General features: G+C 36.5%; 1 protein-coding gene across 1 annotated transcript; it reads right to left on the reverse strand.

Annotated features, from left to right (window-relative positions):
- Positions 1–10,771: 10,771 nt before the first annotated feature.
- On the reverse strand, positions 10,772–113,531 carry FAM83B (family with sequence similarity 83 member B). The gene is made up of 5 exons (XM_023222995.2): positions 113,470–113,531; positions 87,431–87,935; positions 29,753–29,917; positions 28,649–28,773; positions 10,772–16,158 (listed from the first exon to the last, which is right to left on the reverse strand). The coding sequence occupies exons 2-5, from the start codon at positions 87,872–87,874 to the stop codon at positions 13,857–13,859; spliced, it is 3,036 nt and encodes a 1,011-aa protein (XP_023078763.2). The 5' UTR covers positions 87,875–87,935; positions 113,470–113,531; the 3' UTR covers positions 10,772–13,856.
- Positions 113,532–144,179: the final 30,648 nt, after the last annotated feature.

The raw sequence follows: 144,179 nt of genomic DNA on the forward strand, positions 1-144,179 counted from the left end.
TGATTTCACCTGGAGCATTAGTGTTTCTCTTTGCTGCTGTCTCATGCTGCCAGGTACTCAGCCAGAAGGAGAGTCTAACGCAGTCTCTTAAGCCATCCCTAAAGGTGGACATGAAACTGCTCTCAATAACAACATAGTTGAAAAATACAAATTGGCTTCTAGGATGACAAGTTTGAAAATCCACACTTACCTGAATAGAAATTGTAAGGGCCAAAATAATGCTCACAATTGAGCCTGCCTTCTCTCTCTTACTCTTCAAAAGAACTCTGTAAGGGAGCTATATTGTTATCACCATTTCATAGATCAGCATTTAACAAACTATGGCTCGTGGATCTGGCCTGCTACCTGTTTTTGTATGATCCATAAACTGAGAATGGTTTTCACATTTTTTAGTGGTTGAAACAAAATCAAAGAAAGAATAGTATTTTGTGACATGTGAAAATTACATGAAATTCAAATTGTTGCGTCCATAAAGTTTTTTTCGAACACAGCCACATCCGTTTGTTTACATATTATCTATAGCTGATTTGGCTCTGTAAGACAGAGTCCAGTAATTGTAACAGAGACCCTATGGCCCACAAAGCCTAAAATATTTACTATTTGACCTTTTATGTAAAGCTTTGCTGACTCCATTTACCAGACAACGAAGCTCAGAGAATTCTGTAACTTACCTAAGGCTACCTTAAAAATCAGTGGGGAGATACATGAAAACCCATGTCTGATTGCTCCCAGAGATCATGCTCTTAACAACTACACACTGTCACTGTAGTGCTTGATTGTTATGAAATCAGTGAATTTCACACATGAAAAGTAAATCACATTTTAGTGACTCTTTAGTTGTATTTTCTATATAGAACATTGCAGAAAGGTTTGGCAGAAGGTGACTGCTACCACTTCTGTAAAGTGGCGTGCTGCTGAATTTAGGAGAGTGTTTTGTTTTGCTGACATCTGCACAGCACGGTGAAGTTCCGGTCCTAGTTCAAGTGCAATGGTTGCCAGCCACAAATTATAACCACTTCTACTTCTAACCTAACTTCAGAAGCACAGCACATATGCTAGGGTTTTGGAATTGGATAAAAGGTATGGGGACCATGCCCAGGAAATAATTACAAATGATTATTCAAAATTATACATTCGGTTAATTGCCAGTGAAGAGAAAAAATAATCCCTTCCTGGTTTCAGAAGCCAGAAATAGTGGCAAGATTTGGTCCATTAAACCAATGAAAAAAAATTATTATGTCAGAATTATTCTGTCACAGCAACATTGTAATATCCAATATTCATTTTAATATCTGCTTTTAAATGCATTTATAATATTTTAGTTTGTACCTTGACAAATTTTACATTTTAGATATTAGGGTTTAAAACAATCATACAGCCTGGTTTTTTAACTATAAAAATGGCATAGTGCTAATATTCAAGAGTACTATTTTGTATTCTGTTACGGCACCCAGGCAGGGCCATGAAGGATTGAGGGATATCTTTTTAAAAATATTTGCAGAGATGTGTAGACAGGGGCACAGTGGCTAACTAATAATTAGTTTGGGGATTATGTGTTGACTTATGAATTAACAAATTTGTCATTTGTATCCAATGCCATCCATGTTGTCAATGGTTTTAGGATCTTTGGAGTGAAACACTTGATCTGCATTTGTTTCATGGCCTATTCTGGAACATGTTGTCCTCCAATGATTGTTATGTTGGATCTTAGGATGTCTATTTTTATGACTTTGCAGCAAAGATACATAGCACAGCTTGGAAGAGCACTGCTTTGGTTAAACTAGTATTTACCTTAAGTGGAAAAGGGAGATAGTTATTAGAAAATTATACAGAGTAAATGTCTTGCCTAAAAATTAAACTGGATATTTCTAAACTTTCTTTGTTACTTTTGGGTCTCTTTGATTCATTTTTTGGACAAAGTTTGCTTCAAAACTAAGTCATTTTCAAAGAGCAAGTAAAGCATGAATTTTCATCAGGTTATGTTTTCTCCCTCCTCTGAGTCCTCTTCGTATTTTGTGTACATGGCTCTTACTGTACTTTTGATCTTTCATTACAGCTATTTATTTACCTCAGTCATTCTACATAGCTCTATATATTATTAAGTCATTGAAGGCAGGTACCAAATCTTTAAATGATATTTTTTATTCTGGTTCTATGATAAAAGGGAAAGCATTAATTAAAATTGAGCAAAACATTTAATTGCGGAAATGTGTATTATAAGGAAAGCTGTGTGCTTTTGTTTGACAGACACAGGCAAATTAGGTGCCACATAGTTTTCTGTGTTCAACTAAAGTAAACCTGACCACTTATAATGTTTGATTTGCTTTGATCATTTGCAATGATGAAAGAGAGATACATATGTAGCAGAGAGGGCAATTTGTATTTTGAAGAAAAGGAAAATAAGGAGAAAGGAAACTTTAGGGAGAAGTAAGAGGACTAGACATGAAAAGAACTTGCAGTTCCTAAGGCAAGAAAAGTATAAAGATATAATATTAGGAGCACTGGAGAACATGCCCAGTCTGAACAGTTTTCAGCATTATCCTCCTTTCAGATACAATCACAGTATCCAAACATTTTCCTCTTTTTTCACTGTCTCTAACATTTATTATTTAGTATATGCAGGACATTCTGCTAGGAACCATATCTATACCTTATAGGCCATATGTGTCAAATTAATTTTAAAGAGGTAAATAGATAAATATGACTATTTTAATTTATGAGAATAAATCTGGTCTGAACAGACTTTGTGGTTAAGACATTAATGGGCATATAATGTGTTCTGAACCACAGTCAATTAATCCAATGAAAGATGAATCTGCTTTAAAATATGTTTTTTTTTCTTATGTGGACTTTGAAAGCTAATTTTTTCAGTTCAGATTCTAATTCTGCCACTTACTAGCTCCTTGTCCTGTGAGACCATTAAAGGAGTTTCAGCTTCAGTTTTCTCACTGGGTGAATGGAGATGTTAGTAAAACTGAGTCAATACAATTATACCAGGTGTCTCATGGTCAACTGAAACATAATCCAACTGCAAATGACTCACCATCCCTGTGCCCCGTACCCTTCACACAAACACACATTGAACATGCTCTTCCTTCTACATGCCTTATCTAAGCTAAGGAGACCATGCAGTTTCCCAAGATAAAAATATTGGAATTATCTAAAATTCACCCCCTTTTAAATAAAAATAATACATTTGTTATTAATTTTTATTTCAATTCCATAGTATAGTATTTCTCAATTTTTCTCCTATTCTTCCCCCAATGCCACTGTATTAGTTTGTCACTCATTACAAATTCCTTGGATTACTGAAATAGCTGCTTAGTTGGTCTCCAAGCCTCCAGGTTTCCTTCCAGTCCATCTTCTGTATCACTTCTTGAGATTTATTTTTAACAAAAATAAAAATAAAAATAAAAGTCATTCTGTACCTAAGAGCCTCCAAAAATTCCTCGCTGTTTCCAAGGTAAAGTCTATTTCAGCTAGGCACGTAAGACCCCTTACAATTTTGCTCTAAAATCTGTTTTCTATCATTTACTGTTTCTCCTTTGCACCTCCATAAATGCTAAGTTCAAACCACACAAACTTAATTGTTTTAGAAAAATACCTTTTATGCTCTTTTTTGGGGAGTCGGGGGGTGGTGGGATGGAGTCTTGCTTTGTTGTCCAGGCTGGAGTGCAATGGTGCTATCTCAGCTCACTGCAACCTCCACCTCACCTCAGCCTCCCAAGTAGCTGGGGTTACAGGCACCCACCACCACACCCAGCTAATTTTTGTATTTTCAGTAGAGACGGGGTTTCACCATCTTGGCCAGGGTGGTCTTGAACTCCTGACCTTGTGATCCACTCCCCCCACCTTGGCCTCCCAAAGTGCTGGGATTACAGACATGAGCCACCACGCATGGCCCCTTTTATGCTTTTGTTTCTTTTTACAGTATATGTTTTTTTCTCTACATAGAGTATCTCTTTTTTTTATCTTACTGGCATGCAGTATCTCCACTATAGCTTCTTAAATGGCATGTTAGTTGTGTGTTTGTGACTCTTTGCTCATTGAACTGTGCTCCTGGAAAAAGGCATGATGAGTATACCGTAGTTATCTAGCAAATAATGGACATTTAATTTCAGTGAATGATTAAACGAATCAATATAAGGCAAAATGCTTAGTAAGTACACCTATAAATAACAATTGTAGTGATGTTTGAATAAAGTTGATAAATGAGTGAGTAGTAAATTGTACATACTTGAGGAAGGACTACAAATCTGGAAAGATACCAGTTTTCTTCTCATTTACTTGCAATGTAAAGGAAAAGTTATTTTCATGTTTAAAGTACACCATGTTTGCCATTTTACATCTCTGTCGAAAACTAACTCAAAAATTTTGTCAGAAATTTTCCTCATCTAATATCAAGTCAATCCTCAGTGTGTAATATTAAGGACATGTCTTTTAAGTGAAGTTTAATGTTGACTATGAGCCAAACAAAGAAAAACATTTTTGGATCTTTGATGATATTAAGAAATAACTTGTACTGGTATTATACAGTTACATTAGATAAGAATCTTTAAATTTTAGAGATACATTGAAAACACAAATATGACTTGTGAGATGTGCTTCAAAATAATGCAAAATGGTGATGTAATTAAGAATGTAGACAAGACATGCTTATCCACAGTTCAATGGGTGTATTAGTCTGTTCTCACGCTGCTGATAAAGACATACCTGAGGCTGGGTAGTTTATAAAGAAAAAGAGGTTTAATGGACTCACAGTTCCACGTGGCTGGGAGGCCTCACAGTCATGGTGGAAAGCAAAAAGCACGTCTTACATGGTGGCAGACAAAAGAGAAGTGAGAACCAAGTGAGAGGGGTTTCCCTTGTAAAACTATCAGATCTCATGAGACTTATTCTCTATCATGAGGACAGTTATGGGGAAAACCACCCCCAGGATTCCATTATTTCCCACCAGGTCCCTCACACAACATGTGGGAATTATGAGAGCTACAATTCAAGATGATATTTAGGTGACAGCCAAACCATATCAATGGGTATATAGGACAGGTGATGGATAATGAACATTCATTCAAATATATGTTCACTTTTGTGTATGTTTGAAATACTCTACAACAAAGTTTAAAAAACAAATACATTTTCCATCATGACCAGTGCCTACACAAATATGAACAATTAAAATGACATCAAATGCTTGTTGCTATTTGTGACATACTCTAATATTTTCTTTTCTATTCTATTTTTAATTTAAATTAAGCCTACTAAAGATGAACCACTAAATTTATTTCAGTCTTTGCTAAAAAGTAATGGCAAACACTGTCCTATGTCATAAAATAATCCTTCATGAATTAATCTCCCTCTTATCCAATGCCCACTTTTAAAATCTTCCACAACTCATATTAAATATTAACCTTCTCATAAAGCTCCTAATCTTTTAAGCATCTCCCTAATGTTACTCTAATTTCATCACATGGTTCTCATCATAAAGTCTGTGGCAGAAGAGTTTTCTGGGGTTGGTCTAAACAGTTGAAGACTAAGACACACTATGGACAAAGTTATGTTTTGATTTCATGTATTGTCCTTCCTTCGAAAATTTTTTTTCTGACTCTATATATTTAAAGATAAAACAATAAGCAGTATTGTCAACAATATTATCCCAGATGATTAAACTGTATCCTTTATTTAAACTTGACCCTAGCATAAAAAGAGTCTTCCTGAACGTTCACCCTTCCCTGTGTTCTGTTCTGTGTAAAATCATCTGCAACTCTCTTTGTTTTGCTGGACTTTCTAGTGTTACATTCGGATTGATTTTTAGCTTTGCAACTACAGAGAAACTTCCAGTTTCCTATATTCTCCAGGCATCCCAAGTCACTCCTTAGATTTTATTTGTACAGTCCATTTTTTTCTGATTAAAAAAATTAAATGCCATTCTGTTTTTATTAATAAATACACTTGCTTTTACCCATGTCATTTGTTTTCTATGGTACAAGCTAGGCCTCCTGGGATGTGCCATTAACAAATAATAAACATTTCTTATATTGGACCAGTTAGTGATACTGTTGCATCTTATGCAGTCCCACTGAACTGCCTTTATTTTTTGCCCCTCCAACTTAGTTGGACTCTCAAATCTATTTTAACTGATCAAACAAGTATACTTCCTCAAACCTGTTTTCAAGTTTCAAACTTATTTTAACTGATAAAATAAATGTTTTACCTCAGACTTATTCTTAAGCCTCAAATCAATTTTAACTGGTCAAATAAATATGTTGAAAATGAAAAACTGAGTACCACTAAGTTCTTGATATTAGCAAGCCATATAGGCATCTAAATAGTGACAAATCAGTTTTTGAATTATTTAATAGATATTATCTACATTGCTACATTTAAGAATAGTGAAGCTTGATAAAATGAATACATTTAACCTATACATTGTGTTATAATCTCTAACCCTTCAATAATTGTTCTTATGTATTTACATTATTTCTATAGATGTGTTTTAAGGTACTTGAGGCCTGCACCCCATAATTTTGAAGACAGTGTTTGATGTGGGCTAGCTAGTTTGACAGTATGCATATTGAATTAAAATACCAACTCATCGACCAGGCACGGTGGCTCACGCCTGTAATCCCAGCACTTTGGGAGGCCAAGGCGGGCAGATTACCTGAGGTCAGGAGTTCAAGACCAGTTGGCTAACATGGAGAAACCCCGTTTCTACTAAAAATACAAAAACATAGCCGGGCATGGTGGCGCATGCCTGTAATCCCAGCTATTCAGGAAACTGAGGCAGAATTGCTTGAACCTGGGAGGTGGAGGCTGCAGTGAGCCGAGATAGTGCCATTGCACCCCAGCTTGGGCAACAAGAGCGAAACTCCGTCTCAAAAAAAAAAAAAAAAAAAAAAAAACCCAACTCATCCTAGCTCTGTAATGTATTACTGTGATCTGGGGAGAAATAAGAACAAGATAACGTCTAGGTGTAAAAAGAAAATAACTGGGTAAGCACTTGAAAAAAAACTGACCTATAAGTAGTTTTTGATTATATACATCAAGTAATATTATGGGGGAAAAAAAGCCTTGCATGAATTTGATGAGTCAATATGGAGTCTAACATGGAAAAGTTTGTAACTAATCTAAAATCTATCATGTAGTACGCATAATAATCAATCCTGGTTGCCACCTTTAAACATAGATTTTGCCATTAACCAAACTGAGATGTGTTTGCTATTGTGGTAGAAGGTTCATAGAATCTCATTCTTGTAATTGCCTGACATTAGATAAAGATAACTTAAAAATAACTTCCCAGGTTTATTAGGTATTAAAATATTTTACAGTCTCTTAAAATCATTGTCTGTAGGATTCCAACAATAAGAAATGGGTTCTGTCATTCTGATTGATGGTGATGGAGTCATTGTTACTCTAAACATGTCACAGGGTAGCTGCATCAGAACACGTTCAATCTTGGGGGCACTAGGAGCAGCACCTGCTACTGGCATGCTCTACCTCTAAATCACTCTGTTCCAGCCAGTCTCTGACCTCTGATTATATGGGCCTTAAAGTTTATACATAAACATTTAATCTAGGTGACATTTTTAATTATATTTTACTCTCAAATACTTAGTTTTAATTCCAGCATCTGGAAATCTACCCTTTTGCCAAACTCTGAGTCTAGTGAAGAGAACTACTAAGAATTTAAATATTATTACTTTTTTACCTAAGTAGAAAAACAATGCAAGAGGGATGATGATCTATGGCAATATTTGCCTTGTGCCCCTTTTAAAGGGGCACAACTTGTAATGATAGATGTCTTTAATATTTACATATTCCCATAAAGTAAAATATTATCATGTTTTATTTAATATGAAGGAAACCAAGTATAAATAAGTTTAGTGTCAAAAAGTGAGTTACCAGAAGTTAGAAGTAACATTAGGCCTTTCACCTGTCCTGTGCTCTTTTTTCTATTTATATCTAATTTTATTTCAAAACAATATCTTTTGCCTTAAATTATAATGCAAAATCTCTCTCAAATTCTTCCTCTGAAAATCAAATGAGATCAGCACTTATTAAGTCCCTTTCCTATGTCAAGCACTGTGAAAGCACATGTTGTAGCCAGTATTGTTTAATTTTGTATCACATGAAACACATTTTGTAAATGCTTTGCAAAGCAAAATATTTTTTCATACTTGAATTAGCAAAATACATAACAATTTCCGTCTGTCTTTAAAAAGCTACATTATATTCTGCTTGAAGAAGAAAAACAAGAAATCAAACTTCAAGTATTTTAGACTTTGCACTTATAGAAATACATTTAGTTCTTAGCTTTATGGTAGATCCCAATTAACTAGAATACTTAATAACTATCTGACTTAGCCTTAGCAGTTAGCTAACATTAAATTTTGGTAATGTGTAAAGCAACCAACAAGCAAACCAAAAATACACAAACAACAAGAAAAAATAAGTTTCTTTCTGAAATGTAGGCTCTTGAGTCTAACTGAATCTGCCAATTGAATTGAGACACATACAGATTATTAAAATGCTAAAAAGAAATTTAGAGGCAAAATATGCTAAGATTAAAATATACACTGAATGTTGTTTTCTAAAACAAATCCCCGATAAAAGGTTTTGTTGTTGGACTTTTAAAAAATTTACCTCTTTTATTTTTTTAGATGGAGTCTCGCTCTCTCACCTAGGCTGGAGTGCACAGGTGCGATCTTGGATCACTGCAACCTGGGCCTTCCAGGTTCAAGCGATTCTTCTGCCTCAGCCTCCCGAGTAGATGGGACTACAGGTATGCACCACCATGCCCGACTCTAAATTTACCTTTTAAATGAAAGTAAAATAGTGATCATTCTGTCAAAGTCAAATTTTGTATATCGTGTCTGCAGTTGTTATAACTGTTCAACAATAGCACAAGGGCTGCTGTTGAGCACAAGAGGTCGAGTGTTCTGAGGTCCTCAGTGAAGGTGCTCACTGCTGTCACTACTGACACCAGGCTGTCTTCACTATAGAGATTTTAGAGGAGCCATTTTTCAATTACGGTTCCCATACCACCTGCCTATGGTAGCTGAAAATCTAAAGGACTAACACAAAATCACCACTCCCTTCCCTCATGTACCAACTGCCTTTGAACTTGATAATACAAATGCCTATTCAGGTAGTTATAAAATGCCTATTTTAATGTATGGCTATTAATGGACTATTATCTTTTCCTAACTGCAGCTAAGGAAATGACTAGATTCACACATCACGTATTTATCAGGTATCTTTTATACGCACCCTTTTTTAGGCACTAGTACATTAAGTAACAAGTTAACAAATACCCCTCAAGTAACATAGGCTTTTGCTGTAAGTTGGGGTATTCTTAAAACATGTATGAAAACTTGCTGGCAGCCTCTGATTATCCTGATTATCCAGACAACCTTTTTTTTTTTTTTAATTTTTATTTTTTCCATCAAAAGCCTACTATAACCTACATACATGGAACAAAGTAGGTCCCCAGTATGAGTGTTAAATAAATCAGCCAGATTGTTGAAACATTCATATTATAGAAGAAATGTCCAAACTTAACATACTAACCCTTTGTTAACTCAGAAATATTCCTCTGTATATCTCTTGCTTGTGTTTCTCACTGCTTGAAGCTCAGGTAATTCCCCTTATGTCAAGTGTTTCCCTGGACAGGATACACACATATCCCCTTCAATGCCCTTCCATCTTTCCCAGGTCCAATTACTCAAGATGGTCTTTGACTCCTTAAACCAACTGAACCTATTGATAACTTCCCTTTCAGATGGCCACAAAAGTGAAGTCTTACCCATTTCCCTTACTATTCTAACTGAATTAGGATTTTCTTAAACATTGGCACTTATGATTAATTTATTCTAGCATTTGTTCTACCATTCATTATAATTAACTAGTTAAAAAGCACATTTGCCTTTAAAAGGACACAACTTTTAATTTGCAATACACACTATTTCAACTACCTCATAATCTGTGATAAAAAGGATATTTTTTCTAATAAATTCTGAGTCTTAATTCACTAATTCTCAGACTGTAACTTAATGTCACTAATACAAATGCGCATTTAGAATATTTTACTCAAACCGAATGCTATGAAGTTATACAGAAGTCAGCCATCATTTTTTTTTTCTTTTTTCTTTTTTAAAGATTCTCTATCTTTTAAAGTAAAAAGTAGGCGAGGAACAGTGGCTCATGCCTGTAATGCCAGCACTTCGGGAGCTCAAGTGGGGGTGGATTACTTGAGGTCAGGAGGTGGAGAGCAGCCTGGCCAACATGGTGAAACCTCATCTCTACTAAAAATACAAAAATTAGGTGGCAAGTGCCTTTAACCCCAGCTACTCAGGAGGCTAAGGCAGGAGAATTGCTTGAACCTAGGAGGCGGAGGTGGCAGTGAGCCGAGATGGCGCCACTGCACTCCAACCTAGGTGACAGGGCAAGACTTCATCTCGAAAAAAAAAAAAAAAAGTAAAAATTATTTAAAGTAACCACTATATTACAGTAATAATAGAAATAAAGAGAACGTGGATATATAATATTTTGCTCAAAGGAAGAGAATTGCCACTGAATTTGAAATATGAATAAATTACGACATGAAATATAATTGCTAATCAAAAGAATGTTTTAAAGATGATTTCAAAGTTCATGGAGAAATATTTAAAAATATGTCCACATCTGAATTCCTGATTAACTAGGTGAAAGACTGAGCTTGAATGCAGAAATGCAGAGTATGAAGATTAAAAAAACAACAGCTTACAATATATTGATGTTTGTACAAAATAATTTATTATTCATTTATTGATCTAAAAACAGAAGTTCATTTGGAAGAATATTTCTTTATAACATCGTATGTATATAAAATGTTGAGCTACTCAGGAACCTGAGGCTGGAGGATCGCTTGAGCCCAGGAGTTGGAGTCCAGGCTGGGCATACAAGCGAGAACCCATCTCTTGAAAAAGAAGAGTTAACAAGTTGACTCTTTGGTTTATCATTTTATCCTTTTTGTTTTAAATATTCTAGAACCCAGAATCTATCTGAATATAATGATAAAGTTATTTTAAAAAAAAGCATTGTACATGTCACACATATAGTCAGTATAAAACAATTCTACTTTGCATCCCTTAGCCACAGGCACATTAAGAATCAACAGATATTCACAGAACACAGAAATATCTGTGGAACGATACTTGAATATGTGGATCTTGAGTAAAGCTGAATTCATCCAGAATTAAACTTTTTGTATTATTTATCTAGATGACACTAGACATCATCTTGATTAAACAAGATATTTGCTTCCACAAGTGTAGACTGACAACATATCCCCATATCTGAACACGCCCTGTCAGAATTATGGCTAATCCCAAACTTGTAATAGAGGGATATCTGCGTATTCGGGATATAGGGTCACTTACAGTATTCTGTAGCCATCTGCCAAGAACTACTTTGAAATTACACCCATTTTCTTGTGTTTCTGCTTAAAAACTAATGTACAGTATTGCATATAGAGTAAAAACTGCATTACCAAACTTTAATATCAGTACACATCAAAGTGATATGATCTGTCCCCCAATATTAATATGGGGAGAAAAAGACAGAAAGTATATGGCCTAAAACTATTTCATCCACAAACTGTGATGGTGTCTGTTTAAAACTTAAACAGTAGCTGTACATTTTTTGAAGTATTATACTCTTGCTCAGTCTTATCCCTGGAGAGTTTCTTGGCCACAGAGACTTTGGAAAGTTGCTATGTACATATTCTCAAATATAGATATTTTTGAAGAAAAAAGATGCAAGAAAAACAATTTTTAAAAAACGCAGAGAAAAGTAAATCTGCTGTGCAAAAGCCTAAGTTACCTGTCAGGGGATGATGAAATAAAGCACTCTGTACTCCTCAATTCCACTTAAGAGGAAGAGCTCAGGAACTATTTAAAAGGATGTTTTCATAAGCTATCTATATTTCCTGAAATTAAGGAAATTTCTGTACAAAAAGGCAACAGGCTTTTGGTTGTAATTAAACATGATTAAACTTCTACTCTTTATATAATTTCAATTTTAAAGTTACATTGCACTAAATTTCAGGGCTTTCCATTTCAGAACTGCCTAATGGCTCATTATCCTAATTCCCCATCCAATACTAACAAAGAATGGGTAATAACAAAGTCAGTCTAGTTTGGTTAACTGTGGGTTCTTGGCTTTGTTAGGTTTTCTTTTCCTGTCATATTTTCTCCTGCTATGTTTTCTTTTGTATGGTTTCTAAACACTACGGAAAATTATTTTAATGACATAGATATTTTATACCATTATTTTAATTATTTTAATGAGATACATATAAAAATTTGTCTGAATCTTGCATTTTTAAAACAACAGTATACTGCTCCACACAGCAACTTAGAATGTATTAAGTAATATATTTAAAGTGATGTAAAAACACTTCACACTTCTCACAGGATGCATTGCTTCTTGAATTCTGTTCTTTGTGAATGAAGCAAAGTCAAGTTAAAGTCTCTGGAACAGATATGGAGCTTATACTTCATTACTGTAAGAAAGACAAAGGGTATCTTATAATCTGAATATCATCCTCAAATCATGGACGAACTAGCTCAGTACAACTTTTCATTTTCCCAATGGTATTCTTACAAAAACACTATGCAGTCATATCATATTTGGCACAACTTAAAGAAGAGCAAGACCTGTAATCCCAGCACTTTGGGAGGCCAAGGCGGGCATATCATGAGGTCAGGAGTTCAAGACTAGCCTGGCCAACATAGTGAAATCCTGTCTCTACTGAAAATACAAAAATTAGCCAGGTGTGGTGGTGTGCACCTGTAATCCCAGCTACTCAGGAGGCTGAGGCAGAAGAATCGTTTGAACTGGGGAGGCAGAGGTTGCAGTAAGCCAAGATCATTCCACTGCACTCTAGCCTGGGAGACAGAGCAAGACTCCATCTCAAAAGAGAAAAAAAAAGGAGCAAGAATTTTCACAAGGACCCCTTCGCATTGTCATGCCAATCTAACAAAAATGTAGGCAGAAATTTACATTTCTAAAAGCTTTTACACAAAAGAAAAAGGAGGGGGAATCCATTCAGATTTTCTAAATTCCTACTGGTTTGTTCTAAATGTGAAGTAAGGAATGACTATAAAAAATCAGCAGCCTATGGGTAAGAGGGGGACAGCTCCCTGGGTCCAGTGTAGAGAGAAGCACATCCCAGACCGTTTTCAAAGGCTTAGGAAAATAAATTCCTACGAATGTCATTATACTGCATGAGACTGATACTTTGCAAACACTTCAGGCCAAAAAAAAAAAAAAAAAAAAAAAAGTTTAAAAGGTACTGCTGTTGTCCAAACAGCTGTACAATGCTCCAGAGAAAAATTAATATTAATAAAATATAACAAGTTATCCTGTAGAATTTAATCTTAAAAAAAGGCTTTGTCCCATTTGCTTATATTTTTGAAGATATGAAAATACTATAAAGACATATTATAAAGGGTTACTGAGGGTAGTATGACCTTTTTAAAAGGAAATGGTTAAAATCCATACACCACACACCATATATCATCCACGAAAGTTTCTAAGTGAGACTTAAAATCTTCAGTCTAAAGAAAATGATTTAAATACACCTGTTATTTTTACCACTACCACTTACAAATCATGTGTTTACAGAGAAATTCTATCTACAGCAGACCCTAACTTTATCACACAGAAAAATAACTTTATATGAGGACACTGGTAAACATAGATATCATACCCATAATTCTGTCCTTAGGAAAATCTATTGGCATGTTACAAAGACTGTCCACAATTTTCTTTGGACAAATATTTATAGCCTCATTCATTTTGCATTTTAATAGCTATTTATTTTTGTGTATAAAGTTTCCAAACTTTTGCATAAATCCTCGAAACTTGTTCTCATTGGGTTGATACGAGCGATAAACACCAGTGTTGTAACTCAGCATTGGACTAGACCTGCCATAACTGTTGCTCACAGTCGCAGATTTTATTTCTGGGCGATTTATACTGGTATTTGGCGTGTTGCTTGTTGGCTGAATAGAGCTCTCAATCTTACAAAATGGCTCAAAACGACTGTAAACACGCCTATCAGTTGAATGAGATCGTAGAAGCTCATTGGACGTTGGCCTTGGAGTAGAAGTTGGTCTTCTTTCAGGAGTGACAACTGCATTCATCTCCCTTGAGTCTCGGTATTGGATCTGTTCGGTGTTAAATCTTGGGGCAGAGGCATCTCCTGCTCTTTCCAAGAACTTGCTTTCAACTGGACCTGGAGAAGGTGTTCTTTTATTTTCATTTGATGGAGCATTTATCTCTTGAAATGGACTAACTGTTACATCTTCCTTACTCTTGTGGATGCTGCATTGAGAATTCGATGAGGAAGAATGTTTTCTTCTAGGAGATGAATCAACTTTTGTGTCTGATTTCTTTGGTTTTTGATTTTCTTCACCCTCAGAAACTAATGTGTCAGAGCTACTACACAATCTATAAAAGGCAGGTGCTTTATTTTTGGATAGATTTTCTTTCTTATCTGGGGTAAGGCTAAGTAATGACCTTAACTTCTGAGACCCCTTCTTCAAAAAACTTGGGGAACCCTTAACTTCCTTCTTTGTAGCGAGTTCTTTGTTGGATTCCTCTTTATTCACATCAAGTAAAGCAGCAATGGAAATTGATTTGGTAGTAGTGCCACTTGGAGGGTTTTCCTTGGTGACTTCCTCCTCATCCTCCTCCAAGTTATGAGTCACGTTGTGCATGCTTTTAGAACTTTTCAGCAAATCTTCTTTGGGCTTTTCTGGTTGTCTAACTCGATTCCTGGTAAGTGTACTATATACATAATGCTTACTATTTCCAGGATCTAAGTTGGCTCTTGAGTTGTCAAATAATGGGAAACTTCGCCTTTTAAGTAGATTCTCAGTCTGTTGATTCTTTAGATTTTCTGTCTGCTTATTTACACACAAGGTTGTGTATATATAGTTATTTGATTCAGTATGGCCATTTGTAGTTTGGTTTAAGGCTACTGAGTGGTTTTCAGGAACCTGCAAGGTGTGCATTTTTGGTGCCTCTGACTGCAATGGGAGCTTGGGGATTGATTCTGGCAAGGGTTTGTCTGTCAAATGCTGTACATTTGTAGGGGTGTCTGGGACCTCTTTAGGTGTCTCACTTCCCTGAGAACCAATGATAGTTGAATTTGAGGAGCAAGTTGTACAACTGTTAACTTCCTTTTGCTCAGGTAAAGTGGGTTTAAATACTAAAGAGGAACGAAGCCGAGAATGAGTATAAAGGGCATTGGCCTTCAAATTATCAGGATTATCATAGCCCTCAAATCGGTCACCTAAAGCTGATCCATTTGAGTCTGGTATAGCTTCTGAATGATCATTTAAGTAGGATTCAATTCTCCAGTTACGCAGGAATGACTTTGTAGTATGTTCAAGAGTTGGCATTCGTTGTTGCAAAAAGCGGATATGGTTATCTGTTCCATTAAAAGACCTCCGAACATTTGAATTCCTATCTGCAAGATTTGTGGTTTTTCTCTGTGCAAGCCGATTGGCAAAACTCTGGGTGGGTGCGTTGTGGTGGCTTGCATAGCCTTCCCGTGATGAGGACACCACACTGAGACTATCAGATGGCTTTTTCCAATTACCAGGTGGATTATTGGTTCTATTCAGAGCTCTATTAAGCAGGAGGTATGGCACTGTTTCTGGCTGTTCCCCAGCATAACTATGTCTTTTCCAATTTTCATTTATCTGACTGGGTTGAAACTGACGTATTGCATTTGGACCATTAAAGTTTGGAACAAAATGAGGTTTGTATCCATGACTTCTTATGTTATATTTGTCATGTTCATTTAAAGTATATATCCCTCTGTTTTTGAAGTAACTAGAATCTAGTTTATGAATCTTGTCTTGTCTACCAAAAAGGTTTCTTTGGCTGGAAACAGATGCTAATGAAGAAACCGAATGCTGGTAAGTGCCATTTTCCCAGAGGGCTTTGCCGTGCTTCACCCTTGCTGATTCTTCCTGAGCAAATGAACTGGGGACACAGGATCTGGCATAGAGAGTTCTAAATTCTTCATCAAAGGACTCAACAAGTTGTCCTGTAATTATCTGAACCATGCTGAGGTGAGCTTTCTCAAATGACCACATATAGCTGGGGAAAAAAATGGAAAAATTTTAATCATTTAAGTTAAAAGATTGATAATAACATACAGTTCTACTAGAAAAAGCAAAACTTAATGACTGAAATATGTTTTTGTACTTTTCTTTGGCTACCATTATTTAGAATATTTACCATCATTACATGCACTACATGTCTTCCCATCCTCATATTCACATTTTAAGTATCAGTGCAACTCAAATTATGGCTTTGAATTCACTACTTTCCAGAAGTCCAAAGAAAAACTTGCTGTGCATTTTCAAAAGCAATCTGCAGATTCAATGCAATTCCTATCAAAATACCATCATCATTTTTCACATAAGAAGAAACAATCCTAAAATTCATATGGAACCAAAAAAAAGCCTGCATAGCCAAAGCAAAACCAAACAAAAAGAAGAAATCTAGAGGCATTAAATTACCTGATTTCAAATTATACCACGAGGCTATGGTTACCAAAACAGCATGGTACTGGTATAAGAATAGGCACATACACCAATGGAATAGAATAGGGAACCCAGAAATAAAGTCAAATACCTACAGCCAACTGATCTTCAACAAAGCAAACAAAAACATAAAGTATGGAAAGGACACCCTATTCAACAAATGGTACTGGAATAATTGGCAAGTCACATGTAGAAGAATGAAACTGGATCCTCATTTCTCACCTTAAGCAAAAATCGACTCAAGATGGATCAAAAACTTAAATCTAAGACCTGAAACCATAACAATTCTAGAAGATAACATCATAAAAACTCTTCTACACATTGGTTTACGCAAAGAGTTTATGACCAAGAACCCCAAAACAAATGCAACAAAAACAGAGAAAAATACATGTAACTTCATTAAACAAAAAAGCTTCTACACAGCAAAATAATCATCAGAGTAAAGAGACAATCCACGGAGTGGGAGAAACTATTTGTGAACTATGCATCCAACAAAGGACTAATATCCAGAATCCACAAGGAACTCAAATTAGCCAGAAAAAAACAAATAATCCCACCAAAAGTGGGACAAAGACATGAACAGACAATTCTCAATAGAAAATACAAATGACCAACAAAAATACAAAAGAAAATGCTCAACATCATTGATTATCTGGGAAATGCAAATTAAACCCACAATGAGGTACCACTTTACACCTGCAAGAATGGCCATAATTAAAAAATCAAAAACTAATAGACACTGGCATGCATGTGGTGAAAAGAGAACATTTTTACATTCCTGGTGGAAATGCAAACTAGTAAAACTACTATGGAAAACAGTACAAAGATTCCTTGAAGAACTAAAAGTAGAACTACCATTCAATCCAGAAATCCCACTATTAGGTATCTACCCAGAGAAAAATAAGTTGTTTTATCAAAAACACTTGCACATGCATGTTTATAGCAGCACAATTTGCAGCAGCAAAAATATGGAACCAGCCTAAATGCTCATCAACCAACAAGTGAATAAAGAAAATGTGGTATGTATATACCATGGAATACTACTCAACCATAAAAAGGAACAAAATAACGGCATTTGCAGCAACCTAGATGGAATCGGAGACCATTATTCTAAGTGAAGTAACTCAGGAATGGAAAACCAAATATTGTATGTTCTCACTTATCAGTGAGAGTTAAGATATGAAGATGCAAAGTCATAAGAATGATATAATGACTAGGGGGAGAGGGTAGGAGAGGGGTGAGGGGTAAAAGACTACACACTAGGTACAGTGTGCACTGCTAGGGTGATGGGTGCACCAAAATCTCAGAAATCACCACTAAAGAACTTATTCATGTAACCAAAAGCCAACTGTTCCCCAAACACTAATGAAATAAATAAATAAAATAGAATATTAAAAAAAATAAAGAAAAATTTGCTGTGTATTTTGCATCTGTGTCAAAACTTTGTGGCATAAAAACTGATATTATATTTCATATATAACATCTTGGCAGAATGCAGTAAAGCCAGTGTTGGAGAAAAAGTCGAGAGGCCTGGCTTCTGCTGAATTGTAGACACATGAGCTTGGGCTTCACTTTCCTCGTGTCCAACGTAAGGATACGGACAGCATAATAGCTATAATGCCTTATAGCTTTAACATGATATAATGTAAGATACAGTTGTGCTAATGCATGTATTTTAAGAGTCTATAAGTTTTCAGACTGCTATCTCTGTGGTTTACTTAATAAGTGTAATTTAGGATGCCAAGAGCTGTAAACAGGATTTGTGGCCAGCTGCCTCAATCATTAAAGGGCAGACTTCACTGTACTTACTGTACACAGTATTAGTAAATGTAGACCTCAGAAACCATGCCAGTCAAAATGCCAATCAGGATCTTTTAATATAAAATATAATTTGTAGGAAATTAATGTTTATATGACTTTATAGTACTTTACGGAGGCTCCAATTCCTTTCCTAGAGTTTAGAGGTAACAGCTATCTTTAAACTTCATATCAAATTTTAAACCTCATTTTTGAAAATCTAATGATTTAATATACAGTCTCTGAGCTGAAAAATAAATGAATTGCTATTATGCTATGCATAAAGTAATGTATATGACACAATGGGGATTAATACAAAAGAAAAAAGAGACACTCTCCACATTGAAGCATCTTATTTCTATAAAGGAGACAAAAAATGCAGAAAAAATAACTAAAAGAATGTGCAAACATTTAAAATATATAAAATATTACATATCACAAACAGGAGCATGTAATTTAAGAAACTTCTTATTTGGATATGCTTAATTTTATCTAGCATGCCTACAGGAAGCATGATATAGGAGGAATATTGATTATGCCACTGGGCTGACTTAAAAGAAATGGTACAAAAGTAAGTAACTAAAGAAATTTTCAATCTGACTAAAGGTATGAATACAAAATATTAGAAACAGCAAGCAATGGAATGAACAGTCAACTATCAAGTATGAGGAAATCCATGAAGAAAGTGAAGTTTTGCAATATTTTGATACATACTAGATTCCCAGTTCAGACACAAAAGATGTGGGAAGACAATTTGTGTGGAGGGAGTAATATGGAAAAGGGAAGAATGCAATAAGGGTCATGTTCTAGCTGAACACAGAAAACATACTATATATAGCTGGAGCAAAGAAGCCATATAAGAGACTGATGAACTAGTGGGGAAAATCTTGAAAACAAAACAGAATGTTTGATTATGTAGAATTTGTTTCCAAATTTGGATAAATTATAATAGAAAGAACTGTCTGAGGAACTATTTTTTTCCAGCAGCTATTTGTAGTACTATTGCAGTATAGACTTAAAAGTAAGAGCCCAACCAAAGTAGAAATTGGAATAATGAGTGAAAATGTTGAGCCAGTAGTAAGAAGAAAGAACCAAAAGATGTCATGTCAAAAGAATATCCATATGTTATTAAATAAAAACAACTTCCAAGTGTTGAGGTTAGGAAACTAAGAAGATACTGGTATTGATGAATGTGTGGCAATTGGAAAAGTTTCCCTGCTATAGTAAATCAGAAAATAATATTGTAAAAAAATTTTAGGCAACAGGAAGACATTCAATTGAATATATTCAGTAAGTAAATCTGAAAACCTACAGACATGCTTTGGGGCTTGGAAATGAATCTCTATATTCCTCTGTTATCATAGGTGATTTCTATGCCATTAACTACCAAGTCTGTATTGTCAGTGCTGACCTCTTCCTCATCTCTGGAATCAGTGTTCCATCTCTACTCAAAATTTTAGTGGGCCTTGCAAACCTAACATGTATGACTCGTAAGTTGTCATCTAGCACTCCTCCTTCCCCGACCTATTTCTTCCCTAGTATTATTTATTTAAGTCAGTGACTCAACCATCTTTCAGGTGATCAAGACAGGAAACAAGCAGTCATCTTTGAATACCCTCTTTTTCAGAACCAAAAAGTCCTGTTGACTCTGCTTGCAAAACCTCTCACAAATCAGTCTTATCCCACTATCACACTAGTCTTAGCATTATCAGCTAATTTGACTCTTAGCGTCCTCATTTGCTCATTTTTCAATCAACAGAATAGCAGAAGTGATCCTTGCATAAAACAAATTGGGTCATGTCACACTTCCATACAGAACTTTCTATTTTGTTTAAAAGAGAATTCAGACTCCTTACCTGGCCTAAGATAATTCCTCCCCTGCTTGCTTTCCAATTCTACTATGTATAGCTCTTCCCTTGATTAATGTGGTCCTACCATATTAGCCTTTCTGCTTATCCCCCCAGATATTTACTCCAGGATCTTTTATCTATTGTTCCCTCTTCAATACATCTCTTCTCTCTGACAGTCCTGGGCTGACATGCTCTTAGAAAACATTTTTGATCACTCTATTCAAAGTATCAATCTGATTAAGCTTTATCATATTCCCCTGATTTCATTTATACAATACCCCATTACTACTATCTGACATTTCCTTGCATGTTCTCCCTTTGTTAATCATCTATCTCCAATGCCCCACTAAAATAAAATTTAGCTCAACAATCTTGTGTACCTTATTTAGGACTGCATTCCCAGGGGCTAAGAATGGTGCTTGTCATATTGTAAACTCTTAAAAACATTAGTTGTAAATAAACAAATGATAATATAAATGAATTATTAGTTTCAAAATCAAATAAGACTAAAAGGCAAAGATATTTATGTTGGTGGAAAACTTAAAAGGTTTACATTAAATCCGGATTATCATGCATGTTTATTTCTTTTCCTTCCCTAAACACTACTAAAAAGATAGCAAAGGGAAAAGGGAAGTAGCAAGTGAAAGTATTTAATACAAGTTTAGAATAGAGAAATCTGATGGAGAAGTGGTAGCTGACTTAGAGGAAGTTTGCATGAGGTGAGCACCAATGAGAATAAGCCAGTTGGGCCCAGCAGAATCTATGAATTCAACATTGGATCAAAAGGTAATAAAAATGGTGGGTTAGAAAGGTCATGAAAATAGAGAAACAGGAAGATTGAAAGTCCCATATAGAGCAGTTGGGCCTCCAGGTTCCCTACTCTTTCCTTTCCCATGAAGCACTCCTTCCTATCCCTTTCAGAAATCCTAAGGTTTACTTCAGCAGAAACCAATCCAGAGAAAGTCTGAACTCAGAAACTTTAAACAACTCACGACTGGGATAAAGGTGAGCTAAGAATGAGGCTTATCAGACCCTCAGCTCTCTTCCCCATTCTGTTTCTAGAGTATCTTCAGTTAGGATCATATTCTGACTTCGTTCCAAATTCCATCTCCTTTGACAATCTTTTGGAGAAAGAGATTATTCTCTGGAAACATCGAAAAACCCCAGATAAGTGATGTTTATATTGATAGTCAGGGATCCTCCTGTAAAGTTGCCAGGACCCTGGTCTATCATTCAGCTGTAAACTCAAACTTTGATAAGCATTTCCCCGCACAGTTTCTAATCAGCTTTACAGTGCCTCGTTCTTAAATATAAACACATAGCAAAGATTAACAGATGAATAAAGCAAGTTTCAAAGACAGCTTATGAAGCTTAAGAGCTTAGATGCAATCAGAGATCAAAACAAACTGGAAAATGGCACCTAGAAGAAACAGACACAAACCACAAATAAAAATACTTCCCAAAACACAAACACAAAGTCAGTAAAGTAGCAGATTAGAAAGTTACAGGCCCTACTTACCCCAGAGAGACACTAAGTTAACAGCAATATGTGAAACAGAAGACCTCTGTGAAACGCTAGAGACCAACTGCAAAGACAGAGCACCCATAACATTGTATTCCAGCCAAACAGGTTGGAAAACCTGTGATGTTTGGCAAGCTCATTCCTATTCCTCCCCCCTATGGTAGAGCATGAAGCAAACAGAGGGAAACTTTTCCCCCAGCCCCCAGATTGGGGGTCCTCCCTCAGGATGGAAATAGAAGAGTAGACTATGGATCATAATTCTGGCTTGTCTTCAGTGCAGCCCAAGAGACTGGTTTCTATCTTGCCTGAGTGCTGGTAGGATTGGAACCAGAGTTTAGAAATCATTGAAAACAGAGGTAAGCAGCATGTTAAACCTGCAGTTCCATGGGCAGACACCAAGGGAACAAGAGGTCAGAAAAGATCTGAAAGGTCCTAGAATCTGCATCTGGGCTGAATGATAAAGGTCTTCCCCCGAACAAAGACAGCCCATAAAGACTGGGAGAGGTGACTGATTATTTATAAAATGTCTGAATACTAGTAAAACATTACAAGGCATATGAAGAAGCAGGGAAACTAAGCCCAATCATAAGAAATAAAATAAAACTCCAGAAACTGACTCCAAAGAATCACAGATCTATGAGCTGTCTGATAAAATATTTAAAATAACTATTATAAAAATGCTCAATGAGCTAAAAACAAACAAAAGCTAACAAACAAAAACATCAACAACACACACAGACAAGTAAACAAAATCAGGAAAATGATATACCAATGGAATGAGAATACCAACAAAGATAAACTATAAAATAGAACTAAAAGGAAATTCTGGAACTGAAAAATAAAATAACTGAATAATTCATAAGAAGGATTCAACCGCAGACTTGATCAGGCAGAAGAAATAATGAATAAACTTGAAGGCAGGTCATGGATATAATTGAGTCAGAGGAGCCAAATGAAAAAAAAGGAATGAAGAAAAGTAAAGATATACTAAAGAATTTACAGAACTACCAAGCAGATCAATATATGCATTATGAGAAGCTCAGAAAGAAGAGAGGCAAAGAAGCAGATAACTTATTTGAAGAAATAGTGGACAGAAACTTCCGAAGTCTGAGGAAAAAAAATTGACCTACAAATTTTAAAGAACTCAAACTGGGATAAGTTCAGAAAGAATTATACCAAGACACATTATAATCAGACCTGTTTAAAGTCAAAGACAAAGAGAAAGTCTTGAAAGCATCAAAAGAAAGGTGATTTGTCACATACAAGGGAGCTGCCATTAGACTATCAGCGACTTTCTCAGCAGAAAGTTTGCAGGCTACAATGAAGCAGGAAAATATAATCAAAGAGCTATAAGAAAAACACTGAAAACACCAAAAATCCAGCAAAATTATCCTTCAAAAGGAAGGAGAAATTAAGACTGTCCCAGATAAATGAAATCTGAGAGAGTTCACTATTAGATCTACTGTACACAAAATGCTAAAGTGAATCTTTTAAGTTGAAATAAAAGGATGGTAGAGAGCAACACAAAGTCTTATGAAAATATAATGTTCTCCAGTAAAAGTAAATATGTAGACAAATGAAGTGACCTGTACTATTGCAGATGTGGTTCATAGAATTTAAATGTAAAAAATATGAAAAGTAACTTTAAATCTGTGTTCATTGCTATACAATATATAAATATGTAATTTGTTGCAACAGTTATGTAAAGTGAGGAGTAGAGCTATAAAGGAGTGGAGTTTTCATATGTGATTGAAGTTATCAGTTTAAAATAAAATGCTATAACTTTAAAATGTTTTATGTAAGGCCATGCATGGTGGCTCATGCCTGTAATTCCAGCACTTCGGGAAGTTGAGGTGGGCAGATCACCTGAGATCAGGAGTTCAAGACCAGCCTAGCTAACATAGTGAAACCCAGTTTCTACCAATAATACAAAAAATTAGCCAAGCGTGGTGGTGCACACCTGTAATCCCAGCTACTCAGGAGGCTGAGGCAAGAGAATAGCTTGAACCTGGGAGGCAGAGGTTGCAGTGAGCCGAGATCGTGCCATTGCACTCTAGCTTAGGCAACAAAAGTGAAACTCCATCTCAAAAAAAAAAAAGGTTTTATGTCATTCCAGTGATAACTGAAAAGAAAATATCTTTAGAATATATGCAAAAGGAAATGAGATGATAATCAAAGCATATATGTGCAAAAACAACAACAAAAAAACCCCCACAAAAAAACTGCAGTAAAAGAGGGAAAGAAGAACAAAGAAGCTAAAAGACATACGGAAAAAAAATGACAATAGTAAGTCCTTCTCCATCAGTAATTAGTTAAAAGGTAAATGAATTAAATTACCTCATCGAAAGACTTTAATTGACTGAATGGATTAAAAAGAACAGTATCCAAATATATGCGATCTTTAAGAGACTCACTTTTGATCTAAGGACACACATAAGCTAAAAGTAAGAGGATAAAAAAAGATATGCCATGCAATCGGTAACCAAAAGAGAGACGAGGAGTTGCTATAAAAATATCAGGAAAAACAAGCTTTAAATTAAAATAAAAAAACTTACAAAAGATAAAGAAGAATATTATATGATGAAAAAGGGATCAATTCACCAAGAAGATATAACGCTTATAAGTATTTGTGCAGCAAACCTCAGAGCTCCTAAATATACAAAGCAAACTAACAGAATTGAAGGGGACAGATAGCAACACAGTATTAGTAGGAGACTTCAATTCTCCACTTTCAATAATGAATGCAATGAGACAGAAGATGAAAAGGAACACAGACAACTTGAACAAGAGTACAGACCAACAGCACCTAACAGACATAATAGAGAACACCTGACAAAAGCAGAATATACATTCTTCTCAAGTACACATGGTACATTCTCCAAGACAGACCACAGGTCAGGCAAAACAAACCTCAACAAATTAAAGATTTAAATCACACAAAGTATCTTATCCTGATTGCAACAGAAAACAACTAGAAATCAACGGTACAAGGAAAATTGGAAAATTCACAGATATGTGGAAATTAAACAACACAACTTTGAATAGCCAATGAGTCAAAGAAGAAGTCACAAAGGAAATTAGAAAATACCTTAAGACGGCCGGGCGCGGTGGCTCAAGCCTGTAATCCCAGCACTTTGGGAGGCCGAGACGGGAGGATCACGAGGTCAGGAGATCGAGACCATCCTGGCTAACACGGTGAAACCCCATCTCTACTAAAAACTACAAAAAAAAAAAAAAAACTAGCCAGGTGAGGTGGCGGGCGCCTGTAGTCCCAGCTACCCAGGAGGCTGAGGCAGGAGAATGGCATGAACCCAGGAGGCGGAGCTTGCAGTGAGCTGAGATCCAGCCACTGTACTCTAGCCTGGGCGACAGGGCGACAGAGCAAGACTCCGTCTCAAAAAAAAAAAAAAAAAAAAAAAAAAAAAAAAGAAAAAGAAAATACCTTAAGACAAATGAATATAAAAACACAAGATTTCAAAATTTATGAGATGTAGCAAAAGCACTCTTAAGAGGGAAGTTTATAGCTGTAAATACATATATTAAAAAAGTGAAAAGATCTCCTCTGACAACCATTACCTAGTCTATACATGTAATAAAATATGAAAAATACGACCTACACCATATGTACAATATTTTTATCAATAAAACATTTTTTTAAAAGCTAAAAGATCTCACGCTACAACCTAACTTTATACCTCAAGAAACTCCAGAAAAGAAAAACAAACTAACAGGGAAAAAAGGGAAATCCTGAAAGGTTCAAGAAAGAAAAAATGGCTGCATGAAAAGAATGTGACTAATAAAAATTGTTGAAACTTCTCAGCAGCAACTTTGATTACGGGGCAATACCTTACCAATTCGGAGGAAAAATGGTTCAACTTAGAGTTCCATCCCAAGTTAAGCCATAAATGATCTAGAATTATACATTTTTTAAACTTAAAAGTCCTTGAGCAATTTTGGGAGAAAGATGGAGACGTAGAAACAAAATGAGGAAACATGGGATTTAATAAATCATGGATCAAATCACTTAGAAACACGAAAAATATCAGGCCCCCAGGTGTGCTTCCAATTTAAGGACCTGCTAGTTCAGATGGGATGTCATAGATGGTTAGTTGTAACTGAACATTTGGGAAAGTTATCCATGTGTTGCAAAATCTGTGTGGTCAACTGGAGAAAAAAGTAGCAATAGATAAATAGAAAACAAAGACAATGAATAAAAACAAAATGGCCATTATTAACTTGGTTTTGAAAAAAGAAACATACATCACTCTATGGCTCATCAGTGATCCATTTTCAATGGATCTTGAAAACAAAGTTTCAATGAAACTTCAAAACAAAGTTTCAATAATGTAGACCTGGACTTCTCATTTAACCAAAAATTGTGAAAAAACTATAATGCAGACAAGAAGGAATAGTAGGTAGGAAATATAATTCTCCAAAAATAAAAAGTCAAGATAATATATGAAATTGGTAAATCAAACAAGAATAGCATAATTATGTTATTTAAGGGATGAAATAAATATCGGAAGAACCAACTAAAAGAATTGAGCAACTGCATCTGGAGATCGAGTTGGCTAGAGATGGAAAACAAAAATCACTGTTTTGTACTGCACATATTTTAGTAATATTTGTTTTTTTTAAAAAAGTATGCGAGTATTTTCATGGATAGAAAAGCTAACTATCTACTCCCAGCTCCACTAAACACACACTGTCAGACATTAGTCACGAAATTGACTTAAAAATTCCGAGTTCCTGGCTGACAGCTTAAATAAGTCCATGAGTTTATAAATAGTAACAGTATGTTGGTTGCAGCATGGACCTCAACTGTGATGATTTTTATGTGTGGTTAAAAATGGAAGCTGAGAGGTGCCAACATTAGCCAACTTGTCTTTTCAAAGTAACATTTATCGAGCTCATGAGATTAAAAATGAAAAAGCCTATAAAATTCTCTCTCAGTCTGATTTATAGACAATGGTTTATCAAACATTCATCAATGGTAGTATCATGTTGTGGAAAAACTCCTCATGCTTTCCTGATAAAGTCATCACCACGTGAGTGAGCTGCCACACAATGTGTAATTGTGGAAAATACAGATTTTGGGCCTCTCCAGGAATGGGAGCAGTTTAGAATCCAATTATATCCCACGGCAAAGAATACTGAATTAAAGAAGAAGGCATTTTCAACTCGCCTATGAGGAAAACAATAGCAATATTAGAATATGACGGACAAAGGCTGTTTTTAAACCAAAAGGAAATTCGCTTGTAACCAAGCTAGTTCATAACTAGTTCATAACTAGTCTATCACATCCTGTTCGAATACTGTTAGCAATAGGAAAGGTCCACAATAATGTCAAAAAAATAAAAAGGACAATGATGGACAACTATGAATTATTTAAAGAAATGTATTTAAAATGAACTTGAGATAACACAGAGGGTGTTAGTTAAGAGTTGTGATGAATTTTTATCATCCATGGTCCTGGGAATCCCATAGTTACTATCATAAATAGTAACTTAAATTCTGCCGCTGGCTTCTGATATAGACAGAGAGATACAGATATATAATTTTTTTGTCATTGCTGTTGTTTGATTTTCCCCAAAATTAATAGAAAGTAGCTCAGCTACACTCATTGCAACACTAGGAACTACTAATATCTAGTGGCAGGAAAACAAAGTTGAGGTAAATTTACTGTCAAAGATAATCTTAAAACTTAAATAATAACCATAGAAACTATTAATTGTGATGAGCTTAAATAACAATCATTCTACAACTCTAGTGAACTCTCAATTTTAATTAAAAGTTCAATTAAAACCTCTCTAAAACCAAGTGGGTCTGGACAAACATATTCACATATAATGAGTCTTTAAAAGGACTCACTAATTTCAAGCACTAGTTGTATTTTCTGCTCTTAATATGTTTTCATTTGGAACTCCAAACAACATTTTTTTTAAAAAAGGTTCTGAGCTTAAAGAGAGGGTTAGCAGAAAGTAACAAATCAAGACCTAAAATAATAGTTAACATTAGGGGTTTGGGATACATGAACTCATTTAATCCTCACAACAATGTCATGAGGCCAGTTCTATGATTCCCCTCATTTTATAGCAGAGGAACCTAAAGTGCAACCATATAAAGTAACTTGCTCAAGGCCACCATCTCAATGTGATACTTCCTTCCCATGGGCTTTCTGTTACTAAGACAGGAGGCAAAGGTTTCACCTTACACAGTCGTGTTCACATCCATAGCTCTTCTGGATTCTTCCCTGAGTCTTTAATATGAATCTACCCTGCCTCAGTGACCTGGCAGTTCATGGGTATTTGCTGGTGCTTTTATCTGCCTGTTTGTGTAGCCTCACTCTGTATCTGATTCAGGACTGAAGCCAGGGGATTTATTTACAAAAGAATATTAGGGCAGGCTTACACTCTGGAGCCAGCCTCACCTGGACTGGGCTGCCAGTTCTACTGTGATCAGATTCTTAAGAATACAAAATAAGAAAAATCCATTTACCAGATTATTTAAAGTGGTAACTAACTTATGCTTTCACAAACAATTGTAACTAAATTCATACTATATAATGTTTCCATAAGGAGCAAAACCACTTGTAGTACCATAGAGCTGTAGGGAACCTTAGATATTGGTCAATGTCTTCATTTTCTGGATGAAGAATCTGAAGCTCAAGGAAGTTATATGATTTGCCTAAGATCTTAATGCTCTTTAGTGGCAGATTCACAACTGAAACCTAGGTCTCTAATCTCCCATGCAAGTGTTCTCTCTTTTTTTTTTTAACTTTTAAGAAAGAGCTTAACTGATTATGTTAAAATTTGAAACTAATAAATCATCTAAATGATTTTTAACACTGAAGTTAAACACAATGATCTTACCTGTAAGAACCGTACATCACTTTCTGGCAGTCAACTAACAAAAATTTCTGTTCCATTTTTCCATGGAATTTTGCCCCTGTTTTTGAAAGATAATCTTGGCCTTTTACTGTTCGTACTCGAATATTCTAGAATTATATATAAATAAAAAGCAGACATTATGGGTAGGAAAAGAATATTTTGAAAACTAAAACCCATGATATAATCTTAATATTAAAAAAAATTACTTCAGGTAATTTTAAAAAAACTCCCAAATATTAAATCCTTAAGGAAAATAATCATTTAAAATATACATTTCAACACAGCTTAAATAGGAGACTTCACTTTACATTTACACAGAATGGCATCAAAAATCATCAGGCTCTGCTATAAAAAACCCTTTTGGGTTATAATGCCTTGATCATAAATTAACTAAAATAAAAATTAACCTTCCTTTTAAAAAGTCAAAAGTAACAGAAAATACTACGCAAAATGATTCTGATAAGCAATACATGCTGAACCACAGATGCTTGTGAGTCACTGGTTTCAAAGCCGTGCATGCAAAACTGATATATTAAATATTAATCAGTAAAAGCACAATATAAAACCTTCATGAAGGCCAGGCATGGTGCTCATGCCTGTAATCCCAGCACTTTGAGAGGCTGAGGTAGGTGGATCACGAGGGTCAGGAGTTCACGACCAGCCTGGCCAAGATGGTGAGACCCTGTCTCTACTAAAAATACAAAAACATTAGCCGGGCATGGTGGTGGGCACCTGTAATCCCGGCTACTCGAGAGGCTGAGGCAGGAGAATTGCTTGACCCAGGAGGTGGAGGTAGCAGTGAGCTAAGATTGCACCACTGCACTCCAGTCTGGGAGGCAGAGCAAGACTCCTTCTCAAAAACAAATAAACAAACAAACAAACAAATACACACTCTCATGAAGATGTGCTTTCAGTCACATTCTAAAAAGTACAGGGGACCTTTCTGTGATCAGTCATTTCATAACCTTAAATATGTATACTTTTTTTCTTTTTAACTTTTATATTTATCTGCCTTAATATGCCTTACATTTGACTGAGTTGAAAATGACACACAAAATACTTGAGAAAAAAACACAGAATTCTTACCCTGAGACGCTGAACTGAACAACCTTGTTTCTCAGTCATATTTAGAAAATGATTAAAATTGGACTCATCAAGCAGAATGTAAACAGATACTCCTCGAGTTGATGCCTCAACTATTTCTTTGAAAATGTCCACATCTGTAAATATATCCATCACTAAAGCAATGACCTGTTAAAGAAAAGAGTATGAAACAATGTTAGATCCTTGACAGAGAAAGATTAAGAAACTGCTTATTTTCAATAAAGGTCAGATAAAATTTTAAAAAATTAAATGCATAAACGTACAGATGTGTAATATATATGTATATACAAATACTCATTTCATTTTCTAAAATGGAAGATAAAACCATATTAAAATAAGCAAATAACTATATGCAGATTTGTAACACTAAGTCATTTTCATATTAGCTTTAATTTAAAGGAAATCTGCATTTTAGTAAGATTTTGAAAAATGGGCAAATCCAAATCATGGATTTCAAGACTGCCCATAAGGTAGACAAACGGGATAAGGTGGAAACCAGTGTTACTATTTTTCTAAGAGACATTTCCAGGGAAAAGTAGGATTTTTTTAACAGTTGTTAAGAATAAAGGTCTTAGGGGAAGTGAGACAGAGAAAAAACTATTCTAGAAATAGAAATATACCTAGGAAAGGATGAAAGATGGAGAAAGAGTATAAGATGATTTGAAGACCAAAAAATTAAATATACAGTTGTTCCTCAGTTTACTGAGGGAATGGTTCCAGCATCTCTGCATATACCAAAATCTGCACATACTCAAGTCCACAGTCAACCCTGAAGAACCCACGTATACGGAAAGCAGGACCTCCATATATGCAAGTTTCATACCCTTTAAATACTGGGGTATTTTATCCATGTTTAGTTGAAAAAAATCTGCAATAAGTGGATTGAAGCAGTTCACACCCATGTTGTTTAAGGGCCAATGAACTTGCCTAAAATTAGTTTGGCAGATAATATAAGCAAAAGAAAAAAGTGAATTAAAAAGGTGATATAATTGAGAAGGAAAATGCCCTAAAGAACAGGTCCCTAAGATGTAGAGTCCGTGTTGATTGTTGGAATAAAAGTAAAATAATGCTAGAAGAAGGGGAAAAATCATTTAAGTGGTTGTCCACCTTCTATGTGCCAGGCATATTTATTGAGCACCTACTATGGGCCATGCAAGAACAACAAAATCCTGCCCTTCTGAAGCTTACATTTTACTGGGGGAAGACATACAAAGTAATAAAGATAATAAATAAGTCCGGCCGGGCGCGGTGGCTCAAGCCTGTAATCCCAGCACTTTGGGAGGCCGAGAGTGGTGGATCACGAGGTCAGGAGATCGAGACCATCCTGGCTAATATGGTGAAACCCCGTCTCTACTAAAAAATACAAAAAACTAGCCGGGTGAGGTGCCTGTAGTCCCAGCTACTCGGGAGGCTGAGGCAGGAGAATGGCGTAAACCCAGGAGGCAGAGCTTGCAGTGAGCTGAGATCTGGCCACTGCACTCCAGCCTGGGTGACAGAGCGAGACTCCGTCTCAAAAAAATAAAATTAAATTAAATTAAAATTAAATAAACAAATAAATAAATAAGTCAATTATGTAACAAGCTATAGGTTTTTTGGGGAAAAAAAAATAGAGCAGAATAGGGGATCATGGGTTCCTGGAAATTCAGGAGGAGTTTGGGGGTTTCAGGGAAGGTCTCTTTGAGAGAGTGTCCTTTGAATAGAATTTAAAGGAAATGACATTATCCACATTGATATCTTCAGGAAGACTGTTGCAGGCAGAGGAAACCAGCAACTCTGCTCTGGTAATCCAAAAAACAGAAAGGAGATAGCAGGAATGAAATGAGAATGGGAGAGTTATCACAATGTCTTAAAGGCATCAAAAGCCTTTTTTTTTTTTCTGAATAAGACTGCAAGCTATTAAAGGGCTTTGAGTTGAAGTAATAAAATGATCTGGTTATGTTTTGAAAGGATTGTTCTGGCCACTGTGTTAAGAACAGGCTTTTAAAAAAGGTAGCAAGGATGGAAAACAGGGAGGCCAGTGGGAACTATTGGGGCAACTGAAGTGGGAGGTGATAGTGTGTAGGACCAGGACGGTAGAGTCAGGGATGAAAAGAGATGGTCAGACACTGGATATCTTTGAGTCTAAAGGTCTTGTGGATGGATTGACTGTAAGGTATGAGAGAAAAGGGAGAAAAAGAAGACCAAGGATCGAACCCTGGGACACTCCAAGTTAAGAAGTCTAATACCAGAAAAATTCACAGCAAAGGAGACTGAGGAAACAAAGGGCAGGTGGAATCCTGAACACCAATAAAGACAGTGCATTTGTAAGAAGGAAGGTGAACTTGAGAGGTTCCAATCCTACAGCTAGGCCAAGAATAGTTTTAGTGGAGATAGAACAGCAAGAGCTTCAGTGGAAGACATTTAAGAGAGAATTGGGGCAGACACTAGACAGAAGATACAGAAAATCACTTTTGTGTAATTTGGCTATAATAGGAAGCAGAGAAATTGAGCAGTAGGTGGGGGTCAAGCTGAATCAAAAGAAGTTGTACTTTTTATTTTTTAATTGACATAAAATTGCATGTAATCATCATGTACATGATGATAAGATAGAGACTCAATCTAGGTGTCCATCAACAGATGCACAAAGAAAATGTGGTGTGTGTGTGTGTGTGTGTATAAATGAATACTATTCAGCCATAAAAAGAATGCAATTATCCTATTTGTTATAGTGAATGAACCTGGAGGGCATTATTTTAAGTGAAATAAGGCAGACACAGAAAGACAAATACTGCATGATCTCACTCATATGTAGAATCTAAAAATATTTTAAGGTGAGAGAAATAACAGTATGTCTTTATGCTAATGAAATGCTACAGTAAAGAGTAAAATTAATAGTGCAAGAGAAGGTGGGAGGTGAGGTGGAGAAGGGGAGAATTTCTGGAACAATGTCTTTTAGTAGACAATAAGGTACAGAGTCTAGTGCAAAGGTAAATAAAATAAAATAAAATAAAATAAAATGAAATAAAATATAGCACAAAGAGTAAAGACCAGTAACTGATCATCTGTTATATGAAGAGGCCAAGTATGAAAGTGCAGATGCTGGTGGGGGAGACAGTGTGGCAGTGGTGCTGTAGATGTTCTCTTCTGAGTTCTTTGATTTTTCTCAGTGTAGTGGGAAGCAAGGTCTTCAACTCAGAGTGAAGATTCTAGAAGACATTTTAAAGATCTGAGGAAAAGGTTACTATGTAGTCATCTAGGAGAGTACAAAATAAAATACACTAAGAAAATATAATATGGTTGCTGGTTAGCTTTAAGGCTCACCAGGTCATAAATTTAATATGGGACCAGTCAAAGTGGTTGTAAGTTATTCTTCAACCCTGTTTGGTGGCAAGGCTATAGAAATGGAGTAGGCAGAGTTTGATTTAGCCATAGCTGTGGTTCTGCCATGGGTGTATAACAAATTGAAGGAGAGCAGGGAGATTGAAGGTGTATATAATATGGAGTGGCTGAAATCATTGATCATGGGCTTTAAGTTTGATATAGAAAGGTGAGAAGATGTCATGAATGTGAGAGGCAGTGAAATGAGGGTAGGATAAATCAATTTTAGATCCTGCTGGCATTAAAGAACATTAGATATTAAAGGATTATTGTTAAAGATTGAATATATATCTTATCTTTAAAATACACATATCAATATAGTTATAGATGAAAGCATCATACCTTATATTTACTTCCCGTTATAATGGATGAAAAACATGGCCATGAATGATAATTGTTGAAGCTAGTTGATTGTACACAAGGGCTCCATATACTATTCTTCCTACTTTCAAAACTTTTTATAACATAAAGTTTAAAAAATTAAAAAGACAGGAATATTTTATACTAGCAGATACTAGAGATGATAAGCCAAAAATAGAAGTAGAGGTGGTAGTCAGATGAATAGTGTTGAAAAGAGTGACACAGACCAGAAAACAAAAACTGTAAAGAAATGAGGGGGAATGGAATGACTTGAGAATAGGCGCACGGCAATATACAGCATAATGTAATGGATACACTGTGAATACATTAGAAGATGAGCAAAGTTACGGATAATATATGAAATAATTTTTATTTACTCTAATTAGAGTATTTAAACAAAATTCTGGACCATGCTCAAATTCTATCTGTGATGACATTCTTCAAACTACCTGTGAAACATACTCCAATCAGATTTTCTCTAGAAAGAACAATTTCAATCATTCCAGTAGCTTCCCACAATCTTTTTCTTGTTTGTAAATGGTATGAGGAGCCAGATGAAGGGAGAAACTAGTGATAACAATCTCATCCATGTTTGAGAATATTTTTCATAATGTCAAATACACAAAAAGTCTTAAAATCATACCCCAAATTATTAATTTAATGCATTAGCTATGCATTAATGAGGGGTGTAATGATATATAGGCATTAAGATTTTTTTAAAGTCCATATTATACATTTATTTTACAAAATAACTTTCAAAAACCTATGCCTGGTGCAGTCTGGTAGTAATTTTTTTAACCAGAATTTTTTGAATACAGAAACAGTATTGTACAACATGGTATTCTTTAATTAGCATATCTAAAAATTTATTTTTAATTTGCCAGATAGTCTCATGTAACACATTACTTTAGACTTTGGAAGTGAACAAAAACACATTACTAGGATACATAAAGGGTTTTGTTTGCAAAAAGTAATTGAAGTCACTCAGCCAATGGATGTTTCTGTCACACTAAAGGCAGAACAAATGACAGTCTTTCTTGCATGACAAATAATACGCTGGATCAGGATCCAGGAGACTAGATTACCCATCTCTGACAAGCTTATCTGATGTCAACGAAGCCAGGTTGCTTTTCAGGGCTTCTGTTTCTTTGTACTCTCACTTGATGTGTGGAAAAATTATATGAAATCTACAGTAACTTTTAGCTAAGCTGCAAAAGGCAAAATAAAATGTAACTTTTTAAAAAAATGATGGATTACATTCCTGGGAAAGAATAATAATTAGAAATGAGGTATGCCAAATCTGATCTGAAATTATTACATGCTTGGTTAGTTATCAAAATTACACTGTGTTGCACACATGGCCACATGGCTACATATAATTGAAGAAAAGTTATATGCCTGATTAGTATAAGGCTTTTCAAAAGGTACATCAATCGATTATATTAATACAGAAACAGATTCTATTAATTGGTATTCATTAAAATACCATGACATTATAGTTCTTAAATTATTTACTTGCTTCTTCATTAATTCTTATCATGAATTCACAATTCTTGCATTATAATTTGAAAAGGTAAATAAATAAATGCATTCATCAGAAACATGAGACTCAGAAAACTTTTAGAATGCTATCCCAGGACATTTTTAAGATCTGAGTAAAACTTCCCATCTTTTCGTATTAAAGGTCTCCAAGAACCTGACCCATGGACATTCGCCTTCACTCATGTTTCTTACAGTACTAAATTTTCCCGAAGTGACCCAGACCCCAGAGCATACCGACGGTATATATTACATATATAGTCAATGAATATTTTGATAAGTTCATATGCATTACAAAATTTAAGGTCATTCAGGAAAGTACGTAATCAAGTGTTAAGTAATACACGGGAATGGTAATTCAGAGAAAGAAAAAACAATAATCTATATGTACATGGTTGTAAAGGTGGATATACAGTAGAATGAAATACACAGGCCTTCATGGATAAGCAGTAAATAATGAGTAAAATTATTTTTAGCCATTCAAGGTGAAAGGCTAGTACTGCAAAGATACAGAGGCAAAGGTAAAAAAGATAAGAGTTCTAACAAATGTTTATTGAATTAACATAAAGTTAAATACAAAGATCATTATGCTCACAAATAAGGAATATAGTTAGACAGGATTTATACAGATTATGAAAGATCTTGAAAATCTGATTCATTATTACATCTGGTCTGGAGACCAATATAAGTGCTAGAAAAGAGAATATCTAGTCAAAACAGTGTGTTGGGAAAATGTGTCTGATAGTAATATGCACACTGAAAATATCTAAGTTCTACTGAGTCATACAATTGAATAAGATTGTGAAGCCTTCTGTATGATTTTTATTGTAATTTAATAAATGCACCAAATAACCAAAATGTGTGGTAGAAATCAGTGATAAGAAAAGTGAAAATAAATGACAGATTTCATAGAAAATATTCATCACAGTGTTGACATTGAAAACTTGCATTTCTTTACAAATATGCTTCACTATTTTCAATATTTTATGTTGAACCCTACATTGTTTTTCCCTTTGAAGTCTATTATAATACAGAGCTATTAGCAATATGCTTTGGTATGACCTAGATACTTAATGAAACATAGGTGTACCTTGGGTTAATGTTCTTTAGTCACACAACTGTCATTATCACCCTCACAATAGAATATTATTCAGACTTCTTTTGTAATTGCCTAAATAGAGACAGGAGGATTTTTTTTTCAACAGAAGAGAAACTCATAGGGAGATCAAATTAAAAAAAAAAAAAAACAGATTAATGGAGCTCTAGAATAACATTAAAACAAAATTCAACACAACTAAAAAACTTTAAGAATTCAATAACAGAAATAAAGGGAAATGATCACTTAAGGGACATATATTTCCAAGCCTGTAAACCCTGTCAAAAGCAATCTGCTAAATGATTTCAGAAAAAAAAAAAAAAAAAAAAAAAAAATGAGGCTGATATAAAGAAGTACCTTTGGCCCAAATCCTTCTATAGCCTAAGTGAGAGTATCCATTTTGCATGAAATTTACATATAATATACTGTGTGCACTATAGTATTGCTTACTAACTTATGGCTTTACATTATGGATGTATTAATAATTTCTCAGATATTTAAGAATCTATCCTAACTGCTATATCTATATATCTACTGGTTTCGTCTGCCATAAATTAAGTGATTCTGGGAAAGTCACTGAAATGACTTTGAGTCTCACACACCTCTAAATATAATAAACAAATAAACCAGAGAATATCTTGCGTGTACCAGGTTCCAAAATTTTATGTTTTCAATAACCATTCATTCACTCCATATTATGATGGATAAAGTAATGTAAATAGACATAGATTTCAAGCACTATCATAAAAGAGTATTACAGAGTTTCATTTATATATATTAAAACATGAGCCTCCTATGAGGCCAACATCATCCTGATACCAAAGCCTGGCAGAGACACACACAAGAAAAGAGAATTTTAGACCAATCTCCCTGATGAACATCGATGCAAAAATCCTCAATAAAATACTGGCAAACCGGATTCAGCAGCACATCAAAAAGCTTATCCACCATGATCAAGTGGGCTTCATCCCTGGGATGCAAGGCTGGTTCAACATTCGCAAATCAATAAACGTAATCCAGCATATAAACAGAACCAAAGACAAGAACCACATGATTATCTCAATAGATGCAGAAAAGGCTTCTGACAAAATTCAACAGCCCTTCATGCTAAAAACGCTCAACAAATTCGGTATTGATGGAACGTACCTCAAAATAATAAGAGCTATTTATGACAAACCCACAGCTAATATCATACTGAATGGGCAAAAACTGGAAAAATTCCCTTTGAAAACTGGCACAAGACAGGGATGCCCTCTCTCACCACTCCTATTCAACATAGTGTTGGAAGTTCTGGCTAGGGCAATCAGGCAAGAGAAAGAAATCAAGGGTATTCAGTTAGGAAAAGAAGAAGTCAAATTGTCCCTGTTTGCAGATGACATGATTGTGTATTTAGAAAACCCCATCGTCTCAGCCCAAAATCTTCTTAAGCTGATAAGCAACTTCAGCAAAGTCTCAGGATACAAAATTAATGTGCAAAAATCACAAGCATTCTTATATACCAGTAACAGACAAGCAGAGAGCCAAATCAGGAATGAACTTCCATTCACAATTGCTTCAAAGAGAATAAAATACCTAGGAATCCAACTTACAAGGGATGTAAAGGACCTCTTCAAGGAGAACTACAAACCACTGCTCAGTGAAATCAAAGAGGACACAAACAAATGGAAGAACATACCATGCTCATGGATAGGAAGAATCAATATCGTGAAAATGGCCATACTGCCCAAGGTTATTTATAGATTCAATGCCATCCCCATCAAGCTACCAATGAGTTTCTTCACCGAATTGGAAAAAACTGCTTTAAAGTTCATATGGAACCAAAAAAGAGCCCGCATTGCCAAGACAATCCTAAGTCAAAAGGACAAAGCCGGAGGCGTCACGCTACCTGACTTCAAACTATACTACAAGGCTACAGTAACCAAAACAGCATGGTACTGGTACCAAAACAGAGATATAGACCAATGGAACAGAACGGAGCCTTCAGAAATAATGCCACACATCTATAACCATCTGATCTTTGACAAACCTGACAAAAACAAGAAATGGGGAAAGGATTCCCTATTTAATAAATGGTGCTGGGAAAATTGGCTAGCCATAAGTAGAAAGCTGAAACTGGATCCTTTCCTTACTCCTTATACGAAGATTAATTCAAGATGGATTAGAGACTTAAATGTTAGACCTAATACCATAAAAACCCTAGAAGAAAATCTAGGTAGTACCATTCAGGACATAGGCATGGGCAAGGACTTCATGTCTAAAACACCAAAAGCAACGGCAGCAAAAGCCAAAATTGACAAATGGGATCTCATTAAACTAAAGAGCTTCTGCACAGCAAAAGAAACTACCATCAGAGTGAACAGGCAACCTACAGAATGGGAGAACATTTTTGCAATCTACTCATCTGACAAAGGGCTAATTTCCAGAATCTACAAAGAACTCAAACAAATATACAAGAAAAAAACAAACAACCCCATCCAAAAGTGGGGAAAGGATATGAACAGACATTTCTCAAAAGAAGACATTCATACAGCCAACAGACACATAAAAAAAATGCTCATCATCACTTGCCATCAGAGAAATGCAAATCAAAACCACAATGAGATACCAACTCACGCCAGTTAGAATGGCAATCATTAAAAAGTCAGGAAACAACAGGTGTTAGAGAGGATGTGGAGAAATAGGAACACTTTTACACTGTTGGTGGGATTGTAAACTAGTTCAACCACTATGGAAAACAGTATGGCGATTCCTCAAGGATCTAGATCTAGATGTACCATATGACCCAGCCATCCCACTACTGGGTATATACCCAAAGGATTATAAATTATGCTACTACAAAGACACATGCACACGTATGTTTATTGCGGCACTATTCACAATAGCAAAGACTTGGAATCAACTCAAATGTCCATCAGTGACACACTGGATTAAGAAAATGTGGCACATATACCCCATGGAATACTATGCAGCCATCAAAAAGGATGAGTTTGCGTCCTTTGTAGGGACATGGATGCAGCTGGAAACCATCATTCTTAGCAAACTATCACAAGAAGAGAAAACCAAACACCGCATGTTCTCACTCATAGGTGGGAACTGAACAATGAGCTCACTTGGACTTGGGAAGGGGAACATCACACACTGGGGCCTATCATGGGGAGGGGGGAGGGGGGAGGGGGGAGGGATTGCATTGGGGAGTTATACCTGATATAAATGATGAATTGATAGGTGCTGACGAGTTGATGGGTGCAGCACACCAACATGGCACATGTATACATATGTAACAAACCTGCACGTTATGCACATGTACCCTAGAACTTAAAGTACAATAAAAAAAAAAAAAAAAAAAGAAATGTGCACATAAAAAAAAAAAAAAAAAACACGAGAACTGAGTCACACTAGACATGTTGCCAACTTATTATTCAAAACTGATTTACATATTACTAGGGGGATACAAACAAGACTTGATAACTATAATCCTAATTATCTAGACTTTGTAAATAATGAGATCTCAGTAGTTTTTAGTAATTGGATTAAAAGGTACATTGTACATAGCTTGCTTGGTGAAAGCACGGAACAAATCTAGAGTATTGTAATAATTAGAAATATAAAGGGCATGTTTGGGTTCTGTTATGGCAACAGTAATCTATAAAATGAAAGTTAGTGTATGGCAACTCAGAAGGGAATTTGTATACATTATTTCCACATGATTTGCATCATATCATAGAACTGAAAATACTTAATACCACAAAAATAAATCACGTTTTTACTTTTGTCCAATTTAAGGAAATCTTTGTATCAGCTCTGTATAAGTAAGCATCTTTGATTTTTAAAGTAACTTTTGCTCTAATAAGGAAATCTACAAGGAATTAGGAGGAAAAAGAATGAGGAGTAGGCCTAAAAGAAACTGCAAAGATGAGTCATAGTTTTATTTTTACTTATTTCAACAATTCAATGATCTTTCATGTTCTAACTTCCTCGGTACTTCCTGAAAAGTTACTTTGTTTGAAACTTGGTCTGGTAAGTGTCCCAAGTATGGGCCCTCAAAGCCAAGATGTCGGAGGGTAATTAGTGCTGGAAAAATGAGCTCAAGACCCCTCAGCCTCTCCTATATTAGAATAATCTAGCTCTGTGATCACACAAATAATGCACCTTACAAAGCGTAAGAGGAAGCTCTGCAGAGAGTTACACCATTTGAGGGGATGCTGGAAGACAGAGAGGAGGCAATGCCAATTTGGTTCAACCAGAAAACAATTAAAATGCCCCTAACTTTGTGCACAATCTAACTCTCAGTATGTCAGAAGGATGTTGATATGGTTTGACTGTGTCTCCATCCAAATCTCAGCTTGAATTGTAGTTCCCATAATTCCCATGTGTTGTGGGAGGGTCCTGGTGGGAGGTAATTGAATCATGGGGGTGGTTACCTCAATGCTGTTCTTGTGATAGTGAATGAGTTCTCCCAAGATCTGATGGTTTTATAAGAGGCTTACCCTCGCTTCACTCTGCACTTCTCCTAGCTGCTGCCACGTGCAGAGGACCTGTTTGCTTTCCCTTCTGCCATGACTGTAAGTTTCCTGAGGCATCTCCAGCCCTGAAGAACTGTGAGTCAATTAAACCTCTTTCCTTTATAAATTACCCAGTCTGGGGCATTTCGTCATAGCGGTGTGAGAATGGACTAACACAGATGTTCTTTAAAATAAAGATGTGTGCTGTATTACTACAGAGTTAGAAATCCCAGTGTTTTCTGACTTGCTGCTATTGAAGAATCAGGGCCAGTTTTAGTCAAATTCTGACAATATTTGTAAAAATGTAAGGAGAAATATATTTGAAATTAATAATAGACTTGACTAAGAAACTATGAAGCATTCATAATTTTTCTCTCTTTTTTCTTTTTTTTTAGATGGAGTTTCGTTCTTGTCACCCAGGCTCGAGTGCAATGGCACGATCTCGGCTCACCACAACCTCCGTCTCCTGGGTTCAAGCGATTTTACTACTTCAGCCTCCCAAGTAGCTGGACTACAGGCGTGCGCCGCCACGCCCGGCTAATTTTTGTAAGTTTGTTTTAGTAGAGATGGGATTTCACCATCTTGGCCAGTCTAGTCTCGAACTCCTGAACTCATGATCCACCTGCCTCAGCCTCCCAAAGTGCTGGGATTACAGGCATGAGCCACCATGCCTGGCCAGCATTCATAATTTTTCTAAGTGTATGTTATAGTATTCTAATACTTCATTACCATAGAATCACTTCATTAGGAACAAGTATCAAAATATAATATTTATATATGACTTTTTTCCTTCATTCTCAATTTTATTATTAAAATTGTTAAACCTACAGAAAAGTTGAAGGAATAATACGAGTATCTATAACCCATCACCAATATTTTTAAATGTTAAAATTTTGTCATATTTAATTTTACAGGTATTTATTAAATGACATGGGATCAAAATTCTGAGTAAAAACAGATACATCTGATATGGCTATATTTTTTAATAAGAGTTAGAGAGAGGGTTTCGGATGGATTCATAAGGCAACTTGCTAAAACAGAAGAATTTTTTATGAGAAATTTTAAGCCATGCATTAAAAGTAATAAACATTTTTCTACTTAATTTCTTAATAGCTTACTATTAATTTTTCAATTTTGCACTATAACCAAATGTGTAATTGGTCATTTTCACTGGTGCTATTTAAAAGAAAACTTATTATGGAGAAAATGAGTATTATAATAACTATTATTTTAGATTCTTAATTTGAACCAAGAAAAGCTACTCAAAATTCTGACCAAGAAGGTAAAAATTCGGAACAAGAAAGCAAAAGTTAGATCATATATTTTTAAATTTTTCTCTGGCTTTTTTTATTTTCACCAATCATGAATATAGGCATGCATTAAAATGAGAAATGATTAAATTATTAATTTAATTATGTAAATAAGACATTGGGAAGGGAATATTTAAAATGGAAATTTAAAAAATAATCATTTTAGAGTTAAGTGAAAACTTCAGTTGTAAATAAAACCTCTGGGTTAGACTAAACCATATCTGATCTTGCTAAGCATGTGTTTGGTAATTATTGAGTTAGTTAGATCTTTCCATAATTAACCGTACAGCTTGAGAGTACTTACTCTGTTATACCTAGTTTCTAAGGTAGTTATAACTGATATATTTCAGGTATTCAATAAATTTTGGTTGGGATGCAGTGTCTGCATGGCACCTGTTGTCAAAGAGTACACAGTATTGAGAGACTCATTAATAGAACTACAAATCATTATGACATTTGCCATAAAATGTACATAACACAGTAGAACAAACTACTATAAGGGAATAACTGTTGATGACTAAGAATTATGTGTCATCAGTACCTACAGCCTACAGTGAGTGAGGCATCTCTGTGGATCCTGTTTAATAAGGGAAACGAGACTGTCTTCTAAGAATTAAATGTCAACAAATGAAAGCATTCAAAGTCCCTTAGCAGACAGCAAGGTCTGCAAGATGTAATAATAGCCAGATGAAAGATAGCAACATAACATATAAAAGTAGACATTTCAGTAGAAAAATGTAGAACTTGGTTGGTAAGTCATGCAAATAGAGTCACAGAGACATACTGCCCACGTTCATCTGTGTACTATCCAGAAGAGAGGAGGGGTATCAAAAGGCATGAACTTGATCTTTCTATAGTATTGGCTAGGTATATTTGGTTTAATAATGGCATCAGAGCCAGAAGCATTTTAAACATCCTGTTAGCTCCTCTTATTCTGATTTTATAGCCTTCAAATATATTGGGACTTAGTGTGTATATTGCCACAAAGAGAGACTGAGCCAGTTGGAAAATGCAAATCTGCTAGGATATTGAGCATTTACAATTGGCACTGTAAAATGAAATTATTTTGTCAGACAGCCGCGTTCCAAGCTTAGTCAATATGAGTCTGTGAATCAGGCTTTTAATTCTTAAGTGTAAGGTTCAGATTCTGGACTTTGGCAAAGTGACTAAAGAAAAAAAAAAATTCCCCCAAGACCTCTTGGTAGGTAGCTTTTTCTCAGTAATGTAATTATCCATGGTCCTGAGATAGCTATTATCTTATTTTGTACTTTATTGATACAAACGGGTTTCTGTCATGAAAAGAGGAGTGAATGGCACTGCAGGCAGAAAGAGAAAGAGGGAGGAAGGAGTAAAAATTCCTCTGTGTAAGGAAAATTGTAAAATAGTGCATGAAGAGGAGTTTGGGGAATAGGAACAGAAGCTTTAGGAAGGTTGAGCAGCAAAGCAACACTACAGCAGAAATAGCTAGAGGCCCAGTTTGTTGGGAAATGGAATTCTATTAAGAAAGAGATGGCCATAAAGCTAGACAGAATTACATGATTAAAACAATACCTGAGAAGATTAATGTGTTTGTATACATAGGATGAGTTAGAAATGTGAGTTTCTCCCAGTAGGTAGAGGAGTTAGGGGGTTTCAGTCCTAGTCTAGCATGAGATGCCAACGTGGATGGCGAAAGCAGGAATAAAAGGGTTGGAGGTAAAGTTGTAAAGGATGATGTGACAAGACTCATTGGCTAATTGCTTCTAATGGACAACAGAGAAAGGATAGACAGAAATCTCTAGGGTGTAGAGACCTAAATTACATGGAGAATTATTGTAGCATTAAAAGAAAACCTAAAATTCAAAAGTAGTTTTTCATTTTTGTGTATAAAGAAAGCCATCAGACTAAGTCAAAACAATATGACAAAAAGTTCTGTTACTTTTTAATCTACCTACCATTCATCCATCTATCCATCCACACATCCACCCATCTAACTATCTATGCTTCTTTTTTTTTTAACTATAGAAACTCGAGAATTTTTATGCATAAAAACAGGTGCGTGAACATCAAAAGAATAAAATAGGATAGAGGTGATTTGCTTGATGATAGAAGATATCAGTGGCATCACAATGATATGGTGTAAGCACAGGAGAAAAAGTCTGCCTTAGAATTAAGTTATACAAATATGCTAAAACTATAGGGAAGAAGAGAATGGGTAAAAATGAAAAGGCGTATTTTGGTGGTGAACAGGACATAAAGGAGAAATGGCAACCAGATTAGGGGAATGTCACTTGATGCCATTAACATACCATTCATGACTGGAGGTAAAGTTTTCCTTTGGGTGCAGTCAGTGAGGGTTCAGATTGTGGGCTTGCCGGGAAGTGAAAAAGATCAGAATAGCCGCTCTGAGAAATACAATAAGACTTTATGAGAAATTTTTAAAGGGTTGGCAAAGTTCAGTAAGAGCCCAACTGAGATTCAAAAATGTAAACTTTAAGTGGATATTTTTTACAAATTTTTTAGACATTTTCCAGCAATGCTCAACAAGCCTGGAGTGAAAGCAAAGGCAGCAGGAAGTGGGTTTGATTCAGGATTAGGGGTTCCTCAGGTTAATAGACAGATGGGTTCTAACACAAATGACCAAACAGCATCCAAAGAGACTGATGGATGGATAAGAAGAATGTGAAGAGACCAGAAATCAGCATAAGAAAAAAATTCAAACTCAGTGGGTTTGATGAAAAGTGAGCTCTAGGGTGAGACAGAATGTAAGTGCTAGGTTCAATATATAAATAAATAGGTTATTTTTTATTATGTCATGAAACTTGGCATTTCTAATATGTAACATAAACTTAAGGTTTTGTCCTTTCTAGCAGCAATGTTATACAACACATAATTCATGAATAAATTCTAGTTTTACACAGTACTTTGCTGATGTTAATAGGAACACACCCATTGGTATCTTATGTTTAAAAGACACCTAGAAAACAGAAAATACCCCACCACTATTTACCAAAAAAGGAGAGAGAAACTTTTAGATTAAAAGATTACTAAGAGGCATATCAACAAAATGCAACGTGTGGACCAGAGCTTGTTCGGATTTCAACAGAACAACTGTTAAAAGACATTTAGGTAACAATCGGGAAAAGATCAACACTGACTGGATATGTGGTCATAACAGATTATTTTTATTCTTTAGGTTTGATAATTACACATGGGGTATGTTTTCAAAAGCTTTTTTTTTTTAATATAAAAAAAGACAATCACATTGAAACAATTCAGATAAAATTAAAAATATATGATGCATGAAATTTGCTTTAAGATAATTCAGCAAGAGTGGGAGATATGAAGGAAACAAAATTGACCACAAGTTGATAATTACTGAAACTGACTCTTCATATACATATGTTTGAAAACTTCCATAACAAGATGTTATGTATTCAATGACCTATCTTAGCTTTCACTCCATCTATCTTATTCCTCTTCTCATGTTTTTTTTTTTTTCTATTTTTATCTCTCTTTAACTCATCTATAACATTCTTGCTAAATTTTCCCTTTTTATTTTTGTTCTCATTCTCCCTAAGTCACCTTTCAGTACTTGCTTTTCTTCCACAAGTGTCTGTCTCTGGGTATCTATTTGAGTCTGGGATCTGCCATTTTCTACTGGGGTAAACTGAGAGAAGAAAATTATCTCTAAGCCTCTATTTCCTCATCTATAAAATCAAGTAAGTACTTTCCTGCCCCATGGGATTATTGGGAAAATTGAGATTATGAATACCAAGTTATTAGAGCAGTAGCACATGGTAAGGAAGCACTAAGTAGTGGCTACCATGAATAAAAATGTTGTTGACAACATAACTTGAAGAATAGAAATTGACAGTTCCACACGTAAAGAGAAGACTGGTGAGGTGTTTCATATTTCTCAAGCCATTATTTTTAATTTATGTTGACCTTAACCAAATATTCTTCCAACAATTAACACAACAAATACGGCAAAACAAAACTTTCTATTCCCATTTTAAGAGGTTGCATTCTTTACTTGGGTGATAATTGTTTCACTTTGATGTCAAGTATAAACAATTAATTAACCTAGCATAAAAAATCAAATATACTGCATAGCAAAAATATAGTCCTATTCATTCTTTAGTAATTTCCATTTTAATAAAAAAAACTTACATATAAAGCAGTTACATTCAAGTCATAAATTGGTAAAGTAGCAATTTTGTATTTAATGTAATATATTCCTACATCTGTACCCAATAGTCAACTTCTATCTACATAATCTCCTGTTTATTTCACTCCACTATTCCTCATTCTTCTCTTGGATATTTTCACACCAATAGCTTTTGTAAATTATGCATTATTTTTCACTTTCAAGCCTGAAACTTGAAAGACAGCATACCTTTGGTGGTAGGAAACATTGGTTCTCAAAGCTAAAGATGTGAGAAATAAATTTTCAGGGGGCCATCAAGCTAAACTGAACAACTTTAGCCATATTACTTAGAATACTAACTGAATATTCCTCTCACAAATATTTAACAACTAATGATAAATGAAAACAGATAATCTATAAACAGATAAATAATATATAAATATACAGTTCAAATTATAAAACTTAGAAGATATTTTTCAATTGGGCTGTAAGATGCAGAGTTCGTATTTTATTAACAATTTCTATTTTCAAGTTTTCAGGTAATGATTAAGATCTCACTATCAGAATATTTTTTTTTTTTTTTTTTGGCTGGGGAAATTATGAAGTATAATTTACTTCCTTTCCTAAAGCAGGTTCATAAAAAAGAAACTGTCAGTGTACTGATTTGGAAGGTTGCTTCTGTTTATTACGTATTTTACGTCTAAAAACTGACATTTCATTGAAATTGAGATTGCCTATATCAAAAGCTAAAATAACCACATTTACTCCAACCATTTTCATTACATTAAACCAAATTGTTTTATTTGTGAAATTCAAAAACTTTCATAGCCTTATGTATCACACTTGATTGATATTCTAAATAAATATGTTATTTGAGAAAATAAACCATGCTTTATATAAATATATCCTCAAGCAGACAGTTTAGTTACAAACAGAGGGATCATGAAATATAATGATTAAAGAAGAAGAAAATGAGACAAAGAGGGCAAAACATAGACAAACAAGTATAAAAGTTATCTTGGAGCAATACATTAAATGTGGTTATTGTACCAAAAATATAAAATGGCATTTAAAAACTTACTTAAACTTTACGTATTTCCAAAGGCTGAATAATTTCATCTTTCATACATAAGGACACAAATAATATTAAAAAGATAAATCTATTGTGATAAGCAACATTCAAATTCGAATTTCAATTTGGGCAAATGAAATATTTTGAGAAAATTTAAATATGCCTATCATTTGGATTTCTTGAGACTTCATTTTCAGAAACAGATTAAATGGCAAGAGAAAATTATATCAGGTGGCCAATAAAAATCCCAATAGTCACAGCAAAGGAAAAATTATCCAAATTACTAAAATGTGAAGCAGTTCAGCAAAAAAATCTAACCCTTAAGCTGTTATTACTGACTTTACCATATACAACAAAGCCATATACTAAGAAGGGGCTCAAAGTATTGTGTCATCTGAGAGGAGGGAAGAAAAGGGTTTTGTAAAATATTCTTCTGAATTTATAATTCATGACAGTATGTAACATATTTAATAAAATATTTAATTTTAAAGTAAACTACAATTTGTGAGCATCTAAAACAGGCTCCTAACCCCACTTTCTGAGATAACCTTATCACTAATTATCCAATTAAAAGATCTTCTCACTGCTTTTTTAGACTTAATGTCAGACTGTTTTTTTTTTTTTTGTTTTTTTTTTTCCTTTAACTCAAACTTCCTAAGTTAGGGGCATTTCTTTCAATTCTAACATCTGGATCAAAAAACAAAGAAACAAACAAATAGTTGGTAACATTCTATATAAAAAATGTATAAAATATTTTTCTATTACACACACACATACACACACACACACACACACACACACACACACACATAGGCTGTGTGTCATTCTCTATTCCTCTCATGCTCATTTTCTCTGTACCCCCAGAAGAAAAATGATAGAAAACAGACTAAGAAAAGAAAAATAACCATAATTTTACAACCAGGAAAAGTGATTCTTTTCCTTTCATCTTGATATATGTATATTTTTACAAAGTTGAAATCATCTTATGCATGTGATAATTGTATGTTGCATGTTTACCATTATAGTATATTTTCTTATTACAAACTGTTGTTACATCCCACGTTTGGGGAAAAAACAGTTCAAAGCAGTATGAAGAATGCAGTCTCCACACAGAAAGACCAATCATAAATCTATTGCAGAAGTCCAGAAATGAGAACCTAACTTAATTGGCAAAGGGGATTCTGTCATTCAGGGTTCTGGCAGGAATCCAAATTTCCCTAAGAGATTTAAATGCTGACATTTACGAAAATGAGACATTTATGAAAAGACTATTTACTGAAGTGTGAGCATGGCTAAGGAAACCAGCAAGGAAGACAGAACTGTGGCACTAGAGTGAGGGAGCAAGAGAAAAAACAAACAAGCAAATAGAAAGTGAACTCTGCCCCGCTCCAGTGTTCTACTCTCCTGCTGCCACCTCCTGTTGGGCAACCTCGTCACCACCAGCAAGGCAGGCAACAAGGAAGCTCAGGCAATGCAGTCCGTGGCATCAGCCTCGGAAATTCCCCTTTTGAAAGGGCAGAGAAGGATGGAAAATAGATCTGGTAGGGCGGGGACAGAGAACAGCATGCTCAGGGATTTAGAACAATGGACTCGGATTTCAGAGATATTTAGAAACTAGATGGCAAATATAAAATCTAACAATTAATTGGATGGTAGGGTACATGAGGAGAATGTATTTCCAGGTTTCTTGCTGGCTAAGTGATCGGTGTTGTCAATGACAGACATCTGGAGATTGATTGTTGGAAAGAACGCATCTGGCTTTGGGTCGCTGAGTTCCAGCCATCTATGAAACAGCCAGGTGGAAACTCACAGTGTGCTGGTTTTCATGGCCTGGGACTCAGGAGACAGCTCTTGGCCTCCAATTTCCAATCTATCTTTCAGATAAACTATTTAAAAATAATTTATGGAATCATATATAAATTCTTTACAATGATATTCAGTGTCTATCAAAAGTTAACTTTTCTTCTTAGTTTCACACCTTACTGCATCTTCCATGTGTGCTGCTCTGATGGTCATGTACTTTCCCAATACCATGTTCATGTGGCACCTTTCTTCAGAAATCCCCATCTTTTTTCTCTAAGAAAATTCAACTCATCTTTAAAGGCACAGGCCTCTACAAGCCTCTTTATAAAGCCTTTGCCATTCTCTGAGCCTAAATTAACTGCACCCTAATGTATGCTTCTCTACACTTTAGGTATACTTTCAGTGGAGTGTTTATTTTATTCAGCCTTGTTGCTTACTTATTACTTTCTTGGGGGCAATAAGTTACTTGAGAGTAGGTGTGAACCTAAGTCATTGTTGTATCTGGTCCAATTAACTAATATAATTCAATAAAACTTATTATTCACTGTTATTTCTACAAAGCATCAGTACTTTCAAATACTAAACATGCAAATAAATATATTTAATGAATATTTCATTTTTTTATTTTGAATTCCTGAAAATTGTAATAATTTTCTAAATGAAGCAATGCCTTGGAAATCTCTCATGGTATTAGGTTGGTGCAGAAGTAATTGCGGTTTCACCATTGAAAGTAATGGCAAGAATCGCAATTACTTTTGCACCAAACTAATAGTTTCATTTGAAATCTACAGCATTCCAAGAGGGAGTTGGATTGGAATATACAGACTGTTATTACTTTGCTTGCTGGTCTTCTGGTTCTAGGTAATATTTTATGCATGAACACCTGTATGAAACAGCTAGAAGACTCCTAAAGGTCACCCGCCATATATTCAAATAAAGTATAACCTGAAATATATTCTAAATGCTACAAATAATAAATGTAAAAATATGAATCTTAGTAAGTTTGGAATAATAACACTTGCATTGTGGAAGGTACTGTAACAATCAAATTTCTCAAAACAGCCCTATGAGTTGTGTTAGACAAGTAGTGTTATTTCCATTAATACAGACACACGCCAAAGACATCAGCAATAAAAGGCTAAATATCATAGAAACGAATTTTATTTAAGATCACAGAGTAAGTGATGAAGTTATGACTAGAATTAGTTTTCTTCTAGATCAGTACTCTACTATTACACTGTATGACTCCAGCCGCCTACCAGAATCAAGGGAAAATGGGTATACCTGAGGGTTTCCAGAACATAGTATCCAAATTGATCACAGATGTATGGTTAATGCTCCATTAACAAGAAGGAAGAACAGTATGATTCAAAGTTCCATTCCTGAAGTACACCTGTACCCCATGTTCTGGAATCCTGCCTCAAACTACAGGCAATTTCCATGTTACCATCATTTGGGTGAAGCTAGTATTGAATTGTACATTGTCTCCAAGATGAGTTATAGCTGAAGCAAGTCTAGGACAGAATCTTAAGTCTGAGAGCTTCAGTTATAAAAGCACCTAGACCCATTATGGATGATTTTTAATATAAGCATAAATGATATGAGATATAAAAACTATTGCTAGAAATTTTGTAAAACAGTATAGCTACAGGTAGTTATTTGAAAAGTCCACCCCATTTTTAATTAGAAACTGTATAATTTCTAATGAAGAGAAATTATAAAATATAATTAATAATTTTTTAATTTAGAAATTAAAAATTAATCAGAATAAACCAGAAATCAGAAAGTGTTCATCTATGCTAAATGCATACAATATTTATAAGACAGATTTCAGAGTGTTTAAAGGAGCTCTTTTCCTTGGTAGTAGAATGATACTTTAGGAATAACTCTCAAAAATGAAAGAACCCTACCTATTCAAAGTTAGAATCTCAACAGTGAAAATACAATAGCTCATGGAAGAAATTGCCTAGTTTCTAATAAAGAAATAGAGGAAAGAAAAAAGAAAAGGGAATAAGGAGTTTGAGAGTAAACAAAATCACTAAACACAACTTCTATCAGTAGAATAGCTATCCTCTACACAGCACCCACCCTGTCAGCAATTGCTAGATTTTTTTTTTTTTTTCTTCCATGAAATCCCAAGAAGGCAGAAATCTCCATTTGGTCAACAAATTAGACAGCAACAGATGCTTTGTTATTTTGAAAGTGTCAAGCCCACTTTTTTTTTCATCTTCTAAATTATGGCGAAGAAGAACCTTAAATAAGTAATGGTAATTTTTTATTCCTTAAGTGGACTTTGATTCATAACAGAGGTCTACATCGTATCTGTCTCATGTCATTCATTTGATAAAAATCATACGGTAACTTATTCAAACTAAACGTGTTCTCATAATACTTATGACCTTAGGTCTCTTCCCAAGCCCATATAAAAAAATGTATTAGCTTTAGAAATCAAGATTCCTTCACATCTTAATATATCCTCCAAAATTTGGCAAAATTACAGTGTTTAATCAGAACCTTGCATGGAATAGAAAAAAATTCATACATTGAACAAATACATAAATTAGGTCAACTCTGACCTCTGAGGTGCCTTCAAACTCTGAAATTCTATGACACTGTTTTTTAAAAAAATCTTCATAAAACATTCTCTATGAAAATATCATCAAAACCTCTCTTCTACTTGCTCAGTCTCACCCTGTCAGAAGGCTCCTTATGTTGAAAGCTAATGAGATGTTAAGTATAGAAATTGAAAAAGATCAAGTGAGAGCAAAGAGAATAAAGAACTGAAGAGACGCAGTGCTAGGTTTCTGAGAATAGTTACTAATGTTACTGAAAAACTTACTCATACTGAACTTTTTTTAACTTTTTTAAAATTTAGCCACAATTTAATAAAACTTTGTGGTTGTTTGGTTATTTTCCACAGTAATACTTCCAAACCATTGAGATACATAAATAAAATAATCTATGAAAAACTGCATATTCTTAAATACCATTTGACTGAATAAAACAATGATAGGAATAATCTTTAATTAAAAACATAATAAGACTAATGTAGATAATAGCTTTTCTATCCTAAAGAAACAACAAAAGAAGCTGGAATACGTTTCCAGCATCTGTTTTATTTTACAGTTAACTAGTATTCAAGAAAAGGCATAGGCTGATAATGGATGCATAGCACGTGTTAAAAAGTAGGCTTTCTCCATATAACAGTAATGAGGTATAAATTTGAAGGTACTGTTCACTCTTAACACATATAATAATCGAACAAATGGAAATGGGCATTCATAAAACAGAATGGATTTCAATATAATCAGGAAAGAATGTCTAACCAAAAGGGTTCACAAACATATATTAAACAAAAGAGACTATACAATACCTGCCGTATCTGTGAATGTATTATTTCAGTATGTTGTTATTTAGTCATATGACTTGGACTTAAATATTCTTAGCAACATCCTCTATCGAATCACCGTTTTTTAAAAACAATCTATTAACTGAGAGAATGGTCAATAACTTGTCTTGCTTTAACTATATACTGTACTTTATTAGATTGAGTTTTCAGTCTAAAAATAATTGTTTTCTCGGCCAGACATGGAGGTTCATTCTTGTAATCTCAGAACTTTGGGAGGCCGAGGCAGGTGAATCACCTGAGGTCAGGAGTGAGAGACCAGCCTGGCCAACATGGTGAAACCCCGTCTCTACTAAAAATACAAAAATTAGTTGGGCATAGTGGCATGCGCCTGTGATCCCAGCTACTCAGGAGGATGAGGCAGGAGAATCACTTGAACTCAGGAGGCAGGGGTTGCAGTGAGCCAAGATTGTGCCATTGTACTCCAGCCTGGGCAATAGAGTGAGACTGTCTCAAAAATAAATAAATAAATAAACATTAAAAAAATTGTTTTCTTGGTTTAAATTTAGATAAGAAAATCTGATAAAATAGGTACCAAAACACCAACTCAATTCATTTCATGTATGTTAACTATATAGGGTAATTGTCATAGATTCTGGCACTTTTATCCACTCTTAATAGTATAAATGACCTAGTTTATATTTCAATTGAACTAGACACTCTGTAATTTGAGGGCCTTTGAAAATGCCATTTAAATAGAATCTACAGTCTCCATAGAGATAGAACCAGCTGATCAGCTGAAACAAAGAGTCTTCATTTAGAATATCACTGGTTATTTTCATAAGGTTTTTTTTTGTTTTGTTTTGTTTTGTTTTTTTTCCCCCCAATAGTAGGTACAGTGGAATGAATGCAAAAGAATAGTGTCAGGGAGAAAACATATAAACTATTCTGTATAGAATCTTAACCATGAAAAGAAAGAGGCAAAATCATAACATAAATAGGATAAATAGTGGGATTCTGTTCTTCCAATAGAAGAGAAAAACATGTTTACAGAGAGGCAAATGGGGAAAAATAGAAATGGAGAATTCTTAATATAAAGGAAGTAATTTATATTCCTTATATTATATTCCTTAATATAAATGAAATCACTTCCTTTATAAAAGATTATAATCCTATGGCCAAACCTTGATATTTGTTTCAGTTTTATTCAATTTTCTTAATACTATTTATTTTGTTAACATATAAGTTTTAGCCTTTACTAAGTTACATAACCTTTCTAAACTTTTTATTTTCTCAACTGTGTAATTAAGAAAATAGTAAAGACTATTTCACACACACAAAGTTTTAGACAGGAGGAATAAATTTTTGAGATCTACTGCACAGCATGTTGACGATAGTTCATAATAATGTATTGTATTCCAAAATGGCCAAGAACAAAAATGTTGAGTTCTTACCACAAAAAACAGGAAAGAATGTGAGGCGAAGGATATGTTAATTAGCTTGATTTATTTACTGCACAATGTATACATATATTAAAACTTCACATTGTACCTGATAAATAGATACAAGGATTATTTGTCAATTTTTAAGTTTCAGGTTCAAAATTTAGTCCTTTCAGCACAATCGCACATGTACTGGGAGCTTCGTATTAGGGAGAGAACTGGCTTCCTGAGGATTCCTGCCACCTGCTCAGTAGTAAAGCTAAGACTTTACAACTATGCTGTGCTATTCCCAGAACAACAGGGGCCAACAGTGGTTCCCAACAGCACCACCATCTTATATTTTCTTTGCAGCAAATAAATTCTCTCTGCTGACCCTAGGTTCTTTTCTCCACCTCTTGCTTTTTGAGTAGATACAGTGAAGACTATTCCCAGTAGGTGCCCTGCAGCTACTCCTCCTATCCACCTCCTCCAGGTCCCGCCTTAATCACCATTCCTACTACCTCTGCCGATCATTTTACACCTTCCCGAAATGTCCTTCCTTTCTTTACAGATCATTGATCTCCTGTCCTCTCCCTCCTCCTTCTTTCTTTCTCTGCCCTCTTATTTCCCTCTAATTTTCTTCTGTCTTCTTCTTTCCCTGCTCCTCAGAATATATTTTTTTCTTTGCTTCTCTTTACTGCTTCCCTTCTCCACAAAGCTGGTAGTATTTGCCACCTACTCCTCCCATGCCAACTTCGGCTTGCATTCAGTTCACGAAGCCATGGCCAAATCCTGGCTCTTATCATGTTCTGGCTTCACAGCTCTAGTGCTAATGTCATCCACTAACCTTAGTGTCTGAGTCTCTTAGTCTAATGTCTTACCTGTCAGTCAGAACATCTTTGGTCCACCCATGGAATGAATAGTAATGACTGGTATGGGCAGAGGTGAGGCCATATCCATATGTTTATTTTTTATTAAAAAATGGGCTCTCATTCACTGACAGGCACTGTGAGAGATATTAAAACAGAGCTGTGGAGTGGGGCAAGGAATGGGAGGTGTGTTTTCCTTAAATTGCCTTAGAAAGTAGGAGGAGGCAATGATCTAGATTAGAAGAATATTTAATCCTTGGACAACAGTACCTCTACATAGAAATGGTAGTACCTGTAGATTCACTCCACAGGTATCTTAGAACTTGTGGAAGATCATGCTACTGGCTGCTTTTGAAGAAGTTTTGTTTTCTCCAATGGACTTGATAACTGCCTACATATCAGCATATGTACTGATCATCATTCTCTAGCACCATTAAAAACCTGTGAAGATCAACTACTTTGTAAAATATTTCAGGAGAGAAAGAGTCTTTCATTTATAATTTTTTAAAAACATTGACTCATTACTTAACAATTTAGCAATGAACAATATGTAAACAGACTTTAAACTGTGATTAGTCTGAGGAGCCTTAAAATAAGCAGTAAATTATCCTGGCCAAATGAGAGGGCACAGCAACAATCTAGGATGCAGAGGACAGTTTTCAGCCTAACAAAAGCAGTTCCTCTCAGCCATACTGGATAAGGGTTGACATGAAATCTTAGTGAGAAGGAGCTAGGAAGTGACATGAGAATCTACTCTGTACATGTGTGGTACATAAGCATATGGGGCAATGATTCCAATATTTGCATGAAAAATGAAATGTGAGACTATATAGAAAATGTCAGAGAAAAAAATAATGTAGAAATCTATTATGCTAGAATAAAATAGTACGTTACTGGCATACAAGAAACAGACCAGTAGGAAGGTATATAGAAAAAAATAAAGAATGAGTTAAAAAAACACATTTAAGTTGATTTTTATGAAGATGATTTTATAGCAGTTAAGACAGGATGAAATATTCTATTAATGTAGTTAGGAAATAATAAAGATTAATACCTCAAAAGAATAATTATTAAAACCAATATAAGTGGCCAAGAAACATATAAAAAGATGCACAAGACCTCAATAACAGATGATTGCAAATTAAACTATCATGTTTTGCCTGTCATCTTTGTTAAAACCTGAAGCTGTTGACAACACTCAAAGTTAGCAGGTGGTATGAGAAATATTCACATGAAGTCTCAATGGTAGTAGAAATGGAGACAATTTTCCTAAATGGCAATCTGGCAATGTTCTTTACAGTGAATACGTGACCAAGCCATACTCTTTTGCCATGTCAGTCCAACTCTTTGGACTTATCCTAAGGAAAGAGCACGATTCAAATACACAGAGATGTATATACTTACACGTTCAGCACTACACTCTCTACACTTAGGTTTGTAAGAAACTTAAATGTCCAATAAACAATAAGGCATTCCAATTACAGTACACTTATATAATGGAAAACAATGATAAAAAGTCAAGTTCAAAGAATGCTGAATATAAACCCACTTATTGAAATATAAAGAAATAAATCCATAGAAACAAATCTATAACTATATGCAAATCATATGGTTATTTTTATTATCTTCTATATATCTTCTTGTAATACATGAGTATTACCTTAAACATGACTTGTTCTATTTTTTCTTGTTATCAAAATGTACTTGTTTTAAATATTTGTGAAAATAAAGTGAATAAATGTCTTGTTACACCTTGGGGGTTCAGTTATTCTGAACAAATCATTTTGTTTTACTCCTAAAAGCTAAAGAATCCTTCAAGATTCTTGTACACAGAGACAGAACAAGTACACTAATCAGCACTCTTTGAAAAATTCTGTCTTAATAAGACTTATTTCTGCCTGACTGAGTTACAGGTTATGTGGGGATCACTAATAGAGTACTGGAAATAAAATGAGAACAATCTGACATTTACACAAAAGAAGGGGAGTTATTGTCTGGAATTCTATGGTCCTTTTAATCTTAGGACAAACATAAAAATATGGAAATATGTAGAAAAATGTCAAAAACAAGGTAACTATAATGATCAACGAGGGCATGTGTAGCCTCCAGAAAAGCAAGCTAATTAGAACTTCCACAAAGATAATGATCATAATAGAGTTGAAGACTGAAATCATGACACTGCACAATTCCTAATAACATAACCCCAGAAAAGAAATTTCATATAGCAGATATTGGACCTATGGAATTTCCACCTGTAGAAGTTGGTAGAGTCAAAGACAATGGAAATATGATCCAGAATGAGAGCTGGGCACTGTAGCCCATGGCTGTAATCCCAGCTACTCGGGAGGCTGAGGAGGAAGAATTCTTGAGGCCAGGAGCTTGAGAAATATAATCCAGAATGAGTAAAAATAAATTCATAGTTTATAAATTTGCAAATACCTCTGAAATGGAACTTGAGGGCACTTGGGCACAAAGCTTTACTTTCTAGAGTCAGATCATGGAGCACAATTGCTCTGTTATCTTTAAACATACAGCTTGGTGTCAATGTGAGAAAGAGAACACTGAGATATAGGAAATAATGGTTGACCCAATATACCAATCCCTTCACTATGAGTTAAATGAAATAGAAAATAACTGTGTTGAAAGTGTTACAGGCAAATGGCAGCAAATTTGCATATTATGAATACAAATAAAGTCATGATTCCTAAGTAAGAGAGACCATGGATGGGAAGACAGCTGACCTGTAAAGGCTTGAAAAAGGAGGAAAAAGAGGGCTTACAGGAAGGAAATATAGTCTTCAAATTAGCTGTTTGTCATAAAAATGACACACCTGTCACTAAATAACATCAACCTGTCAGAGTTAAAGTGCTTAATTACCTTAAATTGCTTCTCTATAAATCTGGTTTAAAAAATGATCTGAATGTAAAATACTAAATTTTCCTCAAGGTCATTGCAAGAAAGAGCTTAGTGCCTTGACAGCATAACTTCAACCAGCAAATATTGTTTATTTTCTTTATGTTGTTTCTTTTATAATGTTATATTTCAACATTAAAGAACCAAATAAAGGAAACAATGCAATTTTTAATAAGAACCTCTATAAGTTATTGACTTTTTATATCATAGCAATGCTGCATCTCCACATTTTAAAAGCTTTTTTGAGTGAATATGTGATTTGTTACGTATTATTTCATGACAGAAAATACTTTAACATAATGGTTTGCAGGGATAAAACTATTTACCTTGTAACAGGCTCTTATCACATTTGCTCAAGAGGATAATACGATACAGTGTTGTTGTTTTTTTAAATCATGAGAAACTTTGTAAACCTGACACAATTTTACTTACTGATATTCTATATTGATCTAGGAGTTTACCAAATTCCCCTGTCCCACTGGAGTTTACAGTCTAAGAACACATGGTAGATGTATTAAGAGGAGTACAACAGTTGTCAAGGATAACAGCCTGAAAAGCAGGATCAATATAAATTGTATTCTGAGTTATTTGTCATCTTTAACCTTCAGGCTTTCTTGTTTTAGTCTCTTCAAGAGTCCTGGCTTGGCTAGATAAACAAACAGATTCCCAGTTCTTTCCACACATCGATAACAGCTTTTGTTGTCAGTAACACAACATTTTTATGGTGTCAAAGAGCAGTCATGTTCCAATGGGAAATTTTAAATTTTGACCTATGATTACTCTTTAATGTCTGAATACACAATTAGAGTTGTTTGAATGTTGAGCCCATGTGTGCCTGCTGTTATTTATTGGATATACATGTGGATACAGAGCTTGTGGTTCTGTGCCCACATTTCCCCAGCCTTTCTTACTAAGTAGAAGGGGGTGGTCTATCACACTCATCAGTTTTGGCATCGCTCACTTTCTTGTTAAAGGAACTTATTTCAGGCATACCATCATTTAGCTGCAAGCTATAGAGGCAATTCAGCCTTCCTAGGTAAAGCACTGGATTTCCTATGTATATGTGTTACACATATATATGTTGTCACTGACACAGTTATTTCTACATCTGGTCTCCCTTTTTTACCCCTGTCAACAACAACTCACTTGATTACAAGCAAAGACAGAATCTATGGCACCAAATAACTTTAAAATAAATGCTTCATTTTGAATATTTAAAAATGAGTTATTTTATTTTTTATATTTTTGAACTATGAAACAGAAATCAGATCAGCTATTAACTTCTTCCTCCAACAGTACTCTCATTTTTTCTGCTTCAATATTCTTCAAGAATAGTACACTCCTGTCAGGCAAAAGCTCACATTACACCTGGTGCTTCCTACTGGGGCCAAAGAAAATGAGCAGTTTGAAAAGGCCCCCCAGAGATCCTGATATGCCGGCACGGGGTGGGATAGGGCCTCCCTCTTTTCTCATCACTCCAACCCACTGAAAGGCAATGATCTAAAAATAGATTGGTTCTTTGTTCTTGCTTTCATGTTGTGCCTTGTATTTATATGAAAATACTAAACATTGGAAAGCCCCACCATTAAGGTTATGTGTGCTACAGAAACGATTGTACATCAATAACTTCATGTGCATGATTATATTTTGCATAACAAATGTTAATTTTGACAAAAACTTAGCTTTGAAATGTGATACTGTGTTTTGTAATCATCACTAAACTATATATCATAGGATAAATTATTAACTTGTTTCATATATCAGGTTTTCTTTTTGTTTTAATGTGAGTTGTTTCATTTTATTATAATTGAAATACATGCTCTGGGTCATTTCATTCCTGGAGCTCAATTTACCTTCAGTCAGAAAAAAAACTGAAAATGAACATTTGAACAGCATTCAGTTTGGTATTTCCACTAGCTATTGAAAAAAACACTGACTGCTATGGTAACATCCATGTTTGTGTTTCCCTCGAATTCTTATGTTGAAATCCTAACCTCTAAGGAGATAATACATTAGGAGGTGGAGCCTGTGGGAGGCCTCATGAATGGAATCAGTGCCCTTATAAAGCTGGTACCAGAGAGCTCCCCGCCCCTTCTCTCATGTGAAGACACAGCAACATGCTAGTCATCTAAAAACAGGAAGTGGACCCTCATCAGACACTTTAACTGCCAGTGTCTTGATCTTGGACCTCCAAGACTCCAGAATTGTCAGAAATAAATATCTGCTGTTTAAAAGCTACTCTGTTTATGGCATTATGTTACAGCAGTCCTGAACAGATGAAGACACTGACAGAAACAAGTTGAAGAGAACACTGAAGTCATTAGGTATAACAAAAGATAAAATGTGTGTTGTGAATCCATGTGGAGAGTTGCTGCATTTACTACAATGAAAGAATCCTAAAATCTCAATGCAAAATTACCCATGCTTGTGATTTCTGACATCCTTAGAAGAGAAATGTTTAGAAAAATCTCGAACCCATTCTCCCATTCAGCCAAGTGTTATATGTAACACTCTTCAAAAATAATAGAGCCTTTTTTTTTTTTTTTTTTTTGAGACGGAGTCTGGCTCTGTCGCCCAGGCTGGAGTGCAGCGGCGCGATCTCGGCTCACGGCAAGCTCCGCCTCCCGGGTTCATGCCATTCTCCTGCCTCAGCCTCCCGAGTAGCTGGGACTACAGGCGCCCGCCATCTCGCCCGGCTAGTTTTTTGTATTTTTTAGTAGAGATGGGGTTTCACCGTGTAGGCCAGGATGGTCTCGATCTCCTGACCTCATGATCCACCCGTCTCGGCCTCCCAAAGTGCTGGGATTACAGGCTTGAGCCACCGCGCCGGGCCTAATAGAGCCTTTTCAATTTCTACTTTATTTATATGACTAACTCTAGATTTCATGACAAATTTCAACTCACTTTTTCTATTTCTCATTTTTATTTAAGAAATATGCTGGGCATTTACTATGAGCTAGAAAATGTTAAATGGGGAAGATAAGTTTCCTATCTCAAGGACTTCAAAGATTAGTTGGAGCAACAGGCATAAAAAAAGATCTGAGTCACTGCCTGATCCAGTGCTACAGAAAATATACATGGCAGCATGGAAGGCAATAATGAACTAATTTGGAAAGTTCAGGAAATGCTTAATAGAAAAGACACTTTAAACCTTACAGAAGAAGTCAAAAGGAACACTGCAAGAGACCACCATCAAGTTAAAAGGTTCCTGAAACAGTCAAAGCAAAAGATCATGCAAGCCTAAAGTATAGCATGTGGCACTGAGAATAGAGAAAACAGAACCAATTTGGTATATACTGGTGACAGAATCAACAGGTCTTGACAAAAATTTGGTTGGGGTTAGGGAAAGGTAATGGGAAAGAGCCAAGAGTTAAAAATTAACTTCAATGTTACTATGTTGAATGAGTGGTTAGACGGTAATACCATTATCCTATTCAGAAGCTATAAATGGTAATGACCAGTTTGGAAGTGGAGTAGAGATCAGGAGTTCAGGTGGGGAAGTAAGTACCTAGTCTGGGGTCTTGGAACACTCAGGTAGGGATGTCCAGAAGACCATGTTCATGAACTAGCAATGATGGGCAGCACTTCATTTATTGTGGCCTTTGTCCCATTTCTCAACAAGTAACAAGTGACCTACAAAGACCAACTATCTTCATTTCTGAGTCCGTGAACAATGTAGAGTGGGCCCAAACCTGCTTTACACTTGAACAGAGCTAGTGATAAGTCTCCCAGGAAATCCTGTTATTCCTGCACTGCTGCGGAGCTAGCAGGGAATTTCTTTCTGAGCTAGAGACAGGTTGGACGGAGAAGAGTATCAGAAAATAGGAATGGGCAGGTTCAAGTATGTCAGGCACCCATTGTTTCTCTCAAGCATTAATTCTAAGAGGAAATACAGAGACAGCTATATTGGATTCTTAGAAAGCCTACTTAAGCCAGCAATTTTTCCCCAAAAGGGGAGGAAGAATATATCATTAGCCACCCTAAGAAAGACCTACTGAATAGAGGGAGAAAAAAAAAAATGTATTAGCTATATACAACCAAAAAGTATACATGGCATCATATTCTTTCAATTTTCTGATAATTCTAGTTTAAACATATGTAATAATTCAGGTATGTTTCTTATTCATTCAGGTCTTTTCTCTGTCCCCACGTAATTGTTTTACTTGATTATGTTGTAATTATAACACCAAATGTCCTCAAATATTAAGGTTGCTGATTAGAAAGTATATAGTTCAGGCAATATTTCTATTTTATACTTATCTAATCCCTATATGCTTGCCAAAAGCATTACTGATGGTGAATTGGCATGTGAGCTGTTTCATTCTTTTTCTTCTAGATATCTTCGTGTTGTTTAAATTTCTTTTTTACTGAATCATTATCTTACCAGTTCAGACAAAAAGAAAGAGAGTGGCTAAGAAATTCCAGAATATAACTCTACCCAATAAGAGATTAAACACTTGGACCAGACTTTGACAACTAATTTAACAGTCAGGTTTCTACGTTGTTTTGCTTTTTTCCAGACATCTGCAATTTTCAGATGGAAACTGTTATTAGGATTTCTGTCAAAAGTTCTAAAAATAATTTTAGAGCCTTATTTCCCTATATTCTATTTATAGAGAATAAAATGATATATAAGCAGATGTCAGAAATTTTAACCTCATTTAAGGCTTTCCTGTTTGTAACATTTAAACTACTGAGAATACATAATAATGCAATCAAGACTTTCATTATCAGCAAGGAGATTATAAATATTGTTTTGGATTAATCATCGTACCCGTGACTGTTTCCCATATGTGATTTCCCCACTGTCCAGATGGTTTTTTTTTTTTTTTTTTTTAAGATCACAACATGGTTTACTGCCATACCAGTGTGGCAGCAGTATTAACTGGTAAAGCTGTGCCCAGGTTTGTCGTGGGAGTAGCCTAAAGAGTCTCAGAGAGAGGACAAGGGAAGAAATTTGGCAGTGACAATAGTATTAACAGTAATGAGGAAAAGGAGGACTCCAGGGAAGGCAATACAGAAACAAATTCTAGCTAAATACTAACAGGATGGTGTCAAATGTATTTTCACAGTATTGTGCATTCTTACTGTTCCACTATGACCTCTAAGAATCTAGACTTAACTATAATATCCAATTATGTTTAATTTTCAACAAATATAATTGATGTTTGTTAACTTCCTTCCAAAGGTTGTGGCTAAAGTTTTCCTGACAGTTTTAGAAATGTGACTTAAGTATAAAATTATTTTTGTTGTTTTCATTCTGTCAACTTTAAATGGAAAATACTATTAAATATAGAAGATACTTTCCTGACTTCTCAGAAATAGTGTCCAGAACATAATTTAAATTTAGTGTTATTTAAAGATACTCTGAGACATTGACAATTTTAAAAGCTATTGAGAGTGGCAATGGCCATATTCTATTGCTTTATGGTGCTGTGTTATAGTATTCTTTTGTACGCTTCTTAACAGTATTTCTCTTGCTTGTTTTCCTTTTAGATGTCAAGCTAATACTTCCTTCTCTTATCAGTGTGGACTGGCCTCTTGTGTTCCAATTTCATACTTTGATCTGGGTGTGGAAAGAAGATCAGGGAACTTACTTGAATGATGTATATAACAGGGGTAAATGAACTCTGAGGTAGGACCAGGAGGCCTCCTCTATCAACAAGCTTTTATTTAGCATGTCTGTTTTGGCGGCTCAGTGAATAATTTGTTTATTTCTTATTTTTTTTGCATCATTCTAGATGGATGCTACAATGTAGCCAAATCCAGAAAGGTAGAATGTTAAGATTATGCTTTTGGTACGATCAACTGATGAAGTATTTTATCAATAGTTGTTTTTTTTTCTTTGTTTTAAACCTATGCCATGTTGCCGGGCACAGTGGCTCAAGCCTGTAATCCCAGCACTTTGGGAGGCCGAGGAGGGGGGATCACAAGGTCAGGAGTTTGAGACCGGCTGGCCAACATGGTGAAACCCCTTCTCTACTAAAAATATAAAAATTAGCTGGACATGGTGACACATGCCTGTACTCCCAGCTACTCAGGAGGCTGAGGCAGGAGAATCACTTGAGCCTGGGAGGTGAAGGTTGCAGAGAGCCAAGATCACCCCACTGCACTCCAGCCTGGGTAACACCGCAAGACTCCATCTCAAAACAAAACAAAACAAACGTATGCCATGTTACTGGTTACTGGTTTCAGAACCCATTTTTCCCTAATTCAGTTGAAGCCCCTCTCAACAAAAACAATCATTATATATAACATACATACTACATACAATATAAAAACTATAAATGTCAACTTCACATATTTAGTTTCAGAATCTATGATGCTTGATATGTAAATGTGTGTTAAAACTGTGATGCAATAACTGTGTTTGAATAGGTAATGCTTGTACAAGTAATATTGCTTAAAAGATACTGCTTAAAAAGTTTAAAAAGTAGTAAAATCAGAAGCAGAAATTGGCACAACTACCTGAGGATATGGAAAAGACACTATATGTCTTATGAAAATAAATGTACAAGTCCCAAGGAAGTATAATAGAATTTTATGCAAGGCTAAAATAATAAAGACTGAGGAGACTTTGAAATGCTATTGAATCTGTTCCAAGACCTTTCCAAGACCATGGCTTTTCTAGGTAAACCAAATTTGTTCTCTTCATACTCAATAGTAATCACTTCTTCAATATCTCTTTGTAATGTTTTTCTCACTGATACAGGTTTTGGATGTTGTTGTTTGGATACAGGTTTAGATGTTGTCCTTTCTGAGTTACAGAATCTATACAATACAGTACTTTTAATACCCCTGGTAATGCATGAGTTAAGACCTAGTCTTTACAGTCAGAGACTTAGGTGTCAGTCTTGGAGTCAGCTGCTGACCTTGGTCATATTACTTAACCTCTTGAAATCTCAGTCTCTATGTGAACAATGGGAAAATAATACCTTACCCACAATGTTTTCAAAGATCAAGTGAAAGACTCTTTGAGGTATGTGTAGCATCGTACGTAAGACACTGTAAAAGCTAAGTGGTAGAGATGAGATTCAAAGCCAGGCAGTCTAGATCCTGAGTTCATGCTCTCAACCACTGCCCTAAGCTGCCTCACAGTGTCTTTTCAAAAACCACAATATCAGATTTGTCCCTGCTTCTCAGTTTTCTGACCAAAGAAGCCATTTTGTAATTGAATCCTAAATTCTGAGGGCCTGCTACCCTTTCCAATATGTCATCAACTAAACAAAAAAACTTAAGTAGCAGGTTTTCTATTCTATTCGAGTAAAAATCAAAATTTGTTAAACACCAGATGGTAGAGGCCAAACCCCGTGGAGTTCTATTTCTTAGGTTACCTAAGATGACATATATTCTTAATTAAAATCTCTTCAACTATGTTCTCTCAAGTATAAGATATCTGCATAAACTAGATTGTATTTGTACATTTTGTATGGCATGAGTATGCATTTTCTTAGCAGACATCACACAAATAAGTTACAGAATGCATATCATATTTCCCCAATTTACCTATGAGGCTATCATCCTAAACAAAATCAAGAGATTCATCAGAATCCAAATAGACCAATGTACCATCTTACCAAATTCTGTAAGAAAAAAAAAAAAAAAAAAAAAGTTCCCAGGACATCAGTTTGTAAATTCTTGCCAGATTCACTGCTTCCTGAATTCAGATACAGAATACTTGCAAGAACCACTTAAATCAACGGACACTACAATCCCTGAAGGCCACTGGTACCCATATACAGCATTTATGTGATGAAAGCACAAAAGACACACTTAAATATAAGCTTTGAAAGAACTCTTCTCCCTCATCCTTAAGTTAAGCCTCTACAGAAAAATATAAAGAACCAAGTGGAAAGGAACACAGTTTACTTCATGGAATAATAAAGAGTGTTGATCTCTGACCATAATAAAACATACTGACTCGGGTTAAAATAAGGTGAGAAGAAACCAGTGATCTTTTATCACCTATAACACTTCAAGTGATTAGAATGTCAAATCATTTCCAAAATGGAAAGAAGTAGAATGGCTATAGTAATAAATATTGAGACCTCACACATATATACATGTGCACTATAAATTACTCATTGGAGGTTCCTTTCATATTTCTCTGCATATAAATAGTATCAAAGGAAACTCTTTGGCACTAAACTTAAGAAGGTTCTTCTAAAAAAAGAATCATTTCCCCTGTATGTCTATATATATATCTATGTTTATCTATCTATACACACATAGATATATATTCATGTGTCTGAATTTGGATTTAGACACTGGCTCTGTATATAACTTAATGTAGTAGAATCATAATTCTTTAATTGGTTCATGTATATTGGACATATAGCATAAACAGAAATATGAAGCTTAAGATAAGGAAGTCATTTAAGAACCACCTGGTGATGATAAACATTTATATCTAGAAATATCCCAAAATATGAAGTATTAAGATACTAAACACATAACCAGACTGGCTCATATTTTGAGCTTTTATGTATTTACATGTTTCATTAAACAGTATAGACTTGGAAAAATTTGCCCTAATACACAAAATTATAAAATGTATTAACAAATAACCACAATATGAATAGACTGTGGCAAGGAACAGGTTGATGGTATAAATAAAAGATTCTCAGGAGAAATATTATCTTACTAATAGAGACCAGATCTTCTCGAAAATATACTGTATTAGTTATCTATTACTGCATAACAAATTGTTCCCAAAATTTAGCGGCTTACAACAACAAACACTTATAATCTCACAGTTTATGTGGGTGAGGAACCTGAGAGGAGCTTGACTGGATGGTGCCAATTCAGAGTCACTTGTGAATCAAAGCTGTAGTCATCTAAAGTTGACTGGGAGAGAGTATCTGTTTCCAAGATGGTTCATTCACACAGTTGTTGGTGGGAGGACTCAGCTCCTCACCGCAACAGCCTCCATATAAGCTGCTGAGTCACCTCATGACACAGCAGCTGGGTTCCCATAGAGTGGGTAATCCAGAAGAAAGCAAGGGGGAATCATGATACCTTTATAACCCATGATTCATGCCATCACTTCTGCTATGTTCTACTCATTAGAAGGGAGTCACTAAGCCTCATCCACATTTAAGAGGGAGACAATTGGCTCCACCTTTTGGAGGGAGATTTGTTGAAGTGTTATAAATGTATTTTAAAATTATCACATGTAACATTTAAATTTGGTGTTCAAATATAAATATAAATATATAATTTATATTATATATATATATAATATTAATAGGAGGAGATGGAGAAGAGTATTTTTGGAAGAAAAAAGGGAAAGGAAAGATTCAGAGGCAGCCATAATAAGAATGAGACCATGTCCTTTGCAGGAACAGGGATGGAGAAGGAGGCCGTTATTCTCAGCAAACTAACACAGGAACAGAAAACTAAATACCGCATGTTCTCACTTATAAGTGGGAGTTAAATGATGAGAATACATGGACACATGGAGAGGAACAACATACACTGGGGTCTATTGGAGAGTGGAGGGTGGGAGGAGGGAGAGGATCAGGAAAAATAACTGAATACTAGGCTTAATACATGGGTGATGAAATGATCTGTACAGCAAACCCCTGTGATATGATTTTATGTATATAACAAACCTGCACATGCACCCCTGAACTTAAAATAAAAGTTTAAAAAAAATAAAAAGATTCAGAGGCAGAAAAAAGTAGCATGTTAAATCTTGAAAGGCAGGCTAGGCTGTTGGATGAAGTGAGGGCTTCTGTGGCACTTGCAGAATGCAAAGATACAGAGATTTATATTCAGAAAAGAATCACATGATCAGTGATCATTCAGGCAAGTGGCTATAGGAATACTGGAGAAAGCAGAAATGTTCTTTAGCAAGATAATTTAAGGATACTGTTGTAATTAATTATAAAATGTAGAGGGCAGAACATGGATGGTAGCAATGGAGAGCATTAGAAGGAGGAAGACATGGCAATTTCCAAGACCCAGTGCCTGTGGCCAGGCATGCTGGCTCATGCCTATAATCCCAGTACTTTGGGAGGCTGAGGTAGGAGGATCACTTGAGTTCAGGAGTTCTATACCAGCCTGGACAACATAATGAGAACCAAACATTTCTATATAAAAAAAAAAAAAAGAAAAAAAGAAACAAAACCCACTGCCTAATGACAAAAGTGAAGGTATACAATGAGAGAGGAATGAATCATTATGTGATTCCAAGATACTGTAGTCTTGGCATCTAAGAATGCGATGATGCCTGTAACAGAGAGAGAGGATGAGAAAAAGTTTAGTATGTTTTCCAAACTTCTAACTACTATTTTGGACATGCTGCATTTGATAGGCCAGTGGGCCACAGGTAAAGATGCTGGACCATCAGCTAGAATTACATAGGCTAATGTTCAGAAGACAGGCCACATCAGGTTGTAAATAGCAATAGTGCCCAAGTACGAAGGTGGAAAGCAGCAGTAAGTAATAAAATGTAGAGAGAGAATAGACCCAAGGCTAAAAGTCTTTAAAACATTCACTTTCAACAGATGGAAAGAGCAAAGAAAATCAAGAAACAACAGTTGAAGAGACAGGAAAAGAACAAAGAGAGAAATATCACAGAAACCAATGGTAAGAGAACTAAAGGCAAACTACTTACGGAGTGGAAGAGACTAAAGGATATTACAAGGTAGCAGGCATGTCTTGGTCATGTGGACGACAGTAGCCTATGAGACACAGTTTAGGAGAGGAAGGAAAGCAAAATTCAGACTGCAGGGCTAGGAGGAAAGAGAAGTAAGGAAGTAGAGCCCTTTATGGAAACTACTTCTTTCAAATGTATAATGGTTAAAAGGTAGGGAAAAGGAATAACAACCTGAGACACTAGCAGGAGGGAGGCAAGCAACTCACTCCAGAGGACTGTCATGATGGAACACAGAGGAGAAGTAACCATAAATACAAATTAAAGGTATAAAAATTAAATAGAATCTCAGGAGGCTCAAGATCACAACTTTATTTTTTTCTCTGAAGAAAACAAATGAGAAGAAATGGTAGCTGAGATTAGGCTTTTGAGACTGGGGAAGTTTAAAATTCATTCTGAATGTCCCCTATTAAACATCAGGGATTTGTTGAGGGAAGGAGAACAAAAAGGTTCAGTCGAGTTTACAATGTGAATGCATGTGATAAATGTATACATTTTTAAACTGATCTTATCACTGTTTCTTCTCACTGATTAAACTGAATGCAGTGATACACAGGTTACAGCAATCTATAGAATTCTTCCATTGTGATCGTGGCAAGTGCTGGGGGAAGATGCGGGGAGGGCAGGGAATGGACTTTTTCTGCTTTTGAAGTTGAGATATTTCACATGTGTAACTGATGAGTGCATTCTTTGGGTCACATTTCCTGTACTATTATGTTAAAATAATTGTTTGGACTCTTAATTTCTTTGATCTCACCCTTAAAAATAAAACAATATGGACATACAAGTTAACATGAAACTAAGCTTTGGGAAATCTATAACTTTGAGCTCCAGGAATTTTAGTATTGTGAAACTATGTAAATAAATCCTAAAAAACTCTGTTGATTGAATGAGAATTGGTCCAGTTTTACAAAAATAGAAAAAGGCAGCTGACAAGGCAGTCTTTTATTTGGGGAATTAGTTGCAGTTTTTCAACTTGGGTTGTTAAGAATTGAAATGAACTATGAAAATGTAACTTAGCAAAAGGTTAGTGTACTCGGTTTTCAATATAGCATTTCTTATTTCAATGTGTCAAATAATTTTGAAAATCAGATTAAATGAACATATACTCAAAAAACTTTTGACATTACATTTTCCAAACCTATGCCTTCTACGATACAATTATTTTCTAGAATAGCTGTAAAGAATATGATGTGATAAAATTCTTGTATTTGGTTTTATTTATGGCTGTTCTTTTCATGTTTTGAATAGATCATGACTATATATATATACTATATATATAAAAAGTTGAACATAAATGGTTAAAATATAAAACTTAAAACTATCAAGAACTTTACTACTAAATTATGTATGTCCGTAGGATATTTATAATCCCATTTAAAAAATACACACCCATAATTAATTTTTTAAGGCCTTAAAGCCATGAGTAGTTAAACTCTACTATGTTTCCAATAGAGTTAACCGTTTGTAAGTGTGTATCAACAACTTGGAGATCATTCTCTAAGTTTATGAAGTAAGAAAATGAAAAGTCTACACATATATCCTCATATGTATACATATACAGTCGGCCCTCTGTATCCATGATTCTGTTTCCAGAAAATATTTAACTAAAAAAAAAAACAATAAAGAAATACAAATTTTTGATATACAATATAGCAATATTTAAACAGCACTTGCTCTGTACTTGGTATTATAAACAATCTAGAGATGATTTAAAGTATTCAGGAAGATGTATGTAGGTTATATGCAAATACCATATCATTTTATATAAGGGCCTTGAATATTCAGGGATTTTGGTATCCCAGGTTGGTAGGGGAAGGGGTGTGGGGGTCTTGGTGCCAATACTCTGCAGTAGCATTATTTTAAACATGGGGATTTATGTTTAGCTTAAATAGACAACACTTCATTGGGATAATGGTTAAAATCATGTTTAATTATGTGCACTGCATAAATAAATGTTGGGAAAGTAAGACATGGGAAGAAAAAATAAAAAGCAGGATGTTTTCCATCCATTAACATGTTGGAAATGCTTAAAATAAGAAAATAAAAATAGACAAAAGAAACAGGCTTACAGGTAATGTAGATATTGGTGTTATCAAAAACAGACTCTGACATAACTGTTATTGAAGTATTCAAGACAACAGATGCCAAGAAAGAAAATTTCAACAGAGAACTGAATATACAGACTAATGAGAATTATAGGACTGACAAATGTCAATACCAAAATTAAAACTCAACAGATGGGTTTAATAGTTAATTAGACTCAACTGCAGAGAGGATTAGTGATTGAAAGATGTCTATGTAGAAAATACACAAAATGAAGTATATAGAGAGAAAATTATAAAAAACACAAAAACGAATAAGAGATAGATGGAACATGGTTAAACAAACAAACAAACAAACGAAACAATGTATGCCAGACCTGTAATTAGAATTCCTAGAAGAAGAAGAGAAATAGAAGGTAGAAGCAGTATTTGAAGCGATCCTAGCTGATATATTTCCAAAACAGCAGGAAAACCTTCAAAGGAGGAGAAATAAACAAATTTTTTAAAAATTCCAAGAGGATTCATTGCCAACAGACTGGTACCAAAAGCAATCCTAAAGGGAATTCTTCAGGAAGAAGGAAGATTATCCCAGACGACAGAATCTTAAGTATGGAATGAACAGCAACAGCCAGAGTGAATATGTATACATAACTGAATATCAATAATTTAAAACAATAATAAAAATATCTTGGAAATAAAACATACATCGAATTCATGACAACAATGACCAAGATGCAAGAGAGGCATTAGTAGAATTAAAGTTTTCAAAGGTCCTTGTACTGTCTAGATTGTACTAAGAACACTAAATTCTAATACAGTCTAAAATGTCAAGAATGTAAATTTATTATTATATAAATAACACACAACAAACAAGCTCATAAATGAGGGAACTGAATAATAAAACCTATGTGAATGATCCTACAGAAAAAAAAAAAAAAAGAATAAAGAACAGATGGGGTGAGTAAAAGAAATCAGTAATTACATGTTATACACTAATTATACCAATTAAAGGACAAAAGGTGGTTAGAGTTAATTTTTTAAAATATAACTATACACTATTTATAAGGAACATACCATAATTACACAGAGAAAAGCTGAACATACAGGGATGAAAATATATACCATACAATGGATAGTGTGTATGTGTGTGTACATAGACATATAAAATATATATATACACATTTTATATATACACACATATAAAATACTAATTTTATAAAGTTAAATAGTTATGTAATTTCAAATTGAGTAAATTATAAAGAAGTTTTTTAGGAGATAAAGAGAATTGTTTCAAAACAAAATATATTTCTATGTACCTAAGAAGAGTCTCAAAATATTCCTTTTAAAAATAAAATAATTACAATTAGTAATAACCAGGTACATAATTGATAAAACAAGCAATAAGACAAACAAACAAAAAAACCAAATTGAAAATAGGGAGGACTATACAAGAACTAAAACTTAACCTAAGGAACAGAAGACTTCACCTAACAGCTATTGAATACATAATACAGTCATCCCTCGGAATACACAGGGGATTGGTTCCAGGACTTCTGTGTGTTCCAAACTCTGTGCATTCTCAAGTCCTACAGTCAATCCTGCAGAACCAGCATTAGGAAAAGTCAGCCCTCAACAGATGCGAGTTTCGCACCCCAAGAATACTGTCAAGAATACCGTATTTTTAATCTGCATTTGGTTATTGATGCAGAACCCTTGGAAAAGGAGACCTACTGTATTTGTTGAATAAAATCTACATATAAATGGACTCATGAAGTTCAAAGTCATGCCGTTCAAGGGTTAACTGTGTTTTTCAAACTCTCAAACATTTACCAAAATGAAACACAGGCTGAATCATAAAACATACTTTAAATATTGTCAAAGTACATAAGTCATACAGAGTAAATGACCTGATCACAGTATAATTCAAATAAAACTCAACGACAAAAAGATAAAAATTCAAAACGATTTGGAAATTTAACAAACACTTCTGAATAATCCAGCAACCAAAGGATCTATTAAAATTGAAACTAAAATATAATTTAAGTAATAATAAGGCAAATATAAATATTGAATCTCGTAAGATAAACCTAAAGCTATATTTAAAGAAAAAATTATTTTCCAATTCGTATATTACAAACTAAAACACTGAAAATTAATAGTCCAAGTATTTAAGAATCCTGGAAAAATAAAACAACTTAAAATAGAAAAAAGAAAAAGGGAATAATGAAATCAGAAATCAGTAACATAAAAAAATCAACACACTAAATTTGAAAAAGAAAATCAAGAAACTAGTCATGAAAAAGAATACACCTCCAATATGAAGGATGAAAAGATAACATCATCACAAATCCAAGAGTCATTAATACAATGAGGAGATATTATAAGCAATTTTATGCCAATCCATAAGAAAAAATCAGGTGTTCCTGTAAAAAATACAACTTAAAAACAGAAAAACAAAACAAATACAAGAAAAAAATAGAAAATCTGAATGGCCTTAGACCTACTGAAGAAATTAAACCCAGAATTAAAATTAGACTCATAAAAAAGACTTTAAGCACAAATAACTTCATTGGCAAATCTTTCCTAATATTCAAGGTTGAAATCTTATACAAACTCTTCCAGAGAAGTGGGAAAACAAAAAACACAAAAACATCATTATGAGAGAGGCATAATCTTGATACTAAAAACTGCTGACTACAGTTATAAGAAATGAAAACTACAAGCCAGTATTTCTTCTGAACATAAACACAAAATGCATAAATAAAATATCAGCAAATATAATCTAGCTTTATAGAAATAAAATATCACAACTAATTCAAATGAATTCCAGGATTGCACTGGTGATATATTTCTAGAAGATCAATTAACGTAGCTTAAGATATTACCAGAGTAAAGGAGAAAAATCATATGACATGATAAAATGATAAAAACTTTTTAGGAATAGAACTTCCTAGATATGATAGTTCCTTTTTTTAAAAAAAATTTTACAGCAAGTATTGTTTACATTTAACATTATGTTAAACATTGCAATGGAACACCTACCCAATGTACTAAGGCAGTCAAAAGATTTGAAAGTTATATGGGTTGGAAAAGAGAAAAATAAAACTACCATTATTTACAGATAATATATCTAGAAAATCCAAAATAATATATAAACTATTAGAATTAATAAATGTATCAATCCAGTCACACGACCCAATGTCAATATACAAAAAATCCATTTCCATATTAGTAAAAAAGAAAAAAAATTAAAACAAAAAAATTAAAATATTTCCAACAGGATGAAACAACAAATAATTAGGAATAAGTCAAACAAATGTTATGTGAGATCTATGCACAGAAAACAACAAAATTGTACAGAACGGAATTAAGCACAACTTAATAGAGGAATATACCTTGCTCCTGGATTAGAAGACCCAATATTGTAAAGTTCAAGTCTACTCAAACTGTTCTATAAATGCAATGAAATCCCAATCAAAATCCCAACATTTTTTTTTATGGAAAGTTGACAAGATGATTCTAAAATTCCTACAGAAGAGCAAAAGATTTAGAGTAGCCAAGGCAATACTGAAAAAAGAACAATACTGGAGGACTCACTACCAAATGGAGAGGTTTACAGTAATAACCAAGACACTATGGTCTTGGTACAGCAATGATAAATAAACCAATGGAATTAGAATAGAGTCCAGAAATATACCCATATGTAAGTGGTCACTTGAGTTATGACACAGCAGTAACTGCATATTCATATGGAAATCAAAATGGACCCTGAACTCACATCATATGAAAGACAAAAATAAAACGTCTACAGGTCAATTAAGGTGAACATCTTCTTGATCTTGGGGAAGGCAAATATTTCTTTTTTTTCTTTTTTTTTTTTTTTTTTGAGACAGAGTCTCACTCTGTTGCACAGGCTCAAGTGCAACGGCACAGTCTCAGCTCACTATAACGTCCGCCCACCAGGTTCAAGCAATTCTCATGACTCAGCCTCCCAAGTAGCTGGGATCACAGGCATGTGGCACACATCCAGCTAATTTTCTTTTTGTCTTTTTTTTTTAGGGGGAGTCTTGCTCTGTCACCAGGCTGGAGTGCAGTGGCACGATCTCGGCTCATTGCAACCTCTGCCTCCCGGATTCAAGCAACTCTCCTGCCTCAGCCTCCTGAGTAGCTGGGACAGAAGGCACACGCCACCACGCCCGGCTAATTTTTGTATTTTTAGTAGAGACGGGGTTTCACCATGTTGGCCAGAATGGTCTCGAGCTCTGGACCTTGTGATCCACCTGCCTTGGCCTCCCCCAGTGCTGGGATTAAAGGCATGAGCCACCATGCCCGGCCTTTTTTGCCTTTTTAGTAGAGACAGGGTTTCCCTATATTGGCCAGGCTGGTCTTGAACTCCTGGCCTCAAGTGATCTGTCTGCCTCAGCCTCCTAAAGTCCTGGGATTACAGGCATGCACCACTGTACTCTGCTGCAAATATTTCTTTGATAGAACACAAAAATAGCTAACCTTAAAATAAAATATTAAAAAATTGGGCTACATTGAAATTAAGAACTATAAATTAAGAACGCCTGTTAATCAAAAAAAAAAAAAAAATACCATTATCAGAGTGAACAACTAAGCTACAGAAGATATTTGCAACATGTATCTGACAAATAATTCATATACAGCATAAAAAAATTATTACAAATAAATTTAAAAAGAAAAATAACCTCGTTTTTAAAAATCAGCCAAGTGTGGTGGCTCAGGCCTGTAATCCCAGCAATTTGGGAGGCCAAGGCGGGTGGATCACCTGAGGTCGGGAGTTGGAGACCAGCCTGACCAACATGGAGAAACCCCGTCTCTACTAAAAATACAAAAAATTAGCCGGGCATTGTGGTGCATACCTGTAATCCCAGCTACTCGGGAGGTTGAGGCAGCAGAATCACTTGAACTTGGGAGGCGGAGGTTGCAGTGAGCCAAGATTGCCCCATCGCACTCCAGCCTCGGCAACGAGAGCGAAACTCTGTCTCAAAAAAAAAAAAAAAAAAAAAAAAAAAATTTAAATCACTAAAAAATCATGGGTCCTATGACAAAATGGAGAATATATCTCATATTAAAGAACAAGTATAATGTGACAATAATGGCCAGGCACGGTAGTTCACGCCTGTAATCCCAGCACTTTGGGAGGCCAAGGCAGGCAGATCATGAGGTCAGGAGATCGAGACCATCCCGGCTAAAACGGTGAAATAGGTCTCTACTAAAAATAAGATAACAAAAAAATTAGCTGGGCGTGGTGGTGAGCGCCTCTAGTCCCAGCTGAGGCAGGAGAATGGCGTGAACCTGGGAGGCAGAGCTTGCAGTGAGCTGAGATCATGCCACTGCAGTCTAGCCTGGGCAACAGACCGAGACTCCATCTCAATAAATAAATAAATAAATAATAAATAAATAAATAAAGTGACAATAATACAGAGGATGATGAACTGAAGTCTGGTAAGGGAATCAAACAAAGTTTTCCCAAACAAGTATAATTTAACATGGATTTTAAAAGATGAATTGGAGGCAAAAAGTTGGGAAGGAATGCTCCAAATATGTGAATAATCATGAACAAAAGCTGTAAGGAATACTTCGACAGTGGAAGACCCAGAGCAGGCCCAGTAGCGCTGGAGTGGAAGTGACTGAGGGAGGCATAAGATAAAGCACAAAGCCTCATCATATACTCCATGCTTATGAGTTGGAGTCCATGTGGCAGATAACCAGGAATCAAATGCAATAATACTAGAACTAGATACTATCCAATAATAGTAATACTAGAAAGCATGGTTGTGAATGTTCAGTTGGTTTGCATGGAGCCTGCCTGGAGTGGTCTATATCAGAGGTAATACACCATAATGGTTAAAAGCCCAATTAGGCTCTGTCTGAACCCACAACCCAGGCTCAAATACCAGACCTGTAATTTTCTACTTCTGAAGCCTAGAAAACAATTACTTAACTTTTTTATTCCTCACCTCTAAAAAAAAAGGGCAATAAAGGTATCTATGTTAGAGAACTGTTGTGAAGATAAATGTGTTAATACATTAGTACATACAAAGTGCTTCAAAAAACCCCTGGCACATAGCATTAAGCATTAGCTATTACTGGTGTCATTAACAAATGTATTTCTCCTTCCCACTAGACAAGCAATACGATACAATAATCTTAGAATAGAAGCCCAAATGCCTGAGTGCTGTCAGTCCTTACGGTCACCAAATGGGTGACTTTGAACTTTCTCAATTTCTCATTGCCCATTTGTAAAAAGACTACATGATCACAAACCTCAGATTTTTTTTTTTTTTTTTCAGTAACTGCTCCAGAATTCAGCAGGTTGAAATATGACTACTATGACTCAGGTTTTTTTTATGATTATAGATTTTTTTCAGCAGCATATATTGGATTGATATTTAGCCAAATGACAATGTTTTCCCTTTCATGTTTATTTATTGCCTGTGTTTGAGTTCAAGGAAGAAAAAAATCAAAATGTGATTATTAATATGAAATTAATACAGCCCAAAGGAAAGTTCTTATTTTCAAAAGAAAATGTACAGTTACCAATTTTTCTTACTGATGATTACACAAAAACAGTTATGAGGCTTTCTTCATTTCTGAAGGAATATTACCATGAGACTCTCACCATATCAGCATTGGTATGCCAATGGCTAGAGGGATGAGTAAGAAATGGGTGGAGGTGGCAGTAATGAAGGGATATATTATCACTAATATTATTTACAGTTGTCAGCACATGCTCTCAAAAGCAGACTGTCATCTAGTCAATCTTACTGTTTTTAAATTCCGTGGGAGACACAGCAGCTCCCACTGCCCCCTATTTTATTATGCCATTGCATTTCAGTACAAGAAATCAATTATTTTATTGTAAGAAAAATTCTAAGTGAAAAAAGACAGGAGGCAATTTTAAAAATATTATAAAATATATGATCTCAAATATAACACATATGAATATTCTAGTTCAATAGAATAGAGTTCTAGGATTTATATATCAAGGATTTAGATATCAAAATACATACAGATACACTTGTGTATACATGTATTTCTCTATTTATTTAATCGGTAAGAAAATTTCTAACATTAGTAGCAGTGATTATCTCTACTGGGAGATTACGATTGCCTTTTCTTAACCCTTTCTGGAATTTTTCCATATTGCCTATAAGGAATATATGCACCCTAATAATAAAAAATAAACCTTCGACTGGGCGCGGTGGCTCACACCTTTAATCCCAGCACTTTGGGAGTCCAAGGTGGATGGATCATGAGGTCAGGAGTTTGAGACCAGCCTGACCAACACGGTGAAACCCCGTCTCTACTAAAAAGACAAAAATTAGCAAGGCATGGTGGTGCGTGCCTGTAATCCCAGCTACTCAGGAGGCTGAGGCAGGAAAATCGCTTGAACCTGGGAGGCAGAGGTTGCAGTGAGCCGAGATCATGCCCCTGCACTCCAGGCTGGGCAACAAAGCGAGACTCCTTCTCGGGGAAAAAAAAAAGACACGTTCTATATATACATTTGTTGCATTAGTGAAACATATTTGCTAATAAATATTTTGGAGGTATTTTATCTGTATCATATATTTGCTACTTTAAAATTTCAATAATTGTATAATCCTGATACTTAAAGAGTAAACAGGTGGGAAAAAAATCCAGACCTTATATAATACATAGATCATTCAGGTAACGCCCATAAACACACATGATGTTACCTATATATTTCCAATGAATCTTTTACCATATCCCTCAAATATCAGACTTTAAATCACTTGAAGTGGGTTATTCTCCCCATCTGTATGAATTAGCAGAGTGCCTTGCACATAGCTGGGACTCAATAAGCATATGTAGACTTAAACTGTATATAGATAGTTAAAACTTTTTTGTACAGAGATACATTTTATTAGCTTAAAATCAGATAATTAAGACATCTTAAAAATAGCTTTAAAACAAAAAAAAAGGCACTTTCCTTAAGATACAGAATTAAGTAGTTATATTTACATTCTATTCTAGTAGGAAATTGAAGATATATTTTCCCCTTGAAAAGACATTTTGTTTGCTATTGAATGTCAGCTTCAGCCTATTGTCAGCTTGTTGCTGACCATTATCCCAATGCCTGTTACAACCTGTCTTATATTCTTCTCTATGTGTTAACTAACCAAAACGCAATACTAACATGTCCAAAATCAGATTTAACAACATCACTGTCACTAAAAAACATCTCATGACTTTCCACTATTCACTTTCACAAGGTTTGATCAAAGGACCTTCACAATTTGGCCTTAATCAACCTCTCTCAACAACTCTGCCTTCCTTTTTTTCCACCCTACTCTACTTCTCTCACACTCCACCATTGTCTGAAAATGCCCAGCTCTCCACCATTCATCTCCTACTTATCAAAACTATCCATCCAAATGGTCTGTTAAAAAAAGGGACCTCCTACGTGACCCCTTCCCAGTTTCTCCTTCTGTGTCTTCCACTCACCTGACCCAGCATAAAGGAATTGCGAAATAATTACCTGTAAAAGTTTGTTTGAAAAGACTATGTGTTGGGAGGTTCTGCTTTCCAGCAGGGTAGATAATCTCCTGTTTTATTAGGTCCTGGGAGAGCATCTAATCAATCATGTTCTTATCTCATACTCTGTATTTACCTACTCCTTTGCATCTGAATCTTATCCAAGTTACTTACAACTAGATCATCGGGGTCAGGACTATTCTCCAAGTCAGTCACTATTTGGGTTCCAATGTGAACCCTCATCTAGAGATACTTAGACATGTGTGTCACCAGATGTCAGTGGCTGGGGTTACGGATCAATCATCCAAAGGCTATGGTGAAGTGGTAACTTAAAAGTCTCCTTAACTCAGTCTCTATGCCTGCTTCCTGCTCACAACTTTGGGACCTCTGACACCAACCTCAAATGGCAATGCCATCACTCCAACTGCTCAGGCAAAAAATGTTGAAGTCATCTTGCATTGTTCAACCTATTTCACATTCCATGTTTCACTACCTTCAAAATATACCTAAAAACTAGCCATTGCTGCCACCATCTGACCATCTAAGATACCATCATCCTACACCTGAATTATTTTAGTAATATCTGATATGCTCACTCTTAGTCCCCTACAGTCAATTTTCAATATTACAGCCAGAAGTATCCTGTTAAAATATAGCCGGTTTACAACTGATGTCATTCTTTTGCACAAAATTCTCCTGTAGATTCCTAACTTACAGGAATCATTCCTTAAAATGGCCAGTGGGATCCCCAAGATCTACCCTCCATGTTTCCTCTCTGACTCATCTTCTACTCCTCTCCTCTTTGCTGTCAGGTCCAATAACTGGCTTCTGCTCTTCTTCTAAAAAACAACAAAGCTTCCCCTCTGTCTCCTGTGTTCTGTCCACAAATATATGCAAGGCTTATTCCCTCTTTACTCTGATCTTGGTTCAAATGTCACTTTGTTAAGGCCTACTCCAAGCAACCTATTTAAAATTGCAAGCTACCTTCCACCACCACTAGTAGCTCCCTTTACTCAAACATATTTGTGTTTTGCTTCTTCCTGCTAGCACTCCTTATTTATTAGTTGATTATTCCCATTTGTAGGTAAACTTCATTCAAGGGCAGGCAGGGTTTCTTTGGTACTTTATTCACCTATGTATTCTCAGAACTTAGAATAGTATCTGATACATCACTGGCACTAAAAAATAACTGTTAAATGAAGAAATGGCCTGCAATACCTTTAACCTATAAGGCTGGCCAAAGACTTGCTGATCCCCCTCATAACTGAACCCAGCAGAGGCCAAAGGACAACTTCACTACCTGATTCTCCTTTTCTTCCTGCTTCACATTTACCTTACATTTGAACTCAGAAGCATTTCTTTTCAGTGTCTCCTGGCCGGGTCTGCACTCTAGGTACTATCACCTCATCTACTTATCATAAACTTTTGTCAGCTCCAACTGAGTTACTTCTGACTTCTAATAACAACCACATGATACTTTTTACCTGACTCATTTAGAAATCAACGCTTCCACATCTACACCCACTGATCTCAATCTTAGACCCTCTCAACCAGGTCTTTGAAGACCTCTGATTAGGAATATGTAATCAATACCACTTTCAGGTTATGATCATTTTGGTTTCATTCTGCTTCATTACCACTGACCAACCTACCACATGAACCCAGTATTTTTCATCAGAAAACTGTGGATGATAAAAGGACACATTTCACAAGGTTGCTATGAAGGTCAGCTTAAGATAATGCATGCAGGGTGCTTAGCGCAGTGCCTAACATGTCAGTGCTCAATACATGTTACCTGATACTGTTACTAAATTACATAATATAAATTCATTACTCAAAATAAGATGTGAGTTCCAGTCCTTAGGATAAAAGCCGCCCAATTTTTTCAAGATAATCTGAAGAGTGACTAGTTAAAGATATCAATAATTGATATAAAAATGTATGCCACATGATGGATCTGTAGCAATTGTAAGAGAGCAGGCAGAATCCTTAAAATGCAAAATGTCAGTGTGTCAAAATGTCAGCTCTCATCATCTCAAAAAGGCTCCCATGGCAAACCTTCATGACTTTTTACATCTCATTGAGAGGACAGACAAGCAAAGTAATATCCTCTTATTTTCATGAAACTTAACTTTTGACAAGATGCCTCAATGTGTACCTAAGGTCCTAAGCTTATCACCTCTGTAACAAATGCCTAAAGAATGCCTTAAGTCGGGTCAAGTTATCTCTTCTTCCACGTTCCTTTCATTCCCTATTGGAATACCACCTGCCCTTTCTCCTTTGCAGAGTTATTTTTGTGGCTTAGCCCTGAAGGCATTTGAGTGTGTAAAACTGCTAATTTCTACCCCTCTGGAATTTAGGTGTTTAGGCATTAGGAACTCTCAGTATTTTATGATAAGGTTTTATGATGACAATTAACTTTGCCATTCCAACAAACTACTAAAGGAGTATCATCAGAAAATATTACATATTTCAATAAGTAACTGTTTGGTTTTTATTTTAAACCAGAGACAGAAAAGAATGAGTAAACATAAACAATCACAAAAAATAAACATTCTACTTCAGAGATCCCCAAATATATAGAACTGCATTTTGTACTGTGGTCAGTAACACTACCTCAAAGCTCAGAGAAGGACTAAACACACCATGTGCAGTCCCTACAAAAATGGTTTCTCATGGCTTATTCTTACATTAAAAAAGAGAGAGAGAGAATTTAAAAGTACTAAAAAGTAATAGCTGAGTAAAGAAAATAGTCTCAAAAACATTTCTCGTAATCAGATAAATTATATGCGCTCCGGCAGGGTGTGGTGGCTCATGCCTGTAATTCGAGCAATTTGGGAGGATGAGGAGGGTGGATCACCTGAGGTCAGGAGACCAGCCTGGCCAACGTGGCGAAACCCTGTCTCTACTGAAAATACAAAAATGAGTCGGACGTGGTGATTGGTGCCTATAATTCCAGATACTCGGGAGGCTGAGGCAGGAGAATCGCTTGAACCTGGGGGAACAGAGGTTGCAGTGAGCCGAGATCGTGACATTTCACTCCAGCCTGGGCAAAAGAGCAAAACTCTGTCTCAAAAAAAAAAAAAAAATTAAATATATATATATATATATATGTGTGTGTGTGTGTGTGTGTGTATATATATGTGCACTCCTAAATAACTCGCATTTTAAATTATTTTTTTCCAACTATTAATAGAGGTATAGGTTAGTATTAGCAACACCAAGACTCTGATAAACTTACTGACACCCATAAGTAACTGTATTTTTTCTTTTTAAAGCCAAATTCTTTTCTCAGTTGTCAATTTTTAAATGAAAGTCTCTTAAAAATACAAGTCACTGATGATCCTTAGACTTTACCTGATAATATACAACAGAGTAAAATATCTGAAATTCCTAAGTTACTGATGGCTTTGGTGTGCAACCAAGTTGGAAATCTCATATAACAATTTCATTTTGATCTTTTCATACTTTTTTAATTTTTTGCTTCAACAACTATAAAACAGATATGGAATGTGTTGTCTCTGTATAGCACCAGGAGCTTGTTAAAGACACAGTACTGCCATACAGACACAGCAATAGTTGGCAGGATGAAGTCAGCGCAATTTTAACCAGATCTCTTTTTCTTTCTCTCCCTCCCTCCTCTCCTGTCTCTTTCCCACCTTCTTTTCTCTCCCTTTCTTCCACCTTCCCTCTTCCCTCTCTTTCCCTCCATCTCTTCTTCCCTCTCTCTCCTTCCTTCTCCTCTCATGCCCTCTCTCACACATACACACTCAAACATAAATATATATTAACATGTCATACATTTTATTCACAGAAGAAATGTTCAACTTAATGTCCCAGGATAGTAATGTCATTAAATTTAACTAAGCAAAATATATTTCCAAGAAGAAATCAATTTTGACTCAAATTCAAAGAACGACAAAATTCACAGTGAGAGTTGGGATAGGGATAGGGTAGAGAGGAAATTCTTAATAAAAATTAGAAACATCAGGACAGATCATTCTAGTCTAATGAAGGCACAGATAAACATATAAGTATCACTTAGCTGGGCAGGACATGGTTGCAAAGGGATGCAGATGGAAGTAACATATCACCAGAGAATAAAAATCATTTCTATCACGGACTAATTCAGCAAGAAGTATAACATATCAAAATAATCTCAAGTTGGTAAGCAATATTGGAGATTTGGTTAGGAACACCTGACTTTAAAAATATGAAAACATTTTTGCTTCATATCTTTCCCTAAATAAATGAAGATACTTAAGGAGGTACAACGACTTGTTTAATGCCACACTAGTTAGAGTCCTGGTGACAAAGTCTCTAGTCTAGTTCTACTTTTATAATATCAGCTTATTCCCAGAAGATTCCCCATCACCTGTTCATCTTCCTCTTTGCATCTGTGGGGTCAACTGATGGTTAATATTTCTCTATATTACTAATAACTCCTAAGGCCATAATAGACACACCCAGGAGCAGTGACTCAGTGAGGAACCAAGCCCTGAACTCAGGTAACGTGGTACAGAGCGCATTAGGAATTACTCTGCCCTAATTCTCACTAGACTTTTGCTTATGTGTCTTGATTCCATATTTCGCAAGAGTAAGATTCACATCTCACAAAAAAAGCTAGCCTAGAATTAGGAAACAGAGATGCAAATAACATTGTGGTTAAACATTCGGATATTCAAGACTCTCAGAAGTTATAACTTTGTAAATACGTACCACTGAGTGGCTAGGAAAAAGAAATACTTTAATGAAAGATGACTTTTTTAAGTAATTAGAGGGGATGTTTTCATAAGAGGAGTTCACAGTAATTAGGAATATGTGCATATATCATCTTGGGAACACTTCTTGACAGACAAATAATTACCTGGGAAAAGTCTGAGTAGACACTATCAGACTTCATGAAGTTGACCCAAATGTAATTATGTCAATCACAAAGTAAAAAACAGTGTTTTTAAAAAAGAACCAGTAAATTAAAATATGTCCCTTTAGGGCACAAGTAAGATATTATCTACAATTGAATTTTCCCAAAGGAAAGTTCTCAAACAAACTAAGCAAACAGACAAAAGAAAGAAATAAAACAAAACAAACAAAAATCTCTAATCAATTTCTAAGTGACAATTAGCAAAAGTAAAATTAAAAAGTAAAAAAGTATAGATATTTGAAATACTGTAAAGATCACATTCTGCTTATAAAAGGAAAATGATCAAGAGATCATTTAACTATATAACTTAAGCTAGAAATGAGAGCATATAAATTACTGAAATTCAAAAACCAAAACAAAATGTTTCATCTCTTTCCAGTAAAGACAATTGAGACTGAGAATCATTTTTAATTCCTTTCACAAGAGACTGGAAGCTTAACTTGGTGCTTATAATCAGACTTCAAATGTCTGGGCCTTTAAGCAGATAACTTATATTCTTTTCATTAGTTGAAGATTTTTCCATAAAATGGCATTATTTTCAGAAGTACCTTATCTCAATTGCAAACACAGAAGTGAAAATGGATTTAAATTCTTATCTGAGATCTTTTCCTGGGTTCTGTTTTGCTGGTGTCTAGTCCTACTGGTTTGGCTTATCTCTGTAGAGTTTTACAACGTTTATTACCAAAAGACTCTCCCTGAGATATTTGGAAGCAAAAAAAAAAAAGAAACTTTAACCATTAAAATATACATTATCCAAACACTTTATGAAAAAAAAGATCATCCCTTTACAATGCCATGACAATTCATTGAGTTACCAATAAAGACAAATTATCCTCTGAAAAAAATTCAAAAACAGAAAGCTTATCCCGATGACTATTAGGCTTCCATTGATTCTGAAAGATAATAAGAGCAAGACATCTGTTGAGTAAATGATAGTCATGAAAATCACATTTAATCTTTAAGAAGCAAAGTGTTCTGGTAAGCTTTTATTTCAAAATATTTGTTCTTTTAAAAATTCTTCACAGGACAATGTCCAGTTATAAGCTAAATAATCTTAATTTCTTTAAAATGGGGTCAATAACTTTTTTCCCCAGAGTACTTAATCCTTCAAAAATCTTCAAGTAGATATGGTGACATATGAAGAATCTTCCACAATAATTGAGAAATACATATTCCATGCAAAGATAGGCAATTAGACTTCAATATTTATTGCATCTGGGTAGAAACTAGCACACTCCCTAACACCTTAAAAAGTAACAGCTGGGTTGGTGGCTCATGCCTGTAATCCCAGCACTTTGGGAGCCTCAGGCGGGAGGATTACTTGAGTCCAGGAGTTTGAGACCAGCCTGGATAACATAGGTAAACCTTGTCTCTGTGTTAAAAACAAGAAATCAAAACAACAAACACACACACACACACACACACACACACACACACACACACACACACACCATGTTCACCAAATCGAAGTCATCTGTTATAATTTATATTTGATTGGCAGTATACTCAGTTTACAAGATCAAGTAATTCTCTTACTTTGAATTCAGCTTAGATACAGCTATACAAGTAGAAAAAAGACACAATTCTCTTTCTTATTTTTATGCCACATTGATCTTATGAAAGAGAAGCACACATCCATTACTGTTTTACAGTATGGACTTCAATTTCTTCAGCTCGCTAATTCAAGTGGGAGTTCTCAATGGACGGTGACCGGGTAGGCTTATTAAATACATAGCTGCCACATTAGAAAGAAAAATACATCAGAAGATCATGACTGATATTCAGTTCCCAGTGAGTGCTAGCCCAAAAACTTACAATATCTCCTGAATTAATATTTTGTGTCATAATAATGCAATGTCCCAAAGGAAACTAGCTATCATGCAGGATGATAAATGCATTACTACTAAGTTACCACAATAAGAATCTTCATCTTCACTGATGTATTTTCAAAAATGGATTTCAATTTTCTGTTAACACTGTGCTTCAAAAGCATATCATGTCCCCAAATAAAATTAGCAAACATTAATACTTGACATTTATTATTTTGCCGTTAGAAAGACTCAAATATATCCTCAAATTTTGTACTGTTGCCTTACAAAATACAGCTGTATAATTTGTTCAGATAGTACTGTTAAAAAAAAAAAATTCTTAGTTCAATTCAGAAAACTGAATGACAGTTCAATTTATTCAATAAAAGTTTGGTCACTTACAGTGAGCCTGATTCTATAGCTAATTTTTAACAACTAGAATGGATTAGTACTTTATCTAATATAATACTGTTAAAGGAGTTAATACAGCTAAAAAGACAGGTTATTTGAACTCAAAAGGTTTAGGGAAAAAATTACCTTATTTTTGCAAAGCTTGCATTTGACATTAGCTTCAGAACACTGTGTCTCCCTACGTGATTGTTAGCCTTTTAGTTGCCTGTCTTGCAAACTGCCATGTCACTGAGGAATTCAAGGGTCTTACATTGATGTACTTCATAAAAGCATGCTTTTGCAAGCATTTCTGTGCTTATTGGCATAGAAGAAAGCAATGTCATGCAAGTGTGCTCCTAAGGTCCTTTTTAGATCTAAATTTCTGTATCAAATAGTTATAACTAAAAAAGGTACACTTTATAATTAAAAATTATAACTTTTTGCCTATCTTTTTTTTTTTTTTTTTTTGTGAGACAGGGTTATACACTCTGACAACCCAGGTTAGAGTGCAGTGGTGCAGTCTCGGTTCACTGCAACCTCCACCTCCCAGGTTCAAGCGATTCTCGTGTCTCAGCCTCCTGAGTAACTGGGACTACAAGCACCTATCACCACATCCGGTTTATTTTTGTTTGTTTGTTTGTTTGTTTTTGTAGAGATGAGGTTTCACTATGTTGGCCAGGTTGGCCTCAAACTCCTGACCTCAAGTGATTAACCCGTCTCAGCCTCCCGAAGTGCTCGGATTATAGGCGTGAGCCACCATGCCCAGCCTTGCCCATACGTTTTAAAACTCTAGATTGAGCTTGTGAATTTTTTTATAGTCTCCAAAGTGCCTACCATGGTGCTGAGTAGATAGAAAACTCTTAATAACTTTTGCTGCTTGATTAAAGAGTTCTACAGTTTTACCCAAGCTCTAAAAGAAGATCTGTGAGATGTATAAGACAATATAAATATTTGATAAAGAACACCAAAGCCTTAAAATGCTAAATATCTCAGAATCTTATTTTAGAATTTTACATTATTATGTTGATTTTATACTGTTTCCACACAACTCAGGAAAATAGATAAGTACATGTATGGTTTATTTAACTGCATAAACCACATCCAAAGCAAGAAATGGCATTTAGTCCTGTTAAGAACAAAGAAAATTTCACCATATCCACAAACTACTTCCTTTCAGAGAAGAAGAAAAATTTACTTGTTTTAAAATTGTGAGTGTCAAGTCATCTTATTCCCAGTCAACATACCTCAGTCTTCTAGGAGAAGAGATCTCTTCAGTACATTAGAAAGACAGGAAATCTCTTTCTTTAGCAAAGACCTAATGCCACTTTCTTGGAAATGAAGAGAAGAGATCTCTTCAGTACATCAGAAAGAAAAGGAAATCTCTTTCTTTAGCAAAGACCTAATGCCACTTTCTTGGAAATATGCAAGATATAAGAAATACAGTCTTCCTGTGTATCATTGGTACATTTCCTCAAAATAAAAGACATGGCATATACATATAGAGATTCTTTTGTTAACATACATATTTGTGTTATTACTCTCTGTACTTTTCTATGTTTCAAATTTTTCATTTCAAAATAGCAATGTTATTACCTTTCTTGCTTCTTTTATCATCTTCCGAATAGTTTCCTTTATTGTAAGTAGATGTGCTCTTGGTGGATGAAAAAGGAGATCTATATGGGTGCCCCCTAAGAGTCCAGGCATCACATATGGCCAGCCTAAGTCAAGATTTGGAGCTTCCACATCAGACTCAACAGGCCAGTAGGTCCCTGAAGATGAGGTATCATCATAGGAATCATCAGTACTATGTGCTGTGCTTTGTGCAACTTTCTGGACATTTTTCAAAATATAATTAATTTCTTCCTCAGCAAGAAAGTCTGAAACTCGTTCCTGGACAAGAAATTCTTGGTATGCTTCTAACCCATGTTCAATCAGAATATCAATGGCTACTCGATACCATTCCTTGTAGTGCGGCTCAATGTAGTTGTCAGATTTACACTCATCATTCAATGAGGAAAGCATTGATGAGGTCTCCATGCTTGCAAGTGTTTGACTATGGGGACTTTCAAATGTCCATTCATGCAGTGGTGAGAAGTATCTGGTATTGGAAAAGAAGAAAATCAAGATCAAGTTAAAATTCTGCAATAGAATGTTTTATAATACATATCAACTATTATTTTTTCATTTACACATTTCTATTACCAGAAGTTCAAAATGACAAATATTTCATATCCAAAATGACATTAACAGCACCACAATTCACACATCTATCACAAATAAGCTAAACAATTTCCCTTACAGATTGCTGTTGGATTTTCCTTTTCCAAGGTATCTCAATTTAAATTAAAAGAGAATTAGAAAACAATCAATGCCTACCCAGTCATTAATGTCTCTACTGAGTACCTGTCATGTATACAGTAATATGCTAGATGTAATGTTAAAAGCACAAAACAATGGTCTTTCAGAAATTTATTAATTAGTTGAGGAGGCAAATTGTACACACAAAACGTTAGTTACCACTTTGAAGAAAGACATACATTGCTAAGGGCCAAAATGAGTAACACCTATATTCAGTGCTTTAAGAATAAAAGCAAGGAGAGATCAATATGGAGCAAATGAGTTATGAACAGCCATGAGCAAGAGATGGGCTTCAGCTGGACCCAGAGCAATGAGTAAGAATCTGATCAGGTGGCAAGAAGAAATATTTCCATCCCATACAAGTAAAAAAACATAAGCAAAAGCACAGAAGAGATACGAGAGTTTGGTACATTCACTAATCATGAAGAAAGAAAAAAATTTAAAGGAAAAAAAAACCTGGCATGCTGGAAAAGGAAAAGGAAACAGGTTCCTTTTACTAGGAGTAAGAGATAAAATTGAATAGACAAGATAAAGCCAAGAATGGAAGGACACAAATTTTTGTGATTCAACAAAACTTCTGTTTTAAACAATTCTGGCAGTAGCAGGGGACTGGAGAAGAAACAGGTAGCTAGGAAAGTGTTTCAGTGTTCAAAAACCCAGGGAGGAAGTGGACAGAGTATTCCAGAGATGGTCTGAAGGAAGGAGCCTTGCGATTCAGTGACTTCACAGAGTATACAGGATGAAATTTAAGACATGAAAGATAATTCAGTAATTTCTCTTAGGAGTCAAAATCTGCCTATCCAGGCTCACATTCCATCTCTCATAATGTCAACAGAATGCTCTTCATTCAGTCATTCAGTCACTACTCCATACTGTGTGAGATACTGGAATGGGCTATCTCAATCAGATGATGGACTTTCCAGGCTTTTGAAGTCATAATCTCCATTGTGTGGATTCAAGGAACAGCTTTATGATGTGCTACAAGCATTAAAAAGCTGACTTGATGAGATACATATTTGTCAGTAACCCTGCCTTAATTTTAAATTTTATATTTTCCACTTGACCCAGTCTTTTCAGTCTCAGGCCTACCAAAATTCAAATCTTATCTGGGAGGGTAGCCCAGAGAACCATTACCATTGAATAACTCCTTAGCTCAAAATGTGGAACAGGAGTCACAAGCTAATCATACAGAGCAGTCCTGAAGAATGGACAACAGAGCAACAAATTTTGCTGGGGAACAAGGATCAGAAAAGATCCAGCAACTAACATAGAACTGAGAAGCATGGAAGATAAAGGGTGCCATTTTAGTGAAGACCATCCTGTTCCCATCACTGAGCTCAGAAGTTTTACAAAGAAAGTCTAACAGTACAGAAAGCCCAAAGATTAAATATGATACAGGAATAAAAATAGAACATGTTCTCCTCTGTCTTTTGGAAAGCCCTCAGTTTGAGTCATAATTTGATCCAAGCCCAGACAACTAGAACTATACCTGGATCCTAGGCTCCACAATGCAGCATCCGAATTTTGGGGATGGCAGCATCTGAATTCTGGGGATGGCAGTCTTCCTGCCCTAAATAATATTATGGTGAAGTTTTGCAAAAATATTCTCTTCTCCAAGAGAAAAAGGAAGAACATCTATCTTGTCTGCTAGTATAAAAGCTATCGCATGGGGAAATAAAATTTCTTTTGTTACATAATTAAAATTAATCTATTGACATGTATGGGGATACATCCTGAGACTTTCATAAATTTCTCAATCATTCTAGGATATGTCATCTTTTTCCCAATCACATTTCAATCAAGTTCAGTGGTTCTCAAAATGGAAGATTTGTTCCTCATGTGACAACATCTGGAGACATTTTTAAATAGAATCACTTGTGAGGAGGAGGGCTATTAGCATCTAATGATTAGAGAAGCAGGATGCTGCTAAACATACTACAATGCATGAGACAGCCATCCATACTAAGAAATAATCCCGCCCAAAATGTCAACAGTGCCAAGGCTGACAAATCTTCATAAAGTTGCTCACTTCATATTCATGATATCACACCACAAATTAATAACTTTCAACATTCACTGAAGTTCTTTTTTGCACATAATGCTCATCTTTATTAAAAAAAAATAAGATTTACATTCACTTGAAAGACTCAATCCTTATGCTTACAGTTTCCTAAGGTTTAGTGAGGTATAGTTTTCACTTGAAAATTCCAGCAATGAAGGAACAAGTATCTGGTGATTACATGATAAATCACATCTGTAATTTATAATTGTTAAGTCAGAGTTAACTACTAGTTGTTCATAAACAATCAAAGTTTCCTGACAACTTATTCATTTAATATTTAAAATGCAACTTTTGAATTCCTATATATGTGATGTTAAACACCTGTTACCCTATTTGGAAGTTGAAATGCAAATCTTTTAAAATACTACTTATTTCTGAGCTATACCTATGCAAATAAATATTTTGCAACTGTAAAAAATTCTTTCTGGAACTGTGTAAACTCTGAAATCATAGACCTTGAAAGGACCATGAAAACCAAATAAAAGCATGAAGACAGATAAATTAATCTGAAGAAAAAAATGGAAATAAGAAGTGAAACTTATTTATAATTAATTACAATTATACTACTAATCAATAGCCAGATACCACACAGAAAACTATATTACACAAAAAATACAACAGAATGAACAATGAGGTTACAATATTATGTACAAGACTTAAGATTACTACTAAATATACTTGATATTGTTCTGGTAGAGAGGCTATGTTCTAGCCAATGTCTAGAGATATTTATCACAAGAGCTATTTGCATGGAATACTTGTGAAGGAATCATCTATAAACAAATTTTATCAGAGAACTACAAGGTAATGGCACTTGCATAGTGAGTATTGCAATAAAATATCACCTGTATTTAGTTATAGACTTAATAAAGCACTCTCAACAGCTCAGTCCCTGAAAATTTGGAGGGCTTTATTTGAGGACAGAATTAATTAGGTGTGCCTTTAAATATATATGTAAAAAATAAGGCATTATTTTATTAATAACTATTAAAAGCTCCTAGGAAGTACATTCTTTTATCATATACAGTAGAGTTAATGAGCAGAGAAAAAAAAAAAAAAAAAGATATCACTATGCCATGTAAGCTGAGCAGACCATTAGGCTTATCTAACAGTTAAATGACTCATTCCAGAAAAAAAGTGGCCTTACAAATCCATGCCTCAAAATAAATTAAAAATTGCATTTGATATTGAGCTTTAGGGTCATTTGTAGCAAGTAGAAATTCCATTGAAATTCTAGAAATACAAAGGATATACAATAAGTCATAAAAATTGATTTCAATTCATAGGCTGCTCTGGAAAAACAGTTTGGCAGTTTCATTTATAAAATGATACATGCAACTAACATACAATGCAACAACTGCACTTTGGTGATTTATCCAAGAAAAATTGAAACTTATCCTGTACACAAATATTTATAGCAGCTCTATTCATAATAGCCTGACAATGGAAACAACCCAAACGTCTTTCAACAGGTGAATATTAAACTATGGTACATCCATACTGTGGAATACTACTTGGTAGTAAAATAAGTGGCCTACTGATACATGCAACAACCTGGATGAATCTCCAGAGAATTATGCCAAATGGAAAAACACCAATCTCCAAAGTATATATGCTGAATAATTTCATTTGTTTAGATGCTGCACTCTCAAAATGACAGTGAGAGAGGTAGATGTGGCTATAAAAAAGCAATCAGAGGAATTTTTGTAGTATAGAAATATTCTGTATCTTGACAGTATCAATATCAGCATACTGGTTAGATACAGTATTATAGTTTTGCAAGACAGCAACACTGGGGGAAACTGGGTAAAGGATACAAGGAATCTCTCTGGATTATTGCCCTCAACTGTATGTGAAACCACAATTATCTCAAATAAAAAGTTTAATGAGAAAAATCTTACTGATGAGCAATGTCATGAGCCTTAAATAGAAAAAAAAAAAAAAAAAAAAAAAACCTATAGCACACAAGATAATTGTTCATCTGTAGGGTCAAATTGCCAGGTTAAAATTCTGCTTCATCAATTACTATGAAGGTATTGAACAAGTTACACATGTCCACAAGCCTCAGTTGGGGCAGATGTAAAGAGAAGAATAACAACAGTTTTTATCTCCTTGGGTTATTTTAAGGAATAAATAAGGTAATGCACTTCAACCTTATGATGATGATGATGATATTTTACATGTTCACAATCTGCTACAGTATAATTACTACACATATGTAATAAATTTGATAAGAGAATTTAAGATTTGAAAAGAGATTTTTTTCATACCATTGGCAATATTGTACAATTTGTAACTATTTAATCATCTGCAGTATAAAACAACCAAACCCAGTCTCAGTTTGTTCCTGGTTTCTGATCTGAGAGAATTCACTGAAAAGGCTTCTGATCTAATAGGTCAGTGGGAAAATGTTCCAAAGAGAAATTACAACTTTCTTTTTTGTTTTGTTTTGTTTTGCTTTGTTTCATTATTATACTTTAAGTTCGAGGGTACATGTGCATAATGTGCAGGTTTGTTACATATGTATACTTGTGCCATGTTGGTGTGCTGAACCCATCAACTCGTCAGCACACATCAATTCGTCACTTACATCAGGTATAACTCCCAATGCCATCCCTCCCCCCTCCCCCATCCCCATGATAGGCCCCGGTGTGTGATGTTCCCCTTCCCGAGTCCAAGTGATCTCATTGTTCAGTTCCCACCTATGAGTGAGAACATGCGGTGTTTGGTTTTCTCTTCTTGTGATAGTTTGCTGAGAATGATGGTTTCCAGCTGCATCCATGTCCCTACAAAGGACACAAACTCATCCTTTTTTATAGCTGCATAGTATTCCACGGGGTATATGTGCCACATTTTCTTAATCCAGTCCATCACTGATGGACATTGGGGTTGATTCCAAGTCTTTGCTATTGTGAACAGTGCTGCAATAAACATACGTGTGCATGTATCTTTATAGCAGCATGATTTAGAATCCTTTGGGTATATACCCAGTAATGGGATGGCTGGGTCATATGGTACTTCTAGTTCTAGATCCTTGAGGAATCGCCATACTGTTTTCCATAATGGTTGAACTAGTTTACAATCCCACCAACAGTGTAAAAGTGTTCCTGTTTCTCCACATCCTCTCCAGCACCTGTTGTTTCCTGACTTTTTAATGACTGCCATTCTAACTGGTGTGAGATGGTATCTCATTGTGGTTTTGATTTGCATTTCTCTGATGCCCAGTGATGACGAGCATTTTTTCATGTGTCTGTTGGCTGTATGAATGTCTTCTTTTGAGAAATGTCTGTTCATATCCTTTGCCCACTTTTTGATGGGGTTGTTTGTTTTTTTCTTCCGCATTGCCAAGACAATCCTAAGTCAAAAGAACATAGCTGGAGGCATCACGCTACCTGACTTCAAACTATACTACAAAGCTACAGTAACCAAAACAGCATGGTACTGGTACCAAAACAGAGATATAGACCAATGGAACAGAACAGAGTCCTCAGAAATAATACCACACATCTACAGCCATCTGATCTTTGACAAACCTGAGAAAAACAAGAAATGGGAAAATGATTCCCTATTTAATAAATGGTGCTGGGAAAATTGGCTAGCCATAAGTAGAAAGCTGAAACTGGATCCTTTCCTTACTCCTTATACGAAAATTAATTCAAGATGGATTAGAGACTTAAATGTTAGACCTAATACCATAAAAACCCTAGAAGAAAACCTAGGGAATACGATTCAGGACATAGGCATGGGCAAGGACTTCATGTCTAAAACACCAAAAGCAACGGCAACAAAAGCCAAAATTGACAAATGGGATATGATTAAACTAGAGAGCTTCTGCAGAGCAAAAGAAACTACCATCAGAGTGAACAGGCAACCTGCAGAATGGGAGAAAACTTTTGCAATCTACTCATCAGACAAAGGGCTAATATCCAGAACCTACAAAGAACTCAAACAAATTTAAAAGAAAAAAACTTTCTGAAATCAAAAGTCTGAGGCTATAATTACCTAATGTGCAAGCCAATAATCCAAAGTCAGAATTTTGACTGAAACAAATATAAAAAATATCACAGGTGCTAACAACGCTGCAGTCCATTTTCCAGTCTCTCTCTTAAACTGTTTTTCTCCAACTATTGAAAGCTTTATGAGTTGCACTACATCCTCCAACAGGATATGTTGAAGTCCTAACCTGCAGTACCAGTGAATGTGACCTTACATGGAAATAGGGTCTTTGCAGATGTAATCAAGTTAAGATGAGGTCATATTAGACCCAAGCTGGTCCTAATCCAATATGACTATATGACTTGTGTCTATAAGGAGAGAGGGGACACAGAGACAGACATAAAGGGAGAACTGCATGTGACTACAGAGGCAGAGACTGGAATGCCAAGAATTGCCTACAAGAGCAGAGATAAGAGAAATGCATGGAACAGATTCTCCCCTAGGGTACTTCAAAGAGAGCATGGCCCTGCTGACACCCCGATTCTAAACATCTAGACTTCAGAAGCATAACAGAATCAGTTCAGCTGTTTTAAGCCAATATTTTTGGTATTTTGTTACAGCTGCACTAGGCAGCTTACACAAATGCATACAAAAATGCTTTTATTTTGAAATCTTCACAATTTTAAAATAAGTTTAAATTAACAAGTAAATTTACCATTTAGAAATGATTGGTTTTTGTAGTTTATATGATATTGTTAAACTAGTTACCTGATGTAACTTCAATATTAAGCAATTTTATTAAGAAATACTTTGCAAACTCTCATATATTGGGGAAAAAATTCTTGAATTCGTCATTTCTTTTGGTAATTGACTTTATGATACATATCAAAATGAGTATCTACATAATGTAAGAAAATGTTTCATAAAGGATTGTTTCAGAACATCTCTGAATCATTATTCATGATTATCATTATCCATGGTCCACAACAGTTGAAAATCATATATCTTTTCTTTCTTCAGCTAAGATTGTGTTCTTCTTCTCATTTGATTACCAGAAATTTAAGATGACAATTAAAACATGAAAGAAGTTTCTATTAAATTAAAAATTGACTATAATATTCAAGCTGTCAAGTGCAATTTGATATCTCATGTTGACATCCAAACTCATTAAAAGATTCTAAGCTGGCTTCATAACAACATGGCCCAATAGTGCAGATTACAGTCATCCTCACAGTATGATATTCAGCAGGTCACAGAACATATAAACACATGACGCACTCAGTCACAGGGTGTTGGATGCAAACATCTCCACAGGTGAATTACCAGTAGAATCACCCATCTTATCAAACTCATAAAAACAACAAACATACTTCCAATTCATTTTCTAAATCTCAAACAGGAATCCCATTTGCTCAATACCTAATAATTATTTAATTTCCTCAATTTACTTTAACTGGAGGGAGGGGACAGCAATATCACTTTCATACCAATATGATTCCAGGGTTTGTTTCTATTGGCTGCTATTTGCCTTCTTAGATCTAAACTATAGGAATTTTAGATATCGGGGGAAAAAACACCCAACATATGTTAATGACGTTAAAACACAATTATTCAATGTAATTTGGAAGCATTTATTGAATACTTCCTGTAAACAAATTCATTTAAAAAAAAAAAAAAAACATTTACAGAGAGAGCTTATACTGAATGCGCAAATTCCAAAGGATTATACATGGCTTAAAAATGCAAATAAAATTAAATTATTATTTTTACCAACATCTAAACTACAAGGCTATCCTGATAAAGTTGTGTTTTGTGCCATACCAAAGTGCTGTATTCTTGTTCTGGTCCTGATCGGTAATCATTTGGATGAGTAAATCGAGACATATTCTCTAAAATTTCTGCAAAAATCAACAAAAAACATACATGCTAGATGCCAAAATAGACATTCCAAATAGTGACAAAGTGGCAAAATAATAAATCAACATGAACATTATTAAGTTCAACTGCAACAAATTTGGAAGTTTTAATTTATATCAAAAATTAACTACATTCACACAGGATTAGGCAGGGTTTGGAGCCCATTATGTCATGAAAAATAGTTGAAAAACTGGAACATTTAGTCCAAAGAGAATACTAGGAGACGCACTAAGGGTAGTCTTCAATTATATGAAGTGGAGAAGTAGAATTATTAAGGACCAAATGAAAAAAATCACAGGTTGGCTCAGCGGCATAGTTGGTAAGACGGCACAGGTTTTGCCCTCTACTCTGAAACTTACTGGTTGTAAAACCTCAGTCATGTTATTTAAGGGCTTTAAGCCTCATGTTGCTCACCAGGAAAAAGGGTAAAATAACAATACTGACCCCGAAGGGTTTCTATGTGGGCTAAATGAGATGAAGGCCCTCAAGTGTACATCTGCCATAAAAACTGCTAAAAACTGTTAGGTAATAATCTGAGATGGAGTTTTATTTAATAGTAAAGGTGCATAAAAATAGAATTGGTACCTCTATTTTGTTTTTTTTTTTATTGTTGTTGTGTTGTTTTTAACTGAAACCCCTCTTTATGCACATAATTAAGCAGAGGACACATTTTTGGAGAGAGTCCTACAGGATAACCAGTTGGATTTCTGAGACATTCTTCACATCAGAATTCCAAAATAGTATTTGTTTTGCCTGCTCAAAAGATCTGTGAGGTTCACAAGCTTGCTCAGCAGTGAGGTGTGTTGTGGTTTCCTACACCAGAGTGACAAGAACTTGCCTCCTACTCTTCTTCCCAGTTTCTCCAGAATCAGCCTTCGAACTTCAGCTTTATTTATTTTTTGCACTAATAAAAAGTATTTAATTAATGAAAACAAGATGGCAGGTGGGTTTTTTTGTTTGTTTTTTTCACGGGGTTTTTTCCTTTTTTTTTTTTTTTTTTTTTTTTGAGATGGAGTCTTACTCTGTCACCCAGACTGGAGTGCAATGGCGCGATTTCAGCTCACTGCAACCTCCACCTCCCAGGTTCAAGAGATTCTCCTACCTCAGCCTCCCGAGTAGCTGGGACTACAGGTGTGTGCGGCCACGCCCGGCTAATTTTTTTTTTTTTGTATTTCAGTAGAGATGGGGTTTCACCATGCTGCCCAGGCCAGTCTTAAACTTTTGAGCTCAGGAAATCTGCCTGCCTCAGCCTCCCAAAGTCCTAGGATTACAAGCCTGAGGTTCCGTGCCCGGCCAATGACAGGTTTTTAAAAAAGAAGAGGAAACACTTGCTGATCCGCTAGCCTCTCATTTTACGGAAGCAGCAGCAAATGTCCACCACGGACCACATACTGAAAGTCACATCCTGGGAAAGAACTCAGGTCTGTTAACTGCCACCTAGTGTCCTTCCCACAGTCCTAGCTTCCTCAGCAAGGGTTACTTCCCTCACTGTTTTTAGGGTGTGCCTTGGATCACTCCAACTATACCCTGATGCTGCTCAAAGGCTGGACTACATCTTCTCCTTTTGTTCCCCTCCTCCTGTGACCCAGCCCAGACCGGTCATATAATCTGAATAGACCTATAGCCTCTCAAAACCTGTGGCCTTCTGTGGCAAGCCAGGCTCCCATTAGCCACCAGAAGAGTCAGTTTCTACTAACCCTCTATTATAACTCTGATGGGTGTATAAGTTAAACATTAAAGAACTGGAGAAACTGGAGTACAAGGGCTGGAATATGAAAACAAACCCATTATGACCCTACCTGGGTTTTCTTAGACCCTAATGTCTGATTGAATAATAAAGGCATTCTTACACTACCTTGTACCAGGGCCCACTTAAGAAACTTTCCAAGACTCTAGAGAAAACTTCCCAGACTACAGTTAAAGAGTAGATATAGATTGAATGAAACACTCCAGCTTGTAGGTACACTCCCACAGTAGGCATGGAGCTTAAAATGTACTTAAGCACGAGAAAAAAACTTGTAACTTAGAGTTGGTCTGGTGAGTTACTCAGGCCTTTTCCCTATAACCGGTTGCAGAAATAAACTCCCTTCTTTCCCAGTCCGTCTGCATCTCATTACTGAACAGTGAGAACAAGCAGCCGGACCTTTCTGTCTGGAAACACTCCAACTAGATTTGGGGTCATTTTACCTGGGATTCATTGCTTCTTCCGTCATTTTTTAAACTGAAATGACATTTAGGGCCAGAAAGAACCCAAGAGACCACATCAGGGACTGTTCCTCTCATTTTATGAGACCACTTCTTTTTTGTTTGTTTGTTTTGGAGGTAGGGTCTCCCTGTGTCAGCAGTGGCACCATCTTGGCTCACTGCAACCTCCACCTCCCAGGCTCAAGTGATCCTCCCACCTCAACTTCCTGAGTAGCTGGGACCACAGGCATGCCGCACCACTCCTGGCTAATTTTTTTGTATTGTCGGTAGAGCCAGGGTTTTGTCATGTTGGCCAGGCTGGTCTCAAACTCCTGTACTCAAGTAATCCACTCATCTTGGCCTCCCAAAGTGCTGGGATTACAGGTATGAGCAACTGTGCCTAGCCTAGGCCACTTCTGTACTGGGACATTTTGATGCAGTATAAAGAATGAAATACTAAACTCTCATCTTAAGAAAGATTTGCTCAAATTCATCTCAAATTAATAATGAAATACTGCCTTAATAACTAAAGGTAACAGAGTGAGAGCTGATTAAAGTACAAACTAGAGACTACTAAAAAATAAATTTGAAAAAAAACACAATACCCATGGCCTGGTATGGTGCCTCACACCTGTAATCCCAGCACTTTGGGAGGCCAAGGCAAGCAGATCATCTGAGGTCATGAGTTCGAGACCATAACATGAACAACCACAATACCCTCAAGTCCTGGAGAGGGTCAGGGATAAGCAGAGCAATGAGTCAAGGCTCAGGGAAGTCTGTGGTTAACATGCCATGAACATGTACAGAACAGAGTTTTATATTTTGATGAAACACTTTCCTTACGCAGCTTTATAGTTTTAGATTTTAAATGGTAGGTCTTTGAATCATCTAAAATTAATTTTTGTATATGGTGTGTGATACGATTATGTACATATATTTATACACACACACACACACAATACAGTTGTTACAGGGCTATTTACTGAAAAGACATTCTATTTCCCATTGAATTGATTCATGCCTTGGTTGAATGTGACATAACTATATAAGGAGGGTCTATTGCTGGGTTCTTTCTTCTGTTCCATGGATCTCTTTGTTGATACATACGTCAGTATCACACAGTCTTGGTTACTACAGCTTACCAGTTAGTCTTAGAGTTACTCAATGTAAGTTCTCCACTTTGTAATTCTCTTACAAGATTGTTTAGGATATTCTAGTCCCTTTGCATTTCCATGTATGTTTTAGAAACAACTTGACAATTTTTTTAATGGTATACAACAAAGGATACAACTTCAGGAAGAACCAAATGTACAGGGCAAGGTATAAGAGTATAGAGGGAGTGGAGAGCTTTCATGCCTTCTCTAAGCACATCCCCCTCTCAGCAAGTCAATGTGTTTACCAACCCACAATCTCCAGCTTGGTTTTTTTTTCTAAGTTAACTAAGCAACATTATCAACATCACTCTTCAAATGCAAAAACAAAACAAGAATGTTAAAAGCTGCCTCCAGTGGTTTTAATAGCATGCAGAAAAGCTTGTTACAATGTTATGTAGCTAACAAGCAGGCTACAAAACTATGTAAGAGCAAAATTGTAATTGGAGAAAATATACCCAAAAACAAAAGGAAAACACACACACACACGCACAGATACATATAATGAGGGTGGTTTTCTTCGAGTAGTGGTTCTACAGGTGGTTTTCTGAAGCTTCTTTTCACTTTTCTGTATTTAACATTTGTTAACTCATTATATATACAATATAATGTTAAATCATTAATAATACAATACAATGAATATGTATTATTTTGCAATGGGGAAAGATTTTTTTAAAAGAAGTACCTCAACAGTTATTTTTGAGTTTACAATAACCACTTCTTTTCTCATTCACAGATTGTTGGCTGTAATTGGTGATTCAAACCCTGCATATCTAAGTTTAATAATTCTTACAGAGCAACACATGAACAAGTACAGAATATCCAAACTAAAGTCATATGGGTACAGACTCATAAAGGAAAAAAATTAAAATAACTAGATGTACTTAATTAGGGCTTAGTAAGTAGCTCACTGACACACTGTCATGCCTAACTCTCGGGAGCTAGTACAACAGTCAGTGAAAGGAGCTCCCACAGTAATCCCCAATACATGTTATCCCTTCTCATGCATTATTTAAATGCATCATACTCTACCCTCTCCACTAGACTGTGAGCTCTATGACAGCAGAGATTATGTCTGTTTAGCACAATTCTAAATGCTCAGTAAGTACATAATTGTTAAATAAGCTCATGATATACTGCCTTAATAACTGAAGGCAACAGAGTGAGAGTTGACTAAAGTATAAACTAGAGACTGCTAAAAAATAAATTTAAAAAAATCATAATACTTATGGCCGGGCGCAGTGGCTCAGGCCGGTAATTCCAGCACTTTGCGAGGCCGAGGCGGGCGGATCACGAGGTGAGTTGGACTCCAGCCTGGGCAACACCGCGAAACTCAGTCTCTATTACAAATACAAAAATTAGCCGGGCGTGGTGGCGGGTGCCTGTAATCCCAACTACTCAGGAGACTGTGGCAGGGAGAATGGCTTGAACCTGGGAGGCAGAGGTTGCAGTGAGCTGAGATCACGCTACTGCTCCAGCCTGGGTGACAGAGTGAGACTGCGTCTCGGTTGGGGGGAGGGGCGGTGGGGCGTGGAGGGCGGTGGGGGGGAAGGGGGCGGTGAGGGGGAGGAATTTTAATACTCATACAGAAATTGTTAATATTTGAACACACATTTGCTTATGTTAAATCGAGGTTAGGTTTTTGGTAATATAAAATATTACCCATTTATAAAGGGCTTCAGAAAGAATAACCAGAAATGCATTGAGTACTGTAAAGGTGATTAGGTAAATGGATAGATCTATATCAAAAACATAAATATTAATTGCAAATGATAACTTTGTCAGAAGAAAAAAGGTGGTATCAAGTGTCTTTGGGGATTCTCCATAAAATTTGCATTTTTCATTGTTTTATTATGTTAAAGTCATTCAGCAAACAGTTTCTGGGCATTTTCATTAATCATAACAAGATAAATTACCAAGACTTGTGTTTTCTACACAAGTAGTGATACAAATTAACTATAAAGCATGACTCATTTTTTCTGGTGTTTCTGATATCAGTTATTATATAAACTTATTTCAATAGCAAGAAAAGATAAATTGGGTGTTTAAATAAATTATGGTTATGTATGTTTCGTATATCAATAAGGTGAAATTGAAGTAACTATATATTTCAGAGCAGTACCTGGGAAGCTGAAGTCTATATTTTACAACTTGATATAACACAATAGTGTAAGGCTTAAGGTCATCCAGTAAGTCATCCAAATATGAATCTAGATTCTTTTTTCAAGAAGAATGCATCCCTCACTCTACTCTAAAGGTAGGCAAAACTTACAACAGGATGAGGACCTCCTTTTCTTGAAAATGTCGGATAGGTGGGGGAAATGACTTTTCTTTTCTTTTCTTTTTTTTTTTTTTTGAGATGGAGTCTCGCTCTGCCGCCCAGGCTGGAGTGCAGTGGCGCAACCTCGGCTCACTGCAAGCTCCGCCTCCCGGGTTCATGCCATTCTCCTGCCTCAGCCTCCCAAGCAGCTGGGAATACAGGCACTCGCCACCATGCCCAGCTAAGTTTTTTGTATTTTTAGTAGAGCCCGGGTTTCACCCTGTTAGCCAGGATGGTCTTGATCTCCTGGCCTCGTGATCTGCCCGCTTCGGACTCCCAAAGCGCTGGGATTACAGGCGTGAACCACTGCGCCTGGCCGGAAATGACTTTTCAATACTGACTACTGTTAGTGCCAATGGTATCTGAAAATCATTGCTGAGATATGCAGAAGACTAAGAATTTTCCTCAAGTGTCATCAAAGCTATTGATTTCCTGTTATCAGGGTTTGGACTTGGGAGTTGCCATCTCTCTTAGCTCTTCTCTCATTACTCTCCCAGAAAAATCCCATTCAGCCTTATATCCATGAATGACTTGCAAACCTCCAGACTTCACTGCTCCCTTCTCCTCTAGACTCACATATCCAGTTGGTTTACGGACATCTTCCCTGGATATGCAACAGGTTTTCTTTCTTTACACCTAACATCCTGAGTTAATTTCCGATTTAGGATCTTTGCACCAGCTGTTCCATCTGCCTGGAATGCTTCTTTTTTTTCATTTCTATCTTACCCATATGCCACCTTCTCTGAGAGGTCTTCCAGACTACCCATTGTAGAAAGAACCCACCCTCTCTGCCATACTTAATCATTTTACCCTGCTTTAACTTATAACACTTATTATGTGAAATAAAATATTTATTTATTTATGTGCTATTTCCTGTACCCCCTTCAGTAAAATAACAGCTGCTTAAAGGCCACTGAGTCAGTATATTCTAATTTACCAGTGGCCCCATCATGTTGGTTATTCCATATTTTGGGTATCATCACTGTCTTGGATAAGACCTATTCTCTTACAAGTAAATTCAGTTCTGCCCTCACGGTATAATTATAAAGGAGAAATAACTAGAGATCTATTGACCTACCCCTTACTTATTCACCTTGATGTTCCTCCTCCTCCTCTTCCTCCTCCTCACTTCAGAACACTCACACATAATCCCCTGAACACCACGGGAAGTAGGGTTCAGTCTCTTTCAACCTCAGTTTCAGAAATGTAGTATAATTTATAACAAAGACATATTTAGACAAAAACACCACAGGCAACAAGAGCCCCATGGAGTGAAATGCTGAATGTGTCATGTACCCTCCTGCCCCACCTCTAAGTCTAAAAGGCAATAAAGTCACTCTTGGTACATGCTGACATTTGCAGAGTAAATGCTGTAGGAAAACTAATAAATGTATGTTCCAATATGAACTCTTAAAATGGCTTCCCAAATACATTTAACAAGGGTAGTGTGCCTCAACTAGAAAATAGTGAGGAAGTCTATAAATAAAATGTCTTAAGAAAATATATTTTGTTATGTTAGGAACAGCTTTTCACAAAAAGTGAAATTGTTACATACATTTAGTAGCAGGGAAGCAGTCTCAGACTGTTATAAAGTAGACGCTTTAAAACAGAAATAATTTTGTGCCAATTGTGTAAGTGGACACAAATTTATTTAGTTTGAATGCCAAATAATATTAAATATTAATAATATATCTAGCCTGGAAAGATTTTAGTTTTCACGTGGTTAAAGAGCCATATAAATAATCAGAATATCTAAAATAATCCCAATGCCTACCAATTCTTTTATTGGTATTAGTCATTTCCCTTAGGATTCACTTTTAATCAAGCCTGGCTAGACAGCTGTATCACAACTGAAAAAAGTGCTTTTCTCTTTGTTACCCCAGAAACTGCCAACAAACCTGATTAGAAAACCAGCCCACTCTAGTTCAACTTTTTATTCTTTTTGAAATAACCTTTTTCGTTGGCTTCTTCCCTTGTTTATAGAGAATTTGCACAGAGGGAAGTTAACAAATAAGAAATAAAGAAATATAGCTTTTAAATGTGTAAAATGCTGCTGGATTTACATAGACAGATTTCTAGGACTTGTGGCTTCCCTACAAACAGTAACCTGGTTTCTCAGCTCTCTCTCTCTACAATTGTGCTCAATTCTTCTGACAGCGGCACTAACTTGGAAGACTGCAGTTCTGAGACAAAGCTGATGTTTATAGAACTCTGCTAGTCACAGTTGCTTAAACCACACCTGAACCAGAAAATGCACCTGGCAGCTTATTTCACTTTCATCTGTCCTTAAGGCCTATGTCAGCATAACAGTGAGGGAGGAGACGACTTGGCCACATAGTATTGCAGTTATCACTGGTTTACTTATCACTTTGCACAGTTTACCTGTGGGTGTGGATATGTGAGTCTATGAGTAAATCTTGCTTTTTCCACTCTTTTGCAGCTCAAAGTTCTAATTGATTTCAAAGACAGGGTTCCTCGCTTAGTCTCTCAATTAAGCTTTCCCCAAAGAGCTGTGGGCTATTATTTAGAAATTGCTACAACACTATATATCTTAAGTGAAAAGACCTTGGCACCCTTTCCATGGAATCATCATTGATTATGTTATCTAAACCTTTCTTCTCTTTGTTTCAGTTTTAAACATCCTCTATACAAATCAAAAATATTTCTCATATATACACAAAATAAACTGAATTATTTGGGAGACAATGGAATTTCTACATTGTTACATTAAAATCAAAGATGATTCGTTTCTTTAACTCAAGTAATTAATGATTTTATCAAATCATTTTCTCTGGGTGTGATACATCCACACACACACTTAGGATTTCAAGGGCTCCTGCCCCCACTTTTTGGTGAATCGTATTTTGGATCCACTTGAAATTTCTGTGGAATCACATTTTGGATCTAATGACCTTGGAGAGATTTAACGCTCTTCTTTTCCTGTAAATGACTTATTCCAATTCTTCCACATACAAGATTGAACATGCTAAATGGGAGTGAAGCCACTCCATAAACAAAATGTAGAATTTCAAAAAGTTTGAAGACCTTATGTTAATAACAGAGCTATGAGTATGGCTTTGAGTATGAACCAAAAGTGACAGATTTCTCAGATAATATATTGAGATATCAGTGGACATGAATTGGCCTAGTATCATACAAATAAGTGCTTCTGCAATAAAGCATTTTCTATATTTCTTTCAATGTATATGGACTGATGTTTTTACCTGACATTAACAGACACAGAAATTGTAGCCATATGCTGTAATTTTCAATTATACGTATAAGTGATCTCCTACTTAGTTCTTTCGACATTTGAAAATCCTGAACTTTTCTGCATGAGAGATTGACACACAAAACAACTTTACTAATTCCAGTGTTTAATCTATCATTACTAAGTATTTCATTTTACCGTACATGGGGCTGCCAGCATGTCAATATGCAGTTTCAATAATATCATTGTATTTCTTTTTACCATGTATTTGCACACTTATTTGAATATTTTATTGCAATTTGAACTTATAATAAATTTTGAAAACTGGAAAAATGAAAATTCTGAAGTTAGTGGCAGGATGTTTATAATTTGAATTAAAGCAAAGATGAACTTCACTGTACATGCCAAAAGAAGTGATTCTTTGGTCCTGATCAGATGACCACCGCACATATGTTCCAATGTGAAGAAAAGGAACAATTTTTTAGAAGTATAAAATATTAGAAACATATAATTGAATATTGTGCTTACAATGTTTAAAGAGTAATTGTCAATTTTATTTATATTTTAGCTACTAGAAAATAAAATTTGCCTTGTATTAGAAAATAAAATTTGACTTTCATACCTAGACATACGTTGAAGATAATACAGGTTGGGTTCCAGACACCACAATGAAGTGAGTATTGCAATAAAATGAGTTACACACATTTTTTTGGTTTCCCAGTGCATATATAAGTTATCTTTACATTATATTGTGGCCTATTAAGTGTGCAATAGCATTATGTCTAAAACACTAATGAACAACCTTAGTCAAAAGATACTTATCGCCAAAAAAATGCTAACTATCATCTGAGCCTTCAGCAAGTTGTAATCTTTTTGCCAGTGAAGGGGCTTGTCTTGATGTTGATGGCTGCTGACTGATCAGGGTGGTGGTTGCTGAAGGGTGGGGTGGTTATAGCAATTTCTTAAAATAAGACAATAATGAAGTTTGTCAGAAAGATTGTCTCTTCCTTGCACAAACGATTTCTCTGTAGCATGCAATGTTGTTTAACAGCATTTTACATATGGTAAAACTTCTTTCAAAACTAGAGTCAATCTTCTCAAGCCCTGCTGCTGCTTTACCAACTAAGTTTTTATAATATTCTAAATCCTTTGTTGTCATTTTAACAATGTTCACAGCTCCTTCACCGAGGGCAGATTCCATCTCAAGAATCCACTTTCTTTGTTCATCTATGAGAAACAATGCCACATCCATTAAAGTGTTGTCATGACACTGAAGAAACTAAGCCACACCATCAGCCTCGTCTTCTAATTCTATTAATAGTTCCCTTGCTATTTCCACCATATCTGCAATTACGTCCTCCACAAAAGTCTTGAACCTTTCCAAGACATCCACAGAGTTAGAAGCAACTTCTTTCAAACTGCTGTTAATGTTGATATTTTGACCTCCTCCCATGGATCATAAATGTTCTTAACAGCATGCAGAATTGGGAATTCTTTCCAGATTTTCTATTTATTTTGCTCAGATTCATTAGAGGAATCACTTATCTGTGGCAGCTACAGCCTTATGAAATGTCTTTTTAAATAATAAAACTTAAAAGTCAAAGTCACTTCTTGATCCATGTGCTACAGAACAAATGTTGTGTTAGAAGGCATGAAAACAACATTAATCTCCATCAGATCTCTTAGGTGACCAGGTGCACTGTCTATAAGCGTAATATTTTGAAAGGAATCCTTTGTTTCTGAGTAGGTCTCAACAGTAGGCTTAAAAAGTCAGTAGATCTTGCTGTAAACAGATGTGCTCTCATCTGAGCTTTGTTGTTCCATTTATAGAACACAGGCAGACTAGATTTAGAATAATTTTTACAGACCTTAGGCATTCTGGGATGGTAAACGAGCACTGGCTTCAACTTAAAAGTCACCAGCTGCATTAACACCTAAAAAGACAGTCAGTCTATCCTTTGAAATCAGGCATTCTCTAGCTCTGAAATACCAGATGACATCTTCCACTAGAAGGCTGTTTCACCTACATTAAAAATGTGTTGTTTAGTGTCACCTTGTTCATCAATTATCTTAGCTAGATTTTCTGGATAACTTGCTTCAGCTTCTCCATCAGCACTTGCTGCTTCACTTTGCACATTTACATTTTGGAGACAGCTTCTTTCCTTAAACCTCAGGAACCAACCTCTGCTAGTTTCATACCTTTCTCCTGCAGCTTCCTCATCTCTCTCAGCCTTCATAGAATTGAAGAGAGTTAAGGTCTTGCTCTGGATTAGAATTTGACTGAGAATGTTGTGGCTGGATTGATCTATCCAGAGGTGTCTAATCTTTTGGCTTCCCTGGGCCATATTGAAAGAAGCATTGTCTTGGGCTACCCATAAAATACACTAACAACAATAGCCAATGAGCTAAAAATAAAACAAAACAAAAAATTGCAATAAAAATCACATAATCTTTTAAGAAAGTTTACATTCAAAACCGTCCTAGGCTGCATACGGCCTGCAGGCCACAGATTGAACAGCCTTGAACTCTAGACCAATAAGACTTTCTCCCTATCAGCAATAATGCTATCTTACTCACTCATCATGTGTGTGTTTACTGCAGTAGCACTTTTAATTTCCTTCAACAACTTTTCCTTTGCTTTCACAATTTGGATAATCATCTAGTACAAGAGGTCTAACTTTTACCCTATCTCAGCTTTCAACATGACTTCCTCACTGGGCTTAATCATTTCTAGCTTTTGATTTAAAATGAGGGCATGCAACTCTTCCATTCCCTTGAACATTTAAAGGCTCTGGTAGAGTTATTAAGTGGTCTAATTTCAATATTGTGCCCACGGAGAGGGAAAGACACAGGGGAATGGCCGGTTGGTAGAGCAGTCAGAACACACACAACATTTATAGACTAAGTTCACTGTCATATGTGCACATATTTGTAACACCCCCAGAAAATTACAAGAGTAGCATCAGAGATCAATGATCACCAAAAAAGATATTATAAAAATGAAAAAATTTGAAATACTGTGAGAATTACCCAAATGTGACACAGAGACACAAAGTGAGCATGTGCTATTGGAAAAATGGCACTGACAGACTTGCTTGAGGCAGTGTTGCCAGAAATCATCAATTAGTAAAAATACAATTGCGCAAAGTCCAATAAAGCAAAGCGCAATAAAACGAGATATGCTAATTTTAATTGTACAGGTTTTTAGAATACCAAAGTAGAGAATTGTGCTGATAAAGATGACAGACAGAAATAAAGAACAGTAAATAGGCCAGGCATGGTGGTTCACGCCTGTAATCCCAGCACTTTGGAAGGCTGAGGCGGGTGGATCACAAGGTCAGGAGTTTGAGACCAGCCAGGCCAACATAGTGAAACCCTATCTCTACTAAAAATACAAAAATTAGCTAAGCATGATAGCACGTGCCTGTAGTCCCAGCTACTTGGGAGGTTGAGGCAGGATAATCGCTTGAACCCGGGAGGTGGAGGTTGTGGTGGGCCAAGATTGCACCACTGCACTCCAGCCTGGGTAACAGAGCGAGACTCCATCTCAAAAAAACAAAACAAAATGTAAATAAATCAGTAGTTCAACAGACGGTGAAATGGACAATTAAATAGAAGTATGAAATGGGAGATAAGAAAGATGAACAGGTAAAAAAGTAAATCAGAAGGAATGAGAAGGGATAGACAAAAAGAGAAGGGAGGTGAAGAGAAAAACATAATGGGAAGGAAGAGAAGAGAAGCATAAAAGAAAAAGAAGGAAGAGAAGGGACAAAAGGAAGGTAGAAAGGATGAGATGTGACAAAAAAGATGAAAAGGCCAATAAAGATGAAAATGGAAAGGAAGAGTTGAAACTAAAAAAAAGAACCACGGGGGAACACTGTAAACAGTTACTTACTCTAAAAACATCTTAGCTATATTGCACTCATCTTTAACAAATAACTCAGAAGTTATATTTGAAAAAATACAGCACTTTTTTTTTTAATTTTTTTTGAGTCGTTGTCTCATTCTGTCGCCCAGGCTGAAGTGCAGTGGTGTGACCTCGGCTCACTGCAAGCTCTGCCTCCCAGGTTCAAGCAATACTCTGCCTCAGCCTCCCAAGTAGCTGGGACTGCAGGCGCCTGCCACCACGCCTGGCTAATTTTTGTATTTTTAGTAGAGACGCTGTTTCACCATCTTGGCCAGGCTGGTCTTGAACTCCTGACCTTGTGATCCACCCGCCTCGGCCTCCCAAAGTGCTTAGATTACAGGTATGAGCCACCACATCTGGCCATTAAAATATAGTACTTTTAAAACATCTGTTGAGACCAGGCATGGTGGTTCACGCCTGTAATCCCAGCACTTTGGGAGGCCGAGGCAGGCAGATCACAAGGTCAGGAGATCGAGACCATCCTGGCTAACACGGTGAAACCTCGTCTCTACTAAAAATAAAAAAAAAAATTAGCCAGGTGTGGTGGCGGGCCCTTGTAGTCCCAGCTACTTGGGTGGCTGAGGCAGGAAAATGGCGTGAACCTGGGAGGCAGAGCTTGCAGTGAGCGGAGATAGCGCCACTGCACCCCAACCTGGGTAATAGAGCCAGACACTGTCTCAGGAATAATAATTAAAAAAAAGATCTGCTGAATGAGTCTTATAAGACTAGGTTATTTGGAGGAACATGCTGTTAAGAATTAAAGCCATAATTGCTAGTGTGTATATATAAATGACAGCCCAAACATCTCATGTTGATTGATTCTATTACCACCATTGAGATGGAAGATGTCACTCTTTAGTGCTTTGAAAACTGCCTTTTATTCCCCAAGTAGTAATGTTTATGTAATCAAAGAAGGAACCTGATGTTAAATAAAGAACGAAAACCCTTTGAAATGAAAATTTGGCCAAAGTAGTGGAAATAATAAGCTTCACAGTGATATTGTGAGGAAACCTTAGTTAACATTATTTTATGATACTCTCAATAAGTGATCACAGAGAAATTCAGAGCACTGTGGGTGGGACACAGGAGTGGCTACATAGTCTAAACCTTTCACAATACCAGTGAAAAACCTGCAAGCCTAAAGAATGCTAATACTTTGTCAAAAAACATGACAATCCCAGGGCCGCTAATGTTCAATTTCACAAATGATTAATGAACACGAACAACGTCTGCTGTGATGTTCAGAGAAGAGGAAGGAACTACAAAAATCAGTGGACTTGATCCATTTATTTATTTGTGTACTTGTAATCATCATTAGGTCCCTAAACTGCAAGCTTCCTAAGATCCAGGAATATATTTTCACTTTCCTACCCCTGGAGAGGAACATACTGCTTGGCAGATAATGGTCAATAAATATGTTTAATCAAAGGGATAGTGTAAAAGAGCACAAAGTTAGAGCCATTAGATAATCATCATCACTGCATAACTTCTCTATAAACTCTTTAACATAGGCCCCTGCCAGTTACCTGGAGATTACACCTGACCCTATGTCAGTATGCAAGAGAGGCTGACTATGACTGCTTTAAGCTCCCCACGGACCAGTAATCTACAAATTATTTAAGACACAGCTCAAAAGATAAATGTCATGTGCCCTTAGGGGACATCTCACCCCCACTCCTAAGGACAATGTAAAAATAAAACAAAAGACAAACTGGGTAGTAATTAGATGTCCTGAGAGGAAAAGATTCCTACCATTCATGATCATGTGATTCCAGGACTTTCCAACATAGACAGCAAGCCCAGTGAATGTCCCTCATATTTGGATCATCTCTCCACCCAGGCTCACCTTCCTTACAGCATCACAGCCCCTGAAAACATCCTTTGCCCCCTCCATTCCCCACCCCTACCTTCTGTACATGTTAGCCCCCTGCCTCCTTAGTGCACTCTCCTCCCTAGCATACAGCCCACTTGCCCCCCACTCCACGTCACCTCCATGTGTATCCTTTCCACTGGAGCCTACCATTTCCCCCAGCTCCTGTCTTCCCACAGCACTCCGCCTCCCAATCCCCTTGGGAAGCCTGCTCTACCCTTAGGGGCCAGGATAATTCTAGATAGATAGTGCCCATGCCCATTGGCACACCTCAGTGGGAAGGAAGCTCCCACTGAAGGCTCTAACACATTTTCTCAGAGAAATGTTGTTGGCTTTAATTCTTGATGGAGTTTAAGTGCTAGTTGTATAAATTTTTTTTCTACGGCATCCTTAAAGCTGGGCTGTGAATAACTGTCATTTAGAACTCTGTTTCCACAGGGGAGTGGAGGTATTCTGATGTTCAAATGATAAATTCAACAACAAAATTCTAAAATACATCCCATTTCCAGGTCAGAAATTAAAGGAACAAAAGCACATTTCAAAATGAACAAAACATTGTGTTTAAAAAGCTGAATTGTGAAACATCCATGGGACAGTCACATTTTGCAACTTATAAAGGGACAGATGTGCAAACTTACCTAACTAGCTAAACAAGGATAACTTGAAATTTTACCAATAATTAATTAAACTAAGCTAAGTGGCCTCTTTTCAAAAGGTCTCATCCAACCAGATTTATGTATTGGAAGAGTCCTGCTTTGATGGGATCACAGTTTTTACCCCAAGATTCTGGACACTTAAAAGTATAATAACATTACATTTTGGCAACTCAGTATTGTATAATATAATTAAATGGGAAACAAGTAGGTGAGTTGCTGCAAGGTGAGTCATGGTCAAGAAAATACTCAGTGAATGAACCTCCACCTTAAACTATAAAGAACGGTGGACGCTAAAGGGAATAAAATAGAAAGATTAATAAAATTAATTACTTCATCCCAAAAAAGTTTAGCCAGTTAGCGTCATAAACTCAAGGGCATAAACGTAAAAGACATCACTGAGTCAGCAAGGAGGTGTGGTTTGTCTGCATCTATAGTCTCTTTCAGCAACTGTTCAATTGGTAATGCTTCCCACAATAAATTCTCAGCATCTGCGGTCTAGAGCCTGCCAGCTTTAAAGGCTGGATCCACCCAGCCCCTTAGGCAGGCTCTAGAGGGTGTAGCCAGCACCCTAAATAGGTGTATACCGCCCCCCACGTGTGCCTGAGCCCCAAAGGCAAGGGGGTGGAATTTGCAATTGGAAGGTGTGGGGACTTTTCTGGGAACTATAGGAAGACAGAGAGAAACAAATGCAACAAAGACCGGCACTCGCAGCCTTCCATCATTCTGTTTCATATTATTCTCATTCGTCAATGATTTTGAAGCCTCTCACCGCCACCACCAACCCCGCCCCCCCCAAAAAAAACCCCAGCTTTCTCTTCTAAGTGCCTTTCATCACTGTCTCCTTTCCTGATGCTAGTCAGCAATGATTCAGCCTCTGTCATGGATTTCCTCCTCGGGGCTCTTGCACTTGTTAGGATGAGAAAGGGAAAGAAGGGAGGTGCCTGCCAGTAACCTGGCAAGATGTTTGTAAATGGGAATTTGGACATAAGGTGTTGGGCATTAAATTCTAGCCTCAACTGCTTGCCACCCGCACACCTTCTTCTTAAGTGTTCTGGCCGCCTGAGCTCTCATTTCTACTTCTACGTCAGAGAGACCCTATAACCTCACCACTCCAAGCATAGACAACGTGCTAGCTTGTGTTCCCATAAGCTCCCAGCCTCCTCCTATAAAGCACTGTTGTCTCTTGACATACCTATGACCCCTGCAATGAACACAGGCACATTCCCTGCCTCTTCACTCACCTTATACAGGCAAGTCCCCTCACATATCACACAGAATAAGCCAAAAGTCTCCAAGTCCCATTCCAGGAGCAATCTGCTCTAGGCATACTCTCCTCTTCTCGATCACTCACCACGATCTAGAGCAGTAGTTCTCAAACTTTGGTAGGTACAGACTTTCTCCTGGAGAACTGCTAGGGCACACAGACCCAGAATCAGGCCGACCCAAGTTTGAAAAACACAGGTCGCTACCCGTCTGCACTCAGAAACGGGATTCTGTACAATTAAGAGGTTGTGTGAAAAAAAACTGTCTTTTCAAGTGCTGCTCCTCACTCCTCACACTTTTCAAGTGCTGCCCCTCAGCGACCTAAGGCCTCCCACCTTTTCCCGGAACCCTCCACCCCCACGCCCTTCGCTTCCACCCTGGATTTCCTCCCACGAGACTCTTCCCAGCGGTCTCTCCTCCCGCTTCCTCTCCCGGGGTCCTCGGCGCACTCCTACACTGGGAAAGAGGAAACAAATCCAGCGTCCACGAGCGGCGGCGCCCGTCCTTTGGGGACCCAAACCGACTCCGCCTGAGACAACTTTTCAAAGTTCTCAACTCATTCGCACCCACACGACAATGAAAGAAACGTAGAAAAGACTAAAGCAACTGAGCTCTGCACCCTGGGGAATTTCCAATCCCGCGCGCGCTCCCAAGGGGGAGGCCCCTATCCCTCCCGTCCGCCGCGCCGGCCAGGGGCGGATGAAGCCCAGGGCCCCCCCAGCACCCCGAGCACCTCAACCCTGCGCCCGCTGGGGTCCCGCCCGCCGTGGTCCGGGGCAGGGGAGCCCGAGCCCCACTTACGGCCAGGAGCGCCCCAAGCCGCGCGCAACCGCGCCCGCCACACCGCGCCCGCTGCCGAAGGTTTGCCTCCCAGGAAGCAGCGAGCGCCTGGGCGAGGGCGGGGAGGGGAGGGGAGTTACCTGCCCAGCGTCAAGTCGGCGGAGGGAGGCTGATTCCGGCCCGAGCCGCGCCTCCCCGAGACCGAGGTACAGCGCTAGAGGGGGCGGGAGTGGAGACGGGTTACAACAAGTCCCTAGTCGTGGCACGCCAAACCCCAAACAGCCAGAAAGCGCTCGGAACCTGTCTGAACTCAACCACCCAACCCTCTCCCAGCAGAGTATGAAAAAGCCTTTCTTTCCTGCCCGCCTTCGGGGCTACGAGGCAATTACAAGTCCCGACACCCTGCTCCTGGGCTGGGGCGAGGAGTGATCCCGGAGGACAGCGATGCTCACCTGGGAAGAAGGCGGATCTAGGCCGAGCGGGGCAGAGGTCCCGGCCTCGCTTCTCCCTGGGCTGGAGGAGAGGCCTGGGGACCGCGGGGTGAGAGCAAGGGTTGTAGCACCCTCGAGAGTGTGGGGCGGATTCATCCACAGTAGGTAATTCCAGTGGGCATCCGCAGTGCAGACTCCTTCTCAACGCCTAAGAGTTTTTAGGTTTGGAGAGGACGTGGGGAGTGGAAAAGTACAGGAAAAAGTGCTTGTGCATTTACCTTTTTATGTAAAAGATTTTTTTTTTTTTTTTTTTTGAGACGGAGTCTTGCTCTGTCGACCAGGCTGGAGTGCAGTGACCCATCTCGGCTCACTGCAAGCTCCGCCTCCTGGGTTCACGTCATTCTCCTGCCTCAGCCTCCGAAGTAGCCGGGACTACAGGCGCCCGCCACCACGCCCTGCTAATTTTGTTTGTATTTTTTAGTGGAGACGGGTTTTCACCTTGTTAGCCAGGATGGTCTTGATCTCCTGACCTCGTGATCCACCCCTCTCAGTGGGATTACAGGCGTGAGCCACCGCGCCCGGTCAGAATTTCAAATATCATCAAAGATTTTGGTACTGACTCTCAACTGTCCTAGTTGCAGATTTGGGATGAAAGGATATTGTTTAAATTAGGGAGATGTGCGTCAAAAGCAGGTCACTCTAGGTGGGATACTGCGGAGCAATGTTACTGAAGTAGAGACAGTATAATTTAGTTTTAACATGAAATACAGTAAATAATAAAATTTATTTTTCATTTCCTTGCTTACACCTCAGTAAATCTGTCATAAGTATTTACAATAACTTGTGTAATCACGTAGACTTCAAGATACAGTCATTTGCAGCAAATGTTTAAAATGCAGCCTAGTACTGTAAGAATGGAATTTAGGGTAATAATAGGCATATTTTAAGCTTCTGGCATAATATATAAATTTATCATAAAATCGAATTGACCCTTAAAAATGACTTTCATGGCTATTTGGCCCCTAATTAAACAGTTTAGGAAAATGCTAAACCATTAAGGTTTGGATTAATCCCTAACTGATGTGCTGATTTAAACTGAAGAATGAAATTCGCATTAGTCTGGATACTGAAACATCAGAGCAAAGGCCAAAGTCAGGAAAGTAAAAGCAAATTCCAGGATAGTACAAAGCTAATCTTCCAAATCGTGTCTGATTTGTAGTTTCTTTTCTTCAAAATAATGTAGAGAATTGTCTTGTTTTATGTATTTATTTTTTTCCTTCTGTTCCCAATTTTCACGTCTCACTTTCTAGTATTTTTTCAGTTCTCTTCCTCATTTTTGGCATGCAATCCATTGACTAAATTAATATTCTGTGTGTGGTACTTAATATACTGGCATGTTTCTACAACCTTTGAGAATAATTCTGGATGTTTCTTAAAGGTGCAATACCTATGAATATTTTGAGACTACACTTATCCTATTTTTAAAAATATCAAGAATATTTACAGTAAAATGAGGCCCACAGGAAGTCTAATTTTACTAAGATATGCATTCGTGCTAAGTCAAGTGAAATCACAAAGAAAGAAGGATATCTACTAGAGTGTTCATTATTAAAAGCAAATAAAAGATCAGAAAATAGAAGTGGAGAGGGAGAATCCATTAAAGGTATTATGGCATGTAATACCTTAATTACGTAGTACCTTAATGGGATGGAAAAATACATAGGAGCCTTGAGGCTCCTATGGAGCCTAGAAGGTAGGTGAGGAATGTGGACAGAATTTTACAGAACTATTAGAATTTGAGTTGGGTGCTGACTGATGAGCAAGCTTGTCAGGAGAATGAAATTGGCATGTGATTAGATGCTGAGCAGAGTAAAGGCTAGAGGATGAAAGTTAAAGCAAGTTCCAGAACTCACAAATCAATTACCTGATTTGGCCATGGGCACCACATGGCTGTGGTGGAAGATACGTTTAGAAATAAAGTTTGGAGTAATTTTCTCACAGAATGAGGTCAAAATTATTTACAATCTAAGATTGTTGTGAGAATTATAAATTAGATATGGTATGTGGAAAACATCCCAGCTCTTGGTCTGCGGTAAGCACGTAAGTGGCCATTACTATTAATTATACTGGGAATCCGATTGGGAAGAACTCCGATTGCAATTTGAAAAATATGGACTTGTGTCTCTTGCTGGTGATGTGTTGACTAATCTAACAGTTGGTGCCTTTGGTATAAATTCTAGGGAGTCAGGAAGAGTAGTTATGCCTAACTATAGTGTGAATAGTATGACAAGGGGAGGAATAGTGAAAATGAAAAGGAGGAAACCAATTTGACAGCCAATGAGGTTGAAAATCAATACGATTTGCATCAGATACATTGGATGTAGAATTTAAAGTGAAAGAAATAAATAGGTTTTCTTTTCTTTCTTTCTTTTTTTGAGACAGGATCTTGCTCTGCCCCCTAGGCTGGAGTGTAGTGTCTCAACTCACTGTAACATCCAACTTTTCAGTTCAAGCAGCCCTCCCACCTCAGCCTCCCTAGTAGCTGGGATTACAGGTGAGCACCACCAAACCCAGCTAATTTTTGTATTTTTTTGTAGAGACAGTGTTTCACCATGTTGCCCAAGTTATAACTGTGTTTTCAAGCTGCCAAAAGTCATCAATAGAGGGGAAGAAAGAAAGAAAATGGCCACATATGTGAAAAGTAGGAAGAGGCAGGAGCAGAATCATATGAAAGGTTATTTTCAGGTTGTTGGGAATCTTTCTGTAGCTATAGGTACTCAGGTAATTGTGTTGGAAAGGAAATAGCAGAGAATAGAAACTAATGAGTAATGAACAAGGTCCAGATGATATGGGAAGGGAGATACAAAACCTCAGTCTCTCCATATGAAAAGTATGTCTAATAAATTCTCTATTATTTTTTAAATGGATAGGTTATATTTAAGACAGAAACTAAAACTAGACTTTTACAGTGAATTCTTTAAAAGTAGCTAACAGGATGGATGGGAAGATTACACTAACAGTGGTTCACACCTGTAATCCCAGCACTTTGAGAGGCCTTGGCAGGCAGATCATGAGGTCAAGGTGATCAAGACCATCCTGGCCAACATAGTGAAACCCCGTCTCTACTAAAAATACAAAAATTAGCTGAGTATGGTGGTGCACATTGCACCACTGCACTCCAGCCAAAAAAAAAAGGCTCTTAAAACAATATCTGTTGAAAACACTACAATCTTCATTGCATCTTTCTACAATATTTAATCTAAATATTTATTAAATAATTATAAAAATATTTCCATTCTACAATATTTAAAGTCCAAACAAATTAGTGGAAATATGAAGTTACACTTAACAGGTATGCAAGGGGGTTCAAAAGCAATCAGGTATTTTTTCCTGTCTTGAAAGTACTTATAATTTTTTTTTTTTTTTGAGATGGGGTCTCACTCTGTTGCCCAGGCTGGAGTGCAGTGGCACGGTCTTGGCTCACTGCAACCTCCGTCTCCCAGGTTTAAGCGATTCTTCTGCCTCAGCCTCCCCAGTAGCTGGGACTACAGGCATGCACCACCACACCTGGCTCATTTTTGTATTTTTAGTAGAGACGAGGTTTCACCATATTGGCCTGGGTGGTCTCAAACTCCTGACCTCGTGATCCACCTGCCTCGGCCTCCCAAAGTGCTGGGATTACAGGTATGAGCCACCGTGCCCAGCTAGTACTTATAATTTAACTGATAAGATATATGTAAAGTAGAATAATCCAGAAAAAATATATCTACACATAAATATAGATAACAATGAAAGAGACAGGAGTTATAGAAGAGAGAAAGCAACTAACTTTATTGGGAAAGAAGGAAATCATACTCTGAATGACATGTTTTTTTTTTCAGTTGTTGATTTGTTTTCAACAAACATGTTTCTTCAAAAATCCTTAGAAGTATGAGAAGTATGAGAAGCTATTTCAATTAGTTACCAGGTCTCAGTCATTATTTGTACACAAAAAGAGCACTAAGATTCTAGTTCCTTCAAGAGCTTTAGAATGTATGTATTTTAGTTCAGTTCAAGACAATGGTTTTCAGGCAGATAAAGCCTTTAATACAGAAAGAATGTCATATCTAATGATAAGAAAATGGATGTGTCTCTCGAAAACATTTTCACAGCTGAGCGCAGTGGCTCATGCCTGTAATCCCAACACTTTGGGAGGCCAAGGTGGATCAAGAGGTCAGGAGCTCGAGACCAGCCTGACCAACATGGTGAAACCCCGTCTCTACTAAAAATTAGCCAGGAGTGGTAGAACGTGCCTGTAATCCTAGCTGCTGAGGAGACTGAGGCAGGAGAATTGCTTGAACCCAGGAAGCAAAGGTTACAGTGAGCTGAGATCATGCCATTGCACTCTAGCCTGGGAGCCTAGGCAATAGAGCGAGACTTTGTCTCCACAAAAAAATAAAAAACAACAACAACAACAAATATTTTCCCCAAGTACTTTGGGGAAGTTACCAAGCAAAATTCCTGTCAGTGTTGGCTAAACCTGTGGCCAGATGAATCATCACATTAGTTTAATTGTCTATGACATTTCATGTAAGACTACTGTGAAAATTATTGAAATGAACATCATAATCATTTTATATATCTCTCACATTTAAATTGTTCATAAAGTGTTATGTAAGTGCCATAAATACATTTATTGAGAGCTTTCTAAAGAAAAGGCATTATGCCAAGCACTGGTTGGGGCAGAGGATAGAAAGACTAATAAAGCATAGCAGATAATATAACTAGGAATCCTGTGTTAATTTGATTCCTTGACTGGTGTTTGTGTGTTCATTGGTGTGTAGACAATTAATTAAAGACCAGTTGAAGTTCAAAAAGATGGTACAAACATTTGTGAAAAGAGGTGTGGAAACAAATGTAATAAAATTCAATAGATTTGTAGATTAAAAAAATTTTTTTTTCCTGTTTTGGTCATCATGAAGTTCCTTTAGAAGGATGAAAAACACATTATCGTACTGTGTGCTTCATCCATTCTTCAAAATTATGGTGTAGTACTGGGTAATTATTTCTTTTAATTTGCAAACATTTGTAAAAGGTTAGATAATTGTAACAAATTATTTTAGAGAATGAGGTAAAGAGATATGAAATGACTTAATTAAAATAGCAGAAAATCATGGTCCTTAATTTTTAAATTGCTAAACTCATTAGATCCTATTCTCTCATGAGAGCATTTCCTCTTCTCTTTCTCTTGGGCAGATCAAACATGAAAATATTAGGTTGCTTACATTTTTCATAATACATGTAAATAACATTAAAAACCATGCTGGTATTTACTGGTAAATAGCATAATCATGCCATTAGGTGTAAAAACAGAATATAGAGTGAGCTAATAGAATCTGTTTCATACAAAGTACTGATTATTTTAATTATTCAATTTTTAAAATATTCATTCATCTTTTGTTATTAGTATTTGTTAAGACATGAGAATTGTCAATATTTACCATCTTTGAAAATACTAAATCTAACTTCTGAAGTGATTCGTTACTCATCATTGTTATGGATGAATATGAATAGCCATCTTCTAAGGTATTTTATCATAGCAATATAGAAAGTTCATTATCACCAACATTGCTAACATAATCATAGACATTCATTGTTACTATATGTTGTAGGAATTATAAAAAAACACATCAGTAGTGATCATTTTTGGTGTCCTTAGAGTCACAATCTGGACTGGATTTCACAAACTTCAGCTGAGGTCTGGGATATAACTTGTATTTTTTATAATTAAGACAGAGAAAAAGAGAAAACAACAACAAAAATGGAGCATCAGTAAATTGCCAACTCCAACTGCCTTTCTGGAAGGCCTAATTTGAGGATGTCTGAAATTCTGTATCACTGTCTCCCAGACATATCATGTTTATTTCTACATCACACCTTTGCCCACCTCTGCTCAGTGGACCTCCAGCCTACAATGCCTCCCTCGTTCTTCTGTCTCGCTTCAGGTTAGTCATTGTTCAAAATCTATCTTATTCCAGCTTTGACTGGTGTAGGCCCCTTAAAATGCCTAAGACTTAATCACTTTACTATTTTTTCTGCCAACTATATGTGACTTTATGACATCCCTTTTATTTTTGTTTGTTTATTTATTTATTTATTTATTTATTTATTCCAGCTGTTATTGAAGTCTTCTGGTATAATGTGACATTTCCAGTGTCTTGTCTTCCAGTCAGATCAGTGGCTCTCAGTGGACCAATTCATAAGGAACTTTTGGAAAATGTTACAATGATTGAGGGCTGTACTGGTATATGGTGGTCCTGGGAATGACAATGTCCTGTGATTTATCCATTACAATGGAAAATTATCTGATGTCTTGGGCAAATAACAGCAGCCCTGCCAGACAAAATGAAGATGAAGAATTCATTTATAATTGCCTAAGTTCAGAGCTTCTCTCCGTTTTATATACAAATACAAGAAATGTTTGGCATGGTTTTAATGTATACTGAATTACAGGAATCCAATTACAATATATTTTGCTTAACGTAGACATTTGCTAAGAATTATTCATCATTTTTTAGATCACAGCACTACAGAACTGCTTCAGAGATATAATAAAACTCATCGTTCTTCCTTAGCATCTGTAGGTCAGTCATCTCACCTCTCACAGCTTCTTCTGTCTTCTAGTATATTTGTGTATGAATGTTTATATACTACGACAAATAGCATTTTTTATAAATTCCTTTTATTTACATTATAATCAGGACATAACATTATTTTTAAAAGTTATGTGTGTAGGCTAAATTACATTATTAATAAATTTCATTGCTTTAGTGTAACAAGACGATGTTACAAAATATTTCTTTAAAACCAAGAAGGGGCATTGAGCCTGGGAGTTGAGAACTACAGAACCATATTGTATGTGTTCATGGGAGAAAACTACTGGAAGGGGGACAAGGTGAAGTGGAAAACTAGAATTTATTATTTCCTTTATGCCAGGAAAGAATTTATTATTTCCTTTGTGTCATTGATTCTAAAATATAGTGAATACTCTGCATAGCTCCCCCAAGCAAGCACTACGTGTTAAATGACATGCAATCACTAAGTGTTAAAAAAGGAAATAGTTCAAGGTATAAAACATTTACTGAAGGATAACAACAAAGTTCTTAATGTGGCTTTCTCAAATATATGCTCTGACTTGTCTACTTCTCTATTTCACCTGGTATGCCTCTCACCTCTCCTCAACCTATAGCCCCTGACCTCATTTTCTGAGCTCCAGCCTCTTTACTCTCCTTTCGGTTACTGTATTTCACCAGGCTGTCTTCTTCCTTGGGGCATTTGCACATGCTGTTCCTTATGCCTAGGAAGCTCATCTTTACGCTACTTCCTCTCTCTTTTTCTTGAGGAATGCTCTCTCTGGAACTATTCCTGTGCTTTTTTAAATGCATGCTTCTTTTCTCACTTCTCACTACTTCATGGAAATCCCTCCATGTCAAAAGACAGAGCTATAATTGTTTATTTGAATGGGTGCATAATACCCCTTGGTGAGGATATATTATATATGTAGCGCTAATTGATTAGAATTTTATATCCAGATTATTTTTTCTACTATTCACAATATTGCCATCAACACCCTTGTATATTAAAAATGAAAAAAAAAAAACCTACTATGAACTCCTCCTTCACAGTTTAACTTAACTCTCTTTTTCACAGGAAAGCCTCCTGGTTTCTTAGACTCTCAATTCTAGGTTTACAAGATTCTGTGTACTTTTTCTTCCTAATGTGTTAGGCCATTCTTTATGTTGCTATAAAAAATACTGAGGGCCAGGTGCGGTGGCTCACGCCTGTAATCCCAGTGCTTTGGGAGGCCGAGGCAGGCGGATCACTAGGTCAGGAGATCGAGACCATACTGGCTAACACGGTGAAACCCCGTCTCTACTAAAAACACACAAAAAATTAGCCGGGCTTGGTGGTGGGCGCCTGTAGTCCCAGCTACTCGGGAGGCTGAGGCTGGAGAATGGCATGAACCCCAGGAGGCGGAGCTTGCTTGCAGTGAGTTGAGATCGCGCCACTGCATATCCACAGCGAGACTCCATCTCAAAAACAAAAAAACAAACAAACAAAACAAAACAAAACACAAAAACTGAGGTTGGGTAATTTATAATGACAAAAGGTTTAATTTGCTTATGGTTCTGTAGGTTGTACAGGAAGCATGGTGCCAGCATCTCCTTGGCTTCTGCGGAGGCCCCAGGAAGCTTGCAATCATGGCAGAAGACAAAGGAGTAAGCCAGTGTCTCAGATGGTGAGAGCCACAGAAAAAGGAGGAGGAGGTGTCACGCATATTTTAAAAAACCAGATGTCAGGATAACTCACTATCATGAAGACAGCACCAAACCATGAGGCTGTCATAATTATAATGTTAGGTTTATTTATACAAAAGATCAACTCTTCTGGTTCTCAGAGAACACGCAACTGTTTCTGGAGGAAACTGAGCTTCAAAGCATTCAACATCTACATTACTCAATATCAAACTTCCAATATCAAAAAATTATCTCCTAATCACTGCTGTAATTATTAGAATAAAATTATTCATAATTTATAGTGAAAATATTCATATTTAAATCACAAATATAGATACACATTTTTGTTTTCTGTTTTTTGTTTTTTTGAGACTGAGTTTTCACTCTTGTTGCCCAGGCTGGAGTGCAATGGCACAATCTCAGCTCACTGCAACTTCTGCCTCCAGGGTTCAAGCAATTCTCCTGCCTCAGCCTCCAGAGTAGCTGGGATTACAGCTCCCACCACCACACCTAGCTAATCATTGTATTTTTAGTAGAGATGGGATTTTACCATGTTGGCCAGGCTGGTCTCGAACTCCTGACCTCAGGTGATCCACCTGCCTAGGCCTCTCAAAGTTCTGGGATTACAGGTGCGAGCCACTATGCCCAGCCTAGATACATTTTTGAACAATGCTCTTTTCTATCTTTCCTACTCCCTGTATGCAAGCTAAAAATATATTTCTCTAGTAGGTATTAAAAGGAATCCCCACTAAAACACTACACTTTATTTAAGTAGATGTTTGCCAGGACCCCAGTTCTACCTACAAATGTAGGCAGAATAAAATTCATGGCCACTATGATTGTTATTTGAAAAAAAGAGAATTATGGAAGAGTATTTAACCAAAAAAAAAAAAAAAATACAAAAACATATAAGATACTATTGCTGTAGACAGATTGCGTTGGTGTTTGTTATTGCATAAAGAACAAATAATTTTCAGTTTAAAAATCTAGGCCAGGAGCAGTGGCTCACGCCTGTAATCTCAACACTTTGGGAGGCCAAGGCAGGCGGATCACCAGGTCAGGAGTTCAAGACCAGCCTGGCTAACACAGTGAAACCCCGTCTCTACTAAAAATACACAAAAAAATTAGCCATGTGTGGTGGCGGGCGCCTGTAGTCCCAGCTACTCAGGAGGCTGAGGCAGGAGAATGGCATGAACCTGGGAGGCAGAGCTAGCAGTGAGCCAAGATCTCGTCACTGCACTCCAGCCTGGGTGACAGAGCGAGACTGCCTCTCAAGACAAAAAAAAAAAAAAAAAAAAAAAAAAAAAATCTGTTACAAGAAACGGCTGGGCCATTAGAGCATTTGGAATGAGAAATGGTAAGAAGAAAATTAAAATCCAGATGGAATAGAGCTAAAACTCCAATACCATTACTAAATTTGAGCCCAAGTTTTACAGCCAGTTGATTTTAATTTAAATTCTGATTTTTTTGAGATTTGTTATGACCACTTAGCACAGCAACTTAAATTTCTATGTCTCCATATCCATATCCCTAAATCTAGTATAATTATAATAATACTGACTAACCTCAAAAAGATGTTGGGTAGCTAATAAAACCTGCAATTATGATACAAAAGTCCAATATTACTATGGTTATCATTACTGCAGATATTCCACACCTATTTCAAACATCAAAACCAAGAGCAGTTCTAAGATGAGTTAGACAGAAACATAGTCTTTTATCTCTAACTGAAAAATTCCATTATAATGGTTTATCTTGAATGACCATGTTCTAAAGAGAACAGCTGATATTTCAAAATAACTCCCCCCAAATTAAGTTTTCACTTAGCACAACCTGTAGACAAGGTGAAGGCATTTATCTTCAATTAAGCCAATCAGATTTTCCCTTGGAATTTGGAGACAACCTCAGCATGTATCTAAATCTATAAAGTCAAACTGTGCAGTAACTGTACATAGTCATGTAGATAGAAAAGGGAAGCAAACTGATCTGGAAAGAGGACAAGGACACAAAGGCACAGGGCAAAGTAAAGACAAAAAATGAAACTGAGTTCTAACTGCTTTTCATTTCATAGGTCCAGGTTCTGCATGAGGCTTGGATGTGATCCTATCCTTAGCCCTGGGAGATGAGATATGCACACATCCTATAACACGTTTTCCATTCCTACATTTGTAAACACAAATGGGTGTCTGTTACTTGTGTTCTAAAGAATTCTAGCTAATAACCTATTTTAGTGAAGTGAAGTGCTGAGAATAATAGACCTTGAGAAAATATGGAACTGGCTAAATCAGGCAAGGTTCAGGTCCAGAAAGGTTTTCCCACCCCAGGGAGAATTTGGTAGTCTAGTATACAGTGATGTTTTTGATTAAGCTATTATCTGTTGATTCTTAAAACTTAGGCTGAGTGCCTACCAATGATGAAACTTTTGTAGAAACAGTAGCAAATATCTGCAGATGTGAGAATGTGTTGTTTGCACCCTGATATATTTAATTTGGCTCCTTCCTCATCCCATTGTTACCCACCTACGGTGACTGTTACCCATCTGTGGTCTGTGGCTAAGTTTAATTGGCAGAAAAATGTGAGAATGGTTGAGTACTCTCAACAGCTCATCATCACAAGCAGAGAGTTTTCATGGTAGAATAGGGGTTGGGGAGTGTCTTTACAGACAATGTCTTACGGAAATGTTTTGTTTGTTTTTAGCAAAACAAGTCCACCAAAATGAAATCAAAAGACAGCAAATACAAGAGCTTTAAGATGGTGTGAAATTCTAAAGAACAGTGACCCATCGTAATAAATAGTAAGGGAAGTGTTAGCCACTTGGGTTACCCTCAGATCCAAATTCAAACACTACTAGGAAGTGGTGTTTTCATACCTATGTGTGTGTGCAAACACACACACCCACTCACAGGAACCTTCCTCATGCTCCTCTTGGGAGTGACCTTGAACAGCACTACCTAAGGAAAAAATTAAGATTTATTTATTTCATTTTTAAAAAGCAGGCCAGGCATGGTGGCTCACGCCTGTAATCTCAGCACTTTGGGAGGCTGAGGTGGATGGATCACAAGGTCAGGAGATCGAGACCATTCTGGCTAACACAGTGAAACCCTGTCTCTACTAAGAATACAAAAAATTAGCCGGGTGTGGTGGTGGGTACCTGTAGTCCCTGCTGCTTGGGAGGCTGAGGCAGGAGAATAGTGTGAACCTGGGAGGCGGAGCTTGGTAGTGAGCCAAGATCATGCCACTGCACTCCAGCCTGGGCGACAGAGCAAGACTCTGTCTCCAAAAAAAAAAAAAGCTTTTTTTTTTTTTCACCACCATTGCTTATCAAGTGTGTTGGCCATGGTTCAATTTAAAATTTTAGGGCACAGTTTACAGTGTGGTAAGAATCTATACATGGACAGATTGAGAATAAATTGGAGAAAGGAATGAGCTTCGCTTAGGGAAAATTAACCCATTTTTTTTCTAGCCAACATCCCTTTCTTTAAAAAGTCATATTTCCCTATTCCTTTTGTATGTAATGGAGCTGGAAACCACAATATCTCCTTACCCGTCCCACAGCCACACTGATCAGTGCATGACCCAGCCATCCACGTTTTACTGGGAAGAAATAAAGGACTAGGATGCTTGAATCATCCAGACAGGGCCAATCTGAGATTGTCTCTGGAATCCAAATCCCAACACTAATAACAATTGTTTTTTTTTTTTTTCTTTTTTAAACCTATAAAATATTTTGGCCATACTTAAATGTAGAAAAAAATCATATAACAAGAATCCATATAACCACCAACTAGTTTAAGAAATAATATATTACCAACATAGCTAAGGTTCCTATGCACCCCACTGCAGCTCACTCACCTATGGTCCTGCAGAAGTAATCACTCTGCTCAATTTAATGTTTATTATTCACATGTCAGTCACAAAACTTTTGTTTTAACATATGTAGACATTCATAAAGAATATATAGTATTGGCTGGGTGTGGTGGCTCACACCTGTAATCTTAGCACTTTGGAAGGCTGAGGCAGGCGGATCATGAGGTCAAAAGTTCGAGACCAGCCTGGCCAATCTGGTGAAACCCTGTCTCTACTAAAAATGCAAAAATTAGCCAGCCGTGGTGATGTGCACCTGTAGTCCCAGCTACTTGGGAGGCTGAGGCAGAAGAATCGCTTGAACCCAGGAGGTGGAGGTTGCAGTGAGCCGAGATCACACCACTGCATTCCAACCTGGGCAACAGAGCAAGACTCCATCACACACACACACAAAAAGAATATATAGTATTATTTTGTGGAGTTTAAAATGATATCAATGTTTTACTATTAACTGTAGTCACCCTACTGTGCAATAGAACACCATAGTTTATTCCTCCTATCTAATTACAACTTTGCACACATTGGCCAACCTCTCTTCATCCTCCCCTCCCCCTCCTCTTTCCCCTTCTCTCTCCAGTGACTGGTTACCACTGTTCTACTCTCTGCTTCTATGATATCAGTTGTTATTTTCTAGATTCCACATATAACTAAGATCATGCAATGTTTGCACTGAAACATCAAATTGTATGCCATACATGTGTACAATTACAAAAATTTGTCAATTTTACAAATGGATAATTTTTAAAACCTGTTATCAATATATCATACTGTAATTCCAGAAGTTAGAGGCTGTCTTTCCAAGATTGTTAAACTGGAGTGAGTAGCCTGGAGTGTTGGCGTCCATCTTTCCTAACTGCAAGTAGGAAAAATGTGTAAAGGAAAAGAAAATGAAGCCAGCTTATGAAAAAAAAAAATAAGTCATGGGGTGAGGGGAAGGTGGGGGCGGAAAGAAGGGAGAGAGAGAACAAAAAATTTACTACATTGATTGAGTCTTGAATAGAGCCAAGTCTAAAACTATCAACCCAGTTCCCATTTTAAATTTAATCTGGCAAGTTTCAGTGGCTCACACCTGTAATCCCAGCTACTGGGGAGGCTGAGGCACGAGAATCGCTTGAAACTGGGAGGTGGAGGTTACAGTGAGCAAGATGTCACCACTGCACTCATATATATGTATATATGTATGAACTGAATCTTAAATTGAGTCTGAGTTGGGTTTTGTCCCTGTAAACCAAAGAGTTCAATGTATAAATTGGTATATCGAAAAGTAAAACTGCAGGTACAAATCTTGAAATGAGAAACTGTCTGAATCCAGATTCCTTTGCAGGCAGCAGTGATCTCTGTATCTCTGCATTGGAGATTGGAAATGCTTGTTATGTTTCTGATATGCCTTCTTCAGGTGGAACTTTGGAGAACCTAAAAGAAATAGAGGAGAACGTTGGCAAATACTGTTCACTTTCAGCAGCTTCCAGCAAGATCCTGCAAGAAGTGGTCATGCTTAGGTTCTTAAGCCAGTTATCTGCAATTAGAAAGACAGCAATATTTAGCTTTGTTAATAAAGCACAGCACAGGAATCTGAGATGGCTGAGAGTCAGAAAAGCAGTGCTTTGTGAATTTTGAAAGAAAATAACTCATTTGCTTCTAAGCAAAAGTTAGAGCAGACAAAATCAGGGAGGTAAGAAAGTAAGATTGCTGGCCAGGCACGGTGGCTCACCCCTGTAATCCCAGCACTTTGGGAGGCCGAGGCAGGTGGATCACCAGGTCAGGAGATTGAGATCATCCTGGCTAACATGGTGAAACCCCATCTCTACTAAAAATACAAAAAATTAGCTGGGCGTGGTGGCACATACCTGTAGTCCCAGCTACTCTGGAGACAGGAGAATCGCTTGAACCGAGGAGGTGGAGGTTGCAGTGAGCCGAGATCACACCGTTGCATTCCAGCCTGGATGACAGAGTAAGACTCCATCTCAAAAAAAAAAAAAAAAAAAAAAAAAAAAAAAAGAAAGAAAAACGAAAAAGAAAGAAAGAAAATATGATTGCTATCCAGAAGTAGCTTAAGTCATAGATTTTATCTTCCAACCGCATCTTAATATTTGTTCCCAGAATGACAGAGGTAATACTGTCTCTCTTCAGGTAGTAGATAGTGTAAAGCACTCTCCACTGGGATGCACCGGGACAGGGTACAGACAGGTTCGCCTTCACCACCTTCAGCTAAGGGCACAGTGGAAGCCAGTGAGCAGTGGCCTCAGGAGACCAGCAGAGCACTAACGGCAGTTACTGAGACAAACACCTGTGGGGTTAAGATTCAGTGCTCTAGATCCAAGGTTTCTAATGCTGATTATTATCCTTTGGGGGTTTCAGAAATAAATTAACAAGCAAAAGACTGGGTTACTTCAGAAAATATAATGGTCAGAGAACCCTCGAGCCTGAAAAAGATCTCTTTTTGCTCAACCGTTAATTCAACACTCAGTTTATTATAATCATATCCACAGAAAATGGGTAGACTAAGAGATTATAGTTCTACAGATGAAATCTTATCATATGCTGCTTTGGATTATGACCACAGAGGAGAATGAATGCCGGCAATCCTCCTGGCAGTCATAGCAAAAGGAGGCAGATATGTAACCTGGAAATTACTCCATGGCCAAAGGTAGGGATCTTTACTACCCTTTCCTATAGAATATGATTTATGCTAAGATTCAGTGATGACTATTTGTTTTTTTTCCTTCTCTACTTCACCAATAAGACAGCTATTGCAGTTATCTTGTTTTATTATTATTATTTTCTGCCTACCTTCATGATGGATTTTAAGTGGTAGGGTGGTTAAATGCATTATAGAGGATTGCATCTGGACCTTATCAGTAGATGTGTCATCTGGAGATAATACCGATTTATTTTCCTTAGGAACTGAGTGTGTATTTGGTGGTATTTGGAATTATTATAGCTTATTAGGTGGAGACATATAATAATTTCTCATAATGTGAATGCTGGGCAGCTAGGGTTGGAATATAGCAGTGGCTTTGAAAGTGTCTTACAAGCACTCTGCCTTTATGGAGCCATCCCTTCCCCATTCATGTGATTCTAGTGCGACTCTCAATCATACAGTGTATCTTTACCCCTATTTGTCCCAGCCTTAGAGGTAAACACGTGACACATCTCTAGACACAGATAAATCTCCATTTATCTTAAGTAGAGCAATTGGACCTATGTGGGCCTATGACCAAAAGAAGATCAGGTCCCTCCAGTTACGAGGTCGTTGAGTAGTTTGTTGTTATACGTAAGTTAGTTGGATCATGGATAGGATACCTTTGGGAATATAGAAAGAAAGACTTACATATGTGTTGAGAAATTAAGAGTATGTGGTAGATCTTTGTTTGCCATACTAATAATAATCCTCCTGCTTCTGTCCAAGCATCATGAGGATGAGGTGGCCACCATTCTTAACTTGTATCAATTTATCCTCAATCCTAACAAGGTCAGAAGATGATTACTAAGCCAAATTGGATGGACTACACATTCTCCCCTATGTAGAAATGGAATTCAGAGTCAGCTGGTTAGTTCTGCATGTGTCTGTACCTTCAACATGTAAATTTGGGGGCTACAGCAATGCCATTCCACCTTACAGATGAAAAGCAGAGATTTCTGCTTTCAGCCATTATGCAGAGACCAAAAAAAAAAAAAAAAAAAAAAAAGATGCAGGTATGTAGAAATAAAAAGACAGATGCTTAAATAGAGTTTTAATGGTTCTCCTGGTTCTAATCCCATTGTCTTCTGAGTCCTAATACCATTCCAGCCCTTATGTCACTCCACTGTCGCTGTAAATTCAATTAAGCTTCATTGCATGCTTGCATTACTCCTAGTTGGGTTCTGTTTACTTGCAACTAGATGTTTCAAAACAAAGCAGCTATGTAGTCAAAATAATAATTATGATGGCAATAATAACAACAATAATGTTAGTTTATATTAAGCATTTTTCACAGCTATACATGAATTATGTAATGTTCACTATAACCTCGTGAGATAGGTGCTATTTTTATCCCCAACTCAATATATTAACATATATTGTTACATATTTAGGTGAAAAAATATCATTCAAGGAAGTTATTATTATGAATTAAACAATCAATAGATACTGAGTTCCTTTAAGTAAACTGTGATATTATAATAAACTTCCAACCAAAAAGATGAGAGATAAATATTCTCAGGAAGGCTGCAAATTCTCTTCTTGAAATTGGTTATTCACTAGCATGTCATGATCATTACAAGGAGGTAAATGCCAGCCATCCAGTGACATTATTAGATGCTATGACAGATAATACTATTTGATCAAAAAAAATCACCCAAAACAAAACCAAAACAACATCCCACTGACACTGAGTCTGTTTTAAGTTCTCAGAGAAAATCTGAATATTAGATAATATTCTCTGTCTTCAGCATCAAGTTTCCAGTTTTGTTTTCCCTTGATATTTTTCTTAGCCAAAGCTCTGGCTTTAAACAAATACTTACATGACTCAGATAATTTGATGTGACATCAAAGAATAACGTTGCCCCTAGCTGATCAGAGCTCATGCACTGCCTGAATAAAATGTCTGGAAAAAAAATTAACCACAGAGAATTTAATGTATGACAAGACCTACCATAATATCATTCAATATAAAGACAGTTAGAATTTCATATATAATCCTGTCTTCCACCACACTTTGTAAACTCTTAGGTAGTACTCAGTAGATATTTTTGAGAAAATCAGTGTAAGGTGGATCAATTCTGAACTGCATCCAGGGATGACTTGTATATGATCAAGAAGGCTTTCATTTCAGCAATTCATGACCAACATAATTTTTTTGTTTTTATTGTTTCACAGACTGTGGAAATGCATTTTCACTGAATTGCCATTTGTTTGCATGTTTGTTGCCTTTATTAGAGTCGTTTCCTTAATATCAGAGGCTGTGCCATCTTTATACATCTTTCTTTCTTCAGTGCCTAGTATTTTGTTAGCATTTAATTAAAACAGGGAAAGTGAACTAATATTATATCAAACATAGAATTATCTCAAGTTTCCAGTATATTCACATACCTAAGACAGTTCATTTTTTAAGGAATTAATGAGAAGTTTGACATCTATGACTTCTACATCACTCTGTAATTACTTGACTACTGATATGGTTTGGGTCTGTGCTCCCACCCAAATCTCATGTTCAATTGTAATTCCAATGATGGAGATGGGCCTGGTGCAGGGGATTGGATCATGGGGGCCGTTCCTAATGGTTTAGAAACCATCCATCTAGTGCTGCTCTTGTGATAGAGTTCTCATGAGATCTAGTTGTTTAAAAGTGTGTAGCACTTCTCTGCTCTCTCTCCTCCCCCTGCTTCTGCCATGTGAAGTGCCGGCTTCTCCTTTGCCTTCTGCCATGATTGAAGCTGAGCACATGTTGCCATGCTTCCTATACAGCCTACAGAACTCTGAACCAATTAAACCTCTTTCCTTTTTTTTCTGAGACGAAATTTTGCTCTTGTTGCCCAGGCTAGAGTGTAATGGCATGATCTTGGCTCACTGCAACCTCCGCCTCCCAGGTTGAAGTGATTCTCCTGCCTCAGCATCCCGAGTAGCTGGGATTACAGGCATGCGCCACCATGCCTGACAAATTTTGTATGTTTTTAGTAGAGATGGGGTTTCACCATGTTGGTCAGGCTGGTCTTGAACTCCCGGCCTCAGGTGATTCACCCACCTTAGCCTCCCAAAGTGCTGGATTACAGGCATAAGCCACCGCGCTTGGCCCTAAACCTCTTTTTAAATAAATTACCAGTCTCAGGTATTTCTTTATAGCAGTGCAAGAATGGACCAGTACAAATATTCTAGGCACCTGGTTTGCTCTCTTAATTCTTGGTGACTGCAATATCCACATAGATCATTTTTCCAATACTGTGGTCACTAGGTTTTTTACCTCTTCTCCAATAATCTTAGCCTCCAACCTGCCTCAGGTAACCACCCTATGGTGGTACCCTGGACTTTGCCATTACCAATAGCAATGCCCTCTCTATAATATCAATTTTTAATACCACACACTCTGACCACCACTTTTACTCTTCTCAGTTTGTTCCCACTAGATATCTGACATCTAAAAACCTCAACCCCACTGGACCTCCAATTCATTCACTCTAATGCCTTTTTATTCCTTTTTGTCTCTCTCATTCCTAACTTCTCTCTTACCTGGCTTAGATACCATGGCTCATCATTATAGTCATTTCCTTATATATACTAGCAACTCCCTCCTTTTTCTTTTCCTTCATTGTATTCTCATGGCCAAGTTTCCAAGCCTGGGTAAATATAACCCTCTACCTCTTCTGCACCTATACCCAAGGGCAGAATATAGCTGGCGAAAAACCCTACCACAGTGCTGACTGGTCCCAGCTTACATTTACGATTACTAACTTTCAACCCCCCTACTAATTCTATCTTGTTCAATTCACTCTCCACACTGTTTTCTCTATTTCCCATCTTCTTTTCTACCCCCAAGCCTCTAACATTTCCTCCATCCTCCCACTTTCAACTGATGACTTTGTCTATTATTTTACTGAAAAATTGAAGAAATTAGGAGAAAATGTCCCAACATTCCAACAACAAAATATAAATTCCGAAACAAAAATGTGTGCTCTAACCTTTGGTTGAACTATTTTTACTCATGCAAAAGGCCAGCCTCTTCATGTGTGCACTGGATTCTATCCCTTGTCACCTACTCAAAGATAGGACATGGATTTTTCTCCCTCCTGTTTTTTGCTTTCTACTGGTCTTTTCTACTGAATCTGTCCTGCAAACATATAAACATGTTATAGTATTTCCCATGTAAAATAAAGTGATAAAAAGCTAACTCCTCATTTCTCTGCTCTTCTTTACAACAAAGGCTCTAAAAAGAGTTGTCTGTCCCAGGAATCTCTAATGTCTATCTCCTCATTCTTTCTTGAATCCACTCCAGTAAGGTCCTTTTCATCACTATTCTATTTAAACAGCACTTGACAAGGCTATCCTTGTCATTCACATTGCCAAATTCAGTCCTGAATTTTTTATTTTAATTTACCTGGACCTAAAAGCAGGATTTATCACAAATGATCACTCCATTCTTCTTGAAACAAGTCTTTTGCTGCTAAGAGACCTCACTGGCTGCTGCTTCTCAGTTTTCTTTGCTGATTCCTTATCTTCTGAATTTGCAAACTTCAGAGTGCCCATCAGCTCAGTCTTTTGATCTCTTCTTTATCTATACATGTTTCCTAGCTGACATCTGATGAGTCCAGCCCAGTTCTCTCCCTCAAAATGCAGAATCATTTATCAAATGCCCCCACCATATTTCAATATGGAAATATAACAGCATCTAAAATCAACATACTCCAAATAGTCTTGATTAGGTCTGACCTTCAAAAATTTAAAAAAGCAGACAAAAAACACTGCTTCACCACCTGCAATTTTTCCCAACTTAGTAAACAGTAACTTCATTCTAGCTAAAAATAGGGATGTATGCTTCATTTCTATCTCAATAATTAGTATGCATTCAATCCACCAGCCAGGTCTGTTGTATTGTTCTTTAAAGTATACTCTAAATCTCACCATCTATTATTATTCCACTACCTCTTAATCTTGGTTGCTTCTCACTTGAACTGTTGTATGAGCCTCCTAACTGTCAATCTGCTTTCACCTTTGCTCCAATATTCATTAAGCTTTTGCTCCACCATATTTAAAAAGAATACACAGTAGTGGCATGAAAAACATAGAAATTTCCAGGAAATTCTATAATCAGCAGGGACCTAGGCTCCTTCTATATCACTGGTTCATCATACTAAGAGAATTGCTTCACAATCTAAGATGTCTGCTCTAGCCCAGATACCCATCTGCATTCTGTCAAGCAAGAGAGCAGAATGCAAAAACAAGGCTCCTCCCACCCTTTAAGGAGTCTTCCTGAATGTCTACATTTGACTAACGAGTAGCCACTACTGTAGACAATATCTATAATTCTTACATTTTTTTTTCAAAGAAACATCTAATTCTACATATTTCTTGTTTCTAGCATTAGCTTAAGATGATTTAAGAACCGACTTCATTTTCATTTTTTGCTACTTTCCCCTCATCAAACAGTAACATTATAAATGTATCAGATCCACAATCACATTATCGGGCACACACATTCTAACCATTTATTTAAGTAATCTACCATTAAAGGACAATTGCGTTATATTCATTTGTCCCTGAGAGAAACAATGCTTCAGTGAATAACCTTGAACATTAGAAATTCCATTTATGTGTGAGTCCTGAACATGAAACAAAAAAAACATTAAATAATAAGTGTTAGAGAGGATGTGTAGAAACTGGAAACATTGGGCATTGCTAGTGGAAATGTAAGATGTACAGCCACTGTGGAAAACAGGATGGCAGTTCCTCAAAAAATTAAACATACAACCAAACATATTATGATCCAACAATTCAATTTTTAAGTATATACACAAAGGAATTAAAAGCAGGGACTCAAACAGATATTTATATGTTGATGTTCATAGCAGCATTATTCACAATAGCCAGTGAAACAATTGAAATGTCTATTACAGATGAATGGATAAACAAAAGGTGGTGTTTGCAAAGAGTAGAATATCATCATCTAGTACTTTTATCATTTCATTTTATAATTTTTAATACTGGATCCATTGGTCAATTGCAGAAACCAGGTAAATTTTAAATAAAAAAAAATTTATATAAAGACGTTTATCGGGGATCTGGCAAGATGGCCGAATAGGAACAGCACCCATCTGTAGCTCCCAGTGAGACCACCACAGAAGGCGAGTGATTTCTGCATTTCCAACTGAGTGGTACCTGGAACCCCAGCAAGACAGAACCGCTCACTCCCATGGAAAGGAGGTTGAAGCCAGGGAGCCAAGTGGTCTCAGTGTGTCCCACTCTCATGGAGCCCAGCAAGCTAAGAACCACTAGACTGAAATTCTCACTGCCAGCACAGCAGTCTGAAGTCAACCTGAGATGACCCATCTTGGAGGTGGGGAGGGGCATCTGCCATTACTGAGGCTTGAGTAGGCGGTTTCCCCTGACAGTGCTAAGGAGGCCGGGAAGTTCAGACTGGGTGGAACTCACCACAGTGCAGCAAAGTGGCTGTGGCCAGACTGCCTCTCTAGATTCCTCCTCACTAGGCAGGGCATGTCTGAAAGAAAGGCAGCAGCCCCAGTCAGGGGCTTTGAGATAAAACTCCTGTCTCCCTAGGACCGACCACCTGGGGGAAGGGGAGGCTGTGGGCTCAGCTCTGAAGAGAGCCGCAGATCCTGACAAGGAGGATTCTCCCAGCTCAGCGCTGGAGCTCTGCTAAGGGACAGACTGCCTCTTCAGGTGGGTCCTTGAACCCCGTGGCTCCTAACAGGAGAGACCTCCCAGCAGGGGTTGACACACCCCTCATACAGGAGAGCTCCAGCTGGCCTCAGGCTGCTGCCCCTCTGGGACAAAGCTTCCAGAGGAAAGACCAGGCAGCAGTCTTTCCTGTTTTGCAGCTTCCACTGATGATACCCAGGCAAACAGAGTCTGGAGTGAACCTACAGCAAACTCCAGCAGACCTGCAGCAGAGGGACCTGACTGTTAGAAGAAAAAATAACAAAGGAATAGCATCAACATCAACAAAAAGGACCCACACAAAAACCCTATCCAAAGGTCATCAGCCTCAAAGATCGAACGTAGATAAAACCATGAAGATGAGGAAAAACCAGTGCAAACTTGCTGAAAATCCCAAAAACCAGAACACCTCTTCTCCTCCAAATGATCACAACTCCTCTCCAGCAAGGGCTCAAAACTGGACGGAGAATGAGTTTGATGAATTGACAGAAGTAGGCTTCAGAAGAGGGGTAATAACAAACTCCTCCGAGCTAAAGGAGCATGTTCTAACCCAATGCAAGAAAGCTAAGAACCTTCATAAAAGGTTAAAGGAACTGCTAACTAGAAAAACCAGTTTAGAGAAGAATATGAATGACCTAATGGAGCTGAAAAACACAGCATGAGAACTTCATGAAATATACACAAGTATCAATAGCCAACTTGATCAAACGGAAGAAAGTGTATCAGAGATTGAAGATCAACTTACTGAAACAAGGTGTGAAGACGAGACTAGAGAAAAAAGAGTAAAAAGGAGCAAATAAAGCTTCCAAGAAATATGAGACTATGTGAAAAGACCAAATCTATCATTGATTGGTGTACCTGAAAATGACAGGGAGAATTTGACCAAGTTGGAAAACACACTTCAGGATATTATCCAGGAGAACTTCCCCAACCTAGCAAGACAAGCCAACGTTCAAATTCAGGAAATATAGAATAATATACTCCTCGAGAAGAACAACCCCAAGATACATAATCATCAGATTCTCCAAGGTTGAAATGAAGGAAAAAATGTTAAGGGCACCCAGAGAGAAAGGTCAGATTACCTACAAAGAGAAGCCCATCAGGCTAACAGTGGCTGTCTCTGCAGAAACCCTCCAAGCCAAAAGAGAGGGGGGGACAATATTCAACATTCTTAAAGAAAAGAATTTGCAACCCAGAATTTCGTATCCATTCAGACTAAGCTTCATAAGTGAAGGAGAAATAAAATCCTTTCCAGACAAGCAAATGCTGAGTGATTTTGTCACCACCAGTCATGCCTTACAAAAGCTCCTGAAGGAAGCACTAAATATGGAAACAAAACAAAACAACAACAACAAAAAAATGGTACCAGCCACTGCAAAAACACACCAAAGTGTAAAGACTAATGACACTATGAAGAAACTGCATCAACTAATGTGCAAAATAACCAGCTAGAATCATGATGACAGGATCAAATTCACACATAACAATATTAACCTTAAATGAGCTAAATGTCCCAATTTAAAGACACTGGCAAATTGGAAAAAGAGTCAAGACCTATTGGTGTGCTATGTTCAAGACACCCATCTCATGTGCAGAGATACACATAGGCTCAAAACAAAGGGATGAAGGAATATTTATCAAGCAAATTAAAAGCAAAAAAATGCAGGGGTTGCAATTTTTGTCTCTGATAAAAAAGATTTTAAACCAACAAAGATCAAAAAAGACACAGAAGAGCGTTACATAATGGTAAAGGGATCAATGCAACAAGAAGAGCTAATTATCCTAAATATATATATACCCAATAGAGGAGCACCCAGATTCATAAAAAAAGTTCTTAGAGACATACAAAGAGACTTAGGCTCCCAAACAATAGAAGTGGGAGACTTTGACAACCCACTGTCAGTATTAGACAGATCAACGAGACAGAAAATTAACAAGGATATCCATGACTTGAACTCAGCTGTGGGCTAAGTGGACCTAATAGACATCTACAGAACTTTCCACCCCAAATCAACAGAATATACATTCTTCTCACTGCCACATGGCACTTACTCTAAAATCAACCACACAATTGGAAGTAAAACACTCCTCAGTAAATGCAAAAGAATGGCAATCATAACAAACAGTCTCTCAGAACACAGTGCAATCAAATTAGAATTCAGGATTAAGAAATTCACTCAAAACTGCACAACTACATGGAAATTGAACAACCTGCTCCTGAATGACTACTGGGTAAATAATGAAATTAAGGCAGTAATAAATAAGTTATTTGAAACCAATGAGAAAAAAAAGACAACATACCAGAATCTCTGGGACATAGCTAAAGCAGTGCTGAGAGGGAAATTTATAGCACTGAATGCCCACATCAGAAAGAGGGAAAGATCTAAAATCAACACTCTAATATCACAATTAAAATAACTAGAGAAGCAAGAGCAAACAAATTCAAAAGCTAGCAGAAGAAAAGAAATAGCTAAGATCAGAACAGAACTGAAAGAGATAGAGACACAAAAAACCCTTCAAAAACTCAGTGAATCCAGGAGCTGATTATTTTGAAAAGATTAACAAAATAGATAGACCACTAGTCAAACAAATAAAGAAGAAAAGAGAGAAGAATCAAATAGACACAATAAAAAATGATAAAGGGGATAGCATCACTGATACCATAGAAATACAAACTACCATCAGAGAATACTATAAACACCTCTACGCAAATAAACTAGAAAATCTAGAAGAAATAGATAAATTCCTGGACACATACACCTTCCCAAGAATAACCAGAAAGAAGTCAAATCCCTGAAAAGACCTATAACAAGTTTTTAAATTGAGGCAGCAATTAATAGCCTACCAACCAAAAAGTCCAGGACCAGAAAGATTCACAGCCGAATTCTACCAGAGGTACAAAGAGGAGCTGACACCATTCTTTCTGAAACTATTCCAAAAAAATAGAAAAAGAGGGACTCCTGCCTAACTCATGTTATGAGGCTAACATCATCCTGATACCAAAACCTGGCAGAGACACAACAACAACAAAAAATTCAGGCCATATCCCTGATGAACGATGCAAAAATCCTCAATAAAATACTGGCAAACCGAATCCAGCAGCACATCAAAAAAGCTTATTCACCATGATCAAGTTGGCTTGGTTCAACATACACAAATCAATAAATGTAATCCATAACATAAATTGACCAATGACAAAAACCACATGATTATCTCAACAGATGCAGAAAAGGCCTTTGATAAAATTCAACACCCTTTCATGCTAAAACTCTCAATAAACTAGGTATTGATGGAATGTATCTCAAAATAATAAGAGCTATTTATGATGAACCCATAGCCAATATCATACTGAATGGGCAAAAGCTGGAAGCATTCCCTTTGAAAACCGGCAAAGACAAGGATGCCCTCTCTCACCATTCCTATTCAACATAGTATTCAAAGTTCTGGCTAGGGCAATCAAGCAAGAGAAAGAAATAAACGTATTCAAACAGGAAGAGGGGAAGTCAAATTGTCCCTCTTTGCAGATGGCATGATTGTATATTTAGAAAATCCCATCGTCTCAGCCCCTAAAAATCCTTAAGCTCATAAGCAACTTCAGCAAAGTCTCAGGATACAAAATCCAATGTGCAAAAATCACAAGCATTCCTATACACCAACAATAGACAAGCAGAGAGCCAAATCATGACTGAACTTCCATTCACAATTGTTACAAAGAGAATAAAATACCTAGGAATCCAACTTACAAGGGATGTGAAGGACCTCTTCAAAAACTACAAACCACTGCTCAAAGAAATAAGGGAGGACGCAAACAAATGGAAAAAAAATTCCATGCCCTTGGATAGGAAGAATCAGTATAGTGAAAATGGCCATCCTGCCTAAAGTAATTTATAGATTCAAAGCTATTCCTATCAAGGTACCATTGACTTTCTTCACAGAACTAAGAAAAACTACTTTAAATTTCATATGAAACCAAAAAAGAGCCTGTATAAGCCAAGGCAATCCTACGCAAAAAAAAAAAAAAAAAAAAAAAACGAAACTGGAGGCATCACACAAGCTGACTTCAAACTATACTACAAGGCTGCACTAACCAAAACAGCATGGTGCAAGTACCAAAACAGATATATAGACCAATGGAACAGAATAGAGGCCTCAGAAATAACACCACACATCTACAACTATCTGATCTTTGACAAACCTGACAAAAACAAGCAATGGGGAAAAGATTCCCTATTTAATAAATGGTGTTGGGAAAACTGGCTAGCCATATGCAGAAAACTGAAACTGGACCCCTTCCTTACACCTTATACAAAAATTAACTCAAGATGGATTAAAAACTTACACATAAAACCTAAAACTGTAAAAACATTAGAAGAAAACCTGGGCGATACCATTCAGGACATAGGCATGGGCAAAGACTTCATGACTAAAACACCAAAAGCAATTGCAACAAAAGCCAAAATTAACAAATAGGATCTAACTAAATTAAAGAGCTTCTGCACAGCAAAAGAAACTATCATTAGAGTGAACAGGCAACCTACAGAATGAGAAAAAATTTTTGCAATCTCCCTATCTGACAAAGGGCTAACATCCAGAATCTACTAGGAACTTAAACAAATTTACAAGGAAAAAAACAAACAAACCCATCAAAAAGTGGGCAAAGGATATGAACAGACACTTCTCAAAAGAAGACATTTATATGGCCAACAAACATATGAAAAAGCTCATCATCACTGGTCATTAGAGAAATGCAAATCAAAACCTCAATGAGATACCATTTCACATCAGTTAGAATGGCGATCATTAAAAAGTCAGGAAACAACAGACTGCAAGGATGTGGAGAAATAGAAACACTTTTATACTGTTGGTGGGAGTGTAAACCAGTTCAACCATTGTGGAAGACAGTGTGGTTATTCCTCAAGGATCCAGAACCAGAAATACCATTTAACCTAGCAATCCCATTACTGGGTATATACCCAGAGGATTACAAATCATTCTACTATAAAGACACGTGCACACATGTTTATTGCAGCACTGTTTACAATAGCAAAGACTTAGACCTAACCAAAATGCCCATCAATGATAGACTGGATAAAGAAAATGTGGCACATTTACACATCATGGTATACTATGCAGCCATTAAAAAAAAAAAAAAAAAATGAGTTCATGTCCTTTTCAGGGACATGGATGAAGCTGGAAACCATCATTCTCAGCAAACTAACACAGGAACAGAAAACCAAACACCATATATTCTCACTCATAAATGGGAGTTGAACCATGAAAACACATGGACACAGGAAGGGTAGCATCACACACCAGGGCCCTTCAGGGCGGTTGAGGGGAAGTGGAGGGAGATCATTAGGACAAATACCTAATGCATGTTGGGCTTAAAACCTAGATGATAGGTTGATATGTGCAGCAAAACACTATGACACATGTATACCCATGTAACAAACCTGTATGTTCTGCACATTTATCTCAGAACTTAAAAAAAAAAGACATTTGTCTCCTCAGTTTTATAATATTTTGTTCAGCATTAAAATGGAATTTTTTGAAGGGCTAAAAAATGCTTTATAAAGACTTTGATAAAGTTTATATTTAAACAGGAGATAAAGTAAAATCCAATTTTATTAGTTTTAACAGTGATTTTACTTCAAGAAAGGAGAAGAATAGACTGCATCTCAAGCTCAATTTTTGTTAGGTAGTACCAAAATTCACAGTGGCTAATGTTACTAAAAGATATTCAGGGTTAGGATTTTATATTCATAAGCTCTTTCTATTTAGAAAATATCAATTTATTAATGTCTTTAGTGTTATGTTTTTATCAATGGTATGTTATGTATAGGTTAAAGAAATTTTTTCAAAATCCTTAAGAGAATTTAAGGGTGACATTTAATCACTGTATTTTTCAAGTATAAGAAGGTATAAGAAACTGTATTTCTCCAGAGACTACAATTTCAATTATAATGACTATTGTTTTTATCCACAGGAATTTCAGCCAATATTTTTATAGAAAACTCAAAGTTTTCTTTCTTTTCTGTGTGTGTGTGTGTGTGTGTGTGTGTGTGTGTGTGTATGTTTGGCAAGGGGTGGAGAGGGACTCACTCTGTTGCCGGGGCTAGAGTGCAGTGGCAAGATCACAGCTCACTGCAGCCTCACTCTCCCAGGCTCCAGTGATCCTCCCACCTCAGCCCACCCCCACACCACTAGCTGGGACCATAGGCAGACACCATCACAACTGGCTAATTTTTAAAATTTTTGTAGTGATAGCATCTCACTATTTTCCCCAGGCTGGTCTCGAACTACTGGACTCAAGCCATCCTCCTATCTTGGCCTCCCAAAACATTGGGGTTAAGGCATAAGCCACTGCACCCATCCAGAGTTTCCATCTAATTCTATCTTTATGCTCCAGGGAGTGATACATGGAAACTATTTATATTTTTAGAAATTACTTCTAAATATACATCTACAAAGAATAACATGTACCAATGTGGCTAGTACAAAGTGATCAAGGGGGAGAAAGGAAAGCGATAAAGGCAGAGAGATTGCTGGGGCCAAATTATGTGGTGCCTTATAATCTCTGGTAAAGCCTTTGGACTTTTATCCTGCATCATATGGAGAGATACAAGAAGGATTTTAGCAAAGGAGTAATTTATATTAAAACGATGCTTTGACTGCCTTCTTTGGAAGATTCTGTAGACTGGTAAGGATGAAAGCAGTTGAACCAATTAGGCAGCTATGTTAGTGGTCCAAAAAAAGGTTAATAATCACATGATCTAGGGTGGCAGCAGCAAAGGTTTTGATAAGCAATCGGATTCAGGGTATGTTTTGAAGTTAGAGTCAGTGAGATTTGCTGATAGATTGGCTATGAGGTGTTAGAGAAAGAGGAGACTCAAGGATGACTGCAAGGTTTGGGAATAGAAGATTTGTGTTTGGAGAAGTGAAAGATAAATACAATGGAGCTAAATAAAAAGTATATTCAGTATCAACTGGAGTAGTTTGGACTTGCTTCTGCAAGCATTACAAAGTCACTTTAGTTCTTGGGTAAGAAAATAACATGATGTAAGGGGTGCTGTTGAACAAATTACCTGGCAGCTTTGTCTAGCTAGACTGGAAGAAGGATGACAAAGCAGGACTAGGGAAACAGGACTCTGCTAGTTTCTATCTGAAGGTGGTAGGACTTGTTCCTCTTCTTTCCTCCCTTGGTAATGGAGGCCCTCACACTCGGTGGTTCCTTTTCTCTACCAAATACATCCTTCATTTCCCTGTGGAATCTATCAGAGCAAGAATTTATTAGAAATAGTATAGTGGGTCACCCAAACCCCAGAAGACACAAATGTAGTTAATTTGGTTCTCATAAAACTGTTCAGGTAGCATAGTGAGCAGTTTGATGTAAACTCTCCATCCTGGCTTCACCAGTTTTATTTGTCAACCCTTTGGCAAATTATTTAACTTCTCCATTCTCAATTTCTCATCTGTGAAACTAGGTTAATAATACCTAACACAGAGTGTCGAGGTAAGAATTCATTGAATTTTACATTTTAAAGAGATTGCAATGCTGCTTAGGACATAGTAAGTTGTTCAATAAATGTGAGTTGATATTTTTCCATTAACTTTTAAATAAACAAATCAATGTAGACTAATCCTTAAAATATATTCTCATAGTAATATTCATATAAATTAATTGGGATTTTTAGTAGGCAATAGTTAGAATATTCTTTCAAAAGAATAATAGAATTTAATATCTGGATGAATAAAATAAAAGTATAAATTATAATGATGAGTGACTAGAAGAATAGTGGTGTTCTTAATAATAAGGAAGTTGAGCAATAATCCATGTATTTAAAAGAAATATTTGTCAAATTCTTTTGAAAATATACTTATTTCAGTGACTTTAATGCCGAGGTTTATTATTCTGAAAAAGAAAAAACTCTGAAGTGGCTGGGCACAGTGGCTCACGCCTATAATCTCAGCACGTTGGGAGGCCCAGGCAGGCATTTCACCTGAGGTCAGGAGTTCAAGACCAGCCTGGCCAACAAGGTGAAAACCTGTCTCTACTAAAAATACAGAAATAATTAGTTGGGCATGGTGGTGGGTGCCTGTAATCCCAGCTACTTGGGAGACTGAGGCAGGAGAATCGTTTGAGCCCGGGAGATAAAGGTTACAGTGAGCGGAGATCATGCCACCACACTCCAACCTGGGCAACAGAGCAAGACCCTGTCTCAAAGGAAAGAAAGATAAAACTCTCAAGGAGCATAAAATGTACGTGATCAGTTTCAAATACCTCATACTATAAGGCTGTGTTTTTATTCAAAATGCTGAAAAGAATTTTTCCTGGATTGAGGTTCTATTGTCGTAGTTATGCAGATTTAAAAATTCCATGTGTTTGGGCTGACCGAATAATACTGTTACTGGTCATGTATAATTACATAATTTAATGTATGTTTTCAAATAATTATCAGCCAATAATATTTTGATCTTCATTAATTATGAGAAAACAATTTAAAGCTGGGCACACTGGTTCACACTTGTAATCCCAGCACTTTGGGAGGCTGAGGAGAGTGGATTGCTTGAGCTCAGGAGTTTGAGAACAGCCTGGGCAACAGAGTGAGACCCCATCTCTACAAAAAGATATTTTAAAAAATTAACCTGGCATGGTGGCATGTGCCTGTGGTCCCACCTACTCAGAAGGCTGGGGTGGGGGTATAGCTTGAGCCTGGGAGGCAGAGGTTGCAGTGAGCCAAGATCATGCCACTGCACTCCAGCCTGGGGGACAGAGCCAGACCCTGTCT

Source organism: Piliocolobus tephrosceles, chromosome 5, assembly GCF_002776525.5.
Source record: "Piliocolobus tephrosceles isolate RC106 chromosome 5, ASM277652v3, whole genome shotgun sequence".
NCBI lineage: Eukaryota > Metazoa > Chordata > Mammalia > Primates > Cercopithecidae > Piliocolobus > Piliocolobus tephrosceles.

Bases quoted from the DNA above. Each gene is read 5' to 3' on its own strand.
- FAM83B (XM_023222995.2), bottom strand. From the start codon at position 87,874: ATGGAGACCTCATCAATGCTTTCCTCATTGAATGATGAGTGTAAATCT. The intron at 29,918-87,430 runs GTAATAACATTG...TTTCTTTAACAG, and splicing joins TGATAAAAGAAGCAAGAAAG to GTCATTGCTTTAGTGATGGA. The intron at 28,774-29,752 runs GTAAGAATTCTG...ATATAATTCTAG, and splicing joins GTTCAGTTCAGCGTCTCAGG to AATATTCGAGTACGAACAGT.